Source organism: Pongo pygmaeus, chromosome 18 (assembly GCF_028885625.2).
Source record: "Pongo pygmaeus isolate AG05252 chromosome 18, NHGRI_mPonPyg2-v2.0_pri, whole genome shotgun sequence".
Classification (NCBI taxonomy): domain Eukaryota; kingdom Metazoa; phylum Chordata; class Mammalia; order Primates; family Hominidae; genus Pongo; species Pongo pygmaeus.
In genome coordinates this window covers 25,012,053-25,141,298 of record NC_072391.2, presented here as the reverse complement: position 1 = coordinate 25,141,298, position 129,246 = coordinate 25,012,053, and the positions used below count along the sequence as shown (strand labels likewise).

The following is a 129,246-nucleotide window of genomic DNA, read 5'->3' as shown; positions in this document are numbered from 1 at the left end:
GTATGTAACATAAGATGTACATGAGGAAAAACTATAAAAATTTACAGAGCAATACAGATGGTTTAAATAAATAAAGAGAGGTTTCAGTTGCTTGCATTGTAACCTAAAGAGTTTAGAGATTTAAATTCTTCCAAAATCAGCTGACAGACTCAACATACGGAATTTACAGTTTTTAGTAGCTTAATAAAATAATCCTGAGGTTCAATTAGAACAATTTGAGAAAGGTGGGAACATGAGCTATAATGACTTATTTCAAAGCTCTAATAATTAAAACAAGGTGGGATGGCTAAAGATTCAAAGCCAGGGAAATGGAACAGATACCTAACCACGTGTTACTTTATTACTATTGTTATTATTATTATTATTTTGAGACAGAGTCTCACTCTTTCACCCAGACTGGAGTGCAGTGGTGTGATCTTGGCTCACTGCAACCTCCACTTCCTGGGTTCAAGCGATTCTTCTGCCTCAGCTTCCTGAGTAGCTGGGACTACAGGCATGCACCATCACACCCGGCTACTTTTTGTATTTTTGATAGAGACAGGGTTTCACCATGTTGGCCAGTCTGGTCTTGAACTCCTGACCTCAAGTAATCTGCCCTCCTCAGCCTCCCAAAGTGCTGGGATTACAGGCATGAGCCACCGTGCCTCACCATGATGTTACTTTACCTATTAGCAAAAGTAGTAAATGAGGAATAAATAATGCAAAGATAATGTTTTATTATTATTATTATTATTATTATTGAGACAGGATCTCGCTGTGTCACCCAGGCTGGAGTGCAGTGCAGGTCATGGCTCAACACAGGCTCAATTTCCTTGTGTTCAGCCTCCCAAGTAGCTGGGACTACAGTCTTGTGCAGCTATGCCTGCCTAATTCTTGTTTTTTGTTTTTCTGTAGAGACGAGGTCTCGTTATGTTGCCCAGGTTGGTCTCCAACTCCTGGCCTTAAGTGATCCTCCTACCTTAGCCTCCTCAAGTGCTGGGGTTAAAGGCATGAGCCACCATGCCCCACCCAAAGAAAATATTTAAAAAATCAAAGAGCAAGTGGAACTTGGAGCAAAGGAGCAACATAGAGCAAGTAAGGCCAGAATAGGCGGTGAATACAGTTGCTGGAAAGTTAGAGGAATCTACAGTGCCTGCCTCTGACCCTCATCTTGCCTTTGCATCTATTCCTGCTGGCTTTGGGGCAGGGCTGTGGGATGGTCACCCTAGGCATTCCATCCTTATTTCTCCTCCAGCTGGCTGCATAGAGTTTCTATAGGGGCCCCTCATGGAAAGACTTCATGCGATAAAAGTCAGACTTGAGATGAATGTTTCCTAGAACTCATGCAGCTCAGCGCCTTATGGTTGCGCGTACATAGCACGAGTACTTCTTAAGAAATCACATGTGGGGTGTGTGCTCCCCAGGTGAGTGCTCCATAGGTAAGTCCACTGGCTCATTCTCTGAGGTAGCAGAACTGGTGTGGGAGGCACAAGTTTTCCAGGAGTCCTGCTTGTGATGGCCTGCGCTTCACCCTACCCCTCCTCTCAACAACAGAGCAGGACAAGAAGGAAGGAAACCAGCTGGGGCCGGGCGCAGTGGCTCACACCTGTAATCCCAGCATTTTGAGAGGCCAAGGTAGGGGGATCACTTGAGGTCAGGAGTTGGAGACCAGCATGGCCAACATGGTGAAACCCTGTCTCTACTAAAAATACAAAAATTAGCCAGGCGTGGTGGCGTGCACCTGTAGTCCCAGCTACTCAAGCGGCTGAGGCAGGAGAATTGGTTCAACCCAGGAGGCAGAGGTTGCAGTGAGTTTGCAGTGAGACTCTGTCTCAAAAAAAAAAAAAAAAAAAAAAAGGAAGGACGCCAGGGGTCTTTGCAAGCTGGCTGTGGGAGTGGGAGGATCCCGGGAGTCCCACTCAACCATCTGGAATAGGTCTCCAACTTGTGAGTTGGGTGGATGGTATAGAAATGTCCTGAAGGAGTAGGAGGAGGAGTTATGAGGAAACGCTCCCTGTGCAATGTATGTTCTAGAACAGGAATTGGCAAACTTCTTCTGTAAAGGGACAGACAGTAAATATTTTAGGCTCTGTGGACCATCTGGTCTCTTTTGGCAAGGACTCAGCCCTGCCCTTGGAGTGGGAAAACAGCCATAGGCAGTAGGTAAACAAATGGTCATGTTTTATGTTCCAATAAAACTTTATTTACAAAAACAAGGGCAGGTGAGATTTTGCCCACAGGCCATCGTTTGCAGATCTCTGGTTTTAGAACTTGTTTTCATAGTTAGACCCATCTCCACTGCTTCCTTGTAAGTCATTGGCAAATATTTCTGAGATTCTGTTTCCTCAAGTCTAAAGTGGGGATGATAATAGGTCTGTCTCCTAATGTTGTACATAGTAAATGCTCCAGAAATGGTATCTGTTGCTTGGTTGTTAACTTCTTCATTATGATTATTATTTCTTGTGAGGAACAGAAGGTACTCAGGAAAGTCACCCTAGGACAAACACGATCTCCCCTCCTGGCTTAAAAATAAAATGGGAACACTGATTCTACTTAACACTTCTGTCAGTAGGCATGAGTCTCTAACATTTTCAAAACCCTCTAACATCTGTTGGCAGGTCTTTGGATAGACTTAACAGTAAATCTGAATTCCTGAAGGATCCAAACTCATTTTTGTAACTTCAAATTGGAGACTGAACTAGAGATTTTTATGGAACTGAGACAGGTCAGGACTTGATGGTGGTTTAGGAGAGTAAGTCATTGTCCCCATAAATCATATCTGACTTCTAGTTTCACAGTGTGGCGAGACCATCCTTCTGCACTCGGGCTAAATTTCTTTCTTGCCGGGCAGTCATTTGTTGCTGGACACTTAGGAAGGAACATACATTTTCCTTTTACCTCTCTGTGTGCTACCCGAACATCCCCAAGTCCCTGCTCTGGGGACTGCCTGTGTGGCGACTCTGTTTGTCACTGTCAGGACCCAACATGTGGTCTCTGAAAAGCTGGCTTTTATTTGATCAAAGGGCCTCTGGCACTAAGATGTCCAAATTATTTTATTTGATTTTTTCAGAGCCAATAAATCAGAGTCTGAGATATATCTTGCAGCCATCTCCTTACCTGTATCCCTACCGCCTTGATAGAGGCCATTGTGTTGCCTTCCTGGATTATTTTCACAGCCTCCAGACTGAACTCTATGCTTCTGCTCTTATGGGTCCTCACCACAGCCTCCCCACCGCCCCCATCATCACACAGCAGCCAAAGTGGTCTTGGAAACATGAAGATCAGATCACATTAAAACTTTTTAATGGGGATGGGCATGGTGGCTCACGCCTGTAATCCCAGCACTTTGGGGAGCCCAGGAAGGAGGATCGCTTGAGGCCAGGAGTTTGAAACAAATCTGGGCAACATAGTGAGACCCCATCTCTCAAAAAATAATTTTTAAAAATTGAAAGATTAGCTGGGCATGGTGGTGCTTGCCTGTAGTCCTAGCTACTCGGGAGGCTGAGGCAAGAGTCTGCAGTGAACTATGATTGTTCCACTGCACTACAGCCTAGACAACAGAGCTAGATCCCATCTACAAAAACAAAAACAAACAAAAACCAAAAACACTTTCTTTTTTCTTTTTTTGAGATGGAGTCTCACTCTGTCGCCCAGGCTGGAGTGCAGTGGCACGATCTCAGCTCACTGCAACCTCTGCCTCCTGGGTTCAGGTGATTCTCCTGCCTCAGCCTCCTGAGTAGCTGGGATTACAGGCATGTGCCACCACACCCAGCTAATTTTTGTATTTTTAATAGAGATGAGGTTTCACCATGTTGGCCAGGCTGGTCTCGAACTCCTGACTTCAAGTGATCCACCCGTCTTGGCCTCCCAAAGTGCTGGGATTACAGGTGTGAACCACCACACCCTGCCCCACAAACACTTTTTAATGGCTTCCCATCAATCTTAGAATAAAATCCCGACTTCTCATGGAGGGTGGTCCATGAGGGCCTGCATCATCTTGTCCACTTCTACCTCCTGGGTGTCCTGGCCCACTGGGTACCAGCCACATGGGTCCATTTCACATTTTTCAAATAAAAGCCCTCCTGCCTCAGGACTGTGTACATGCTGATCCCTCTGAGGTGACACTTGTGTTAATTTCCTCTTTGTGCTGTGACTTCATGACCACAGACTTAGTGGCTTAAAACAACATAAATTTTTATCTTCCAGTTCTGTAGGTCAAAAGTCCAAGATGGATCTTCCTGGGCTAAAATCAAGGGGCATTCTTTCTGGAGGCTCTCAGGATAATCTGTTTCCTTGCCTTTTCCAGAGGTACAGGCAGCCTGCATGCCTTGGCTCATGGCTACATCACTCTGACCTCTGCCTCCATCATCACTTCTCCTTCTCTGACCACCCCCGTCTCCCCACTTCCCTTATTAAGGACCTTTGTGATTACAGTGGAACAACCTAAATCATCCAGGATGATCACCCACCTCATGATTCTTAGTTTAATCACATCTAGAAAGTCTTTACTGCCACATGAGGTTACATGTTCACAGGTTCTGGTGATCGGGACGTGAACATCTCTAGGGGCCTAGTACTCTGTCCACCACTGTGCTCTTGTGAAACAGCTGATCCCTCTCCATCTTCTGGTCTTGATTTAAATGCACCTTCCTTAGAGAGGCTTTTGCCAACCAACTGCACTGACTTCTGATTTTCTCTTCCACAACACCCTGTTATTTTGCTTTATAGCAATTTCTTCAATAAACATGTCTCTATTATGTAAGCCTTTTTAAAATTAGGTAGTCTGTGTCCTAAAGCTGAAGACATCCTTGCTACAAAAACCTTAACAGCCTGCACCTCAGCCCCCTAAGATCCTCTAGTCAGAGGAACCTCCTCTCCACCCAAAAGCTTGGTCCTACCCTGCCGTGGTCTCACATAAAATCTTTCTTCTTCTTCTTCTTCTTCTTCATCATCTTCTTCTTCTTCTTCTTCTTCTTCCTCTTCCTCTTCCTCTTCTTCTTCTTCTTTTCTTCTTCTTCTTCTTCTTTTCTTCTTCTTCTTCTTCTTCTTCTTCTTCTTCTTCTTCTTCTTCTTCTTCTTCTTCTTCTTTCTTCTTCTTCTTCTTCTTCTTCTTTTCTTCTTCTTCCTCTCCTTCTCCTTCTCCTTCTCCTCCTCCTCCTCCTCCTTCTTCTTCTTCTTCCTTCTTCTTTCTTCTTCCTCTTCCTCTTCCTCTTCTTCTTCCTCTTCCTCTTCTTCTTCTTCTTTTCTTCCTCTTCCTCTTCTTCTTCTTGTTCTTCTTCTTTCTTCTTCTTTTCTTCTTCTTCTTCTTCTCTTCTTCTTCTTCTTCTTCTTCTTCTCTCTTCCTCTTCTCTCTTCCTCTTCCTCTTCTTCTTTCTTCCTCTTCCTCTTCCTCCTCCTCCTCTTCCTCCTCTTCTTCCTCCTCTTCCTCTTCTTCCTCTTCCTCTTCTTCTTCTTCTTTTCTTCTTCTTCTTCTTTTTTTTTTTTGACAGGGTCTTACTGTGTTACCCATGCTGGAGTACAGTGGCACAATCATGCCTCACTGCAGCCTCCACCTCCCAGGTTCTAGCAATCCTCCTACTTCAGCCTCCCAAGTAGCTGGGACAACAGGTGTGCATCACCATGCCCAGATAATTTTTTATTTTTTGTAGAGATGGGATCTCACTGTGTTGCCCAAGCTGGTTTTGAGCTTCTGGGCTCTAGCTATTCACCTACCTTGAGCAGGAGTAAGAGCATCTTAAAGATGATCTTGGCTTACCCCCAAGTCAGTCTTGCCACTGAGCTCCAATGTCCAGTTTGGTTGGGATCTCAGCAGCACAGACTTCTCATGCCGTCTCAGTGTGGCACTGGGCTAGTAGGGGAGAAGGTTCAAGAGTAGAGGGGTTTAGCTTGTTGACATGAATATGCCCTGCCAGTTACAGTGTTACTAGCAGGACTTTATCCTTGTCTGAACCAGCAAATGGCCTGTCTGGTTAGAGTGCTTGCATGCACTAAAATTTATGATCTTAATCACAGCTCAGTGAGAATATTTGCGAGCAGAAGACTCTCTGTTTTAGGTTGGGCTCCCTAGAAGCAGACCCTGAGACAAGGATTTGTGTAAAAGTGATTTATTATGAGGGGTTCTCAGAAACACTAGTAGGGGAGTGGAAAAATAGGATGGAGAAGAGAAGAAGCCAAGAAGGGTGTTGGATCAAGCAAGGTCCTACAGGAGGACTGCTGTGGCGCAGTCCCCAGGACAGCTCCAGGGAGAGTTCAGGCTGCTCCTTGCAGTTGTCCCATCAAGACAAGAGAGCTGGCGTGATGTTTCAGAGACAGGGTCTTGCTCTGTCACCAAGGTTGGACTGCAATGGTGCGATCATAGGTCACTGCAGCCTCAAACTCCTGAGCTCGAGCAATTTTCTTGCCTCAGCCTCCCAAATAGCTGGGACTACAGGCACTCACCACCATGTCCGGCTATTTTTAATTTTTTTTTTGTAGAGATAGGGTCTTGCTATGTTGCCCAGGCTGGATTTGAACTCCTGGCCTCAAGTGATCCTCCTGCCTTGGCCTCCCAAAGTGTTGAGATTACAGGCATGAGCCATTCCACCTGGCCAGCTGGCATGCTTCTAAGCCTGCCTTCACCACTAATTGGTTAAGGGCTGGCCTCCAAGGGGAATGCAAATTTCCAGGCACTCCAGTCTCAGCACACACAGGCAAAGTGAGAGCAGCCCTCTGCCAACATGCGGGTGCTGGCTAAGAGAAAGCACACGAGGAGCTGTGTGCAGAGCGTGGTCTGGGTGCGTGTGGGCAGAGGCCTCAAGAGCCCTGCTATGTGCTCTTATTCCAAGTGGATCCATTAGTTCATTCTGCACACATTCATCCATCTTAAACTCTGTGCCCAGCTCTGGGCATGCAGGCGACAAAGACAGAGCCCCAAACCTCATGACATTTTTACAGCCAAGTAGGGGAGACAGACATTAAGTTTTAAAAAGCCTCCCAAAATGAGGAGCTGTGATTGTGGGTAGCACTGTGGATGAGAAGAACATGCGACCACCTGGGAGGAGACCTCGTCTAGCAGGTGAGTGGGGATGAAGCTTCTCCAAACAAGTGATGCTGAGCCAAGAGCTGAAGGATGATTAAGAGTGAACCAGGCATAAAAGGGAAGAAGGAGCATTACAAGCCTGGGGTGCATGTGCAAGGGTCCTGGGGCAGGAATCCACAGGAGCAAGTGAAAGGCCGGTGTGACTGGGGTCCCGAGACCAAGGGGAGAGCAGTAAGTGATGAGCCTGTGGGTTGCTGAGGAGTGATTATTCCCCACTTACCACCTGATTCCTTTTCGAGCCTGTTCAATGTCGTTCAGACCCAGATGTGTGAGCCATTCTCTGGTACGTTCCCTGGAAGCAGAGGGGAAATGGGGACATAGCGAGGATGTTAGGGTGGAAGAGTCTATTTTCAATGGTTCATCTTTTCCCCACTGAAGCTTATAGCTGAAATTAATACATAAATTTACAGCCACAAGTCAGTTGTGATAAATAATCCCAGAAGTGTTCTGATTATTTACATTTTTATGGAATCTTGCCTGAGCAAACCCAGAGAGCGCACCAGGCACTTGAAGAATTATGTCTTGTTCAAAACCAATTTAATAGCAATGGAAAATAAAGCCATCTGTGGGAACTTGTAGAGCAGAGTAGTAATTCTCTGCCAGATGAGCAATATACAAAAAGCACCAAATCAACCCGAGCACACCAAGCCTTTGCACAGTTCAAGGGAAAGTAACAACTGCAACTTCAATGAACCGTCGGAAGACATCGGGCCTCAGAGTGTCTTTTGCTTGTGTTTTCGGCAGATGTCAGACAGATGAGGATTCTGCTCACGTAGCAATGTGAGAAGAGTCCCTCATGGTCTCCTTATATATAGTGGGGCTGACTGATGAGAGGCTGTGCAAAAGGGAAGAAAGATCGCATGGCGGAGGGGTTAAGAGCATGCATTTGGGGCCAAAGAGTTGGGAGTTTGCATCTGGGCTCCCCCACTTACTAGCTGGGTGACACAGGGCAAGTCATTGTTTCTTATTTTCCTAATGTGTAGAAATGAGTAATACATGTGAGTGTTTTTCTCTCCCAGTCCAGCATCCTTTCCCCCTGTGTTAGTTTGCTTTGCATTGCTGTAAAGAAATGCCTAAGTCTGGGGTCTGGGTAATTTACAAGAAAAAGGGGTTTATTTTGGCTCACAGTTTTGCAGGCTGTACAGGAAGCATGGTGCTGACTTGGAGCTCAGGAAGCTTCCAATCGTGGCGAAAGGCGAAGGGGGAGCCTGTGTGTCACATGGCAAGAGAGGGAGCAAGAGAGAGGGGGGGAGGTGCCAGACTCTTTTAAACAACCAGATCTGATGTGAACTAAGAGCAAGAACTCACTTATTACTTTGAGGCGGGCACCAAGCCATTCATGAGGGACCCACACCCATGACCCAAACACATCCCACCAGGTCCCACTCCAACACTGGGGATCACATTTCAACATGCGACTTGGAGGGGACAAATATCCAAACCATATAATCCCCAATCTAACAGCATCATGGTTTCCTCTTTTCTCTTGCTTAGTTTTTCATGATTTATTATTTATTTTTTAACAGCTTTATTGAGGTATAATTTACATACATTAAAATTCACCCGTTTAAAATGTACAGTTCGATGAGTTTTAGCAAATTCATATAATGTCACAATTATCTCTATAATCCAGTTTTAGAAAACTTCCATCACTCCCAAAAGTTTTCTCATTTCCATTTATAGTCAATCCCAACTCCAACCTCCAGCTCCAGGCAACCACCAATGTGGTTACCATCTCTACTGTTTCCCTTTTTCTAGAAATTTCATGTAAATGGAATCATATAATATATAGTCTTGTATGTCTGTCTTCTTTCACTTAACATAATGTTTTTGAGATTAATCTATGTCGTTCATTTGTTTATTTATTTTTTGAGATGGAGTCTCACTCTGTCACCAGGCTGGAGTGCAGCGGCACGATCTTGGCTCACTGCAACCTCTGCCTCCTGGGTTCAAGCAATTCTCCTGCTTCAGCCTCCCGAGTAGCTGGGACTACAGGCGCATGCCATCACACCCAGCTAATTTTTGTATTTTTAGTAGACATGAGGTTTCACCATGTTGGCCAGTATGGTCTTGATCTCCTGACCTCATGATCCGTCTGCCTCGGCCTCCCAAAGTACTGGGATTACAGGGATGAGCCACCATGCCCAGCTGATCTATGTTGTTTTAAGTATGTATAGTTTGTTCCTTTTTATTGCTTTATGTATACACCACATTTTGTTTACCCATTCACTAATTGATGGATTCAAATGAATTTGAATTTGGATTGTCCACTTTTTTTGGCTGTTATGAATAATGCTGCTTTGAGCAATTGGATATATGTCTTTGCCCTGATATATCCTGCATTTGAATCTTGAGTAAATACTTATGAGTGGAATTGCTGGATATTTGGTGCATAACTTAAAAAACTGCCCAATTGTTTTCGAAAGTGGCTGCACAATTTTACATTCCTACCATCAATATATGAGGATTACAGTTACTCCGTGTCCTTACTAACATTAGGTATTGTTGGCCTTTTCTATCTAACCATTCCATTAAGTGTGTCATGGCATCTCATTGTGGCTTAAACTTGCATTTCTGCAACAGCTAATGGTATGGAGCAACTTTTTATATGCTTATTATTCATTGGTATATCTTCTTTGGTGAACGGTCTATTCTTTCATTTATTTAAAAAATTAGGTTATCTGTCTTCATATTATCGAGTGTAAGCATTCACTGTGTTCAATACAGGTCCTTTATGTGTTTTGCAAATATTTTCTTCCAGTCTATGGCTTGTCTTTTCATTTTTCTTGGTGGTATATTTTAAAGTGCAAAAATGTTAAATTCTGATGAAATCTAACTTGTCAATTTTTTTCTTTCATGAATTGTACTTTTTAGGGTTATTTCTAAGAAATGTTTGCCTAGCTCAAAGTCACAGCAGTTTTCCTCCTAGCCCAAGGTCACACAAGTTTTCCTCCTATGTTTTCTTCTATATGTTTTATAGTTTTAGCTCTTATATTTAGGTTTCTGATCCATTTTGAGTATTCTGAGTTAATTTTTGTGTGTGAGGTAAGGGCCTAAGTTCTTCTTTTTTTTTTTTTTTTGACAGGGTCTTGCTCTGTTGCCCAGGCTGGAGTGCAGTGGTGCAATCATAGCTCACTGCAGCCTCAGACTCCCGGGCTTAAGCAATCCTCCTGCCTCAGCCTCTCCTGAGTAGCTGGTACTACAGATGTGCAACACCACCACGCTCAGCTAATCAAAAAAAATGTTTTTTAGAGATCTTTTTAGGTCTTGCTATGTTGCTCAGGCTGGTCTTGAACTCTTGGCCTCAAGCGATCCTCCCGCCTCAGCAGCATATACGTATCCAACTGTTCTAACACCATGTATTGAAGATTGTCCTTTTCTTCTTGAATTACATTGGCCACTTGTTGAAAGTCATTTGATCATTTGTGTGTGGATTTATGTCTAGGCTCTTTTAGTTTCCTTTTGAGGAATAAGCCCTTTTCTATTTGATGCAGGTTCATAGGACAGTAATAGGAGAATTGATCTGGGATTCTCTGAGGCTTTCAACCTAGGATTTGAATCTCGAGCAGAGAGAAATACTTTGGTTATAATAGTGTTTTCCTAGCCACGAAACTATCAATGGTAACAGCCAGCACCCATTTGGCTCTAAGTGCCCAGCACTCGTGCAAAACACTTTAATTATATTAATTCACTTAACACTTACAATAAAACCATCAGACACATACTACTATTGTCCCCATTTCTCAGAGGGGAAAACCAGGGCATGCAGAGCCTAAGTAACTTGCCAGCCTCAAAATTAGTAAGTAGCAGGGCCAGGATTTGAACCCAGGAAGTCTGGCTCCAGAGCCCATGCCTTTATTTTTTTTAGAGACAGGGGTCTCAGTATGTTGCCCAGGTTGATCTTGAACTCCTGGGCTCAAGTGATCCTCCTGCCTCAGCTTCTTAAATAGCTGGGATTACGGGTGAGCCACTATACCCAGTGTGAGCCTATGCTTTTAAACATCAGGCTGTCCTGTGTTGGTTATGATTCCTCTTTTCTACCCTCTGGGGATGCCTTAGTTCCTGTCTTCTTCCAGGCGTGGCCATAGTATAAGCCCATCTTAGAGGATCTGGTCCCAATTTCCTCCCAGGAAATGGTACAGGAGTTGCTGAAGGGGTTTACCTCCTGGGGTAACATTGTCAGATGTACGTTTAAAAAACAACTGTGATTTCCACCACAAAGTGATATTTTCTTCAATAGTGTATAAGTTTGCTAGGGTTGCTGTAATGAAATTCCACAGGCTGTGTAGCGTAAAGAACAGAAATTTACATCTCACAGTTCTGGAGGCTGGAAGTCCAAGATCAAGATGTTGGCAGGTTTGCTTTCTCTTGAGGCCTCTCTCCCTGGGTTGCCGGTGGCACCTTCTTGCTACATCCTTACATGCCCTTTTCTCTGTGCACACCCATCCCTGGTGTCTCTTCCTCTTCTTATTAGGACACCAATCCTATTGGATTAGGCCCTACCCTTATGACTTCATTTAACCTTAATTACCCCTTTGCAGGCCATATCTCACATTGGGGATTAGGATTTCAGCATATGAATGAGGGGCAATAAATTAGTCTATAACAAATAGCTACAGTTTAATGGAACATTTATTATCTCCTGGGCTCTGTGCTAAGTAATTCCCATGCAGTCTTTCATTTCATCCCATACTAGCTTTGCAAACTTAGACAACTAACAATCTCTCTGTGCTGAGTTTCCTTATCTGCAAAATGGGGACACAAATAGTACCTGCCTTATAGTGTTGTTACGAGTATTACAAGAATTAAATCAACGCATATGTGTAAAGCACCTAGAACAGTGTCTGGTGCAGAGAGTTTGTTAAATAAATAAACCCGCGCTGTGAAGTTGGTAGAATTCACATCCTCAGATAAGCAAACCAAGCTCCTCTGAGGATATGAAGCAAGCACTTTGTCCAAGGTCAACTGGCAGAAACATGTTTAAATTTAGTGCTGTGGGCAAGGTGCGATGGCTTACACCTGTAATCCCGGCACTTTGGGAGGCTGAGGTGGGTAGATAACCTGAGGCCAGGAGTTCGAGCCCAACCTGGCTGACATGGTGAAATCCCGTCTCTACTAAAAATACAAAAATTAGCCAGGTGTGGTGGCGGATACCTGTAATCCCAGCTACATGGGAGACTGAGGCAATAGAATCTCTTGAACCTGGGAGTTGGAGGTTGCAGTGAGACGAGGTCATGCTACTGCCCTCCAGCCTAGGCGACAGAGCAAGACTCCGTCTCAAAAAAAAAAAAAAAAAAAAAAATCACTGCCATCCTGGATCTTTGTAATGGGCTCAGGAACTGGCCCTAGAGTCCTGGTAGATTCTAGCGTGCGTCTCCAGGGAAGGAGAGACTGACCAATCTTACATTTGGAGAGCAGGACTTAAGAAAAAGCAATCACCAACGGCCATTCTGCCCAAGCAGAACTCGCACTCTGATCCGCTGCAATCCACGTGATGGGTAGGGAATTTTTCAGGTGAGGAAGCGGGAATACAGCAGAGAAATCTATGCCATGCATTGGGAGAAAGAGCAGGAATTCCATGTGACTGAAGCGGCAGGTGGCTGGGGGGATAGGGCAGTGGGGAGGCAGGGGCTTGGAAAGTGGGGAAGCTGAGCCACAGTTGTGCACATTGGGACTTGTCTGTCCTGTCTGCCCTTTGTGTTGTAGGCCACAAGGATGCACTGGAGAGTTTTATGCAGGATCACTGACTGCATCAGTATCAAGCCACAAAAATGGATTCTGGCCAACTTAAGCCAAAAAAAAAAAAAGCCAAAATACAAAGAAAGCTCTTTTGAAAAGGCTGCCTCAAAGATCTAGGTAACAGGAACTAACTGAAAACCCTTTAAGGCACCTTACCACGTTTCTCCGGAATGGGGCTTGGGGGGCACCTCCAGGCTTATTCTAGGGAGAGCTAATCTGATTGGTCTAGCCTGGGTCACATGACCATGACTGGTCAGGCAGAGCCTCTTGATTGATAGTCCCACCCGACAGTTTTGAGTGAGGGAGGGAGGTTCCCCAGCGTGAGGGTGGGTGCTGTTGCCTGAGGAAGGGGAGTTGTTTAAAACAAGAGGAGAAGCTGCAAGTAGACTACTAGTAACGAGAGAGCAGACCTGGGAAGCAAACCAGAAAAAGGGACTTTTGTTAATTTGCCACCAGGACACAATGCCGTTTCATGTGCAATGCAGCTGTGCTTAAAATCGCCCTCCTGTGTAATTTCAAGAATAAATATAGAGCTTTTTCAATAGTTAAAAAAAATCTAATGGCAAGAACTAGATACATTTCTGTGCGTTTTATGAAGAAATTTACTATTTTTTTGAGTAGAGAATACTTGAGTAATATATTCATGTAGTTCAGAACTCAACGTGATGCAAAAATGTATACATGTGACAGTCTCATTCACATCCCATTCTCACCCTCAGGCTTATATGTAAGCACTTACTTGTTTCTTATATACCTTTCTGGAGTTTTTTTATTATTATTTATTTTTTATTCTGCTGTAAGTTCAGATGAGTATGTATGAGTATATGAAAGATTTGTCCTGAATTTCCTTTCTGGATGGTGTTGGGGACCTGAGGAAGCCCAGGGGAAGTAGGAGGTCTATTTTATCAGCCTAGTACCAGCTCTGGGATTCTCCCATTGACCCTAGGTCTTTTGTGGGGTCTTGGGTACACTAGAGTCCTCAGCCCCCTGCTGTATTTCTGGGGGAAGGTCTCAGGCTTCTGGGCCTGGGAATAAGTACTCTTATTTCAGTGGAATACTCCACTTCTTCAGGCCTGGGGAATGTAGGAGTTCAGCTTAGTTTCCAGATTCCTCCCAGTCCTCTAGGGCAGGGGTCTGCAAACTGCAGTTGGAGGGCCAAATCCTGTTCATCACTTGTTTTTTTTTAAATAAAGTTTTATTGGAACACAGCCACAATAATTTGTTTACATATTACTGTGGCTGCTTTTGCTTTATAGCAGCAGAGTTGAGTCATTGAGACAAAGATGGTACAACTTTTGAAATCTAAAATATTTTTTATGTTGTTCTTTATGGAAGTTTGCCAGTCCCTGCTGTGAGAGCTGAAAAGGAAATGAGGACTTTGTCCTGGAAGTGCTTCCCAGTGGTTGGAGAAGCCCTTAGTGGCCCAAAACGAGGAGTCCATCACTGCAGAGAAGGAGCAGCTCAGTCAAAAGTCTGGGAGTCATCCTTGTCACCTCCTTTCCTTCATCCTATCCCCACCCCACATTCGATTCCATAGCAATGACTATTGATTTTTCTTCTCCAAAATATTTCTGGATTCTGTCCTCTTCTCTCCATCTCCAGCAGCATCACTGCTTCATCTCTTGCCTGGACCACTGCAGTCACCTCCTCAGCCCCTTTCCTCCTGCTTTCACGGGGAGGCTGTTGCAATCTTCTCCACCGAGCAACCGAAGTCATCCTTGCAAGGTGTGGATCTGAAAATCCTTCAATGGCTTCCTGTTGCGCTTGGGATAGTGACCCAAAGCACAATCTGGCCTCTGTCCACTTCTCCGGAGCCCTCTCGTGTCATGCCTACCACCAGCTCTCCCTGCACTCTGGCTACACTGGTGGTGCTGGGCTCCTCCAGAACAGGGCTTTCCCACAGACTATTTCCTGTGCTCACATGCTCCCCACTCTTCCTGCTTTTCCAGTGAGCTCCTTCTCATCCTTCAGGTGTTACCTTGACCATCACTTCCTCTGATAAATCTCTCTTGACCTCTTTTACTGGGTAAATGCCCTCATTACAGGCTGCTGCAGCTGTGTGTCCCCATTCTCCTGAATCGTGTTGAAGTTGCAGTTCTACGTGTGTGTGTGTGTGTGTGTGTGTGTGTGTTGGTCACCTTCTCCATGAAGGCAGGAACCCACATCTGGCCTTGCTGACTATGGTGTCCCCATTGCCTAGTATAGTACTTGGCACATAGACCCTCCATAAATATTTATCAAATAGATAAATAATGAATCTTACTCCATTCCAGCCATTTCCGGGTATGGGAGAGATTCTGCTCTGCTCTGCAACTTGCTGAGGTTTTAGGTGCCAAAGTCTCAACTTCTTCCCTTGAGAACCACGTTTAACAGAGTGAGCTGGCAGAGCCAGCCTAGCCTGGTGTTGATTGAATGCCACTTTGAGATGGCAGCTGCTGTATTTCTTCCAGTCAGTGTCTCCAGCCCCAGACAGGGTGTAACGACAAGCTTTTCTCCAGACTGTGTCTTGGAGATCTGTCATACCAAGAGGGATGGATGCTTGTTCCATTTGCTTTTCCAACTTCTCTGCACCTGGTCTCCCCACAACCCAACCAGTGAAGATGCTAGTGAGGAAGGCAGACAGGTGTCTCAGCGCCTTCCCCCTCCACACCCCCACTAGCTGTTAAACATTCCATGGGATCCAGACAGAGAATTTTATCTGTTTTTCTGGACCCAAGCTGCCCCTTGACACAGCCAGTGATTGCTTTTTTTTAAAAACCATGAAGGAGAAACTAGGTTTTTCATACACTGATAAGGTGTCAGGTGATAGAGAGATCAGCATCCCAACACATAAATCTGCAACTAATCCTTAGAAATCAATATTTTTCATTAAGAACCTGTGAGAGTTGGACCATTATGGGGAAAATCTGTTTAGGTTGACACCTTGATGAAGTTATTTAGTTCGGAGGCTTAAGTCATTGAAAGGTAATAAAGAGCGCAGAGCAATCTTGGGACTGGTTAGGTGAGAAAACGATGGGAGTATTGAGCTTCAGTTCAGTGAAAAATGACCTCCTGATTTATTGGGGAATGATGGGGTGCTGGCCTCTTGGGCAGGCTGGGCCAGACACCATGCACATGGCAGCCTTTTAGTCTCACTACCTCTCCTCCCTCTGCAGTCACTGCTGTTTATAAGCTGCCTGGCAATAACAAAGCAGTAGGGAAATATTTAGAGGGTTTTGGGAGATTTCCAACATTCTCTAAGTCCCCACCCACATAATGCTCTTTCACATTTTGGACTTTCTCCTGTAGGTCATAAGGAATGGGGGCATTTAATTATTCTAATAGTTTAACAATGAGATTGAATTCACTTTTGTAAAATTGCCTTTATGACCTATTAGATCTGAAAGGACCCAGTTCATTGTCAGAAAGATCCAGGGTTATTTGAAGCCAATCCCTGGTATCGTCAGGATCAAAAGGGTAGCATCAAATATTTCCTCGTGGGTCTCAATTGTTCATAGAGAATCACATTGGATGGGATCTAGGAAGTACATTTTCTTGTCTCTCTCTCTTTCTCTCTCTCTCTCTTTCTCTCCTTTCTTTCTTTCTTTCTCTAATTCTTTCTCTCTCCCTTCCTCCCTCCCTCCCTCCCTCCCTCCCTTCCTTCCTTCCTTCCTTCCTTCCTTCCTTCCTTCCTTCCTTCCTTCCTTCCTTCCTTCCTTCCTTCCTTCCTTCCTTCCTTCCTTCCTCTCTTTCTCTCCTCTCCTTCTCTCTCTCTCTTTCTCTCTTTCTTTCTTCCCTGTCCATGATCCCAGATCCATCTTTCTCCAGTCCTCTGTAATCAATGCCAGATGACAGCCATTCCTGATTTTGTCCTGGGAACTGCATGGTGGATTCTCACATTCTTGGAGTAGACCATTTAGAAGACAAACAAATCTCTGTCTTATGACTATTGATTCCCTCTCAGCATAACTTTCATGCATTTATAAGCGCTGGCAGCCACGCCGCGTGGAAATATCCCTTTGGTACCTTCTTGTAAGGTCAACAGAGTGCTGCAGCACAGTGTTTTAGATTTGATGAAATATGATATGATTTCTGATTTAATACAGTTGAAAGATGTCCTGTCTGGGTGTGAGGCTGAGGAAGTATTCAAGTGATGAAAGGTACAGAGAGTCCCATTCCACTGAAAAGCCACACTGGCGGCTGGGTGGGACGTGTGTGGGCAATTGCAGTAGGGATAGTAAGAGGCGGGTGGATTCAAGAAAGAGTTAAGAATTCAAATGGAGAGGAGTGCTAACAATTTGGATTAGGGATCCGTTCATGTGTTGAGCTTTCACTACCTCCTCATCACTTAGAAAGAGTGGGAGGAAAAAGAAGATAAGAAGAGCCAAGAAGGGAATTCAGATGAATGTCAAGAACTAAGGCACAAATAGAGGCACAGTCAGAGAGAGAGAGGGGGAAAAGTGGAAGGGAGTGGAGTCAGGGGAGCCAAGGGTGGAGAAGAACAGATGGATTGACTGAGCCACTGTCCTCAGAGGTTGTGTAAGGTCACTACTCAAAATGCCTATTTCACTGGGCAAATACGGTGTTTTCTATGACCCTACTCAGAACTGGCTCAGTGCGGTGATGAGAGCCAGAGAGCAGTGGATGGAGGGGTGGGTAGAACTCAACTCCTGGGGAGGGGGAAAAGTGGAAGGGAGTGGAGTCAGGGGAGCCAAGGGTGGAGAAGGACAGATGGATTGACTGAGCCACTGTCCTCAGAGGTTGTGTAAGATCACTACTCAAAATGCCTATTTCACTGGGCAAATATGGTGTTTTCTATGACCCTACTCAGAACTAGCTCAGTGTGGCAATGAGAGCCAGAGAGCAGTGGATGGAGGGGTGGGTAGAACTCAACTCCTGGGGCTTCTCTCTTGCTGTGTTCCATAGAGCTATGTTTCCAGATATGTCACCCTCACAGAGCATGATGTGAATGGCACTCCTGGAGGTTCTGGATGGAAGTGGAGTCCCTGAGCATAGACTACACTACTCTTGAGTCTCTTGGCTGAGAAGAGAAGGGAGGAGGCAGTAGCTAGTGGGGAGTATCTAGCTCTGAGGGGATGGTGGTGGTGAAGAGGCATCCATTACTATTAAAAACAAAGAGGGGCCAGGCGCGGTGGCTCACACCTGTAATCCTAGCACTTTGGGAGAACAAAGTGGATGGATCGCCTGAGGTCAGGAGTTCAAGACCAGCCTGACCAACATGGTGAAACCCCGTCTCTACTAAAAATAGAGAAAATTAGCCCGGTGCAGTGGCATGCACTTGTAATCCCAGCTACTTGGGAGGCTGAGGCAGGAGAATCTCTTGAACCTAGAAGGCGGAGGTTGTGATGATGAGCTGAGATCGTGCCACTGCACTCCAGCCTGAGTGACAAAGAGAGACTTTGTCTCAAACAAACAAAGAAAAAAACAAAGAGGGCAGGAAATAAATGAAAGAGTGGGATCTAGAAAAAAAATGGGGAACCTAACTTTGTACAGGAGCCACCTGTCTTCCACTGAGCAGCAGGAAAGGGGATAAGTGTCCACTCATCCCTAGCTCTTTAATGGAGCTCGTTCCCTGATACAACATACGCTGGGATTTTGTTGGGCTCAGTCTTTTTCTAGATCACAGTTGCCAGGCCAGACCAGGAATTGGGCTCAGTGTTTTTCTAGACTACGGTCTGGCTTGCCTACATGAGCTGTCAGTCTAGCTCTTATTTCCTGGCAGTGTATTCTAATACCTCATCCATTCACTTATCCATTCAACAAGTATTCATTGAGCACCTACTCTGTTCTAGATACTGTACTAGGCACAGTTGAGTACAAAGCTGAACACGATCCAATTCCTGTCCCCAAGGAGCTTAGAGTTTTGTGAGAGAGGCCGACAAGCAAACAGGAAATTACAGCATCATGTGGTAGAGGCTTTTCTATGGGTAAATCACAGGCACCAGACTCAGTCTTGGAGCAAGATGCTACCTGGAAGAAGAGACATCTGAGACTAAAAGGGCAAGTACAATTTAGCCAAGCCAAGAGGTGGTAGGAATGGTGTTTTGGGAGAAGAGCAGTCCAGTGAAAAGGCTCAATGGGTAGAGAAGGTATGGCACATTGGATGAATGGAATAAGGCCTAAGAGGCTGGATTGTGGATTGAGAAGAGGGAAGTGGCAAGAAGTGAGGCTAGGGAAGAGTTTCTTAGCCTTGGGACAATTCACATTTGGTGCTGGGTAACTGTTACAGAAGTCTGTCCTGCACACTCTAGGATGCTTAGCATCCCTGGCCTCTCCCTGCTAGATACCAGTAGTACTCATTCCCTGCTTGTGACCACCAAAAATGTCTCCAGGCATTATTGCCAAATGTCCCCAGTTGGAGGTGGGGGAGCAAAATCACCCCCTAATGAGAACCACTGAATTAGAAAAATCAGGCAGGGATCCTATCCAAAAGGGTCCTACAAATCGTGATAAAGAGTTAGGGCTTTATCTGGGAGGCAATGGGCAGCCCTTGAGGGTTTTAACCCTGGGGTCGGGGAGGGTTTCCACGAACAAATCCATGACTCAGAAAGATCACCTTTCTAAGGTCTCTGGGTCTGCAATGAGCCAGAGACAGAAGTGAGATCGAAGGCAGGAAGACCACTTTTGAAGCTGCTGCTGTGACCCTGGTGAGAGAGAATAGGGCCACGGATCTGGGGGCAATACAGTTAGAGAGAGGTGGGTGGAATTGGACTCTCACCCTTGTTCTGGTGGCCCAGTGAGACGTTTTCTTTGGTTTACAAATCTCAGCTTCTCTCTCCCCCTACCCTGTTTCAGGATGTTCCCTGAGTTGCAGACAGTGGTTCTCAAACTTTGTGGGCAGTCACCAAGAGTGCTAATAACAAGTGCAGTGGCTCAGGCTCCTTGAAGGAGGAAAGGGCCCAGGCCTTGGCATTTCTCCTGGCTTCCCCGGGTGATTCTGATTCCCACCAGCATTTGGAAACCATTGACTTAGGGTATCCATAGCTACAGGCAAGATATATTCTGTGGGTCTCAGTCCCACCTGACCTGCAGAATCTGGGATGAATGTCCCACCTGATGCACAGAATCTGGGATAAATGTCCCACCTGACCCATGGAATCTGGGATGAATGTGCTACCTGACCTGCAGAATCTGGGATAAATGTCCCATATGACTCTCATAATCTGGGTTGAATGTCCCACTTGACCCACAGAATCTGAGATAAATATCTAACCTACGCACGGAATCTGGGATAAATGCCTCACCTGACTCATGGAATCTGGGATGAATGTCCTACCTGACCCGCGGAATCTGGGATGAATGTCCTTCTCCCAGACGTTGTCTTTTCCAGGCTGCTCAGGGATCATACTCGGAACACTTGGTTCCTGGGCATCCCTCCTGTCACATATCCGGGAGCAGTGCATGAGGTCCTGGTTGTGAAATTGCATATCTGCCTCTTGCTGACAGCTCCTGCAGCTCAGGGGATACCTTGAGGACAGAAGTTGGCCATGGACATGTCTGCTGCTCTCATACAAGAGAAATTTGTAGGTGATTCCAAGCCCAGCTTCCTGGCCCTGATGCAATCATATATCAAAATATAGAGGGGCTGTTTCCAGGGGAACCTAGGCAACAGTAATAACAATGAACAAGAACAGTAGTGATAACAGCAATGATAAGAACTGCCATTTACAGGGGGCTTACAGTGTACCAGGCATTATGCTGAGAACATCGTATATATTATGTCATTAAATCTTCACACTAAACTAGAACATAATTGCTAGAACATTACCCACCTGTTACTGATAAGAAAAGTGAGGCTCACAGAGGTTAAGAAACTTGCCCGAGTTCATGTAGCTATTAAAATGTAGAATTAAGAACTCAGGTCTGCCTGACTTGAGCATAAGCTCCTAACCACCACACAGCCACTATATCCTTTCCCACATCAGCCCAGCATCCATCTCCAGTAACCTGAGACAGAGAATTTGCGAGTCCTTGTTTAGTCCCTGAGTATATCCATTAGGATCATGTTTGTTTGTGACAGAAACCCCAAATAAAAGTAGTTTATGCAAGGTGAAATTTTGTCTCCTCTAAAAAAGAAGTCCAGAGGTATGCAGTTTAGAGCTGGTGTTATGCCCGTTTTACCTTGATGCTCTGTGATTCTCAGCAGACGACTACTAACTTATGATCCAAGATGGCAGCTCACATGAAGCCATCACATCTGCATTCCAGCCAGCAGTAGGGAGGAAGGATCGAAGAAGGTGCCGTCTTTCTCCAAAGTCACACATAACCCTAGTTACATGTTGTTAGCCAGAACTTAGTCACATAATACCCAGTAGCAAGGGAATCTGCTCATCAACTAAAAATGAGTGTTCTATTTCTAAGGTAGGCAGAGGAGAAGAAATTAGCGGCAGCTAGTGGTCTCTGCCAGTGGAATGCTGCTAAGGGTCTAGGCTAGATAATTTTTTAAATTGTTTTATTTTACAACTTTCACTTTTGTGGGTACATAGGAGATGTATATATTTATGGGGTACATAAGATGTTTTGACACAGACATACAATGTGTAATAATCACATCAGGGTAAATGGGGTATGTATCACCTCAAGTATCTATCCTTTGTGTTACAAACAATCCAGTTATACTCTTTTAGTATTTTAAAATGTATAGTTAGATTATTATTGGCTGTAGTCAATCTATTGTGCTATCAAATACTAGATGTTACTCATTCTTTCTATTTTTTGTAGACATTAACCATCCTCCCCTCCCCCTATTCCCCACCATCCTTCCCTTCCCAGTCTCTGGTAACCATCATTCTAGGCTAGATAAATGTTTTGGGAGGGTAGCCATGTAATTTATCGTCGTAAGTGGGACACTTTGGGGGAGCAAAAGAAAGCACTAAAAATACTGAATAGGTATGAATGGATTTATTCGGGCGTGGGACTGTCCAGGAGAACTGGAATGTGAAATCACCCTACTGGAGGAATCTGCCTCCTGCATTAGAAACAAGACTGGGTCAAAGTTGTTCTCATTATAAACCTGATAAAGCCCAACTCCATCCCCGCAGAATGTATATGTCCACTCTCTGGCTGGCTCTCAGCACACACATTTTGATTGAGGTTTTGTCTAAATGCCAACTTGAGGTAACATCTTTGCCTTAGGTATTTGTCCTCAAAGGGCAGCAACCACCATTGATTTCTGCACTATGTGGCAGCTGTTTAATTCATTCCTTACCTAATTTCCCCTCCACCCTCTGAGGTCTATGAGTCAGGTGCTATCATCCCCACTTTACATGCATCCACTGAGGCTGGGGGTGGTGGGGTTAAAAGACGTTCCCAAAGTCCCTCAACAAATAAATGGCAGAGCCTGGGTTTGAACTGGTACCTTGTGGATACTGAGCAGCCTTCTTATAACTACTCTATTACACTTCAGCCCCATCTCAGGCCATCCACTTGCCTACTGACTCACTGTACTGCTCACCTGTTTTTTCCATTCCTGATTCCATAAACTGGGCTGTCTCATTACTGGGGCAACCATTTGGACCTCCCAGTTGATGTTCCTTTGTTATTCAAACCTCCTCCTTAGCTCCACATCCTCTCCTTTTCTATTCCACTCTCAGCTCTCCATGCCATCTTGGTTTCTAATCATTGGTAGCTCCATGGCCTTGGGCCCATCATGGAGCTCAGACCAACTGGATCATCTCTGAGGTTTTCCCCACAGTGAGGAAGGATGAAGATAAGAGACAAAGAATGGAAGACGTAGAGGCAGAGAAGTTTGCTGGTGGACTGGTGGAAGCTTTAAGCTCTTCCTACTGTTGGCCACAACTTTATAGGAGAAAGAAGATGTGGGGTCTTAAGAACTCACCTTGAAGATATGGAAGGGGGAGCTGACCAGGGGCACTTGAAAGGATAGCATAGCAGCATGAGATGGCATAGCAGCATGAGAGCTCTGCAGAGGTTGAAGAGTTTGTATATAGAGCTGCACCAGTTCACAGTGTGTTGTGATTTCCTTTACTACGGCTCAGTCTCCTCTGGGATGGGGAAAGAGAAGGCAGGGTTGAGGGAAGCCTTGGTGTATATCCCCTGTGCTATTCTGCCATAACTCATAGTTAATTTTTCACATGTCTCTCATCTTATCAATTCTTGCATCCCCAGGGTCAGACACAAAGCCTGGCACCTGGGAAGGTGTTTCTAAGATCTATCACTGAGATCTTAGTGCAGAAATCAAAGGTCCCTGATGACCTTTTAAATGCTGAGTACTCCTGTACCCCTTTCATAATCCATCCTCTGCCTCCCTCCCCACCAAATACTCACTCAAAAAAGATGCAGCTTTTTAAAACCAGCTATATTTATTAATAGCCATTAATGGATGTGGTCATTTAAACATTAATCATTCAATAAAGCAATACATCACAACAGAAAATAGAAATAACACAAAAAACAGTGCAACTAGTTGGTTGGGTCTTTGTGAGCCAGCTGGGTTCTTTTGTAGTGAAATGTCCACATTTCATTAGGTGTTTGTGATGCCCTGGAAATAGCTTGTCGGTTCCCTTTCCTCTTCCTCCAGATGGCAGCATGGAGTAGTGGTTAAGCCTGTGGACTTTGGAATCAGGTTTTCTGCACTCAAGTCTTGTCACTGCGATCTACTAGCTGTGTGACCTTGGGCGAGTTACTTAACCTCAGTTTCTCCATCTGAAAAATGGAGAGAATAATAAATACCTATCTCACAGGGTTATTATTAGATCTTTCATAAAAAGCTGTGAATAGAATTGCTACTTTCCTTTCTACCACCCAGGTGGAGTGGGAAACTTCTGCTCTCGGCAGTCATTTAAAGCCTGTGCTCTGGCCAGGTGGCTCATGCCTGTAATCCCAGCACTTTGAGAGGCTGAGGCGGGTGGATCTCTTGAGGTCAGGAGTTCGAGACCAGCCTGGCCAACATGGTGAAACCCCATTTCTACTAAAAATACAAAATCGTAGGGGTTGGTGGTGCATGCCTGTAATCCCAGCTGCTACTCGGGAGGCTGAGGCAGGAGAATTGCTTGACCCCGGGAGTCGGAGGTTGCAGCAAGCTGAGATGGCGCCACTGCACTCCAGCCTGGGCGACAGAGGAAGACTCTGTTTCAAAAAAAAAAAAAAAAAAAAAAAAAAAATCCTGTGCTCTGTTGATCCAGTGACTTACTTTTTCATAGACAGCAAGAAACTCCCGGCCATCCGACTCTTGGTGGAGAGGAAGGGGCATTGCTTTTTAGTTTTGCCTTCCATGATTTCCAAAGGCAGCAGCATTTCTGAGTGAAAACGAATGCTCGCCTGCTGCTCGCTGGTTCTGTATATATTGATTAGCGTCACAGGGGTGGGACTGGGGGTACTGTTCTAGAAACACTCACTTTGATTCCTCAGATAAAGCCCCCCTGGGTCCTGCTAGGAAACTAATTGGGAGTTGATTCTGATGAATAAATGTGCTGCCGCCGCCTGAGGAATTGACCACGCCGGCAGATGGCTGGAGCATGAGAAACACTCTGTCATGGCCTTCTAAGGGGCCCATCAATAATAGATCGGCTCCAGCCTGGGGAGAGGGAAGCATTTCTGCCGCAGGTATGAATTATGGATGCCGTTTAGGGTAATGCGGATCTATCTCAAAGGTTCCGCTCAGTTTATGTGCTAGTAAAAGCCGGCAATTTGCTTGTGTTCCAGCTATAATTTGCGCTACATTAAGGGACCCTCCTTTCCATAATGGATGTGCGGTTGAACGCAGGCGCAGCCAGGCCTCGAGGGCAAGGCCTAGGCGGCCAGATCAGGAACACAGCTAGGTGTGATCCTCGGCAGCCCAGTCACAAGGCCCCAGACGTTTTGCTGCGGGTGCAAGTGGATGTCTTAAACTCTTTCCCAAGGTCCTGGGAAGAAACTGCACTACAGCCTTGCTGTGACTCACCTATCAAATGCAGTTAATGCACATACTGAGAGGAGCACAAAGGAAAACCTATAGGCTACAGTCTGGACAAAGACACAGCAGTCTTGCAAGAGAAGCCATAGATAGGGTGGTTAAGAGCACAGATTCTGGAGCCAGATTGCCCAGGTCTGAATTCTGGCTTTGCCATTTTCTAGCTATGTAGCCTTTTGCAAATCATGTAGCCTTTCTGTGCCTCAGTTTCCTCCTCTATAAAATGGCAATAATAGCACTAACCAGTTATATGCTGAAGCCAGAGCAGACACCTGAAAGCCAACTGTTTAATTATCAGAAATTTTGCAAGCTGGTTGTTAAATACAGCCTTTATTAAAAATTAAATTTTATAAGCTTGCAATTAAAACCAAAGGTAATAAATGCTCCAAACTCATCAATTCCTAATTATTTCACTCCATTTTACTATTATCTATGCTCTTGAGGCTACTTATGTCTACTGTGTCTGTCTGCATGGTGAAAATGATACATAAGGTACGTCCCTTTCTAATGATATACGATGTGCATCTTCCCAGTGATATATGATAGGCATTTCTTCCCAACGCCAAGATCATGACATCACACTGACAGCTTGCAATTGGCCACAGTGGGAGTATTTACACCAGGGACATTGGCAAGTGCTACAAATCAAAGCTTTCCCATTGAGGGCTGGTTGTTAAACTTTTAAGAGCACACCAGTGGTACTGACCTAATAAAGTTGTTTGGAGGATTGAATAGTCAATATGTTTATAAATTGCTTAGAACAGAGCCTGGCACAAAGTAAGTGCCATATAAAAATTTGCTGTTATTATTTTCAGAGATTTTTACAATTTTTTTCTAGCATATAACAAGTGGTCACTGTTTGAATGAAGTCCTCCAAGGAACTGCAATCTTTTTCTTTCTTCCTAACCCATGTGGTCAAACAGCCTGAGAAAAGACTTATAAACTTTCTCTTAAAGGCAAGGACACACTGAAATCTGGGGGGAAATTGGTTTGGGTTCTCCGGAGCTTTTCAAAGTACTTTCCTTTAGTGTGAGCTGGTGTGATGGTGGACTGACTTTAGTGAGGACTGGGATTCTGGCTTTATCACTGATCTGAGAAGATTATTTTACCTCTTCAAGTTAGGACTACAGGTGCAGGCCACCACACCTGGCTAATTAATTTTTTTTTTTTTTAGAGATGGGGTTTTCACATTGTTGTCCAGGTTGGTCTCGAACTCCTGGTCTCAAGCAATCCTCCTGCTTTGGCCTCCTCAGTTGTAAAAAGAGGGTAATAACGGCTGCCTCATGGGTTTGGGTGGTAAAGGTGATATGGTTGCCTGAAGTCGAATTCTACCTCTTGCTGCCCCCAAGACCTTAGGAAAGCTCCCTGATTTCTATAAACCTTAGTTTCCTCATCTATAAAATTGGAGCAATGATACTTCTGTTTCCTGGTGCCTGGGAGATGAAATGGGGTAATACAATTAAGAAGGTTAGCATTTTACCTGGATATAGGAGATACTTAATAAATATTAACAGTGACCTTAGCTGCTACTTGGCAACGATACCTCTTACCATCCCTGATAACCTGGGTGGTTTTGGCTGATCTGGCTGGTTGGCTGGGGAAGGCTCCCTTTCTTTCCTCTCTCTTGCAGAACTCTTCCTCCCAAAACTGTGCCTCACTGAGCTGAAGGGCTTGTGACCTCTCATACTGAGGCTGTGTCCTCTGGGATAGAGTGTCATCAGAAGGGCTTGTGACCTTCTCATGCTGAGGCTCTTCCTCTTGGGTAGAGTGTGATCAAGCAGTGCATCCTTGCTCACACCTGCAAGCAAATGGCTCAGAGCTGTTGTGAGGATTAAATGGGATAATGTAGGTGAGGACTGAATGGGATAATGTAGGTGCAGCAGGACTACTCATTAGGAATTTAACATGGCAGAATGGCCTGCTGAGGAATGAATTGTGTCTTATTTTCTCAGCTGGATGTTCATCAGAGAAGGATGAGATGTTCTTTCTCTTCTCTTGCCCAGGAGGATGAATGGGTCTCTGTGTCCTTAAGGTTTGAGTTTGTACTGTCTCCTCTGTGGGAAGGTTTAACAGAATTTTTCTTAGGCTGTTGGATCTCAGGAGTCTAGGAAGGAAGGAAGGGTTTTAGCTCCTTAGTGAGGTTTGCTCAAAAGCAGTGTCTTGGTGGTTTTCTCTGAAAAGCCAGATGATATGGGCAGGGGCTTGTTTATCATATGAGGATATCCTGAGGCCAGGCTCTGAACGGTGGGTGACCCCTGGGTTTGCTGGCCGCTACCCTCTCCCAAGTGGGAAACAGAACTTATGGCACCTTTGAATACTCAGTGGGAGGCTAGGCACTGAATGTGATTTGGGGCTTTCCAGGATCACAGAAAGAGGAAGGGGGGCTTCGAGATGATGGGGAGAATCTACTTATTTATCTATTTATTTGAGATAGGGTCTTGCTCTGTTGCCCAGACTAGAGTGCAGTGGCTCAATCACATAGCTCACTGCAGCCTCTGACTCCTGGGCTCAAGCAATCCTGCCTCAGCCCCCTGAGTAGCTAGGACTACAGGAACACACCACCACACCTGGCTAAATTTTTTTTTTTTTGGAGACAAGGGTCTCACTTTGTTATCCAGGCTGGTCTCAAACTCCTGGCCTTAAATAGTCCTCCCGCTTTGGCCTCTCAGAGTGCTGGAATTACAGGTATAAGCCACCACACCTGGCTTGGGAGGGGCCTAATAAATAACTGGTAACTCAACTTCTTGATAACCTTGTTCTCTTGGGGTATGAGGTTTAGTTTGAACTGGATTATGTTTGGTGCAGACAGAGAAACATGCTATTACTTTCACCTTTCAACTTGAGAGCAATTCTTATTTGTGACTCATGTAATATGCTGGCTTCATAATAGAGGCTCAATAAATCGTTGTTCTCTTCACTCTTCTGTTTATTCCTTATTACATTTAATCACAAATCTGGACCCCATAGCAGTTTAGAGGTTGAAACCTAGGGCTTGAGAGTTCAAATCCTTGATCCACCACTTACTTGGCTGTGTGAACCTTGGGTAAATTCTTTAATCTTCATGAACCTCAGTTATACCATCCGTAGAATGGGGATTAAAAAATAGTGCTGTCTGTGAAAATGAAATGACTTTTAACCCAGTGCCTCTGGTGCAATAAGTACTAAGTAAATGGTGCCTTTATTTTTGTATGCTCTTTGAGTCAAGTGGGACAAAATAAATTCCATTAAACAAAGGAAGAAATGAAGGCACAGAGAGCCGGATGTCTCCCCTGAGGTCAGTAAAGGACTCATGAACCCAACACGTGGCTCTCTTGTGATCCAAGCCAGAAGGGAACATGGTGTTCCCGGTACCGCTCAGAGCCAGGATTCCACCAGCCTGAAAGTTCCATGTTCCCAAAAGCTTTTCAAAGCTATAAATATAGATGGAGCCTTCTGACAAATGTGCTGGGTCAGGGCTTTTGCCTAAGCAGACAACTTTGGCTGGCTTTGGCCCTTTTTCCTGATTGCCCTGTTCCATGAATCTGTTGTTTTAGTGCACTCTGTGGTTTCTAGTTGAATCTTCCAGAACCACTTAAGACTTAGGGAGGAGAGGAGGGTAGGATGCCAACCTCTGGAAAAACACAGGCACTGGAAAGACCCAGTTTAATTTAGCCAGAGTCACCACTGAATCTGTCGGGGCAATTGTTTTTAAATTTTAAGTGGTATATTTCTTTGTTTAGTTATTTTTAGAGCCGGTTTTCTGATTATAAATGCATTACGTGGCAATTATAAAAAATATGGGAGTCAAAAATCTCATCTTTTTTTTTTTTTTGGAAGGCAAGCAGGTTAGTAAAAACCCAATTTACCTAAATCCCATTGGAGTTTGAAAACTATACACGCCTTATAGAATTGATAGCTTTTCCAATGAATTAATCAGTAAATCAATTAACCAGAAAATCTTTATTGAGTGCCTTTTGTGTGCTAAGGCAGATTCCAGGATGAGGTAATAAAATGAAAAGCTCTGAACTAATAAATGTCATCCAGTCCCAGAGAGAGATCAATCCAATGGCAATGGAATTAGTGATCAAGCGATTGGTCCTTAGAGGTGGCAGGAGTTGAGGCAGACAACAAATGTGCTATGAACTGGACAAAAAATGAGCCCCAAGGTGAAGGAAAGGCTTGTTGAAAAAACCCAGTGGGGAAACATCCTGTTTCTTAGGCCGCAAGTGAAGGAAAGGCAACCATATCCATCCACCCACTCAGCCACCTACCTGGTTTGTAGAAACTGATCCAGTGATGCATCTAGTTAAAAATTGCATGCAGTTAAAAGTTTTTATTACCCTGGCCGGGCACAGTGGCCCACGCCTGTAATCCCAGCACTTTGGGAGGCAGAGGCAGGTGGGTCACGAGGTCAAGAGATCGAAACCATCATGGCCAACATGGTGAAACCCCGTCTCTAATAAAAATACAAAAATTAGCTGGGTGTGGTGGTGCACACCTGTAGTCCCAGCTACTCGGGAGGCTGAGGCAGGAGAATCACTTGAACTCGGGAGGCAGAGGTTGCAGTGAGCAGAGATCATGCCACTGCACTCCAGCCTGGGAGACAGAGCGAGACACTGTCTCAAAAAAAATGTTTTTTACCCCTAAAGAAACAGCCTTTTGAGGTATAATTGACATATAATGAACTGCAATATTTAAAGTGTACAATTTGATAAGTTTTGACGTAAGTCTACACTAGTGAAACCATTGATGCCATCAAGATAATGAACTTATGCATCACCCTTAAAAGTTTCCTTGTGGCCCTTTCTAATTCTTTCCACCTACCTTCCCAGACAACCACTGATCTGCTTCTGTTGGTATATATTAGTTTGGATTTCCTACAATTTTATAAAAATGGAATAATACAGTATTCACTAGTTTTTGTTGAGTTTACTTCACTCAGCATAATTATTTTGAGATCTATCCACATGGTAGCATATATCAATATTTCATTATTTCTATTGCTGAGTAGTATTCCATTGTATGGATATACCACAGTTAAATTCACCTGTTGTTGAGCATTTGGGTCATTTACAGTTCTTGGCTACTAAAAATAAACTTGCTTTTTGTAAAAACATGTTACACAATGAGAGGTCAAAGAACAAGCCTGACAAATCCAGTTTCTCAGGAAGAAACATTTAACAGGGACTTATGAACTGGAGCAATGTCTTGGGAAGCCACAGGATGTTGGCTCACTGCATTCACCCTAAAAAACATATTCTTCCTATAGTAAACTTTTTTGATAAGACATGTGCAGCTAGTCACGTCTCAGACTTTCTTGCAAAACTCTTGACCACTGGATAGGTTAGATAAACATCTTTATGAAGGGTTATCTAAGCTATAGGAACATGTTGATAGGCAGGAGTCACACACTGGTCATCGTGGTGGTTTCCCTTCAAGATGGCGTCACACTCCTGCCATGCAACAGGCTGTTTTCCTGCAAGACATATGCTTTCATTTGTTCACGGGTAAACACCTAGGAGTAGAATGGCTGGTTCACATTGTAAGTACATGTGTAACTTTTTAAGAACCTGAGAGACCATTTTCTAAAGTGACTGTACCATTTTACATTGCCACCAGCAGTATATAAGAGTTCTATTTTCTTTTTCTTTGTTTCTTTTTTTTTGAGATGGACTCTCACTCCTGGGGTCTTACCCAGGGGGCTGGAGTGCGGTGGCACAACCTTGGCTCACTGCAGCCTTGACCTTCTTGGGGTCAAGTGATCCTCCCACTTCAGCCTCCCAATAGCTGGGGCCACAGGTGCATGCCACCATGCCCAGCCAATTTTTTTGTATTAAATATTTTGGGTAGAGACGGAGTTTCACTATGTTGCTCAGGCTGGTCTTGAACTCCTAAGCTCAAGCAATTCTCCAACCTTTGCCTCCCAAAGTGCTGGGATTACAGGCATGAGCCACCATACCCGGCCAAAAGTTCTATTGTAACCATTCTAATTGGCATAGTAGTGATATGTGATTTTAATTTACATTTCTCTAAAGATTAATGATTGAGTCTCTTTTCACGTACATATGTCCCATCTGTATGTCTCCTTTGGTGAAGTGTCTGTTCAAATATTTTGGCCATTTTAAAAATTGGCTTGTTTTCTTAAGTTTTGGCAGTTCTTTATATATTTGAGATATAAATTTTTTATAAACTATATGATTGATCAGACATGATTTTATAAACTATATGATTGATCAGACATATAAGACTCTGTAGCTTGTCTTATATTCTCTTCACAGTGTCTTTTAAACGGCAAAAATTTTTTAATTTGATGAAGTCCAGTTTATCAGTTTGTTCCTTTTTGGGTCATATTTTTGATGATGAATCTAAAAAATCTTTGCCTAGATTAAGATTAAATTTTTCAATGCCCTAGATGTTTTATAATTTTAGGATTTATATTTAGATCTACAATCCATTTTGAATTAAGTTTTATATATGATGTGAGGTATGGCTAGGAGTTCGTTTTTCTTTTTGCATATGGGTATCTCATTTTCTCAGTACATTTTTGAAGGAACTTTAATTTCTCCACTGAATTGCCTTTGCACTTTTGTTAAAAATCAGCTGTCCATATATATGGGGCTATTTATGGATTTTTGTATTCTACTTCATTGATCTATTTATCATCTTTTATGCCAGTATTACACTGTCTTGATTATTATAGCTTTGTAATAAGTCTTGGATGGTGTTAGCATTACAACTTTGTTCCTTTTTTTTTTCCAGAGGTATCTTGGCTATTTTAGGTCCTTTGCTGTACCATATACATTTTAGAATGCATCAATTTCTACAAAAAATGCTTCCTGGAGATTTCTGTTTGGATTTCACTGAATCTATACATCAAGTTGGGAAAATTTACATCATCTTAACAATATTGAGTATTCTTGAACCTATAAACATAGGTTCAAAACCAACATTTTATTTATTTATTTATTTATTTATTTATTTATTTATTTATTTTTTGAGATGGAGTCTCTGTTGCCCAGGCTGGAGTGCAGTGGTGCACTCCATCTGGGCTCACTTCAACCTCTGCCTCCAACGTTAAAGTGATTCTCCTGCCTCAGCCTCCTGAGTAGCTGGGATTACAGGCATGCACCACCACACTCAGCTAATGTTTGTATTTTTAGTAGAGATGGGGTTTCACTATGTTGGCTAGGCTGGTCTTGAACTCGTTACTTCAAGTAATCCACCTGCCTTGGCCTCCCTAAGTGCTGGGTTTACAGGCGTGAGCCATCATGCCTAGCCTATTTTGGTCTTTAACTTCTCTTGGCAGTAGTTAGTAATTTTCATAGTATGAGTTTTTCACATCTTTTGTCAGATTTATCTCTAAGTATTTAATATTTTTGATATTATTGTGAATGGTATTGTTTATTAATTTCAATTTCTGGTTATTTATTGGCATCACATAGATATCTAATAAGTTTTTGTATCTTGAGACTGCATCCTGCAACTTCACTAAACCCAATTATTTGTTCTAGTAGCTTATTTGTTGCTTCTATCAGATATTCTGCATAGATGACCACGTCATCTGTGAATAAAGAGAGTTTTACTTCTTTCCTATCTGAATGCCACTTTTTCTTTGCATTACTGCACTGGTTAGAACCTTTAGTACAATGTTGAATAGAAGCAGTGATAGTGAACATACTTGTCTTGTTCCTATCCTCAGAGGAAAGCATTTATTCTTACATTATGATGTTTGCTATAGGTTATTTGAAGATTCTACATAGTTGAAAATGTTCTCTTCAGGTTCTACGTTACTGAAAATTTTTTATTAGAAATGAATGTTGTTAAATATTTACAAATGAGTTTTTTTGCATCTATTGAGATAATCTTTTTTTTTTTTTTGGTTTGTGAATTTGGTAAACTACTTGCTTTGTTTTTGAATGTTAAACCAACCTTGCATTTCTGGGATGAAGCACTACTCGTCATAATGTATTATCCTTTTTATATATTGTTGGATTCAATGTGCTAATATTTTGTTTTGCAGTTTTACATGTGTAATCATGAAGAATATCCATCTGCAGCCTTCTTTTCCTGTAATATCTTTGTCTGATTTTAATGGTAGCGTGATAGTGGTCATATAGAGTCAGTTGGGGAATATTCTTCCCTGTTCTATTTTCTGGATGACTTTATACAGAATTGGAACTTACCAAGTATGTGAGCTTGGGGAACATGCATCTGCAAAATTGAGGAATAACAATGCAATAGTGCCTACATCATAAAATTGTTGTGAGAATTAAATGAGATGATGTATATATTCAATAACTTTTACTTGTTATAATTATTACCATGAGCCAGTGTCTCCGAGACAAGACTAAACTGGAGAATGGGATAGAAAAGGGCCTCAAGGAAGGGTATGGACTGTTTTTCTCTCCAGATATGGTCTCACTTGGGCCTTCATGTCCCTTACTCCTTAAGGTCATTGGAAAGAAAAAAACTGGCCCCCCTACTTAATCTCTGCCCACATTAATTAACTTCTGCTAGCCTTGTTTTCTTCATTCACAAGGAAGGGATATTATTAATAGCAAATATTTTTTGGGCACTTTCTAGATGCCAGACACTGTCCTGAGCACTATCCATGTGTCATCACTTAATCTTCACAACAGCTTATGAGGTAGGTACTATTATGATCCCCGATTTTGGTGATGGGAAACTGAGGCAGAGAGCTGTTAGTAACATTTAAAGTCACACAGCTAATAAATGGCAGAACTGGGATATGAACCCAGGCAGTTTGGCTCTAGAGTGCACTTTCTTACCCCTTCTCTCTTCTTACCTTATAGATGTTGTTGTCATTGGTGGTGGTGGTGGTGGTGGTGGTGTGTGTGCATGTTGATTGAGATAACCTGGAACACATGAAAGATGTCAATAAATGTCACTTTACTTTCCACAAGTTCTACAAAACTCTGGAAGGAATAGCACACGGATTATTTTGTCTTTTCTCAACTTCCATCCCCATGCCAGCCCCAATCCAGGGCTGACTCCAATTAGAAGAGGCTCTGTTTCAGCAGAGAGGATAAGCTCTAGTCCCAGAAGAACCCTGACTCTCAGGGTAGAGTGCAATGCCAAGGCCCCCTGGCCCTTTGCTACTCAAAGTGTGGTCCTGGGACCAGCAGCATTAGTATCATCTGGGAGCTTGTTAGAAATATGTGATTTCAGGCTTCACTATGACCTACTGCACCAGAATTTGTATTTTAACAAGACCCCAGGTGATTTGTGTGCACATTAAAGTCAGGAATCACTGCCCAAAATCAATACTTTTTCTGCTTGATCCTTCCAAGTGGTCACTCATTTGCTGAGGTGATGGGGGTTCACCGATGCATCCCTTCACAGATGTGATGTTTGTATTGAGTACACATGTATCTTCCCTGTGCAAGAGATGGAAAGTCAAATCCCTTCAGTTGGCCAGATGGGAACTCTGGTAGAGTGTGCATGTTCTGTCTAAAAGGGACAGCTACCATTTCACTCCAGCCAACTGCTACATGGAAACTCAATCCCAGTGTTTAGATCTTCTGATATTTTCTTTTAAGATGGGCCTCACTCTGTTGCTCAGGTTGGAGTGCAGTGGCATGATCACAGCTCACTGCAGCCTCAACTTTCCAGGCTCAAGGGATTCTCCTGAGTCAGCCTTCAGAGTAGTTGGGACTATAGGTGTGTACCACCATGCCTGGCTTATTAATTTTTTTTTTTAGTAGAGACAAGATCTTGCTATGTTGCCCAGGCTGTTCTTGAATTCCTGAGCTCGAATGAGGTGTGATCCCCACACCTGTTGGGATCTTCTGATATTTTAATCAAAGCTGGAAATGTGGATCTTCATCTGAAATCTCTTATTTGTTAAATGTTAATAAATAATTCAAACTAGTAAAATAACTTTGAGGGCCAAAGAAGCATGTGTGCTGGCCATATTCTCCAAGGGATGCCAGCTTGTGACTTCTGACCTAAAAATGACTTCTAAAGAGTGCAACTTCTCAAATAAATCAAGTATGTATTGTTCATGACAGTCTTTCGAAAGTTCAGAGGTTTTTGGAAAGCATGCAAGACTTTCCATTACTTGGTTGTCTCTACTGTCAGCTACACTCAACCACAAATATTTAATTGCTGTTTCATCTTCTGTACTTCGGCATGTATCTGTTCTCTTTGCTTTGACTACCCATTCCCCTTCATCCATCTAGCTAGCTTTGATTCATCCTTCAAGTTGCAAACCAAATTTTACCTCCTCTGTGAATATTTTCTGGTTTCCCTCCATTACAGTTGACCACTAGTGCAATTCTCCACCCTGGGCCATGTTGTGCTGGAATCACTTGTTTATATCATTGTTTCCCCTATAAATGCTCAGACGTCAGGGACCAAGTCTTATTCCCAACATCTAGGAAGTGTTAGGCACAGAGTAGATGCACTCACTAACTATTGCAGCATAACCAATCACTCCACAATTTAGCAGCTTGAAACAGCAAACATTTATTATCTCAGTTTCTGTGGGTTAGGAATTTGGGCATGGCTTTCCTGTGTTATCTCTGGCTGAGGTTGCTTACCAGGTTGCAGTGAGACCTCAAAGTCTCTCACCAGGTTGCAGTCAGAGTACAGGCTGGAGCTGTGGTCTCATGTGAAGGCTCACTGGGGAGAATCTGCTTCTAGGCTCCCTCCCATGGTTTTTGGAAGATTTCAGTTATTTGTAGGCTGTTGGAGCTAAGGGTCTAGGGTCTCGGTTTCTTGCTGACTGTTGGCCAGAGGAATTCCTCAGTTCTTTGTCACTGGGATCCTTGGACAGCTCACAACATGGCAGCTGGCTTCCCTTGGAGTGAGAGTGAGAGAGTGCTCCAGATGGAACATGCCATTTCTTTGTAATCTAATCCCAGAAGTGACATCTCTCCTCTTCTGCATTCTGCTTGCTAGAAGTCAGCCACTAAATAAAGCCCACACACAAGCAGGGAGGGAATTACACAAGAGTGGGGCTACCAGGAGGCAGGGAGTATTGAGGTCATCCAAGAAGCTGCCTACCGAAATGCCCTGTGTGCAGTTATGTGCTGTGGTTACTCAGCCTTGGGATTCAGATTGCCCAGGTTCAAATCTTAGTCCTGTCACTCTGTGAAAGTTTACCTACCTGTAATGGGCATCAAGGGCTTCTTGACCCATAGAATTGATATGGGGACTGTGTTTAACAGAATGCCTGCCTGCCTCTAAAAAGGTGACCTATAATTAATGTTGTTTTAAGAAATGATGATGATGATGATTTTTTTTTTTTTTTTGAGATAGGTTCTTTCTCTATCACCCAGGCTGGAGTGCAGTGCCATGAACGTGACTCACTGCAGCCTGGACCTTCTGGACTTAAGTGGCCTCCTGAGTAGCTGGGACCACACGTGAATGCCACCATGCTCTGGTAATTTTTAAAATTTTTGTAAAGACAGGGTCTCACTGTGTTGCCCAGGCTGATCTTGAACTCCTGGGCTCAAGGAATCCTCCTGCCTTGGGCTCCCTAAGAGTTGGGATTACAGGTGTGAGCCACCATGTCTGGCCAAAGAAATGATTATTGAATGTATCATAGGTATCTAGGTAAGAGAGTGACCATACAAAAAAATGGAAGAAGCATGGCTGGTTATAGGCTCAGTTCTCTGAATCACCCGCTCCGACTCAAGTTCCTCATTTCTAGATTTTTTCCTTCCTACAAATTAGCTTGATCTTTCCCTGGTATGACTCCTACAACTCTGCCCCGGCCTCCAAGTCTAAGTGAGCTCTCCCTATTGTGCTCAAATCCTGTCCTTTTCCCACACCAGATTGTTTTAACCGTTGCCATTCTTCAAGCCAACAATTCTCCCAACAATTTATTTCTGCCGCTCCCACCACTCCAGTGCTCAGTCAGTGAGTGATTCTGGGAAGAGTGGTCTGGCTGGGTTGGATGGCCAGGTCTATTTCAAGTTCATCTCAGCCGTCTGGTCATTAAAAAAAAAAAAAAAAAGCTTTGGGAAGTAGTCTATTTAAACACACATAAGCAGCTGTTCCCCCCTTTCCACTTGCTTTTAACCCTTTCTCAGCAAATGGGCTCATCATCTATTTTATTGAAATAACAATAATACCCCCAAGTTTCATTTTGTTTCGTTTTTTTTTTTTGAGACAGAGTCTCACTCTGTCGCCCAGGCTGAAGTGCAGTGGCACAATCTTGGCTCACTGCAACCTCCGCCTCCTGGGTTCAAGCGATTCTCCTGGCTCAGCCTCCTGAGTAGCTGGGATTACAGATTCGTGCCACCATGCCCGGCTAATTTTTGTATTTTTAGTAGAGATGGGGTTTCACCATGTTGCGCAGGCTGGTCTTGAACTCCCGACCTTAAGTGATCTACCAGCCTTGGCCTCCCAAAGTGCTGGGATTACAGGCATGAGCCACTGTGCCCTGCAAATACCCCCAAGTTTGCTGACCTCTTAACTATGTTAGTTGCCAATCTAAGCCCCTTTAATGGATTATCTCCATTGTCACAATAACTCCTACGAAGATAGTACTGGTACTATCCTATTTTACATATAAGGAAAGTTAGGCTCAGAGATATGGAATGATTGACAAATGTCCAACAGTAGAGCTGAGATATGGATCCATGTTAACCTGATCCCCAAGTTTAAGCTCTTATCCACTTTTACTGAAAAGCTGGATTCTTTACTCCACCTACTTTCTATCTCTGCTTAATGGGCTGCAAGATGCCCATTTCACTGAACTTGTTTCTCCTAAGGACCTGCAGGCTGCATTGCTGAATGCTCCTCCTCCTTGAACCTGCTTTGGCATTCCAAACTGCTGGGTTTGTGATCCTTTTTGGATCTCTTTGCTAGTTTATGGGGCTCTGCATGCTCCTGGCTCTCCAACAACCACTAGAACTTCTTACTGACTGGCCGTTTTCATTCCATCCCTTAAATGTCAGCATGTTCTGAGGTTCTGTCTCAGCCTTCCTTGCAGGCTACACATTCTCCCTAGGTGACCTCATGTCCTCTTGTAGCTCCAGAATCGTTGCTTCATAAATAACCTCTCTGTTAATTTTTTAGTCCCTGCTTTTATTTGAAGCTTCTGATCTGCCTTTCTAACCAGTGGGTGTTCTGGGAGTGCTTCAAAATCAGCTTGACTCAACTCAATGTCATCTTTCCCAGAATACTCTCTTCACCCATGTTCCTTAGCCTAGTAGTAAAAACAGTCTACCCAGTCTGGACTTTAGTTAACAAATTCTGTTTATTTCTCCAAAACAGTACCAGTGATTATTCCTCTGGAAAGGCCTCTGTCTCAGCTCAGTTTCCCATTACCATTTGACTGGACTATTGCAATAATTTCCTAAGGGTCTCTCTGTCTTCAGAATCTTCACTGCTACCCATCTCCAAAGACATAGACCTATTTATATTATTTGGCATCTTGAATTTTTCCTGCTATATATTTCATAAATACCAGATTTCTTGGACTAGCATTCCATGACCTTCTCATATTGCCTAAACTGACTTTGCTAAGTTTATTTAATTATTAAAAGTACTATGTGGGGCTGGGCGCAGTGGCTCACTTCTATAATACCAGCACTTTGGGAGGCTGACGCTGGAGGATTACTCGAGCCAGGAGTTTGAGACCAGCCTGGGCAACATGGAGAAACCTCGTCTCTATGAAGAAAAATGCAAAAATTAGCTGGATGTGGTGGCACACCTGTAGTCCCAGCTACTTAGGAGGCTGAGGTGGGAGGATTGCTTGAGCCCAGGATATGGAGGATGCAGTGAGCTGTGACTGCGCCACTGCACTACAGCCTGGGCAACAGAGCAAGATCCTGTATCAAAAAAATAAATAAATAAAATAAAAAGTACTATGTGATAATTACTAGTAGAAAAGCTCTTCATTTTTGTAGGTTTATCTTACAACCATACAGCATCTGAAATTTCTACTTTAAGTGGTAGATATAATGGATCACAGTGATAGATTCTCCTGCATCAGCCTCCCAAGTAGCTGGAATTACAGGTGCCCACCATGATGCCCAGCTATGATGTTAAGCCATTCTTGTGCTCCTAATGTAAGTGTATTATTCTTTTGATGAACTGATGGGCTTAATTTTCTAATATTTATTTACAAATGTGTATCTGTATTCATAAATGAATTTGTCTGTGGCTGTTTTTTATTTTATTTTATTTTATTATTTATTTATTTATTTTTCTTTCTTTTATATGTATATATTATTATTATTATTATACTTTAAGTTTTAGGGTACATGTGTACAATGTGCAGGTTAGTTACGTATGTATACATGTGCCATGCTGGTGCGCTGCATCCATTAACTCGTCATTTAGCATTAGGTATATCTCCTAATGCTATCCCTCCCCCCTCCCCCCACCCCACAACAGTCCCCAGAGTGTGATGTTCCCCTTCCTATGTCCATGTGTTCTCATTGTTCAATTCCCATCTATGAGTGAGAACATGTGGTGTTTGGTTTTTTGTCCTTGTGATAGTTTACTGAGAATGATGATTTCCAATTTCATCCATTGTCCCTACAAAGGACATGAACTCATCATTTTTTATGGCTGCATAGTATTCCATGGTGTATATGTGTCACATTTTCTTAATCCAGTCTATCATTGTTGGATATTTGGGTTGGTTCCAAGTCTCTGCTATTGTGAATAGTGCCGCAATAAACATACATGTGCATGTGTCTTTAAGCAGCATGATTTATAGTCCTTTGGGTATATACCCAGTAATGGGATGGCTGGGTCAAATGGTATTTCTAGTTCTAGATCCCTGAGGAATCACCACACTGACTTCCACAATGGTTGAACTAGTTTACAGTCCCACCAACAGTGTAAAAGTGTTCCTATTTCTGCACATCCTCTCCAGCACCTGTTGTTTCCTGACTTTTTAATGATTGCCATTCTAACTGGTGTGAGATGCTATCTCATTGTGGTTTTGATTTGCATTTCTCTGATGGCCAGTGATGATGAGCATTTTTTCATGTGTCTTTTGGCTGCATAAATGTCTTCTTTTGAGACGTGTCTGTTCATATCCTTCACCCACTTTTTGATGGGGTTTTTTGTTTTTTCTTGTAAATTTGTTTGTGTTCATTGTAGATTCTGGATATTAGCCCTTTGTCAGATGAGTAGGTTGCAAAAATTTTCTCCCATTTTGTAGGTTGCCTGTTCACTCTGATGGTAGTTTCTTTTGCTGTGCAGAAGCTCTTTAGTTTAATTAGATCCCATTTGTCAATTTTGGCTTTTGTTGCCATTGCTTTTGGTGTTTTAGACATGAAGTCCTTGCCCATGCCTATGTCCTGAATGGTAATGCCTGGGTTTTCTTCTAGGGTTTTTATGGTTTTAGGTCTAATGTTTAAGTCTTTAATCCATCTTGAATTAATTTTTGTATAAGGTGTAAGGAAGGGATCCAGTTTCAGCTTTCTACATATGGCTAGCCAGTTTTCCCAGCATCATTTATTAAATAGGGAATCCTTTCCCCATTGCTTGTTTTTCTCAGGTTTGTCAAAGATCAGATAGTTGTAGATATGCGGCGTTATTTCTGAGGGCTCTGTTCTGTTCCATTGATCTATATCTCTGTTTTGGTACCAGTACCATGCTGTTTTGGTTACTGTAGCCTTGTAGTATAGTTTGAAGTCAGGTAGCGTGATGCCTCCAGCTTTGTTCTTTTGGCTTAGGATTGACTTGGCGATGTGGGCTCTTTTTTGGTTCCATATGAACTTTAAAGTAGTTTTTTCCAATTCTGTGAAGAAAGTCATTGGTAGCTTGATGGGGATGGCATTGAATCTATAAATTACCTTGGGCAGTATGGCCATTTTCACGATATTGATTCTTCCTACCCATGAGCATGGAATGTTCTTCCATTTGTTTGTATCCTCTTTTATTTCCTTGAGCAGTGGTTTGTAGTTCTTCTTGAAGAGGTCCTTCACGTCCCTTGTAAGTTGAATTCCTAAATATTTCATTCTCTTTGAAGCAATTGTGAATGGGCGTTCACTCATAATTTGGCTCTCTGTTTCTCTGTTATTGGTGTATAAGAATGCTTGTGATTTTTGTACATTGATTTTGTATCCTGAGACTTTGCTGAAGTTGCTTATCAGCTTAAGGAGATTTTGGGCTGAGACAACGGGGTTTTCTAGATATACAATCATGTCGTCTGCAAACAGGGACAATTTGACTTCCTCTTTTCCTAATTGAATACCCTTTACTTCCTTCTCCTGCCTAATTGTCCTGGCCAGAACTTCCAATGCTATGTTGAATAGGAGTGGTGAGAGAGGGCATCCCTGTCTTGTGCCAGTTTTCAAAGGGAATGCTTCCAGTTTTTGCCCATTCAGTATGATATTGGCTGTGGGTTTGTCATAGATAGCTCTTATTATTTTGAGATACGTCCCATCAATACCTAATTTATTGAGAGTTTTTAGCATGGAGAGTTGTTGAATTTTATCAAAGGCCTTTTCTGCATCTGTTGAGATAATCATGTGGTTTTTGTCTTTGGTTCTGTTTATATGCTGGATTACATTTATTGATTTGAGTATATTGAACCAGCCTTGCATCCCAGGGATGAAGCCCACTTGATCATGGTGGATAAACTTTTGATGTGCTGCTGGATTCTGTTTGCCAGTATTTTATTGAGGATTTTTGCATCAAAGTTCATCAAGGATATTGGTCTAAAATTCTCTTTTTTGGTTGTGTCTCTGCTCGGCTTTGGTATCAGGATGATGCTGGCCTCATAAAATGAGTTAGGGAGGATTCCCTCTTTTTCTATTGATTGGAATAGTTTCAGAAGGAATGGTACCAGTTCCTCCTTGTACCTCTGGTAGAATTCAGCTGTGAATCCATCTGGTCCTGGACTCTTTTTGGTTGGTAAGCTATTGATTATTGCCACAATTTCAGATCCTGTTATTGGTCTATTCAGAGATTCAACTTCTTCCTGGTTTAGTCTTGGGAGGGTGTATGTGTCGAGGAATTTATCCATTTCTTGTAGATTTTCTAGTTTATTTGCGTAGAGGTGTTTGTAGTATTCTCTGATGGTAGTTTGTATTTCTGTGGGATTGGTGGTGATATCCTCTTTATCATTTTTTATTGCGTCTATTTGATTCTTCTCTCTTTTCTTCTTTATTAGTCTTGCTAGCGGTCTATCCATTTTGTTGATCCTTTCAAAAAACCAGCTCCTGGATTCATTAATTTTTTGAAGGGTTTTTTTTTGTCTCTATTTCCTTCAGTTCTGCTCTGATTTTAGTTATTTCTTGCCTTCTGCTAGCTTTTGAATGTGTTTGCTCTTGCTTTTCTAGTTCTTTTAGTTGTGATGTTAGGGTGTCAATTTTGGATCTTTCCTGCTTTCTCTTGTGGACATTTAGTGCTATAAATTTCCCTCTACACACTGCTTTGAATGTGTCCCAGAGATTCTGGTATGTTGTGTCTTTGTTCTCGTTGGTTTCAAAGAATATCTTTATTTCTGCCTTCATTTCGTTATGTACCCAGTAGTCATTCAGGAGCAGGTTGTTCAGTTTCCATGTTGTTGAGTGGTTTTGAGTGAGTTTCTTAATCCTGAGTTCTAGTTTGATTGGACTGTGGTCTGAGAGACAGTTTGTTATAATTTCTGTTCTTTTACATTTGCTGAGGAGAGCTTTACTTCCAACTATGTGGTCAATTTTGGAATAGGTGTGGTGTGGTGCTGAAAAAAATGTATATTCTGTTGATTTGGGGTGGAGAGTTCTGTAGATGTCTATTAGGTCCACTTGGTGCAGAGCTGAGTTCAATTCCTGGGTATCCTTGTTAACTTTATGTCTCGTTGATCTGTCTAATGTTGACAGTGGGGTGTTAAAGTCTCCCGTTATTAATGTGTGGGAGTCTAAGTCTCTTTGTAGGTCACTCAGGACTTGCTTTATGAATCTGGGTGCTCCTGTATTGGGTGCATATATATTTAGGATAGTTAGCTCTTCTTGTTGAATTGATCCCTTTACCATTATGTAATGGCCTTCTTTGTCTCTTTTGATCTTTGTTGGTTTAAAGTCTGTTTTATCAGAGACTAGGATTGCAACCCCTGCCTTTTTTTGTTTTCCATTTGCTTGGTAGATCTTCCTCCATCCTTTTATTTTGAGCCTATGTGTGTCTCTGCACGTGAGATGGGTTTCCTGAATACAGCACACTGATGCCTGATGAAGAAAGCACAAAAACAGAAAGCCTCTTTAGGCAAATTGGATAAAGAGGCTTTCTGTTTTTGTGCTTTCTTCATCAGGCTTAACTAATACGGTGATTCTAATTTCATAAAAGTAGTAATATCAAACATGTATGCATGTGGGCCTTAATAGGCACCAGACAGTGTTCTAAGCAGTTGATAGTTATAAACTCACTTAATCTTCACAACAATCTCCATGAAGTAGAGTTTCCTCATCATTTAACAGAGAAGGGAGTGGAGAAAGGAAGAGAATAAATAACTTGCCCAAGGTCACACAGCCAGTAAGTATTATAGCCATGACTTAAACAAGGCAGAATGGTTCTAAGAGCTTTGTGCAAAGTGCCTTGCTAACTTCTTCGAAGTCATAGTCAACTTGGGGAGTTTCATCTTTTTCTGTAGTCTAAGATACTTTAATAATATAAGAAGAATTATCTTTTTTTTTAAGGCTTGATAAACTTGGATGTAAATCTATGCAAGTGTGGTGATTTTTAAAATGGTAGATCTTGACCTTTTCAATCATTCATGTTATTGATCTGTTTAGGTTTTCTTCTTCTTTGGTCAATTACTTAAGTTTTAATTTTGTTAGACTTTCTTCAATTTCCCTTAGATATTTAAATCTGTTGCCATGGCCTTGCACAGATTTGAAGATTGCTCCATTGTTTTCCAGTTAGTATTTGTTGTTAATTAAAAATGTGACGCCAATCAGATTGTTGTCTCCCCTGTACTTTCTATATTGGTTTCTTTCTTTTTCTTTCTTCTTCTTTTTTTTTTTTTTTTCTTTTTTTTGGTAGAGTTTCGCTCTGTTGCCGAGGCTGGAGTACAGTGGTGTGATCTTGGCTCACTGCAACCTCCATCTCTCAGGTTCAAGCAATTCTCTTACCTCAGCCTCCTGAGTAGCTGGGATTACAGGTGTGTGCAACCGTGCTTGGGTAATTTTTGTATTTTTTTTTTTTTAATGGAGTCTAACTCTGTTGCCCAGGCTGGAGTGCAGTGGTATGATCTTGGCTCACTGCAACCTCTGCCTCTCAGGTTCAAGTGATTCTCCTGCCTCAGCCTACTGAGTAGCTGGGATTACAGGCACCCACCATGATGCCCAGGTAATTTTTGTATTTTTAGTAGAGATGGGGTTTCACCATGTTGGCCAGCTGGTCTTGAACTCCTGGCCTCAAGTGATCCTCCTGCCTTGGCCTCCCAAAGTGCTGGAATTGCAGGTGTGAGCCACTGTGCCTGGCCTAATTTTTGTATTTTTGGTAGAGATGGCATTTTTCCATGTTGGCCAAGTTGGTCTTGAACTCCTGGCCTCAAGTGATCCACCCACCTCGGCCTCCCAAAGTGCTGGGATTACAGGCATGAGCCACTGCTTCTGGCTTCTTATATTGGTTTCATGTTGATGCTGTAGCAAATTACTACAAATTTAGTGACCTGAAACAACACAAATGAATAGGTGTGTAGAAGTCTGAAGTTGGTCTCACAGGGCTGAAACCGACAGGTGGGTAGGGCTGCATTCCTTCTGGGGGCTTTAAGGAGAATACATTTATTTGCCTTGGTCAGTTATAGAGGTGATGCATCTCCAGCCCAGAAATATGGCTTTATAGACAGGGAGTCACACCCTCTGTCTCTCTCTTTTTTTTTTTTTTTTTTTTTGAGACAGAGTCTTGCTCTGTCACCTAGGCTGGAGTGCAATGGTGCAATCTCAGCTCACTGCAACCTCCTTCACCTCCCAGGTTCAAGCAAATTCTCCTACCTCAGCCTCCTAAGTATCTGGGATTACAGGCGCCCACCCTCACTCCTGGCTAATTTTTGTATTTTTAGTAGGGACAGGTTTTCACCATGTTTGTCAGGCTTGTCTCGAACTCTTGACCCCAAGTGATCGGCCCGCTTTGGCCTCCCAAAGTGCTGGGATTACAGGCATGAGCCACCGTGCCCAGCCTATCTCTTAATCTCCATTACTTTCTAGGGCAAATGATACAAACTTGGTCTTCTCTTCAGGGCTCATGCAGTTATTTCCTTAATCAACTTATCCCATAAATCACTTGACCTATTTCAGAGACCCAATAATTACAAATAAAAGATTCCCCCCAAACCATAGATTCTTGTTGGCAATGAGCATCAGTTCAGCTCAGATTCAGTAAAAAGTAAAAACGAAAAAAGATCCATAGCTATAGATTTCTGTTAGCCTTTTTCCTATGGTTTTTGATAACCACTCTCCAAAATACCAATAATGTAAGTATAAACCCTTCCCAACGCAAAAAGACCAGTCTTTTTTGTTTCAAAAGCCAATTTCTACCTGGTGGGATTTTTTTTTTTTTTTAAAACAAAATCTAAAGTCTTCTTCTCTTTTAAATATTTCTGACTTGGAAAACTGGTAGATAGAATAGCTGCTGGCAGCCCAAATACTCAAAATCACTTCTTCATTCTTTCAATGGTTTCTTTGTTCATTTAAAACACCCACAACCACTGCAAATCATGATGGAGTGCCCACTGTGTTCCATGTGCTGAGGTTACAGAGATGATGAAGCCTGAAGGCCTTGAAATGCCTATACTCATGCGTGACTTCCCCCTCCACCTTTCTCTCTCCTACTGCCTTCCTTTGGAGCTATTATACATTGGTCTCCTCTGAGTTCCTCGAAGCATCTAGATCCCTTTTACCCAAGGCCTTTGCATGGAGAAGTTCTATTTTCTTGAAAAGCCTTTTCCTTTCTCCTGTCATCCAGGCCTCTTTCTTAGGAAAGCCTTCCCTGAGCCTCCAGTACCCATACACCTTACTCACTGGGCAACCTGTACTTCTCCTTCCAGGCATGTAGCTCTAATGTAATTAACAATGTAAATAACTTTGGTTTATTGTGTGTTCCCTCCTGAACCCAAGTTTCATGCAAGCAGAGGCCATTATGTCTTTTTTGCTACCGTATCTCCAGTGCTTAGCACAGGACAGACCATTGGTGCTCAATAAATGCTTGACAGGGAAGGATTGTGGACAGTTTCCTTACCCTTGGGTTGTCCCCAATCCTGTGGGTTTGCTTGTCACCACCTGAGTGACTGTAGATACTTTACCCACTTCTCTGTGCCTCAGTTTCCCCTTCTGTGAAAGGGATGATAACAGTACTGATCATAGAGTTGTGGTGAGAATTCAATGAAATAATGCACGTGAGATTCTTAGAAAGTGTGTCATGCGTAGGAAGTGCAGTGTTCAGTCAATCTTAGTAATTATGATGATGATGGCAAATACACAGTTCTGTACATCTGTGAGGAAGAAGCGATCTGAGTCAACTTTGGGTTGGGTTTCGGAGGATTCACTAACAAATACACGTCCAAAAATCTAATCCTAATCCAAAAATCTGAAATTAGAAATGCTCCAAAATCCAGAATTTATGGAGCACCAACATGATGCCACAAGTGGAAAATTCCACACCTGACCTCAGGGGATGGGAGCACAAAATTACTAAAAATATTGCATAAAATTACAATAAAATATTGTATAAAATTTAAATATTGTATATTTTATCTGATATACAATTGTATCAGGTGTGTATATAAAACAGATGAATTTCATGTTGAGACTTGGGTCCCATTTCCAAGGTATCTTAGTAGGCATATGCAAATGTTTCAAAATCCGAATTATCTAGAATTGGAAACAGTTCTGGTCCTAAGCATTTCGGTTGGATATTCAACCTGAAACATTGGACTGGGTGGTCAGGGGAAGGCAGCTTTGAGGAGAGGACTTTTGGGCTGAGACCTGAGTGGCAAGAAGGAAGGAGCCATGGGTAGGGCTTGGGGATGAGCCTCCCAGGAAGAGAGGACAGGAGGTGCTGTGGACTTTATGAGGAACCATGTTGGGTTTGCTCAAGGAGTGGCAAGGAGGCCAGGGTGGCTGGAGCAGAGCAAGCGAAGGGGAGAGTGGCAGGAGAGGAGGTCAGGTCAGGTCATTCAAGATCCTTCAGGTCATGGCAGAGTTGGGATCTTATATTGGAGTTTTAAAAGGGGCATAACACAATCCAATTTTAAAAGGGTCACTGTGATCACTCTATGAAGATTGCACTGCAGGGACAGGCTTGGAAATGTGAACAGAATATGCCAGCCAGAGAATGGCATTTCAGGGGGAGAAAATGCTATAGTCAAAGCCCCTGAGTTGGGAATCAACATAGCTTGTTTTGGGGGACTGAGAAGTTTCAGGGGGGCAGGTGCTTAGTGTGCCTAGAGGAAGATGTGTCTACAAATGTGACCCAGTCCTGCATTGCAATAGGCCTGAAGGACATTCCAAGATGTTTGAACGCAATCATGGAGAAAAAGATAGAGATTCTGGCAAAGTATTTAAGCAGGGGATTTATAAGGAGTATCAGTTGCTCAAGATCCAAGCAGAAAAACATAATCCTCCCTAGATACTTCTAACAGAGGCCATTTAAGGGAGGGAATTAGCTACACAGGTGAAGGAAGAGCTGAGAAACCAACCAGGGCATGTGAAGCAACTCATAGATTATTATCACCAGTAGGAAGCCAGTACCACCGTTTGGGCTGGGGAAATGATGAGGGAGGAGGTGGTGTTAGTAGAATCTAGGAGCTGGGGCTGGTCAGTGGGATTAGATTCACTTGGGGGCTGTCCAGAAGGAACCATTAGAAACTAGATATATGATGTGGGCTGTCCAGTAGGCATTAGTAGGAACTAGAACTGCAGTGGGGACTGTCCAGTTGAGCTTAAACCTTGGGAAAGAGGCAGCAGCTTCCAGAGTCACTGCCTGGTGCACTGAGGCTGCGAGATAAATGCCCTGACTTCTTCCTTTCCCACCGTGACTCTCCCACCCATGCCTCCCACTGGCCAAACCCAGCCATAAGTCAGAGATCAGGAAGCTGGAGAAACCCAGCTCGCAGGAGAAGGACAAGCATGGGTCTGTAAGCAGCAGGACATGGCTGGCCCACAGGACCAGGTCTGTTTTCTAGGGAGATCCCAGTAGTAACTGTGTGGGAAGGGCTGGCTGGCCTCAAGGAGTCAAATTGATTTTGAAGGATCCATAACGAGAATAGGGCATGAGCTCTACCATGAACTTGGGCAAAGGCAGTGGAGATGGAGAGGAAGGGTGGATTGAAAAGACCTGCCTAAGTCTCGGTGACCACCTGAATGTAGAGAGGGAGAGGGAGGAAAGAGAGCAGGTGTTGGATGTTTCATGTTTGGGCAGCTGCACAGAATCCAGGTGCAGAGTGGCAGGAATGATGAGTAAAGAACCCCATTTCAATATTCTAAGTTTGAGGTTCCTACAGGTCATCCACATGAAGGGGAAGCCCTTGTGCTTCTCTTCAGACCTCTGCTTAATGATGATGAGTAATAGTAGACAACATTAATTAATGCTTATGTGCCAGACATGGCTCTAAGCACTTTATGTGTAGTAACTAATTTAATCTTTGCAATACCCTTATGAGGTTGATAATATTGCTTCCCTCATTTTACTTATGGGGAAACTGAGACACAAAGGGATGGTGATGCCTGGCTACACTTACCTAGCTTGTAAGGGTGACAGTTTAAACCCAGGCAGCCTGGATTTAGCCTCCTAGTGCTGTTTTGAGAATTAATTGAGATAATGTAGATCACTTGTTTTTTTTTTTGTTTTGAGACAGGGTCTCACTCTGTCGCTATGGCTGGAGTAGTGCAGTGGCTGTGATCATAGCTCACTGCAGTCTCGAATTCCTGAGCTCAAGCAATTGTTCCACCTCAGCCTCCCAAGTAGCTTGGACTACAGGCACACGCCATTGTGCCCAGCTAAATTTCAAAGATTTTTTGTGTAGATATGGGGCCTCGCTATGTTGCCCAGGCTGGTCTTGAACTCCTGGCCTCAAAAAATCTTACTGTCTTGGCCTCCCAAAATGCTAGGATTACAGGTGTGAGCCACCACACCCTGCCACTTGTTTTTGTTTTAATATTATTATTGGAATATGTTAGCGTTTGCGAGAATTTTTGGCTCATACAACTTGACATTTAAGATCGTGTTAACATCATGCTGAGAGAGGAAGAGGATGTGAGGATGGAAATAACAGAGTATTAAAAGTTTAATAGACTTGAATTGAAATATGGTTACCTTTCTTGACATCTTGGTGATCTGGAAAAGTTGACTTGAACTCTTTGAGCCTTAGTTTATTTATTGGTTAAAGAGAGCACAGTAACACCTCACTTGGCTACTGGGAGGGTTTAGCAAGGTTAAGTACGTGCAGTGCCTAGCTTGGTGCATGGTACTTAGTAGGTGGGTGGCAATGTAAATGTCTCCTTTCCTGGGGAATCTCCTAGTTTAATGGAGCAAGGGAATATGGGGTCTAATCCAGCCTCACTAGGGACTTGTCTTTGGTGAGTCCCTCCTACACTTGATCTTGGTTCCTCAACATCAAAAGAGCTGGACGGATCTCCAAGGCTCCAGCTCTGGAAGCCCAGTAAGTAACCTGTGATTTCATGTCCCCAACATTCCATGCTGTCAAGTGGAACTATAACATCAACCTCCAAAGCAGACTGAGTGCTGGGGGCCAGGTAGAGGACACATGGTCTTTGGGGACAGTGGTTTGTCCTCTGAGGGCATGGATTTGACATCATGAGAGCATTCTGAATCTACTCTAGGCAAAGGAAGAAGGCTCGGGGCAGGATCACCACGGGGATAACATCTGTAGGAGGTTTTTTTTTTTTTTTCACATGGAGTCTCGCTCTGTTGCCCAGGCTGAAGTGCAGTGGCATGATCTCAGCTTAGTGCAACCTCCACCTCCCAGCTTCAAGCAATTCTCCTGCCTCAGCCTCCCGAGTACCTGGGGTTACAGATGCACACTACCACTTCCAGCTAATTTTTGTATTTTTAGTAGAGATGGGGTTTCACCATGTTGGCCAGTCTGGTCTCAAACTCCTGACCTCAGGTGATCCGCCCACCTCGGCCTCCCAAAGTGCTGGGATTACAGCTGTGAGCTACTGTGCCCAGCCACATCTGTAGGAGTTTTAAGCATTTTTGAGAAGAGTGTTCTGTTCATAAAATGTCATATTAATACTCTGTTAATTTGGGCATGGGCCAATAAATCAAATTCCTTTTGCCTTCCTTTATTTGCTCATGGAAAAATGATTGAAGACCTATTATGTGCCGTGCATAGCAAAAGGGGCTACAGCTACAGCGGCAAACAGGAGTCCTCCTGGATCTTATAGTCTAGTAGGAGAAGCAATGAACAAATCAACACATAAGACAATTTAGCTTGACAAGAAGTGTTATGCAGAAAATGAAATAGAGACAAGGAATTGTGGTCGGGAAGGAGCAGTCAGGGAGGGCTTTCTGAGAAGGTAACGTCTGAGCTGAGACCTGAACAGTGAGGGGAAGAGAATTCCAGGCAGAGGGAACAGCAGGAGCTAAAACCCCAAGGCAGAATAAGCTGGAAGCCTGTGATGAAACAGGAGTGAGTAGGAGCCAGATTCTTGACGTCTCCTAAGTAGAGTTTTGTTTTTATTCCAGGTGTACTGATCGCCATTGGAATGCTTTTAGCATGGAAGGGGCAGTCTAGGTTGAGACTTCATTTACATTTTAAGAGTGCTCAGAAATCTTCAGAAGCTATTTTCTCTGCTGACTTAGGAGAATTAATTAGCTAATATCTGCACAACACTTGATAATCTTGGAGGAACAGAGATACATTATGATTATTTCCCCATTGAGATTTTCTAAATGGAGGTCTGAATACCTGGGATTCTCACCCTTAGGAGACTGAATGAGGAATGGCACGACGTTCCCTGCTAAAGAAAACATTTCTTTCTCCTGCCCTGCAGGGAAATCTCACTTCCATTTTTATGAGGCCAAAAAGGGACTTGAAAACAGGGCCAGTTCTGACTCTGTAATTAATTTCAAAGAAAGTCTTTTACCTTTACTGCCTATAAAGATATTACAAAATAACTTTTGTTTAGGTAATCCCTTTCTCTAGAGAGCTCACACAAGGAGTTTGATCTTCTCACCTTGCTATGAAGTAGGCAGGAAACTTACTACCTTTTAATTTTTACTTTTAAAACAGGCAGAAAAATTACACAAAAGGGTTCCCGGCAACCTAGGGAAATCCAGCTCTCGGAAGTTCCACCCTTCACTGTATCCCAGATCCTTGTCCCTGACTCCATTTCATTTCTTTTGAGAATTTGGATTTTTGCTGATTTTCATCCAGGTAATCTCTCTCCCTGCCTTTTCCTAATAACAGCTAAAGCTGATGGTGTTCTTACCCTAAGCCACACACGCTGCATGCATCATCTCATTTAATTGAAAATTTACGGAGGTAAATTTTGTTGATACCACCAATGTCACAGATGCGGAAACTGAGGCTCACAGGAGCCAAGCAACATCTTGAAATCACATTGTTTGTAAGAGTCAGGGTTGGGGCTTGGACCCAGGCAATTTGACGCCAGAGTGCACATGCTGAAACATTACCATCTATTGCATCCTTAGACTTAAAACCCTAAGAATAACTTGGATGTCTTTGCAGATTCTTCGTGCAGTACCATTTTCAGGGCACTGAAGGCATACTCTTTATTGTTTATTTACTTATGTTTTGGGCAGCAATATCATTTTTTTCTTTTTTTTTTTTTAATGTGAAGTGCTGGAGGTGGGAGGTGGGTGGGTACCAAGTGGAGAAAAAATGCCTTTTATGGATTGTCTGTTAAGCCGTGTGAAGTTGGAGCTATGTCTCAGTGCCAGACAACTGTGCCTGCTGACTTAATGGCTCTGAAAGATGACAAGGCTTAAAAAATCGACTGTCACTGCAGCACTTGGAACAGATTGAAATAGAGCACTTGAGTCATCTGTTAAAGATGCCACTCTGGGCCCCTGTCATGCAATGCCCAGTTAGAGGCAGGAATGCATTTTAAAAAAACTTTGATTCAATTCTGATGGCTAAGGTGCCCTGTCCCAGGTGAGAGGACTGTGGGATGGACACTGCTGCTTGGCAAATACCCCACTTCCAGTAGCTGCTTGCAGCTGAAGGGTGCAGCTGAGTTGCTGTGGTTAGTAAACAGTGATGTTCCCAGTAGAGCTCATGACAAGGGCTAGGAGATATATACTTTATTGTCGGCAATGCCCCTGTATCTACTCTGTTTGAAATAATCCTGTAATCCTTGGCATGCCACATAGCCCAGTGCCCACATGCATTCCCAATGCTTATACATCTGTACCCACAGCCCCACCCACACTCAGCCTCCTGCCAGACTATCTCTAACCCAAACTTCACACCAAGCCTTGTCTAGAACTCACCTCCAATGTTATGGAAATTATTAAGAGCATGGGGTTTAGAATCAGAGGAGCTCTAAATGCAAAGTCCCCACTGTTCCAAAGGTACATAACACAAACCCACACAAACTGAAGAATGCCTGACTGCATCGAATCAGGATGTCAGCAGAAGCCGGTATAGCTCAGATGGTATATTTGGGTTCCTTAAGTATTATTGTATAAGGGATGCAATGTGCGTTTTGTTGATCAAGGTGGACGAGGGCCTCTCGGGAGGTAGAGGTGGGTTTACAGATATGATAGCAGGTAGGGCTGGAGGGCAAATGTATGAGAAGACCAATTGGCTTTGAATCCAGCTCCATTAATTACCAGCTGTGTGACCTTGGACAAGTTACTACTTAACCTCTCTGTCCTTCACTTTCCCCACCAGCTCTAAAATGTCGAGATGAATAATAGTGTCTAACTTTTGGGTTGTCATAAAGATTAGATCAGTCAGAAGTGCAAGTGTCTGGCACTGTGTTAGTGCTCAGTGAACTTCAGTTAAAAAAGAAAACCAATAAATGGAATGTAGGATCTTATTTCCAACCCAGAAAGATGGAGAGAATTGGTACAAGTGGAGGTAGCTAGATGATATGGAATAGGAAGTCCCATAAGCTTCTATAGCCATTAGCCTGGGGGAATTGATAACCTTGTCTTATATGAAGTATCATGACTGCCCCAATGGGTACTATTGACCAGAAGGAAAATCTATAATACTGGAAGAGGGGAATGTAGCAGGGAAAATAATATGTTTGTAAAAAGTAATTTATACAAGGTTTGATGATTTGGTGGTGCCACTTGAGGAATGTTCTGCATGTTATCTGGGTTTCTACTATGGAAGTATAGTAATATTAGTGGGTTTGAGAGGACAAGTCTTGATTGGAAAGAGAGTTGAAGACTACCATGAGATGAAGAGGAAGCTCTGGGGAATTTCTATAATCATAAGAATGAGGTAAGCCAAGGACACAGCTGAAGTTCATCCATATGGAACAGAAGGCCCGGGTCTTATCAAGTTGCGTGGATACCACTCCTGGATTACAAAGCCTGGTTTCCCGTTAATGAAATTATACCAACACATGTCACAAGCTGATGAAGAAAATGTTAACCACAGGCAGGACAAAGTGTGGATTTGCCTGATCCACTGTGAGAGAGGGTCTGCAGGGAAATTTGGGAGGGGCTCACAGAGAACAGTGAGATCACAAGCAGAAGGCTAGCGCCGTGCATAGTGGATATGGGCGGCAGCATTCTGCAGAGCATCTTGGAGGGTATGTTTAACTGGCATCATATTTTGAACCCAATAGTATAGTAATTTGGGGAAAATTAATAGAAGAACCCATACATGTACACTCACTCACACACACACACAAAGATATGTAATTAGGTATTTTGATCAACACACTTTTTTTTTTTTTTTTTTTCTTCTGAGACAGGGTCTTGCTTTGTTGCCCAGGCTGGAGTGCAGTGGTGCAATCACAGCTCACTGCAGCCTCGACCTCCTGGGCCCAAGCTAGCCTCCCACCTCAGCCTCTTCAGTAGCTAGGACTACAGGTTCATGCCACCACACCTGGCTAAGTTTTTTTTTTCTTTAATTTTTAGTAGAGACAGGGTCTCATTATGTTGGCTAGGCTGTTCTCAAACTCCTAGGCTTAAGTGATCCACCAGGCTCAGCCTCCCTAAGTGCTGGGATTACAGGCATGAGGCACTGTGCCTGGCTGATCAACATACTTTTTTAATCAAGTATATTTAGTATTTTGTTGAAGCTTTTAGAATCCTGTGGGAGAGAAGTAAAATCATTAATAAAGTCTTGGTACTTAATCAGACTTTTAAGCAAGTACATGGGCAATAAACAATAATTTGTGCAAATAGCAATAAGGCCTGGCTGGGTGCGGTGGCTCACGTCTGTAATCCCAGCACTTTGGGAGGCCAAGGCAGGTGGATCACCTGAGGTCAGGAGTTTGAGACCAGCCTGACCAATATGGTGAAACCCTGTCTCTACTAAAAATACAAAAATTAGCTAGGTATGGTGCTGCGTTCCTGTAATGCCAGCTATTCGGGAGGCTGAGGCAGGAGAATTGCTTGAACCTGGGAGGCAGAGGTTGCAGTGAACGGAGATCACGCCATTGCACTCCAGCCTGGGAGACAGAGCAAGGCTCTGTCCCAAAAAAACAAAACGAAACAAAGCAATAAGGCCTAAATTGAAAACAGTGAAGTTAAGGATGAAGAGAACTTGGATGGCAAAACAAACAGAATCCAAAATGGACCTTGATAAAACCAGCACTAGGTAATGTTTGTTGAGTCCTGTGCACAGGATGAGCCTTTTACATGTATCAATCCTCAGAGCATCCCAATGACATAGGAATTGTCCCCAGCATATCAGCGAGGGAACAAAGGCACAACAGCTGCCAAGTGGTAGAGTCAGAATTGGAAAAAAAGCCTGGGGGCTGAGTATGCCACCATCTTATCCTTTACTATTTCTTTTATAGAAACAAAAATCAGAACTGCAGGTGTAAATCATTCATACTTTTGTTGTTTTTGGTTATTTCCCCATTTGGAGTAAAATGTATATAGTTCTTATTCCTTGGTGGAGACTATATAATTCTAAATAAATCTTTTTGTGGTCTTCGTAAAGTCTTGCACCGAAAAATCCCTCCAGGTATAGTAATCGGTGGAAATCTTGGCCGGGTGGACCCTATTTATTCTGCTATTGTAGTGAAAATTCTGTTGCCCAAGCAATATATCTGAACAGCTTACTTCACAGATCCATCAAGATGTCTCAGGCACATCAGATTAATATGTCCAAGGCTGGACTGAAATGTGTTCTGAAGCTTTTTTTTTTTTTTTTTCAATCGGTGGCACCACTGTCCTTCTGGTCACTCAGGATATGAGCCTGGGATCCTTGATGTCTTCTCTCTCTTTCAATTTCCACACCTATGTCCAGTTGGGCATCAAGTCATTGGGTGCTAGTTCTTAAAGGGCCCTCAGGCAGGGCTTTAGTTCCATTCCTACTGCCTCCACCCCAGTTCTGGCCCTCTCAGACTCATGACAATTGCAACAGCCATTTTCTAACTGGTGACCCTACTTGTGTTTTGTCATCTTGTTTTTAATGCTTCTTCTTTTTTTTTTTTGAGTCAGGGTCTCACTCTGTCACTCAGACTGAAGTGCAGTGGCATGATCACAACTCACTGCAGACTCCAATTTCTGAGCTCAAGCAATCCTCCTGTCTCAGCCTCCAGAATGGCTGGGACTACAGGTGCATGCCACCACACCTGGATGATTTTTTTCTTAATATTGTGGAGATGGTGCATCTTACTATGTTGCCCAGGCTGGTCTTGAACTCCTGGCCTCAAGTGGTCCTCTGGCCTCCGCCTCCTAAAGTGCTGGGATTACAGGCATGAACCACTGCACCTGGCCAATGTTTTCTTTCTTTTTCTCTTTCATTTTATTGTTTTCCTCAATTAACTGTTTTGATTTCTGTTGCCTTTTGAAAAACCTTGGGAGGCATGCACTTTGATTGTAATCCCATCAGTAGATACCTTTAAGATTTAAAAATAAAAAATTAAACCTATAAAACGATCAAAATCAATTTCAGAACCACAATTTAGGGGGTCTCCTTTCTATAGAAGATAAGAAATTAGTTTTGAGATTTTCCCTTCCCCAGTCTCTGTGAATTTAATTCCATCACGTTTTTGAATTATTAAAAAAACCATTTGGAGGGAAATCAACCTTGTATCCATACTAAAACAATATTTTAGAGTTATTGTGTCTATTCCACTGTATTCACATTGAAACAGTATTTTGGAGTTACTGTGTCTATTCTATTAAACTTGGCTTCAGTACTCACAACATGTTCTTTTTGGCCACTGTTTCCTTATTCTTGAGTATTTATCTTTGATTGCTATTTCATTTTTCTGGCGTGGGTCTTCAAGAACTTTATTCAGGATGGATCTTTGCATGTCAATGTTTCAGAAAACTCTTTGGTGACTTCTCCCCAAATGACAACTTGGCTGGACATAGAAATCTTTGGTCATAACTCTTTAGTGCTTTGTAAATAATGCTTCATTTTTTTTTGTTTTACCATTTAGTATTGCAGAATGCAAGTCTGAAGCCAACATGATATTTCTCCCTGAATACTTGCTGGCATTAACTTTTTCCCAATTATTTCTGTGTGTGGATCTTTTTCAAGCTATTGTCTTCGTTTAGATCCAGAGTTCCTCTTCTTTTATTTGGTAGTGTGTTTGCTCCTTTTGAGATTTCTGTTATTTGTTTTTGGGTTTGCTCATACTTTTTGTCACTTTGCTATTTCCTCTGAGTTTAGTGCGAGAGGGGAGTGAGTTTTCTCAAGTGTGTCTTCACTGATTCTGTCTTCTGTGTGGCTTTCTCTCCTATGTGCAATCTCCAAAGTGGCTTCTAATTAGATTATTGTGCTTTTCATCTTTAGATAATCCTTCCTGACCTACAACTAATTTCTCATTCTGACTACACGCTCCAGTTCCATAGATTATAAAGACTTATTGGATCTTGTTGAGATCACACATCAAATATTAAAAAGGTGATTTTCTCTTTCCCTTCCGCTCTCTCACCTTTATCTTCCTCTTCTTCCTCTTTCTTTTTCTTCTCATTTTTTTTGGGCAGTAAGTTAGTTTTCCTTGACTCTATAGAGAGGTTTCCTTCCTTTGAACTGCAAAATGTTTTTCTATGCCTCATACTTCTCTTATTTGCCCAGATGGTTATAAGAGGAACCTTCCAGTCCACACTTAAGGAGAAAAGGCAAAATAAAACCCAGAGGAATTCAGAAGCTTAGGAGGTATTGAGCCTGGTGAGGACAGAAGACTTAAGAATAATGGAAGGAACAGAGTCTTTGGGAGACCCCTGTGTGGGGCTTTGTCATAGATGCTACAAATGAAACCCAAGTCTCTCTATGCTACATTCTGGACCCAGGGGTGTCATGTGTATAACACAAGGTATAAAAGATGACAGAGGTTTTCCCCAACAATATAAAAGGATCTCACCAAACATGGATCTGCAAAGGAAAGGTTTTACTCCATCAATCACCAGTTGAGAGTTGGTTCAACCAGGAAGTCCTGAGTTTGGGTTTTGAAACCCACTCTCCCATCCCTGCTCATTTAGGGAAGCTGGATTCTAAGCTTAGTCTTCAGCCCTTTTAAGTATACCCAAAAATATGTTCAGTGACACTGCTGTAGGTGCCAGGGCTACAGTGGTGAGTCTTTGCTCTCAAGGAGATTACAATTTATGGGGTAGTAATTGGATGTTAATCTAAGAATGATACTAATAAATGCAAATAAAAGCTAATTACAAATTGAGAGTGTGTAACTGGGAGTGGGCAGGGAGCTCTGGGATGCTTCCTAGAGGAAGTGGTATTTGAGCTGTGATCTGAAGGGTGAGTAGGAATTAAGTGAGCTAAGTGGGTGGGGATGGGGAGGGAAGGGCACACAAGGCAGAGGATGTTTGCATGCTAAGTATTCCCGGTGGAAGGAAGTGGGGACTATTTGAGGAATCTGAATAAACAGCTCCTGTGGTTGGAGTGCAGGTGCAGGAGGAAGGCTGCAGGGTAGGTGGGGGGAGGGAGAGGTCCAGATGCTGTGTCATAGTTATGGGCCTCGGTTTCCTCTTGAGAGCAAGGGGGGGCCCTGGAAGGGCTTCCTTGAAGGGTGGAGCTGGAAGGGAGGAATGACTCATTCAGATTCTGCCTTTTGGTAAAGTTAATTCTAGAATAACAGACTCTCCTGGCTGGGGAAGCAGGTAATGAGGGGGAGGAGGAATAGATTAAGAAACACCTACCAGCACATGAGCATCAGCTGTGCCCTTGTAGAAGGGAGTGGTGTTTTTTGTTTTGTTTTGTTTTGTTTTTTTAACTTCCTTTGTGAAAACCAGGTGGTTTGTCCAAGCATGGGTCAGGATGGGTTGGGGAAATTGGTTACTTATTTGGGCTTCTTATCCACCCCTTCTTCGTAGGGTGGGGGAGGACACCCCCTGCTGAATTCACGGAATTGAGTCCATGCAGCTGGTCACAGCCCAAGGAAGCCTGTGCTACAGGTGTAACCACCCAAAGGGTTCATTTTGCCCACTTCCCGGATAGGGCCAATTTCTCAAGACAGGTGAATTGCAATAGAGAAAGAGTTTAATTCATGCAGAGTCAGCTGAATAGGAGACTGGAGTTTTATTATTAATCAAATCAGTCTCCCTGAAAATTTGGAGACTGACCAGAGTTTTTAAAGGGTGACTTGGTGGGTAGGGGTCCAGGGACTGGTGAGTGCCAATGCCGATTCGTACGGTCAGATGAAATCAGCTGAGTTGAAGCTGTCTTCTTGCACTGAGTTGGTTCCTGGATGGGGGCCACAAGACCAGATGAGCCATTTCATTGATCTGGGTGGCACCAGCTAATTCATTGAGTGGAGGGTCTGAAAAATATCTTTAGTACCAATCTTAGGTTTTATAATAGTGATGTTATCCCTAGGAGCAATTGGGGAATTTCAAAATCTTGTGGCCTCCAGCTGTATAACTCCTAAACCATAATTTCTAATCTTGTGGCTAATTTGTTACCCTACAAAGGCAGTTTGGTCCCCAAGCAAGAATGGTGTTTGTTTTGGGAAAGGGCTGCTATACTCTTTGTTTCAAAGTTAAAGTATAATAAGTTCAACCCAAAGTTAATTTGGCCTATGCCCAGGAGTGAACAAGGACAGCTTGGAGGTTAGAAGCAAAATGGAGTCAGGTCAGATCTTTTTCACTGTCATAATTTTCTGACTGTGAAAGTTTTTGCAAAGGTGGTTTCACAGGAACCAAGCCTCTCACCCTGCCCTTGCCTGCAGCCCAAATCCCTTCAACTTAGAAGATACTTCAGGGACTGGGGGGGTGGATGGATGTTTCTAGCAGGTTCTCCCCATTATGTCCCCAGTACACCGCCTTTTCCAGAAGGGTAATGGCATATCAGACTTCAAAGAACTCTTTTAGTCTAGTTTTGTCCACACTGCACTGTGCAGAAATTCCTTGAAACTCCTGTTATGTGACTTGCATCCCATCTGTGTCTTCTATTAACCACAGGTGAGTGGAGGAGCTAGAAAGCTGTGCTCACACACACAAAATAGATCTTTTGAAATGAACCTCTAAATAGCCTTTCGCAGACCAGTCTGGGCAACATAGCAAGACTCTCTCTCTACAAAAAATTTTTAAAAATTAGCCAGACATGGTGTCCTGTGGCTGTAGTCCCAGCTACTCAGGAGGATCGCTTGAGCCTAGGAGTTCAAGGCTGCAGGGAGCCGTGCTTGTGCCACTGCACTTCAGCCTGGGCAACAGAGCAAAACTCAAACAACAACAACAACCAAAAAACACCACCACCGCCACCAACAAAAAACCTTTCCAAAAAAGTAAACCCGTTTACATTGCTCAAAACAATAAACAAGAACGCCTGCTCTGTTCCTTTGCTGGGTATTTTTGGGATGTCTGCTACTTTTTCGGATGAAAATATTGTATCTTCTTCCTTGGATTTGCGCTTCCTTCTGAGCTTGCTTGTGAGTCCTGTTTTCTCTTTCATCAATGTCTGTTCAGGCTGCAAAGGGTTAATTTAAAATGGCAGGTCTCCCCCGCAGGGAGATACAACTAATTACACTGGCTCTGGGAGATCTCTGAGCTCATTCCAAGGTAGATCAGAGATGACTTTTGAAAATGTATTCATTGCTGGGTGGCTTTTGCAGGAGAAATGAGGGAGGGACCTGTTCTTCTTCAGGACTAATTGGTTGGCCATGTGCAATGTGAAAAGTAGTTCTTGGAATCTGTTCTGTTGTAGGTTTTTATTTTTTATTCTATAGCTGAGAGACTTGTTATCACTAGAAAATTCGATAAATTAATGGACTCTGCAAATCAATAAAATAATTAACAGGACATTTCTGGGTGAAAAGAATTTTTTAAAATTGGAAGTTAATATGACTGATGACAGGGGTTAAGCAGGTGACAGAGTGAGGCCAGCCGGGTCGAGGAAGGGAATAGTCAGGGTGTGACTGAGGAATCCGAAAGTGGATTTCCTGATAATGAGATTGCTGGGTTGAGTTGTAGCTCTCTTTTAAGTTCTTTGAGATATCGTCACATTGCTTTTCACAATGGCTGAACTAATTTACATTCCCATCAGCAGTGTAGAAGCATTCCCTTTTCTCCACAACCTTGCCAGCATCTGTTATTTTTTGACTTTTTAATAACCATTCTGACTGATGTGAGATGGTATCTCACTGTGGTTTTGATTTGCATTTCTCTAATAATTAGTGATGTTAAACAGTTTCTCATATGCGTGGGAAAATAAATCATTCTACCAGAAAGACAGATTCATGCGTATATTCGTTGCAGCACTAGTCACAGTAGCAAAGACAAGGAATCAACCTAAATGCTCATCAGTGGTAGACTGGATAAAGAGAATGTGGTACATATATACCATGGAATATTATGCAGTCATCGAAAAGAATGAGATCATGTCCTTTGCAGCAACATGGTTGGAGCTGGAGGCCATTATCCTAAGCAAATTAATGCAGGAACAGAAAACAAAATACCACATGTTCTCACTTATAAGTGGGAGCTAAATGTTGAGAACACATGGACACAAAGAAGAGAACAACAGACACCAGGGCCTACTTGTGGGTGGAGGGTAGGAGGAGGATTAGAATGGAAAAACTATTTATGTGGTACTATGCTTATTACCTAGATGATGAAATAATCTGTACACCAAATACCCGTGACATGCGATTTACCTATATAACAAACCCATGGGCTGGGCACAATGGCTCACACCTGTAATCCCAGCACTTTGGAAGGCCGAGGTGGGCGGATCATGAGGTCAGGAGTTCGAGACCAGCCTAGCCCACATGGTGAAACCCTGTCTCTACTAAAAATACGAAAATTAGCTGGGCGTGGTGGCGGGCGCCTGTAATCCCAGCTACTCGGGAGGCTGAGGTGGGAGAATTGCTTGTGAACCCAGGAGGCGGAGGCTGCAGTGAGCTGAGATTGCACCATTGCACTCCAGACTGGGTGACAAGAGTACAACTCTGTCTAAAACAAAAAGCAAAAAACAAAACAAAACAAAACAAAAAAAACCCGTGCACGTAACCCTGAACCTAACATAAGAGTGTTTTAAAACAGAAAGCATATTTCCTGTCAGCTGCAGCTGACTCTAGCCATGTTGGAATGTGGGCCCAGTGTTGTCTTGTCTTTCAGATTTTTTCCAATGAAGCTGACATTCTGGATATTTATGTGAAATTAGTTGGCAGCTAAATTCAAAATATGTATGAAGGCCAATCAAAGCACACACATTATAGCCTACCAGTTTGCAGCACAGAGTCTAGATTGCAGAGTGAAGAAATTATTATTATTATTTTATTATTATTTTTATTTTTGGAGACAGGGTCTCACTCTGTCAGCTCACTGCAAACTCTGCCTCCCGGGTTCAAGCGAGTCTCCTGCCTCAGTCTCCCGAGTAGCTGGGACTGTAGGCAGCCGCCACCACGCTCGGCTAATTTTTGTATTTTTAGTAGAGACGGGATTTCACCACGTTGGCCAGGCTGGTCTCAAACTCCTGACCTCAGGTGTTCCGCCTGCCTTGGCCTCCCAAAGTGCTGGGATTACAGGTGTAAGCCACTGCGTCCGGCAAAGAAATTATTTTATCTCAGTGATTTACATCTACTTGGGACCCTGACAAAAGGAGGGAAGATTAAATATTGGGCCCCTCTACCTCAGGGCTTTGTTTTTCTTTCCGTATTGGGAGAAGACTGGTATTTTCAGAGCTCTACTCCTGAAGGACTCGATAAGTAAAGTATGGAAACATAATCCATGTTTAACCCATCAACCTAACAGGCAGTGACCACTGGGGAAACCACCATGTGAGCCATCATGGGTGACAGCTCCAGCCTATCATGTTCTTAGCTGTACATGGGGTCCAGTGGAAGCTGCCATGTAAGGTTGTATAGGTTGTGTACTGTTTAACTGTAGAGGGTCTAATTTATACTGCAGACTATGTAAATGACAACCTGTGGGGTTGTGCCAAGAAATCACACAAACCTTGTCAGACACCAGAATTCTCGTATTTAAGAATGGACAGTGATGTATATGTTTGGATGTATGCTTAGTATAACTGATGATATTTAGATTTAACTTTTTCACTTTATTGTGAGCTTCTTCAGAAGAGGAAATTTGCCTCATTCATCCTTCTATTACTAGGAATTCACACAGTGTTTGGCACACAGTAGATGCGACAATTTTTTTCTGCATAAAATGTCCAGCAAGCAATTGAAAGTATGCTTTTGGAGACTGGGAAAAAGTTAGATTTGGAGGTAGAGATTTGTGAGTCATCAGTGACTTCTTCAAGATATTGGAGTAACTGGCATTGGTGGGAGAACATGGGAGACAGGAACCTGGGGTGATGGAGGAAGAGAAAATGTATTCATTAAGGAGATTGAGGAGGAAGGGTGTGAGGTGTGTAATCAGGAGATATGTGGTCACAAAAAGCAAAAAATTAAAAACAACAAACAACCCCCCCATTACTGCATCCTCATGGTCAGCACATAATATTCTCAATAAATATCTGGCAAATAAATAAATGAACAAAATAGTGAACAATGGGCATTGCCAAGTCCTGCAGAGAAATCATGTAGAATGCTGATTCATGCAAGGTCATTGGGTTAAAGACAGTCATTTATAGCGACTCTATAGTCACTATAAATAGTCATTTAGTGACTTTGAGAAGAGCAGTAGCGGTCTCACTAGAGTGATAGGGGCAGAACTTTGACTTGAGTGGGTTAAAAGAATGAGCTTAGCTGTCTCTTCTTCCAGAGAGCTGTGTGTGACTGCCTTAGTTGCCCCGTGACCTCCTGATTGAGTTTATGTTCATATATGCCCTGCCATAACACTCTGTATTCAACACCTAATGAAATAATTATTACTCAGTATTACATTTGTTAGCACTTCTCTGTAGCCTTCATGAATCTATAAGCTATGTGAGCACTGAGACTCTAACCTGATTCCTTTTACATCAACCCTCATGGTTTAAGTAATGGTGTATAGTTAAGGTGTTCATAGATATTTTTTGAATAGCAATAACTAAGAAAACAGAGAAAAGTAACTGGCATACCATATAATAAATGTAGGCTTGAGAAACACACAAATCTAAATGGATGTAGAGTGGAAGGAGAAGTTGATTATTCCTGGTAGGGACATTACTAAGGTTTCACAAGGAGATTCACAGAGATTTTTCACAGCAGGAACAGCTGAGAGAACAAAGTATCCATTTTGGACTTCTTAAAATGCCACTTAAAACACAGGGCCATGTTTTTCTAACTTTTTCAGACCTAAGAAATGAGAAGAATAACTTTCTCAGCAGTAAGAGTTTCTGAGGCAAGAGCAATCAGGGAGGTTTGCTAAGTCTGATCTTCAATAAAATAAAACTGGAGGTTAGAATCCAACAGGACTTCTGGCCAGCATACAAATATTTATCAAACATGGAAAAGTGTTCAGAATGTATTGCTAAATAAACAGCAGGCTACAAAATAATATGTACTTTTTTTTAAAATGCATTTTTCTTTTCCTTTCTGAAAACATGAGTATTTCTTAGAAATAAACACATGTGTAGAAATAAAAGATTGCAAGGGCATTCACTAAAATGTTTACGTGGTTACGGTTGACTTTTGGTGCTTTGTTCTTTTTTTTCTGGGGGCTCTGTGTTAAGAATTATTACTTGTGGAAAAAACCCATAATGTATTCAATGAAGTCTTTGAATAACATGCTTAATAACATGGAAAACGATGATCATATTTGTTAAGTGAAAAATGTAGGTTGCAAAATTTGTTACATGTGAAATGATGCCATGGTTATAACAATTTATGGGTCTGCACATCTGTGCGTAAGAAAAGATAGTGGTTATCTCTAGTTGGTGAGCCTAGGGGTGATTTTTATACTCTTCTTTTCTGCATTTGTTTGTTATAACAGGTATAATTATTGCTGTAATAAAAATTATCTAAATTAATAAAATTTTATGTTATAATATTGATGTGTCACTTTGAAATTAAAATGACTAATAAACATAAATACCTGCTAGGATGTCAGGAAAGGCAGAGATCAGAAAATATATCTGTAAATATACTGTAAGATGTTACAACTCTAAAAATTCATATTTGTTAGCTTTTTGTGTTTTCTGACTATTTGTTTTTATTTTTATTTTTGTAGAGGCAGGATCTTGCTCTGTCACTCAGGCCAGAGTGTAGTAGTGTGATTACAGCTCATTGCAGCCTCAAACTTCTGGGTTCAAGCAATTCTCTCACTTCAACCTCTGGAGTAGCTGAGACTACAGGTGCATGCCATCATGCCCGCCTATTTTAAATAAATTTTTTGTAGAGACAATCTGGTCTGTGTTGTGCAGGCTGGTCTTGAACTCCTTGGGCTCAAATAATCCTCCTGTCTCAGCCTTCTGAATAGGAGGGACTATAGGCTTGTGCCACCATTCCCAGCTAATTTTTTAATTTTGTTTTATTTTTTGTAGAAGCAGGGTCTCACTTTGTTGCCCAAGTTAGTCTTGAACTCCTGGCTTCAAGTGATCCTCCTGCTTTGGGCTCCCTAAATGCTGGGATTACAGGCATGAGCTCCCATCCCTGCCTTATTCCTGACTATTTTTATGTGGTAATTGCCATAAAACATGAAAAAGTATAGTAATGAGAAAGGACTACTTTGATCATGTCACTCCCCTGCTTGAAATCCCTCCATAGCTTTCCATTGCTTTGGAATAAAGTCCAAACTCCTTAGGCAGATTTATTAGGTTGGTGCAAAAGTAATCATGGTTTTTGCCATTGCTTTTTTAAAAACTTACTTATTTATATTTTATTTTATAATTATATATATATTACAATGTATTCACTAAATAAAGAGTGCTCTGTCCTGCTATAGATTTCTTTCTTTCTTTCTTTTTTAATTTTACCTCAAGTTCTGGGATACATGTGCAGAACGTACAGGTCTGTTACATAGGTATACATGTGCCATGGTGTTTTGCTGCACCCATCATCCTGTCATCTAGGTTTTAAGCCCTGCATGCATTAGGTATTTGTCCTAGTGCTCTCCCTCCCCTTGGCCCTCACCCCTCAAGAGGCCCCAGTTTGTGATGTTCCCCTCCCTGTGTCCATGTGTTCTCACCATTCAACTCTCACTTATGAGTGAGAACATGTGGTGTTTGGTTTTCTATTTCTGCATTAGTTTGCTGAGGATGATGGCTTCCAGCTTCATCCATGTCACTGCAAAGGTCATGAACTCATTCTTTTTTATGGCTGCATAGTATTCCATGGTGTATATGTGCCACATTTCTTATCCAGTCTATCATTGATGGGCCAGAATCCAGCAGCACATCAAAAAGCTTATCCACCATGATCAAGTCGGTTTCATCCCTGGGATGCAAGGCTAGTTCAACATATGCAAATCAATAAATGTGATTCATCACATAAACAGAACCAATGTGATTGCTTTTAAAAGTAATGGCGAAAGCTGCGATTACTTTTGCACCAACTTAATACAAGCCCTTTGATGACTTGGCTTTGCCTGTCTCTCTGCCATCTCCTGACCCTGCTTCCTCACCCCTGCACCACTCTGATCATACACCCACTCTTTCTCCAGCCATGCTGGACTTCTGCACATGCTCTACTGTTCTGGGACAGTCTTTTTTCTCCTTCCCCCACTGGCCTTCCAAATTCTTACACAAAGTTGAGATACCAGCTAAAATGTCACTTCCTTTCAACTCTCTCTGCTTCTCTGTTTAGTCATTCTGGTTTATATATTCTCTCAGCACATGGTACATCTTCTGCTTAAGTTCCCATGACACTGTTGTCATTTCTCCTTTAGCATCCACCTTGCTCATTAGATTGTGTTTTTGGCAGCTTGCTCACTATGGTAGTCTTAATGCTTAGCACAGTGCCTGCAAAACCATAGGCGCTCCATAAAGAGTTATAGAATGCATGAATGAATACATTCAGGGACAGCACAGAAAGGGAGAGCTCAAGGGTCTCATTCATTGGTTAGCCTTTGGGGATGGAATATGTGGTGACAGTTATAAAGGGACCCAAGGGTCTAAAGCCTTATAGAAGAAAAGCCCAGGGAACCAGCCTGGGCTGGGAACAGTGGCACTAAGCTTCCCACTAAAAGGCTGATCCCCGACAAGGTGATGTTTCAGTTAGGCCTTGAATGAAGAGATTGCCTGGGGAACTTGCACAGGTAAAGCCTATAGGGTGGAAAGTGCTTACTGTCCAGAGTGACAAAGGGCTTAGGGTTAGCAGAAATGGAGGAGAAGGGTATGACTGGTAAAGTGACATAGGTCAAGATTGTAGGTCCAGATTGCAAAAGCCATTTAGCCAGTCACTTTGGGCTTTAGGAAACACAGAGCCATCCAAGATTGGTTTTCTTTTGTATGAATATTTAACAAGCAGCTTAATAATTGGAAACAATGCCTATTAGTTCTCTGTCATTGTTTCCATGTCACGTTTGCAAATTCAGCACACACAGACGTGCCATGAGCTATGTCAAAGAAAACCCAAAACATACAAACAGCTCATTTGATCTGAAACTCTAAGCTCTTTTATTCAAAAAATGTTACAGGAAACAAGCTTATAAACGGTGTTTACAGGCAGTGTCATTTGGGAGCTAAAGCATTTCTGTTTTGCTGAAGCTCTTTAAAAAATTTATGGCAAGATCAACATTGTAATGCCAATAAAGGGAATTTTAAAAAGGCTGAATAAATAAAGAAATGTAACCACTAGTTAAACACAGGAGGATATGACAAGACTTGGGCTGAAGAATTGTTAGACTAGAAAAGCTTTTAAAAATTTTTAAATGAAAATAATATATGTTCATTGTAAAAAAAAAAGAGTGGGGGAGGGGAAGAAACAAAACAATACAAAATAGTTTTTTTTTGTTTTTGTTTTTGAGATGGAGCCTTGCTCTGTCACCCAGGTTGGAGTGCAGAGGCATGATTTTGGCTCATTGCAACCTCTGCCCCCAAGTTCAAGTGATCCTCCCACCTTAGCCTCCTGAGTAGCTGGCATTACAGGGACATGCCACCATGCCAGGCTAATTTTTGTATTTTTAGTAGAGACAGGATTTCACTGTGTTGAGCAGGCTAGTCTTGAACTCCTGACTTCATGTGCTCTGCCTGCCTTGGCCTCCCAAAGTGCTGGGATTACAGGTGTGAGCCACTGCACCCGGCCAAAATATTTCTTCTAGTAGTTACCTCCGTATCTCTACATAATATGCAAAAACTGTTGTTTCTTGATTTACCAATTGTGGACATTATGTATTGACTGCCAGCCGTGATGGATGAGGATTTAACTGATTTTTCACTACATTCCTTTTTCTTTTTTTTTGAGACAGAGTTTCACTCTTGTTTTCCAGGCTAGAGTGCAATGGCAGGATCTCAGCTCACTGCAACCTCTGCCTCCTGGTTTCAAGTGATTCTCCTGCCTCAGCCTCTCCAGTAGCTGGAATTACAGGCATGTACCACCACGCCCAGCTAATTTTATATTTTTAGTAGAGACAGGGTTTCACCATCTTGGCCAGGGTGATCTTAAACTCCTGACCTCAGGTGATCTGCCTGCCTTGGCCTCCCAAAGTGCTGGGATTACAGTCTGAGCCACTGTGCCCGGCCACATTTTTTTTTCTCTTCCCTGTCTTCCTGCTATGATTATCTTATTATATATATTGACCTTTGCAATTTTAGGGACAAATTTAGGCTAGAGTTTTACATTTTAGGCTGCTATAAAAGCAACGCTTATGACAGCCCTGGGGAAAGAGGCCAGGTGGCTGCAGGATGGGTGGATGGCAGGTGAGACAGGACAAAGCCTTGGTGGCATCCTTCATGTTTCTGTTTCTCGGACAGTCCATGTCCATAGAACCAGATGACTCTCTTGGCTCTGCCTTCAAAATATATCCAGTTAGACTGCATCTCTCCATGCCTGCGATGCTTCCATTCTGGTCTGAGCCGTCTTCTCTTGCCTGCGTTATTGTAATTGCCTTCTGATGGGTCTCCCTGTTTCTGCTATTGCCTCTCTGCCGAAGGAGACATTTAAAATGTAAGTCAGAGCGCACCGCTTCTATTCTAGCCACACACCTCCCCCACCACCCCCATAGCTCTCCACTTCATTCAGAATCAAAGCCAACTCCCTGCTGCCACATCTGGACCACAGCTGCTGCCCGGGTTTCACCGCCAACATGCTCCTCCTTTCTCACTCTGTTCCACACTGGCCTGGATGTTCGTGCCTCAACCAATCCAAGCACACTCCCGCCTCCGAGCCTGTGCATTTTGATCCGTCTGTCTAGAATATTCCAAGCCCAGCAATCTGCATGGCTTATTTCATGAGCTGCTCTGGAGGGAGTGGCCGTAAATCCATGAAATGGCAGGTGCAGATCAGCGTTTGACGGAGCTTGACAGGTGGGGTAGGAAGAGAAGCAGGCACCTGGAAGAGATAGGGCCCAGCTATGCCTCTAACAATATGATGGCCTCAGGCCTCATCTTTGGTTAAAGCAGAAGGAGCAATAGGAAAGGGAGAGGTTAGAACCTGAAAGAGAAGGAAAAGTGGACCGGGCACGGTGGCTCATGCCTGTAATCCCCGTGTGTCCGGAATTAATGGGTGCTTGATCTCACTGACTTCAAGAATGAAGCCGCGGACCCTCGCGGTGTTACAGTTTTTAAAAGTGATGTGTCCGCAGTTTGTTCCTTCTGATGTTCGGAGTTTCTTCCTTCTGGCAGGTTCGTGATCTCGCTGGTTTCAGGAGTGAAACCGCACACCTTCACGGTGAGTGCTACAGCTCTAAAGGCAGCGCGTCCAGAGTTGTTTATTCCTTCCGGTGGGTTTGTGATCTCGCTGGCCTCAAGAATGAAGCTGCAGACCTTCGCGGTGGGTGTTACAGCCCATAAAGGTAGTGCAGACCCCAAAACTGAGCAGCAGCAAGATTTACTGCGAAGAGCAAAAGAAGAAAGCTTCCACCGTGTTGCAGGCAACCTGAACAGGTAGCCACTGCTGGCTCGAGCTGCTGCTGCTGGCTGCTTTTATTCCCTTATCTAGCCCCATCCACATCCTGCTGATTGGTCCATTTTACAGAGAACTGATTGGTCTGTTTTACAGAGAGTGGATTGGTCAGTTTTGACAGGGTGCTGATTGGTGCATTTACAATCCCTGAGCTAGACACAAAAGTTCTCCAAGTCCCGCTAGATTAGCTAGACACAGAGCACTGATTGGCGCATTCACAAACCCTGAGCTAGACACAGGGTGCTGATTGGTGCATTTACAATCCTTGAGCTAGACACAGAGTGCTGATTGGTGTATCTACAATCCCTTAGCTAGACATAAAGGTTCTCCAAGTCCCCACTAGACTCAGGAGCCCAGCTGGCTTCACCCAGTGGATTCTGCACCAGGGCCACCAGTGGAGCTGCCCACCAGTCCCACGCCTAGCCTGCACCCGCACTCCTCAGCCCTTGGGCGGTGGATGGGACCGCGTGCGTGGAGTAGGGGGTGGAGCTTGTCGGGGAGGCTCGGCCGCGCAGGAGCCCATAGTGGAGAGGTGGGGATAGGCTCCAGCCTGGCGGGGTGCAGGTCCACAGCCCTGCCCTGCGGGGAGGCAGCTGAGGCTCCGAGAGCATTTGAGCGCAGTGTTGGCTGGCAAGCACTCCTGGGGCACCTGGCACACCCTCCGCAACTGCTGGCCCGGGTGCTAAGCCCCTCACCACCTGGGGCTGGTGGCGCCGGCCGTCGGCCCGCTGAGCCCACGCCCACCCGGAACTCGCGCTGGCCAGCAAGCACCGCACGCAGCCCCCGTTCCCTCCTGCACCTCTCCCTCCACACCTCCCCACAAGCTGAGGGAGCCGGCTCTGGCCTCGGCCAGCCCAGAGAGGGACCTCCACAGCGCAGTGGTGGGCTGAAGGGCTCCTGGAGCATGGCCAGAGCAGACAACAAGGCAGAGGAGGCTCTGAGAGCGAGCGAGGGATGCGAGGGCTGCCAGGGCTGCCAGGGCTGCCAGCACGCTGTCACCTCTCACCAGCACTTTGGGAGGCCAAGGCGGGTGGATCACTTGAGGTCAGGAGTTTGAGACCAGCCTGGCCAACATGGTGAAACCCCATCTCTACTAAAAATACAAAAATTAACCGGGTGTAGTGGCACACACCTGTAATCCCAGCTACTCCAGAGGCCGAGGCACGAGAATTGCTTGAACCTCGGAGGAGGAGGTTGCAATGAGTCAAGATTGCACTGCACTCCAGCCTGGGTGACAGAGCAAGACTCCGTGTCAAAAAGGAAAAAAAAAAAAAACCAAAAAGTTAATGGGGGAAGAATGTCCCTAAGGAGGGAGAGGGCGCAAGATGAAAAGGATAAGGGTATGAAACAAAATTAACAAGTTCATGCCTGAGAGCCATACTTTTGTCTACGAAATAGAAGGCAGGGTCCAATCCAAGGGGACTGGGGCCAACGTAGGGGACAGAGAAGTGATCACGTGGGTTTCAAGCTCATCAGCTGCTGAGGGGTACAGGAGAGGGAGATGACAAGGGGAGTATAAATGGATTTCCCAGGGAGGGATAGCATTAGGAGAAGTATCTAATGTAGATGATGGGTTGATGGGTGCGGCAAACCACCATGGCACATGTATTGTTATGTAACAAACCTGCACATCCTGCACATGTATCCCAGAACTTAAAGTACGTAAAAAGAAAAAAAAAAAAAAAAAGTGAAAAAAAAGATGACGTTTCCACTGAGACAGCACTAATTGTGAACAAAGTAGGATCATGGATAAACATCAGCAGGTAGGTTTTGCATTTGCTTAGTGTGAGACAACTATTGTATGCCTCCATAGTGCATGGCCTTGTGCTTCCTGATCCATTCTTCGTGATTCCCTTGCTCTATGTGTGTGGCAGGTCTTCACCCCTGCAGGTAATGTTTCCCAGGCTACCTTGTCAGCTAAATTTTGGCAGCATATGGCCCCTATTAAGAACTGGCTGGAGTTTGGAAGGCAGAATAAGCCAAAAAGGCGAGTATTTCTCCCTTTTTTTTTCTGTGCTTTAAGGGTGGTTTCCATCAGCAGCTACTTCTCTTCCAGGACTCCAGGTCCCTCCACGCAGTTCCGGTTTGTCCTCATTTATTCCCATCCAGTAACTCTGCCTTCTGCTTTTCCCCCTGCAGTGAAAGGATGGCAAAAACATCTCCTCTTACCCGAGGCTTACCAGCTCTTCTAACATCTGTATAAACAACTTCATAAATTAAATTATCTCTATTTCAAATTAAAAAAAAAAAGATTTCCCTGAATGCCGAGCGACCCAGCAAAACTGGAGTTGAATTTGAAGTCTCCACATTTATGCTTGTATGATGTATGCTTTTCCCCTAGCAGTGCTTGGCAGTATGTTGTAATAATAACAACAACAATAATGATAACTAACATTTAGTAGAGGATTATTTTCCCTGTTTAAAAAATGAGGAAACTGAGGCACAGAGAGGTTACATAGTCAGTGAGTAGTCAGTGTTATTCAGGGTTCTCCAGAGAAACAACAGAACCAATAGGATATTCATTCATTCATTCATTCATTCAGAATTGGCTCATGTGATTATGGAGGCTGACAAGTCCCAAGATCTGCTATCAGCAAGCTGGAGATCCAGGAGAGCTGATGGTATAGTTACAGTCTGAACGCTGGTAACCTTTATAGCCAGAAAAAGCCCATGCTGCACTTTCAGTGTGAAGATAGGAAAGAACCAATGTCCCAGTTGAAAAAGCTGTCAAGCAGAAAGAATTCCCTCTCACTTGTGGAAATGCCAGCCTTTCTATTCTATTTCTGCCATTAACTGATTGGACAAGGCCTGCCCACATTAGGGAGGAAAATCTGCTTTACTCAGTTTACGTATTCAAATGTCAGTCTCATCAGAAACATCCTCGTAGACACTTGTAGAATAATGCTTGACAAATGTCTGAGCACCCCACAGACCAGTGAAGTAGATGCCTGAAATTAACCATCACGGTGGTGGAGCCTCAATTCAAACCCAGGCAATCTCTACCCATTGGAGTCTGAGGCTGAGCAATTTTTGAGATAGTGGCTGAAATATTGTGGAGTGATTGAAGTAATGCTCTAATGGAAGTGTGAGCTGGGAAATACTAGTACTGATGATATTACTATTAATAATTATTGCTTTTACAGATCAAGCCAAGATAAAGGTTTGGGAGTGGGAGGTATTGGAAGTCTCCAGGGAGCTTAGGAAACAGTTGAAACAAAAGTGCTGAAAGGTGTATTATGGAAGGTATAGGAGAAGCTACTGCAACAGAAGGACCAGAAAATACAGAGGTTTAAACAGAATGGAAGTTTATTTCTTCCCACATAACAGTTCAGAGGTGGGTGCGAAGGCTTGCCAACCCCAATGCATAGTTACCATCTCTAGCCCAGCTCTTCCAGTTGTTAGCACCTCCCAGCCAATAGGAAGAAGGATTGCACAGAGCAGTGCATGGCTACCTTTTCTAGGATCTGCACCTGAGCTGTCTGCCATGGCGACCATCTGTGGCTATTGCGCACTTGAAATATGGCAAGTGAGAATGAGGACGTGAATTTTGTATTTAATTTCATTCTAATTAGTTTAAATTTAAATTTTGAAAAATCATACTCCATTCAGTTATTGTAAAGCTTTTAAGGATGTTTGAATAACTTGGATATATTGAATGTGCTTTTTCAACTACAAATTGTATAAAACTGAAATACAGATCAACTCTCCCTTCCTTCCTTTCTTCCTTCCTTCCTTCCTCCCTCCCTCCCTTTTTCTTTCCTTTTCTCTTTTCTTTTCTTTCTTTCTTTCTCTCTCTTTCTTTCTTTCTTTCTTTCTGTCTGTCTGTCTTTCTTTCTTTCTTTCATCTTTTTCTTTCTCTTTCTTTTTGAGACAGGGACTTGCTCTGTCACCCAGGCTGGAGTGCAGTGACACAATTGTAGAGGACTGCAGCTTTGACCTCCTGGTCTCAGGTGATCCTCCCACCTCAGCCTCCCTAGGAGCTGGGACCACAGGTATGCTCCACCATGCCCAGCTAATTTTTGTATTTTTTGTAGAAATGGGGTTTCCTCATGTTTCCCAGGCTGGTCTCGAACTCCTGGGTTCAGGTGATCCACCTGCCTTGGCCTCCCAAAGTGCTGGGATTACAGACATGAGCCACTGTGCCCAGCCCAGATCAACTATTTCTAATGAAAATGTAGCATCTTCATTGAAATGCGCTGTGAGTGTAAAATACCCACTGGATTTTGAAGACTGAGCGTGGAAGAAAACAATATAAGGTATCTGATTAATACTTTCTTATATTGCTTACATGTTGAAATGATAATATTTTGGATATTTTGGGTTAAATAAAATATATTATTGAAGTTAATTTCCCTTGTTTCTTTTTACTTTTAAAAAATACAGCTACTAGAAAATTCAAAATTACATATGTGGCTCACGTTATGTTTCTGTTGGATATTGCTGGTCTAGACAACTAAAAAATGGACACATCACTTGAGCTCACATCCATTGAGCAGGAATTAGTCACGTGTAGGCACCAACCTGCAAGGGATGCTGGGAAGTGTAGATGTCATCTCAGCTAAGCAGCCAAGTATCTGCAGAGAATTAGCAGTGATGGACAGTCAGCAGCCTCTGCTTTGGAAAGACCAGAAGTTACGATCAGAGATGGTACAGGCAAGACAAGGTCCAGGATGTAATAGAGTGTGAATAGTTAATCCAGAGGAGGAGGTTAAGCAATTGTGGATAATCATTTTGTCATTAAATGCAAGATACTTATCTTCCTATTTAGTCTAGCAAAAAGACACAAATACAATTCTTTTCAACAACTGTCTTGGACACTATTACCAAGTTGCACCTTAAATTTTAACTGAGCATTACAGTTTTATACATATCATCATATAATCCTTATAAGAGCCAGCACTCAGCACAATGCCTGGCTTATTGTAGGTCCTCAACAAACATTTGTTGAACAAATATATGAATGAATTAGGTCATTTAGACGGAGATAAAAGAAAAGGAAGTAAAAAATACATAATTCATTTATTCAACAAATATTTGAGCATTTACTGTGCTAGGGACTGGGGATATAGCAGTGAACAAAAGAGACAATTCTTTTCTCTGGAGTAACAAGGCTTAAAATAAACAAGCAAGCATACAAATATTGTAATATGATATCAGTTCACAATAAATACAGTCATGTGCTGCATGACAATGTCTTGGTCAATGACAGACAGACTTAATCCCGTAAGATTATAATACCGTATTTTTACCACACATTTTCTTTGGTTAGATACAGAAATACTTACCATTGTGTTACAGTTGTCTACAGTATTCAGTACCACAACATGCTGTGCAGGTTTTTAGCCTAGGAGCAATTGGCTATATGCCATGTAGCCTAGATGTGTAGGAGGCTCTACCGTCTAGGTTTGCGTAAGTACACTCAATGATGTTTGCACAATGACAAAATCACCTGGCATTGCATTTATCAGAGTGAAGTGAGTAAGGCAGAATTGGAGATGTCTGTGGGAAGAGCATGACAGGCAAGAGGAACAGCAAGTTCAAAGACCCTGAGGCCAGAATGTGCTAGTGTTAGTGGAGTAATAGCCAAGAAGCCAATGTGGCTGGCAAGGAGTGGGTTAAGAGTGAGAATAACAAAAGATGAAGTCAGAACTGGTGACAGACTACTTAGATTGTATTTGATTTTTATTTTCAGTGAGAGGGAGACCCGCAGAAGAGTGTCCTTCTTTGAACCTGTTTAAAATTGTTACTGCACCTTTTTGTAAACAATTCCTGTCACAGACGGCAAGGAGGTGTGAACAACCTTGTGAATAAGAGCCCAGGTGGGGAGAGAGCCAAGCTTTCTCTGACTTTTGCTAAAGAGCTTTCAGAAATTGGTTTACTTAGCTGTGTTTAGCATTCCCACACTTTCTCTTTGGCGGACTGAAGAGACAGCAAAGTGTTATTTTGGGCTGCCTTCCAGACTTGGAATTAGTTTGTTTTCTGTCTTTTATCACAAACATCCTGCTGCCCTTTGACAGTATTCCTGGTAATGGAACCTTTTTGTTTTGTTATATTTTAATCTGCTTAGTGCATGTGGCTTGTCTATCTGGCTTCACAAATCACTGGTTATCATCACAGTCAATGGTCTGTGTCCAGCCAATTTCACAGACAAACACCTCTTTCCTGGTCACAGTTCCTGATGTGGGGAAGTCTGATTTACAAAGTCAATAAAAATGCATTCAGGGAATTACTGGGCCCTGCTGGCTTAATATACGAGATTAAAATCTCCAAGTTTAGGAAAACGAGAAGTCATTTAACACACGTAAGATGGCAAGTGGGTTATGGAAATGTCAGCTGGTCAGGGTCAGGCACCACTGGAAGGGGATTTATTGGAAGATGAAGAGACTAATTGATTAATTGCCTTCAGTACTTTTCCCAGTGTGACCTGGGGAAGATATCATACTACATCACTGGTCACTTTGGAGAGTGGACAATTTTTCATAGTGGAAGGTCATCTGACCCAAACCAGGAGGGTATTTTTAAAGAAAAACAATTTTTTAATTAAAAGTTTTACTCATTGCCAAATTAGTAAGTGTTCCTTTTACATGTTGTAGTTCGGCTAACCTGGAAAGTGGACTCTAAGAGAGGAATTTGCATACAGTTTACTAGGGAGTACCCTTGGAATCACACAACTCAGGGAGGGAGGAAAGCAGGCCTGGCAGAGGAAGAAATTGGGCTATGATGCAGTTGCAACAGTGGCTTAAGCTTATCCCGGGAAAACTCGGGAACTGGGATTAGGGAAAGGGATCAGTTATTGGATGTTGATATCCCCAAGAAAGGTGTGTGACCCTGGGTGAGGCTGCTCTCAGCTGAGGACAATTCTTGGAAAGTGTTTCAGCTGAATTGTTAGTGGCTAATGTTCCCAGCAGCTGAGGAAGGAGTTCCTCAGGCCAGCAGTGGGGATCTGGGTGGCACACCACAGCATCCACTACAATAAACATTTTAGAAAATAGAAGCAAAAGGAAGAAAATAAAAATGACTCCAGATTCCACCATGTTGAGAAGAGGATTGTTAACTTTTTGGTGTGTATCTTCTAAATCTTTTATATCATAAATATATAGGTAAAGGCATAGATACCTATATCTATATACAGATACATATATAGGTATATACATAGAGATATATGTACATATATAAATTGTGTATTGTGTATTTTCTTTATACATATGCAAAAATGAATCATGTTATTTCATCTTGTTTTTTCTTAACATAAACTTTTTTTCTGTGTTAATGTAGATTAAAACAGATACATCTAGTTCTTGACCCAGAATTTCACAGCAAAGAATTTTCACTGGGGAAATAATCCAAGATGCACATACAAGATGTTTACTGCTGCATTATTTATAACACTTAAAAAATCTGGAGCAACCAAATGTCTAACAGTAAGGGTCTAATTAAATTACATTATAGGATATCCCTACTGTGACCATCAAAGTTTAGAACAGGGGTCCCCAACCCCTGGGACCGGTACCGGGCTGCATAGCAGGAGGTGAGCGGCGGCTGAATGAGCACTACCACCTGAGCTCCGTCCCTGTCGATCATCAGCAGCATTAGATTCTCATAGGAGGGCAAACCCTGTTGTAAACTGTGGATGCGAGGGATCTAGGTTGCACAATCCTTATGAGGATTCAATGCCTGATAATCTGAGGTGCAGTTTCATCCAAGAATCCTCCCCCAACCCTGCCCCAGTCCATGGAAAAATTGTCTTCTATGAAACTGGTCCTTGGTGCCAAAAAGGTTGGGGACCACAGATTTAGAAGCTTATTTTAATGATGTGAGAAACTGTGACCAATATATGGTTAATTTTTAAAAAACATACAAACATTAGCATTTTGCAGAAAAAAGCTTCTGTGTATTGAAAAAGAAATAGTAGAAGCCAGGCACAGTGGCATGTGCCTATAGTCCCAGCTACTCTGGAGGCTGAGGAAGGGTCACTTGAGTCCAGGAGTTCAAGACCAGCCTGGGCAACATAGTGAGACCCGGTCTCAAAAAATATATATACAGAAATAGTAGAATATCAACCAAAATGTTACCAATGGTTATATCGGGTCTTGAATTCCTGGCCTCAAGTGATCTGTCTGAATCAGCCTCCCAAAGTGCTGGGATTACAGGCATACGCCACTGAGCCTGACCCCAATGGTTCTGGCTAGTGTCTTTTCTTTTCTTGTTTTTAAAAATTGTTTTGCATTCTTTTTCTTTGTCAGAATGTGTTCTTATTATTAGAGTTTATAGATTTAGGTGGTACAAATGCAGTTTTGTTACATGGTTACACTGTGTAGTGGTGAAGTGTGGGCTTTTGGTGTAACCATCACCTGAATAATGTATATTGTACCCAATAAGTAATTTCTTATTCCTCACCTGCCTTCCCACTCCTCCTTTTTGAGTCTCCAATGTCTATGATTTCACTCTGTATGTCCGTGTGGAGCCACTGTTTAGCCCCCACTTATGAGTGAGAACGTGTGGTATTTGACTTTCTGTTTCTGAGTTATTTCACTGAGTATAATGGCTTTCAATTCCATCTTTGTTGCTGCAAAAGACATGATTTCATTCCTTTTTTAGCCATATATGTATCACACTTTCTTTATCCAGTCATCCACTGGTGGACACTCAGGTTGATTATCTTTGCTATTGTTAATAGTGCTGTGATAAACATATGAGTGCAGATATCTTTTTTATGTAATGATTTCTTTTCCTTTGGGTAAATATCCAGTAGTGATTGCTGGATTGCGTGGTAGTTCTATTTTTAACTCTTTGAGAAATCTACATACTGTTTTCCATAGAGGTTGCATTAATTTACATTCCCACCAATAGCGTATAAGCATTTCCTTTTATCTGCATCCTTGCTGACATCTGTTGTATTTTTTGACTTTTTAATAACACGCACTCAGAATGTATTATTTTGTAATTAGAAAAAAGCATTTAAAATATTTTCGGTTGGTCCCCAAATATTTTTAGCACTACTTAAAAGTTAAACCAGTAATTAATGCACATGGCACAATAGTCAATAAAACAAAATGCCATACAATGAAAAGTTGTCTCTCGTTCCAGAAACCTCCTTCTTCTCCAGTTCTCTCCCCAAGAGGCAACTGCTATAAGGAGTTTCTCATCCATCCTTGTGGAAACAGCATATGTAACATATACACACACAACAGCACAGTCTTTACACTGTTCAACACCCCCCAACTTAATGTACCTTGGAGAACTTTCTAAATCACAACATATAGATCAACTTTATTCTTTGATTGCCTAAGTAGTATGTTACTATATGGCCATATTGTACTATGGATAACTTTTTATTTTTGCAAATATTGTTGTAATGACCATTATTCTACAATGTTAAAAAATACTCATGTACGGGTTTTTGTTGGACAAATTCCTAGAAGGAGAATTGCTGAGTCTGTTGGTAAGTGTATTTTAAATTCTGAGAGGTATTTTCAGACTTCTCTCCAAAGAGGCTGCCTCATTACCAGGAATGTGTATGCCTATGACTTCACACCCTTGGGATATCTTGTTCTATCAAAGTCTTTGTTTTTGTCAATCTGGTGGGTGAAATGTACAGCTTGTCAATGTTTTAGATTGCATATCTTTATAAACAATCATCTTTAAGGGAAGGACAATAAAGTAAGGTTGTGAGAGATTTTGTATTTTAATTTTCCTTTCTTTCCTCTCTCATCTCCGCTTTCCTTCTTCCCTCCCTTTGAGTTTGAGATGAGAATGTCTACAGAGGATGTAGGGTAAGGGTGGAGGAAGAAATAGAGTTAGCAAATAATGAAGAGAGAAGTCCTGTAGGTAAGGAAGGAGGGAATGGAATTTTCTCTTACCTTTGAAGTTAGCTCATTCATCCAACAAATACTTCTTAGCGAGTATATTAGGGAGTATCATTTACTCTCATCTGCCTCCCTCTGTTGCCGGGGAGTTTACTTTTCCACCTCATTGATGTTGAACTTGACCATGTGACTTGCCAATGAGGAAGTAGCAGATTTGATGTAAGCTCAGGCTCCATACTCGGTTGCACCATTGACGTGACTGCATTTGACTGTGTCCAGTGATTTACCATGACAAGAGCTTTCTCCCACGTGGCTGCCGCCCCTTATTCCTGGGCCCCAGTACAAGTACACTTGGTCAGACCTGAACTCGTGCACAGCCTGGAGCCAAGCAAGGCTGAGCTGCAGCCTGAAGCAGAGCTTCCTGGGTAACCTGAAATCCTGCTGGCCTGCAGATTCATGAGCTTGAGAATAAATGTTCCTTGAATAAATCATTGAGCTTTGGGGTAGTTTGTTGTGCAACATGGTGACTGTGGCAGTAACTGACTGAAACACCCACTCTGTGCCCAATGTTCTTTTAGAATATTCCAGTAAACAAACAAAAATAAATAAAAAAACTTTCTTCTACCACTGAGTTTACTTTCTTGTAGGGGTCTAGATAGACACTAAGCAAATATGTCAGATGGCGATAGGAGTCATGGGCCTCTGCTGTCAACACAACGTGTTCGTTATTCAGGCTCCCTTAAGGCAGTCTCTGGTTTCCCTCTGAGGACATAGTTGGGCTATCCCTGCTATGGCCTCCAGGTTGTGGACAAACCGATCCTGTAGTTCCCCCCTCTTTCCACTGTGCCCTCTCCTTCCTGTCCTCCCTGTGGTCCTGCCAATCTCTTCCTGGTAACACAGGGCAAGAGCTGGCATGAATTAATAGCCACCATTCATTGAGCATCAAGTTCTATGTGCCTGGCACTGTGATAAGCATTCTATATGTTTGAATGTGCACAAACTTTTATGAGATAGCTACCATTATTATCTGCATTGTAGAGATGAGGGAACTGAGAACCAGAGAGGAGGAAACAGAATTTGAACCATGGCAGATGATCTCAGGAGTCCATAATATCTTAACTGTGATACTATAAATGCGTGTCAACAGAAAGCAAATCTTTCTGTTTCTTTTAAAAAGTTGGATATTTTGACTTTTGGAGTAAATATTCCTAGGATCACTGATTTTTCATTCACTGGCTCTTGATGTTTTGCAATAGTTAAACTCATAATCAATTAAATTATTTAGCATATAAACCTAATCTGTTTCAGGAGCTCTCTACACTTTAGGGATATAAAAATTAGGATAGACTTGGTATTCTAGAGAGTCTAGAAGTTCACAGTCTAATAATAAAGATGTAAACAAATGACCACAGCAGGCTGCAGATTGGATTATATAAAAATATAACAGTAATAATAACATAGCAGATAACATTTGTCAAGCACTGACACCATGCTAGACATTGTGTCAAGTACTTTACAGACATTATCTTGCATGAGATTCTATAGATGAGGAAACTAAGGCTTAAAGAACCATCCCCTGCCCACGGTAGTGCCGCCAGATGAAATTCAAATTTCAATTAAACTTGTTCCATACTTATACCGAAAAATTATTCATTGTTTATCGGGAATTCAAATTTAACCGTGTATTCTGTATTTTTAGTTGCTGAATCTGGCAACCCATGCCCAAAGTCACCTTTGGACCCAAAGCTGTTTCATGCTGGAGATGAGGCTTGCCATCCCCACCACACACTGTACCTAAAACACCCACACAACCAACAGGCAGCGTGCTTTCAAATGCTCCTTGGAGTAATCTTCAGACCTTACTGGCCTTCTAGAGTGGTATAGGCACTCAGAGAAGTTAGCAGTGTGTGTGTGTGTGTGTGTGTGTGTGTGTGTGTGTGTGTGTGTGTGTACAGAGATGGAGACAGGAGGTAAGGGGGAATCTTGCCACCTTTGCCCTCCAGGTGCCGAGGAGACAGCAGCTAAGCAGCAAAATGAGTGGCTCATCTCTGGCTGCTCCTTCCGGAGGGAAATCAATGATTTAGTTAAAGCCTTGCCTGCCCCGTGCTGCGGATTGGGGCCATCCCGAAGGAGCTGCTCTGCAGAGCCTTTTTATAAACCGGCATCAATTTACACTCCAAATGAAGTCCTAATAAACTGCTGCCGCAGCCCTGCCAGGAGTAGGCCGGGTAAACACTTCCTTTTAATAAAACACATGCACAGTGGTCTCAGCAGGGCTGGAGCTTTTGTGCACGGGGCGTCGGAGCCTGGACCCAGGGGCCTGGGGGAGGAGTCCCTGGAGAGCCCATTGGTGTAAGTTCATCTGTTCTCACTCGCCCAGGTCGCTGCTCTTGGTCTTTAGATTCCCACGGTGGGAGAAGCCTTAGATTTCCACCAGGACAATCCCACACTGGATGCTGCTGGAACTCTAGTGTTTCCCAACAATCCGTCCACCATTCCTCACCGCTTTCCTTGGGGGAACAGTGAAGCCATGCTTGTTAGGAACTCTGGTCTGGAGTCAGGAAGTTTGAATTCACATACAGATTCGATCTCTTGCTAGCTGTGTGACCTTGAGTATATTTACTCAGCTTCTCTGTGCTTTGTTTTATCATTTATAGAATAAAGATAATAGCATCTACCATTTAAAGTTGTTGCACAGTGACTGGCATAAATACTTAATTACAACTGTTATTGTGATTTTATTACTAAACTGGCTTTATATATCATGATGTGACATTGTTAGCACATAATGAATGCTCAGTAAATGGTATAGTATTTGTATTATTATATTTAGTACGATTACAAGAATTGGTAATCCATATCAGAAAAACCTTTATAACTTTGAGACAAGGTTATGTTGCTATAAATTCTGTCTGTTGTCCTAACTCCATCCTCCTGAAACTAAACAAAACAAATTTAATCCTAACAACCTTCAAATATTTGCCCCACTCCCAAATATGTCCTGAATTCTGTTTCATTTAGGCGAAAGTGCACCAATTACTTCAGCTACTGATCCAAAGATGCCCTAGTTTTTTTCCTAGGAAGCCTCATGTTTAAAATGGGGAATCAAATACTTATCTTCCAGGAGGGCCTAAGTTAGTGCGCATTAAAGCTCCTACCAAGTTTGTAGCACAAAGTAAGTACTCTTTCCTTCTGCCTCCCACGTGAAAACAGAATGTCGTACTCCCATCTCCCGAAAGCCAGCCTACCTAGTGATTATGACTGGGGTAAGTTTGCCTGGGTGCAAAGCTGGCTTCATCAAAGCTGTCTGACCTTGGGCAAGTTATGTAACCTCTCTTTGCTTCACATACCTCACCTGTAAGATGGCAATAATAACACTGTGTGCTTGTGTTGATTTGCTGAGACAATCCGGGTAAAGCACGTAGCACAGTGCCTGGTGTACAGTAGGTTCTCAATCCATCTTGGGCGATTATTATTCCAAGTGAGCCATACAGAGCTAAAGGTAGTGCTCAAGAGGAGAGCATTGTTTCTGCCTTAGTCCATTTGTGTTGCTGTACAGGAATCCCAGAGCCTGGGTAATTGATAAAGAAAAGAAGTTTAGCCCGGCGCGGTGGTACACATCTGTAATCCCAGCACTTTGGGAGGCCGAGGCGGGCGGATCACGAGGTCAAGAGATCGAGGCCATCCTGGCTAACACGGTGAAACCCTGTCTCTACTAAAAATACAAAAATATTAGCCGGGCGTGGTGGCAGGCACCTGTAGTCCCAGCTGCCCGGGAGGCTGAGGCAGGAGAATGGTGTGAACCCAGCAGGCGGAGCTTGCAGTGAGCCGAGATCACGCCACTGCACTCCAGCCTGGGTGACAGAGCGACACTCCATCTCAAAAAAAAAAAAAAAAAAAAAGAAAGAAAGAAAAAGGTTTATTTGGCTCATGGCACAAGAAGCATATACAAGAAGCATGATGATGCCAGCATTCGCTTCTGGTGAGAGCCTCGGACTGCTTCCACTGATGGTGGAAGGGAAAGGGAATTGGTGTGTGCAGAGACCACATGGTGAGAGAGGAGGCAAGAGAGAGGGGAGGGAGGGGCTAGGCTCTTTTTTAAGTAGCCATCTCTCATGGGAACTAATAGAGCAAGAACTCACTGGCCCTCCTCCCCTGCATGGAAGCAATTCATCTATTCATGAGGGATCTGTCCCCATGACCCAAACACCTCCTGCCTCCAACATTGGAAATAAAACTTCACCCTGAGATTTGGAGGGTCCAAACATCCACACTACAGCAGTTCCCTAACCCTTTCTTTTGTCCAGCATCAATCCACCCTCCTTGGCCATTCCAGCATCAATCTGCCCTTGTTGCCCATTCCAGCATCAATCTGCCCTCCTTGGCCATCTTTTCCCACTGTCGACTTGTTTCAAGCTTATAGTCTTTTCTACACAAGCCATCAGTAAGTGTCAACACTCCTACCGTATCCTCTACCACCTGTTATTTCCTTTGGGCTCAAATATAGGCCTTCCCATTAATCTGTATTGAATTTCATCTTGCTAGCTTTGTGTCATGATTCCAATTGTTCGAGAAGTTTTTGGATGCTCCGTCTATCACCAAACACTGGCCAGCACTCCTAGTGTCCTGGCTCACAAACAAAGTGGATGTTGTAAAACCTGGAGGAAGAGCCAGAGCTTGTAGTGGACTTCTGTTGCTCTTGCCTGCCCAGAATTCATGCCCAGTATTTGCTAACTGCCCTTCAGTATTTCTTTAGTAAACCATCCCTTTCCCATGGAATGTGGTTTTGGTGGGGTTGTCAGTCAAGGTGCTGGAGGAGGGTCCAGGTCCCAAGCTGGGCCAATAAGAGTATTTCTCTGGGGTTTAACTGTTGAGAAGAATGATAGGAGGAACGCTCCCAATCCCAAGGAAAAAAGAAGAGAAAAGAGGCCAGGCGTGTTGGCTCACGCCTGTAATCACAGCACTTTGGGAGGCTGAGGTGGGCAGATCACCTGAGGTCAGGAGTTCGAGACCAGCCTGGCCAACATGGTGAAACCCTGTCTCTACTAAGAATACAAAAAATTAGCCAGGTGTGGTGGCATGTGCCTGTAATCCCAGCTACTCGGGAGGCTGAGGCAGGAGAATCGCTTGAACCCGGGAGACAAAGGTTGCTGTGAGCTGAGATCGCACCATTGCACTCCAGCTTGGGCAACAAGAGCAAAACTCCACCCCAAAACAAAACAACAACAACAAACAAACAAAACAAAAGAAAATGGTAGAGCTGGTTTATTCTGAGGACAGTAGACAGTGGACAGGAATTTTTTGACTAGTTCCTACCTATGGATCCTTCGTGCTGCCTTTTTCCTGTCCTTTTGTGGGCCTACTTCTTTAGTTTTGCCTTGATGTCATATATCAGTTATTTATTGCCACAAGAATGCTGTGTGACAAACCATCACCCAATCTAGCGACTTAAAACACTAAGCATTTATTTAGCTCATGAATATATGGAACACCAAGTGGGTTTTTGTATCTTGGTTAGGTTCACTTATGAATCTGCAGTTAGCTGAAGGTCAACTAAACAACTCTACTGGTCTTGGCTGGATCCTATCACGTTTGTAGGGGGTCAAATGGGAATTGGGCCAGGTGGTCTAGGATAACCTTCACTGGGACAGCTAGGGTGACTCAGCTGTGTTCAACATGGCATCCTCCAGCAAGTTAGCAGGGCATGTTCTCAGGATGCAGGCAGAGGAGCAAGAGAAAGAGTGGGGAGTGCCAGGGCCTTTCCAAACTCCTGCTTGTCTCACCACTGCTAGCATTTCATTGGCTAAAACAAGTGAGAGAATCCACAAAGTCACAGAAACTGTGGATACAGAGAGGGGATGGGAGTTGAACATGCTATTGGATCAACCACATGCCATGAGCTACTTCAAAACCTGAAAAGTTTATTTTACACCCAGTGTTTGTTTTTGTTGCTTGCAACTAAAGAGCCGTCACTGATGAAGAACTGGAAGGTAAAATGGACTTACATCCACATCCTAGTCTTGGAAGCCAACAGAAGAGAATGTTTCAAAATAGAAGCCATGTCAACACCTATGGCTTCCCTTGTTCTGGGGCTCTTGGACTTGGACTGAACCACACAACCAGCATCCCAGGTCTCCAGCTTGCAGATGGCCTGTTGTGGAACTTCTCAGCCTCTAATCATGTGAGCCAGTTCCCCTAATAAACCCCCTCTTTATCTATCTATCTATCTATCTATCTATCTATCTATCTATCTATCTATCTATCTATCATCTTATCATATCATCTATCTCTCATCATCTATCATCTATCCATATCATCTATCTATCTGTGTATCCATCTGTAATATCATCTGTTATATCTATCATCATCTATCTATCTGTCATCTATCCATTTAGTCATCTATCCTATTGGTTCTGTCTCTCTGAAGAATCCTGACTAATACACCTGGTAAACTTAGAAAATCAGAAAAGGAAAACCTACCTCTTATGTAACTAAACTACATCTGGGGAGCAGCCCTTCTGGAGGGCAGAGTGGAATGAAAGCCGGTTCCAGGGAAAAGAACTAGGAAAGGGAGGACAACATCTTAATTTGAGTCCTCTGTGACAGCTGGAGCCAACTCATATAATAGGGTCATCCAGCTCCACTAGGTACTTCTGTGTGACCTTTCATGGGTGAATTGACCTCTCTGGGCTTCATCTTCAAAGGATTATGAGACTTGAATAAAATTCCACTCGTAAGGGATTTGTAAAGCATGATGCTTGCCTAGTAAATTGCCCTTCCTTTTTTCATCCACTGTGCAGCTACTAAATTACTGTCTCTGGGCTCCAAACCCGACTTTCTATATTCAGCTTTGTGATGCTGGGACTGAGACTCACATTTCTGCAGTGCCAGCTGCTCCCTGTGAGGCTCAGTCCATAAGGGGCACTAGTGGGAGACCTTGAAGTGGGAGGAGGAAGTAGAGACCTGCTTCTTTTTGTTGGCTTCCTGATGCTGCAAGCATGTTCTTAATAGGCTTCTTCATCCCAGGTCCAGCCTATAGTTTTTTCTAAGCTCACAAAACCAGTCTCATCGGAGACTCCAACACTGGCACCAGCTGGCTAACTGCTCCCTCTCCTCAGAGATTTGGGTCCCAGACCCAGAGGAACTCTCTTCTGAGTTTCTGAGTCTTTTTTTTTTTTTGACAGAGTTTCGCTCTTGTTGCCCAGGCTGGAGTGCAATGGCGCAATCTTGGCTGACTGCAACCTCTGCCTCCCAGGTTCAAGCGATTCTCCTGCCTCAGCCTCCTGAGTAGCCGGGATTACAGGCATGAGCCACCATGCCTGGCTAATTTTGTGTTTTTAGTAGAGATGGAGTTTCTCCGTGTTGGTTGGGCTGGTCTTAAACTCCCGACCTCAGTTGATCCGCCTGCTTTGGCCTCCCAAAGTACTGGGATTACAGGCATGAGCCACCACACCCAGCCCGTGTCTGAGTTTGAATAATTCCAATCTCTTCTTTTGGTGCCCCAGTCTCTGGGCACCAAAAGGGCTACTTTTGTAGCCCTTGCTTCCTGCAAGGGCTACTTCTGTGATACCTCAGAGTTTTGTTTATCATCTTGCAGTTACCTAGTTATCACCTTTATATCCTGTTAAAAATACATCACCATGTACCCCATAAACATATACAGTTATTCTATGTCAGTATAAAAGAAAATATAGCATAAAAGATTTTTTACGCTAAATTCCTCCTGTTCTAATAACTAGTATGACTCCTATCTCCTGACTGGACCCTGACTGAGAAGCCCGTTTTCTCTTTCACAGAACCTCATATGAAGTGCTACCAAAGGATCCTTTCCATTATCCTGAATGTTTCTTTCCTCCTATTTCCATTGATACAGATTTTTGTCTTATAGTGATCACTAAACTTGGTTGTGTCAGAATCCACTGGGACCTCTGTTAAAACATTTTTGGAGATGGCTCCTCTAGAGAATCAGGTGAGAATCTGGAATCTATACTTTTATTTTTATTTATTTATTTTTTGAGACAGGGTCTCACTCTGAACCCAGGCTGGAGTGCAGTGGCACAATCTCGGCTCACTGCAGCCTCCGCCTGCCAGGTTCAAGTGATCCTCCTGCCTCAGCCTCCCGAGTAGCTGGGACTCTAGCACATACCACCACACCTGACTAATTTTTGTATTTTCAGTAGAGACAGGGTTTCACCATGTTGACCAGGCTGGTCTCTAACTCCTGATCTCAGGTGATCTGCCTGCCTCAGCCTCCCAAAGTGTTGGGATTACAGGCGTAAGCCACTGCGTTCAGCCTGGAATCTGTATTTTTAATAAATGCTCCAGAGAACTCTGAGGCATAGTTTGGTTTGGGAAGTCACTTTTGTGCAGGCAGGGACCAGGTTTTTCTGTCTTTGTTTTCAGGACTGTGGCAATGGGCAGTCCTCAACGTGAATGCTTATTGAATGAGTAGATACATGTTGTAGTTGCACGACTCTGCAGCTATTTCCTCCCCATAAAATTGAGAACCAAAAAGAACTGCAAAGGACTTTGTTTTTCCCTTAATGAAAGCATGTAGAATGGCGGTCAGTAGAATAGAAGATACACTCAATCCTGCTTATTTCTAAGATAAGATGCTGGACCCAAAGACCCAGGCCTGAGTTTATTAAGAATAAGTGTAACAAATATTTTGAGAAATTATCCTGTAAAATAACAGATCATTGTTTTTTATTAGTATTCATCTTTTTTTATTATCATACTTTAAGTTCTGGGATACATATGCAGAGCGTGCAGGTTTGTTACACAGGTATACATGTGCCATGGTGGTTTGCTGCACCCATCAACCCACCATCTACATTAGGTATTTCTCCTAACGCTCTCCCTCCCCTTGCCCCTGACCCCCTGACAGGCCCTAGTGTGTGATGTTCCACGCCCTGTGTCCATATGTTCTCATTGTTCAACTCCCACTTATGAGTGAGAACATGCGGTGTTTGGTTTTGTGTTCCTGTGTTAGGTTTGCTGAGAATGATGGTTTCCAGCTTCATCCATGTCCCTGCAAAGAACATGAACTCATTCTTTCTTATGGCCTTAGGAAGTACCGAGCACTTAAATGGTGGGCTAAGCTAAACTGCTTAGTTAATTGATGTAAATAATGCTGTTGGGAAAAGGTCTTTTTTGTTTTTTGATATTTACTTTATCCAATTTAGTGAAATCAGGTGAAAGTAGATTACTGGTCCCTTCACCAGTAAAAGCTGGTTTGGAGACAGCTGTTGGGGAAGCTCATCATGCCATGAAAGTTGGGAAGAGGAAGATGGTTTTTTACTAGTTCACCTCTCATAGAAGGGAGAAAAGCTCTGCGAGGTTAAGAATGAACCAATATACAATACTTATCCCTAAGTTAAATAGATGGTGTGTATCCAACACTTGTTTCAACTATATTAAATGAATATGTAGGAAAAATGACTATTAATTGATGGATCAATATTACTTTCTCCTACGGAAGTGATTCTTGGAGATATAACAACCCTCCACGTTCAGATGTCTCCAGGTAAAGCTTAGCCAATCCTGGAATGTTGGACCTTAGGTGTAATTATGAGACTTATAAGTACACAGAAAATGTAGGGGCAGAAATCATCAGTTGATAGCAGCTAGAAAGTCTCTATTTAGCAACTGTGATAGGAGGAGGAACACATGTTGAAGTATATCTATACTATTGAGGCACTGACCCAATAGGAAGAGCACATTTCCTAGCATAGTGTATAGATCTAGGAGTTCAGAACTGGATACCCTAACATTAACTGGGATTCCTTTGGTTGGCCCATTTCTCAAATATGTTTTTTCCTTACTGTTAAAGAAGAATCTTGACAGGCAATTCATTTCCTAAAACCTAGCCTTTTGCAGATGAACCTGACAGATCAAGGTCTGTTTGTAAAACCTTGTCAATCTTATATATTATGAGAGAGGCTTGTGGGTCACTGGGAGGTAATATCTAGGAAGTTACCATGTCTGGAAGGAGGTTTAGGATTATAGAGCTGTCATTGCTGCCTGAAGGACACCATGGGAGGTGGGTAAGCCTCATTCTTCTGAATTAAGTTAATTCCATATGGTCAACTAAGTCTTTGTGTGAAAAGATCTGCAGGCTTTTTTGGACTTGGCTACCTGCATAATGAGAAAGCTCAGTGTGAAGCCAAGGAAAAAGAATGTATAGTATGCCTGAGGCAGAAGGAATAAATAAATGGTAAGGAACAGCCTCAGGGGCCAAGCCTTTGGCAGAGGGGAAATTTGAAAGGCATCATAACTGCAAAACAAAAGAAGCAGGGAATATGATCCATTAGGGGAAGATAGTTGGGTAGATTCCACAGGCAGATGAAGGATGGCTTAATTGGATAGCACATCATTAGGCTGTGGAACTGGCACAAAGGCCTAAATCCGTTTAGATATTATTTAGCCCATGATGTAAGGACTCACATCTGCCTCAGATATTAATAGTCCCTGCCCCCTCAGGAGCCACACAAAGGAATATGGGCAGAGTCAACTCTACTCCAAGGCAAACACAGGGGCCTAATAACCCACTCTTGCCCCTAGAAGTTGAATCTTTTGCTCTCAGCCAATTTTAGTCATGCCATTTGCCTAACCTTGATAATAAGAATGTGCTAGTATTTCAGTCTTTTTAGGAGATGCACTTTGAGGCACGGGGGAGGGCATTTCTATTGCAGAAACTATTGAACTGGTCATTGTTGCGTATTTACTTAGAATAAATAACGCAATTATGTTTGTTGCCAACAAAACACAACCAAATATCTAAGCAGTTTGATGATAGGGCATCAATGGCTTCCCAAACCTGTGCCTGTGTGAATTGGCTCTTTGGACTGGCTTTGGGGCTCCTGATCACAAATGGCCCCCATGAGAATTCTCCAATGTCCTGGCATGACACAGATCAAACCTATACAATGTGCTGTTTGTTTCTACCAGGTCAGGTACCAGACTACAGGAGTAGTTGTGGCACTTTATAGGGAACATTGATCACGGTAAGGAAACCAAATTACCTGGTGTATTAGTCTGTTCTCATGCTGCTATGAAGACATACCTGAGACTGGGTAATTTATAAAGGAAAGAGGTTTAATTGACTCACAGTTCTGCAGGGCTGGGAAGGCCTCAGGAAACTTACAATCATGGTGGAAGGGGAAGCAAACATCCTTCTTCACATGGCGGGAGGAAGAAGAAGTGCAGAGCAAAGGTGGGAAAGTCCCTTATAAAACCACCAGATCTCATGAGCACTCACTCACTATCACGAGACAGCATGGGTGGACCACCCCCATGATCTAATCACCTCCCATGAGGTCCCTCCCCCAACACATGGGACTTAGAATTTGGATTATCATTCAAGATGAGATTTGGGTAGGGACACAAAGCCAGACCCTGTTACCTGGGCTAGTGAGTGATAAGAAAATAATGAGTTTATACTTGTAATAGGGCATTTTTGCTAGCTAATACTGGTAAAGAAAACATTCAATCTCTCCTTAACTACCCTCTCTCACCACTCTGTCCCCATCTGTCTATATCCATTCACACTCATAGAAGCTTGTTTTATTTTTTATAATTTCAACTTTTATTTTAGATTCAGAGGGTACATGTGCATGTTTGTTACATGGGTATATTGCATGATGCTGAGGTTTGGGGCATGATTAATCCCATCACCCAGGTAGTGAGAACAGTACCCAATATGTAGTTTTTCACCCCTTGCCCTCCTCTTGCACACTCTCCTCTAGTAGTCCCCAGTATCTATTGTCATATTTATGTCCATGTGCATTCAATGTTTAGCTCCCACTTATAAGTGAGGAGATGCAGTATTTGGTTTTGTGTATCTGTGTTAGTTCACTTAGGATAATGGCCTCCAGCTGCATCTATGTTACTGCAAAGGACATGATCTCATTCTTTTTTATGGCTGTGTAGTATTCCATGGTATATATGTACCACATTTTCTTTATCCAATCCATTGTTGATGGGCACCTAGGTTGAGTCCATGTCTTTGCTATTGTGAATAGTGCTGCCAGGAACATATGAGCGCACGTGTCTTTTGGGCAGAGCAATTTATTTTCTTTTGGATATATACCCAGTAAAAAAAATTTGTTTTAAATGGGAGGAAGGGGAAGGAGTTGATAGGGGAAAGAGGTCAGATAAAGGAAGAGGAAGGAGGAAACAGAAGTCCCCCATTCTAAAATTAGGAGTTGGATTTGGGAAGTCACAGGGCTGTGGAAATGAAATAGGTCTGAGTGACACCTGAGGTCATGCATTTCCAACAAGTCCTCAGAAGATGCCCCTTCTGCTGGTTCTTGGACAACATTTTGCATAATTCTTTTTCAAATAATTTTTGATCACATGCCACAATAGGCATATGTTTATATTTCTAAATTATACAAATATATTATGTATATTATAAAGCATACAAAAATAGGAAAAATTAAAATGAGATCATACTAAGTAGAAATAGAAATCTGCATGTTTCCTTCCTATATCTCAGTTAGTCGTCTTGTCATTCCTAAGGAGGTGTGCACAACACTTTGCGGGGGGGGGGGGTCACTGCTCCAGAGGGGAGATGTACAAATTCACTATGGAGAGCCCTCAAATTTTCCTGACTTCTGTTCTTGCCGGGGATTAGATGTCTGAAACACCCATGAACTGCCTGATATCCCAGTCATTTTCCGATGGTTTCCCTACTGGGTTTTCTGTTACTTGCACCCAAAGGAACTGCAATGGACTGAATGTTTTTGTTTCCTCAAAAATTCATATGTTGAAATTCTAACCTCCAATGTGATGGTATTTGGAAGTAGGGCCTTTGGGAGGTAATTAGCTCATAAGAGTGGAGCCCTTGTGAAAGGGATTGATGCCCTGATAAGAAGAGACACAAGAACTAGCTAGCTCTCTTTCTGACATGAGAGGATACAAGAAGATGACCCTCTGCAAACCACGAAGAGGATCCTCGCCAGACACTAGATCTGATGGCACTTTGATCTTGGACTCCCCAGCATCCAGAACTGTGAGAAATAAGTGTTTGTTGTTTATGCTACCCTGTCTGTGTTAATTTGTTATAGCAACCAGAATGGACTAAGGCAGAAAACTTGACTAATAAATGGGCAATTGGAGTCGTCACACAGACAGAAGGAAAGTATGAGTTATAGGCAGGGAAGAGGGCAAAAGAATGTCCAGGGTCAGGTACAAAAAGAGACATGAGGCTGTACATGGGAAATTGAGTCAGGGAGCAAAACAGGCTGTGGAGCATGAAACTGGTTAGGATAGGTGATTTAGTTCTAAGATCCTGGACAATGCGAAGATGTCAGAGATTGTTTTCCTGCTCCTTCTGCTTAAAGAAATGGGCAGTAGCAGCAGCAACCAACAGAAGAATCTGCCTCTGTTCTACAGGAAACCAATTAGTGATAATACCAGTATAGGCACACCTATCCTTAGCTTTCATAGTCAGGGAGGAGGTATGGGACTCTGAGTGTTAGGGATTCCACACTTACAGAATCCTCTGAAATGATGTCTAGTAGGAAGATAAATCTATTTGATACTAATCCCACAAGAGGTGGACTGGTGTGAAAGAAATTTTGAAATTTAAAACGTGAACAAGCATGTGAAGAGGTGCTCAAACTCATTAGTAATAAGAGAAATGCAATGACTGGACATGGTGGCTCACGCCTGTAATCCTTGCATTTTGGGAGCCTGAGGCAGGAAGATCGCTTGAGACCATGAGTTTGAGACCAGCTTGGGCAATGTAGCAGTCCAGACCTTGTCTCCACAAAAAATAAAAAAAAATAATCCAGGTATGGTGACATGCACCTGTAGTCCCAGCTACTTTGGAGGCTGAGGTGGATAGATTGCTTGAGCCCAGGAGTTTGAGGCTGCAGTGAGGCATAATCATGTTACTGCACTCCAGCCTGGGCGACGGAGTAAGACTCTGTCTTTAAAAAAAACAAAAAATAAAAACAAGAATTCCAGAAGATATCACTTTATACTCTAGACTGGCAAAATTAGAAAGCTGGGTTATACTAAGTTTTGGTGGGGAAGGGTGGTTTCTAGGAGCCTTATGTATGTTGAAGGAAGTACAGACTGGTACAGCTGTTCTGCAGAGCATTCTGGCAATACTGAAGCAAACAGAATATTCACTGAACCAGTGAGACTTCTCCTAAAGAAGGTGACATGGATGATAATGATCCGCACAGCATGAATGGTGGCAGCAGTCCTGGTGTCACTGGCAGGATGGAGAGGCAAAGCCTGTAGGTCTATACAGCAGTTAGAAGACTAGTTACACAGAAAGCAATACGGATGCATCTTAAAAAGAGTGCTGCATTGTCTATGGTGTGGAAAAGCAGTGGGTTTAAAAGGGGATATCCCAATAAACAGGGGAGGGCCCTTGCATAGATCAATGATAATATGTCAGGCTGAAAGATTTATTTATTTTCTTATTCTTTTTATATTTTAGAGACAGGATCTCACTCTGTCACCCAGGCTGGAGTGCAGTGGTATGATCACAGCTCACTGCAGCCTTGAATTCCTGGGTTCAAGCGATCCTTCTGCTTCAGCTTCCCAAATAGCTCAGACTACAGGTGAGCAGCACCATGTCTGGCTTCAGATTGAAAAAATTTTGTAATCTAGAATTTTTTTTTATACTAGAAATTATTTTTGAGACCAGAAAAAAATTCTTCTATCTAGTTAAGTCTTCTTTGTTGTACTTCTTCTGCAGAATAGTGGTGGAATTCAACAACTTGACTGTTAGTTCAAACTAAACCCAGTGTGTAACATGTAAAATGGTGAGTGGGTGATCTTCCCAAAAGGATTTCCTTGGCTCCAACTTCACCACACACCACACCACACCACACCACACACACACACACACACACACACACACACACACACATTCACACACGCACACACACAGGCCATTTCTTCCTCTGTTTCTCGAATGCTGTTGCTTCTAACATCCCATTTTTTTGGTGCTAATACACCATGTGGACTTGTCTTCCTAGGAGAGGATTTTAACTTGTGAGTTAATTAGATCAGTAGTCCCACTGGATATTCTAACTGTCGATTCCCAAGGTCCATCCCAGACCTGTTCCATCAGCATTTTTCATAGTTGAGGACCATGAATCTGCACTTTTATTAAAATAGATGGTAAAATTGGTATTTCAGCACCCTACGTGATTGTGATCATCTGGCAACTTTGGATGTCAGGGTACTAGCCAGCATTTCTCAACATGGATGGCATGGTACTGTCAGCAGGAGAGCTAAAACCAACCAAGCAACCTAAGAAACAGCTAACTAAACCAAGCAAGCAAGCAAGCAAGTAACCAAACAGCTAACCAACCAACCAACCAACCAACCAACCAATAAACCAACCAAGCAAACAAACAGCAAAGCAACCAAGCAACTAACCAACCAACCAATAAGCCAACCAACCAACCAACCAACCAACCAACCAATCAACCAAACAAACAAACATTAAGAACTGGCCCCAGACCAATAAACTAGAATCTTAATAAATGGGTCCTTTCTAGGGGATTCTACTGTGCAGCTGGCGTTGAGAACCACTGTCTCTGGGCAATATTCCCCAAACTTCTCTGCTGATTTGAATCACCTGGGGTGCTTGTCAAACATACAGCTTCCCAGGACTCTCTGGAGATTCTGACACCCATGCATCTGGTTTGAAGCCCAGGAATTTGTGTTTTTAACCAGTACCAGGCTTGATCTTGCCTACAATAGTGAGATAAAAATAATAATCTTCTACCAATGTGAAAAGGAATCCCCTTCACTATTCTCTTTCTTCCTGTATCTAACTCTGGGAAAATGTCTCACTCAAAACACGTGCATTTTTGGACAGATTTTTGATAGTTTGTTTACCGGTGCTCACCACTGAGTAATAAGGTATTTACTCTTTAGACCTGTGCCTTTTTATGCAGCGATGGTTTTGTTCATTGTCCTTAGGGACTCTCCCCTGTATTTTTCTCCCATGTAAAATGTACATTTTAGAATGTAGCCCTACTACATTCCCTGGAGTTGATATGGTATTGACATTCCCTGTCTGTAGATCCACTAGTGTGGAGGTTAGGAAAGCAACATGACATGGAGTAATTACTGTCACTTACAAGGAGGAGCCCAAGGTGCTCTTTGAATGGCTCTCCTGGTTTATGTCAATCCTTTTTTTGAGGCCAGCAGGTAAGGACTCTGGATCAATCCATTCTCATCAGCCATATCAACATATCTGGGAGATCTCCATTCTCTCTCTGGACCAGACATTCTTCTTGAAATTCTTTTGGGGGTCATTCTCAACTCTTGACCTTATCTGAATTAAACTTATCAATATATTTGATAGATACTACTATTTATCCCTTCTCCCAAATGGGCAAAGGACATAAACAAATTATGGGAGACAAACTACAAGTGACCAGTAATGATAACAAATGCAAATAAAAGGACAATAATCCATTGAGTTTTCACTTGGTCTGGCAAAGATTAAAGATTAATAATGGTATGCATTGTTGATGAGATTGCTGTGAAAAGGCAATTCCCATCGGTGGGAACTCTGAATTGGTCCAACAACTTTGAAGGAAAATCCGGCAGTAGCTATCAAAATTTAAAATATACACATCATTGAGAAAGCAATTCTGGCTTTAGTAATTTGCTTTATAGAGCTCTGCACAAAAGTATGCAAAGATAGACAGATAGACGGACAATTTATTGGAGCACTTTTCATAATAGGGAAACATTGAGAAACAACCTAAATGTCCAGTTAAATAATCTATTCTATGTCCAGTTACTCTGCAGCTGTTAATGTGAGTGAGGTGGATCTGTAGGTGCTGACGTGGAAACACAACTATGTCATTCACTAAAGAAAGCAAAGCTTCTACTAATTAAATAGTGCGGAATACCCAGCTTGCTTATAACTTCTTAAAAACATTTGTTCTGAGGTTATAAAAAATAAAACTATAAAAGCAAAGGCTTAAATCTCATTTCCATCACTTATGAGCTGTGTGATTTTGGCCAAGTTACTTCTTTGAGCCTCAATTTCTTTATATGTAAAGTGGGAGTCATAACAGCCACTTCAAAGAATACTGACGATGTTTAAAAGAGATCATGTATAAAACCCTTGTCACAAATAACACTCGACAAAGGTTAACTCCTATTCCTTTAAAAGCAAAAATTAAGGTGATATACATGAAGATCTGTATAAACGGTAAGAGTAGATCAGTTCCTTATTGATATAGTTTGGATATTGGCCCATGCCCAAATATCATGTGGAATTGTAATTCCCAGTGCTGGAGGTGGGGCCTAGTAGGAGCTGTTTGGAGCATGGGGGCAAATCCCTCATGAATGGCCATTGCACACCCCCCATACCTCAAGTAAGCTCTTGCTCTCAGTTCACATGAGATCTGGTTGTTTAAAAGTGTGTGGCACCACCCACCCCACACACTCTCTGTTGCTTGCCCCTGTTTTCACTATGTGACATGCTTGCTCCCCCTTCACCTTCTGCCATAATTGGAAGCTTCCTGAGGCCTCCCTAAAAGCTGAGCACATGACAGCATCATGCTTCCTGTAAAGCCTGCAGAACTGTGAGCCAATTAAACCTCTTTTCTTTACAGATTACCCAGTCTCAGGTGTTTCTTTATAGCAATGCAAGAACAGCCTAATACACTTATCAATCATAGTTATCCTCTATAAACTATGACAAAGTTTTCTAGAATTGGCCTAGCTTTTCTTTTTCTTTTCTTGGAATCTGGGTTTCAGGGAGGCTGCAGCTCAGGGGTGGGAAAATGTGGGGTATAAATGGACTTATTCTAAGACCCATGTAGCCCCCCTTAGCCTGATTCAGTCTTAATTCATTTATTTTCTGTCATTCTGAGCTCTCGTTTGAAGCCTTTAAGACAGGGATTTAGCTAAAGCTATGTTTCAAGGCCCTAAATCCAAATGCTTGCCCGAGTTTGAAAGGTAACAAAAAATGAGTGAAGCGGGCAGGAAATTCAATATTAAAAACTAGGAAAAGTCTATTTCTAAAAAGAAATCTATTCATTCTGTCCTCTGCCTATCCCCATCTAGTTTTTATTTTCCTTTTTTTTTTTTAACTAGATATAGGAACAGAACATGTTTTCTTTCTTTTGTAACTCTAAGAAAAACAACACAAGTATAATGATAAATGGGAACTGAAATGCAGTCTCAATATCGAGGAGACTATAGGGAGTGGTGGAGACTGCAGCAAACAGGAAATGATACATCCTGGCTTAGGGTGGGCAGCTGACACTCGGCTCTAGCCCAGTGATGCCATGCAGAATCATAGGCCTAGTGCTGCCAGCATTTCTACTTTTCAAGAGAAGGTGGAAATTTGTTTTTTATGTAAAACATCTTGATTATTTTTTTTAGTGGTGACAACTATTCTCTCAAATATAAAAGCATATGAGATCCCAACATGGAAGGCCCAACAAGACATATCTGTGGGCCAGATGTGACCTGAGGGACTGAGCTTGCAACCTTGGTTTTTGCTTCTTCACAGAGAGTATCAGAGAAAAGAGCGACGAGAGTGAGTTTATTAGTCAGATTGCACTCAGAAAACAGATGGCACACCCAAGTTAGTCTAATTTGAGAAGGATTTATTAAGAAGGAGACTGAGCACAAGAGTGTGAGTAGGGTGGTGGGGGATCTGAGGCATGGTGCAAGACTTGGGACTGGTGGTGGTGGAGTTGCCACCTCCCACACATCAAAGGGATGAGGGGAGCGGGAGTTGAGCAGAGCAAGCCTCTTTGAGAGGTACAGTGACTTTCTCAGAGATGGAACCAGAGAAATAAATATGCTGACCACCTTCCTTCCTGCTCCTGGTGCTTCCCATTGGCCAAATCCAATCGGAACATGAGGACATGGCAGCCCATGGATGTAATGCAGACAGCTTAGCCCCTGGGGCAGAGAGGAGGATGCAAGGAAGTGGACAGGAGATCTGGTGGGACAAATGGAGACATCTGGCATAGGGAATGCAACCAACAGATGTTTGAGGATTCCTAAGGCTTCTTGTGAGTCAGGTCCCAATTCTCAGAGTCAAATCAAGTCACAGGCAAGTCACCAGCCCTTCCCACATTTTAACTAAGGAGAAGGAGAGCCTAGGAAAAAGGCATCACTGGGGGCAGCCCAGAGGACAGCTGCAAGGGAACTTGGCTGGGAGTGGGCAGTTCAGGCCTTCAGAGAGGATCCATCCTCTGCTGGAGGAACACAGGATTGGGAGTGCATTAGGCTTGTTGGCAGCTCTGCAAAACAGCGATCTGAATCTGCCTTGTTCCTTTGTTCCTCAAGCAGAGTCTGGCCTAAGCAGTTGCTCAGTAAATGCTTCCGGAATAAATGAGATGTTTGGGTAAACTGTGGCAGTCTGATTATATTCTCAATGTAGAACCATCCTGCTGCATTTCTGAGCAGATAGACCACTGGGGACTGTTGGGGTATCCTGGTCTTTTTAGGAACTACTCTTGGGGATACCCCAACATCAGAGGGCCTGGATGGAGCAGCTATATCCCAATATCACTCTGGGATTTCCAGGCTCAAGGAACAAAACCTAAAGTCTTTTTTCCAGCTGCCTCTCACTCACCAGCTGGAAAGAACTCTGGAAACAAGTGGCTTGTGTCTCTGCATATTCCTCACTTGGCAAATCAACAAACAGTTGGATTAGAGGATTAGGCATTAAATGAATGGCTAATGGCTTCTGTGAGACACTGCACAGAGGCCATAAAGCAGGTGGCAGGGCACAAGCTGAGCTGTAGAGTTTACGAAGGCAGGCCTCAGGCCTTCATCCTGGAGAAACTCTGAGAAGAAGGAGAACACGGGAGAATATGGATCTATTCCTCCTTCATAAGGCCCAGCTGGGCTGTTATGTTAACCCCTGCTCTATGGATTCCTAAATCAAAACAAAGGATTCGGGTCAGAGGCTTGTTTTCCTTTAGTCAATTGATATTTTTTAAACTTATACCATGTGGTAAGCTTGTTCCAGGGTTGAAGACACAGACATGAATAACATTAGCACTCTTCCTACTTTTACCTGAGCTTATAGTTGAGAATATATATCAGAATTACATGGAACTTATAATGCAGAGTCCAGGGCCTCATTACTAAACTATCCCGACATAGATCTGGGGCAGGTATCAAGAACCTGTACTTAAAAAAGACAAGCATCCTGAGTCCTTCTAATGCAATTGGTACAGCCATATCTTGAGAACCAACTGGTCTACCAGGAATCTTACACATTGAGAAAGAGTTCCCTGGCCAGACAATTAATACCCAGCTCCCCCAGATTGGAATTTCGCTTCACCTTAGGGACTCAGGTAAGCAGAAGAGAAAAAACATCTCAAGTAGGAAGAAAAAGAAAAAAAAAACCACTTACATTGTCAAAATTACTCTTGAAAATCACTTAGGAAGGTACCATGTTGGAGGTTGTTCTATCAATTTTAAAAAGACCAGCCCAGTCATTTTCTCTCCACTATAGGAAGAAATCTGTTTCTTCAGTTGGACACCAAATGAATGGCTAGATTAGAGGTCCTGCTGTTTTAAAAAGTTAATAAAGCTGAAAAAAAGAGCACCATTCTTTAAATACTCCATATGGTGTGGTATTCTCTTTGTAGGAGGCACACAAAGAATAGCAGACTTGAAGCCCCATTTCAGGCTCACTATGGGGTGTGCACATATTGAATGAAGTGGCAGGCAGAATTGCCTGTATTATTTAAGTTATTATTTCTTTTTCTTAATTTTTTTCCCCAAATCAAAGTGGTTGGATTTGCAGAAATTAAATGTGCATGTGATACAACTCCACAGTTCTAGATAGACCATGAAAAGTGCCTGCCACTTACATTTTCCCATTCTGGGAAAGCCCAGCGTGCCTCCAAGCTCATCACTGTCTTTGGAGGAATTCTTGATGACTGAGTCACTATTCTTTGCATCACGTGAACAACGGTTTATTGCAACCAGGTTGTACACTGCACAACCTTTGGGGGTGCCATTCACAAAGACTGTAGTGTGAATGGTGTCCCTGGAATTATGCAGTACACAACCTGCACAGCCTAATGTGCTGGCCCTTATTGTGCCCAAAGGCAGTCAGGAAGCCCCAAAAAATCTGCTCCAGGCTTTTCACTGGGTGTGTGGAAGGTACACTTACATTATTGTTTTCAAATAACACAGCAGTGAAAAGCCAGACAAATGAAATACCCAAGAGAATCCGAGTATCCATATTTCCAATTACACTGAACATGCATTCTTCACCCACATAAGTGCCAATTTGTATTATTCTAAGTTCCACTGAAATTGGCCCAAGCCCCTGGGGCACTTCTTGCCTAGTTTCACTTGTTACCCTCGGATAATTGGTTTAAAACTGATTACTGGGTCACTAATTATGGAGCCTATTGACAGTGTATTTCAGCTTAGGGAAGCAATTAAAAAGTTCACCCTAATTAATCAGGGGTAATTAACAGGTCTTAAATTTCATCAAGAGATTAATTATCAAGAAATCCAGAACAAATCAATGTGCATTCCAGGAGGGTGAGAGAGGACTTCATCGTTGGAGCTGGAGGTTATTTGGATGATCCATTCATTCATTTAACAAATGTTTACTGAGCACCTACACAGTGCCAAGCACAGAGCCTAGTGGCTTTGCAGTTCTGGTGGCTTTGCTGATGTGACTTCCCATTAGACAGGGAATGGTGGAACATGTGACCAGGCACTTTTTCAAATGGTTGCAGAGAGGCTCCCTGAAGGCATAATCACAAAATTTCAAGTTAATTGTTTTGAGCACTTATTACGAGCTATGTGCAGGACTAAGAGCTTCTATCTATTATTTCATTAAACCTTCACAATGACCCTATTATGTAGAAGCTACTGGTTATCATCATTTAACATGTAAGGAAATTCAGGCATAGCTGGGTTAAGAAACTTAACCAAGAACACACAGTTAGGAAATAGTAGGGCTAGGTTTTGAATCCAGGGAGAGTGAGTCTATGCTTTGGTACACCTCTCAATGTGTCAGTGTTCTCAGAAAGGATCAGGTTAGCCTTTCCCCAAAGGGGGTTAGTGGAAAGACAGCCAAATAAAGTGAAGTGTGGGGCTCTAGAGTCAGACTACCTGCGTCAAATCCTGGTGCCACTGACTAACCATATGAGCTCGGGCAAGTTCACCCCACCTCTCTGTGACCCCACTATCCTCTTCTGTAAAATGGGCATGTAATGGTACCAACCACACCATGCTAATTTAAGGTGATGCATGTAAAACATTTCAGATCGTTCCTGGCACCTGGTAGCTGTTGGGGCCATTTATTACTGTCTTTATGCTGAGCCAGGAAGTTACTGTCTTAGCTCTTTTTCTACCAGCTGGCATGATTCTGCCATACAGATCCTTGTTTGGGTTTTAGGAATGATTTTCTATTTAGTTTGGGAGTGTGCTATGATCTAAATTGTGCCTACCCAAAATATGTTGATGCCCTGATCCCCAGTGGGATGGTATTTGGAGACGGGGTCTTTGAGAAGCAATTAGGTTTAGATGAGGTCATGTGATGGAATTCGTGTTCTTATAAGAAAAGACATCAGAGCATTCGCATTAATGTTCTCTTTCTCTCATTTGTGACCATGCCGGCACTCTAACCTCAGACCTTCAGCCTCCAGAACTGTGAGAAAATACATTTTTATTGTTTAAGCCACCCAGTCCAGGGTATTTGGTAGTGGCAACCTGAACTAATACAGAATGTTTGCTAATTTTTCAGGACTGATTGCTTGGGGCCACTTCAAAGGTTAAGCTGCCAGGCATCAGAGTGTCATTCCCATCACTCTAATACAAAAATGCTCTGTTGCCTGCAAGGCAAATTTGATAACAGGGAGTATGGCAGTCCTAGAGAGTGACGCTTCTGTAAATTCTATGCTTGCAACTTTTCTGGGGCTGAAAAGTCATAGATCAGGCACTCAGAGGTGGAGGCAATGGGCTCTTCCCAATGCAATGCTTTGGTGATGTCCAGAGACCTATAGAGGTGAGAAATACTGATGTTAGAATAGTATCAGTAAGGAGATGTGGGCTGCAAATAGGGCCCAGATGTCCTTGTCCTCATCTCAGCCACCAGCCTGAGACTACAAAAATAAGGATGCACTTCCTAGGTCTGACCAACAGCCACAGAAAGAAGTATATACAAGGTATGGTGGGCAGGAGTGTGGCAACTGGAGTCAGATGGCCTGGGTTCCAATCCTGTCCCTGACACTGCCTAGCTGGGTGGCTGGGTAGGTTACTTAACCTTCATGACTTGGCTCCCTCCTCCATCAAATGGGGATTCAGTTTGCCAAGAGGATTCAATGACATTGAGTATGTAAAGTGAATAACTCAGTGCTTGGGACGTAGTGATCACCCCAGACAGCCTTTGCTGTTATATAACAATCCCTAGTACCACTTGCCAAGATGAGGTGAACGTTCAATTTACTCCTGGAATTGCTTTCCCAAAACAGTCCCGAAGTCTCTTCGGGTCTTTTCCCCACTATTTTCTGCCTTACGTATCAGAGAATAGTCAGAAAAATACTTATGAACAGAGAAGGTCAATAAACTTGGAATGACTTTAAGTTCTATAGTCTCTGAACGTTTTTCCTTTGGTCTTGTAAAGCAGCAATTTCCCACCTTCCCCTGAATCCTTGGTGGAAGTGCTTTATATGAATATTGTTTCCATATTGAATTAAGGCATTACTATAGTGCTAAACTTTGGTGGAAGACTTTCTGTAGGGGCAGGGAGTGTAGTTACAGGGTTTTTCCAGGGCTATGCACCTGGAAAAGAGGTATGTCTTGCAGGCCAGAAGAAGAAACTGGGAAAGAACTCAAAGGATCATTCAGGGCTGCGCTCAGGTTCTCTTGTTACCTACAGTGAGGATGTCTAGCAAGATGGTCCTTGGTGAGGGAAGGAGAGTCTGAGTTGCACTAACCTCTGTGGTCCAGAGACTATCTTGTTGTGTCAAGACAGTGTGTGAAATGCTATAAGGCTTAAGAGTTCTGGGAACAAGCTAACTGTGGCAGGATTATACACTTTGCTTGTTTAGCTAGAGTGTTTTTGTAATTTTTTGGGGGGAGTGGGGGTGGGAGTTTCTTAGTGTTTGCTTCCCTTTTGTTCTTTCCTAGCACTTGGCAATTTGAATATCCCAGCTAGCTTAGCTCTGCTACAGGGCTGGGGTGGTTGTATCCATGTTGGAGCAAAGCTTTAAAAGGCAGCATGATGTTTTTTTTGAGATTAGAGGTGAAATTCTTTAATTCTTCCTTTCATCCTTCCATCCATCCCCATCCATCCAGCCATCTATCCAACCATCCATCCATCCATCCATCCATCCATCCATCCATCCATCCATGTACCCATTTGATAACCCATTTATCCTTGCATTCATCCATCCATTTACCTATTTAATAACCCATTCATCCATTCATTATTGCATTCATCCATCCATTTGCTCATCCTTTTATCTACCCATACATTTAGCCAACAAATATCTCTGAGCACCTGCTGTGGGCCGGGCACTGTTCTAGGCATTGGAGATACAGCAACAAACAAGACAGAGACTTGCTCTCAAGGAGCATACTTCCTAGTGGTAAAAGATAAATGACAAACAAGTGCAATATATAGTATACCAGGTGGTGATAAGTGCTTTGGAAACTATAAATCAGGGAAGGGAAATAGGGAGTGTGCGGGGTGAGCAATTAGAAAAGGAATTTGGGAGGACAAAACCATGGCCACAGATTCTAGCAGTTCTTCCTACCAAGAGACTTTTAAGAACATGTGATATTACCTTAGCGACCTCCCGAGGCTTATTACATTATAGAAACGGAGGCAGCTCAACGGCAGGTGGTTGCCCATGCATGGAGTCATTTAGCTTGTGCACACATACTTGAAAAGGACATTTGCCATTTTTGTCTGTCTAGTATCAATCCTAATTCTTGTAACTACACTCTGGTTTTTCTCTTGGGGAACCAATCCGCTCCCTTTCTCATGGGCCTTGGTTTAGAGGGGGCTGATCTCCCTCCCAAGCTTTATAGTGAACATGTGACCCAGGACTGGCTCAGTAGGTTCATTTTTCCTGGCCACGTGGATGGTGTCAGGCATTACCTGACCATGCAAATCTAAGGAGAATTCCCCTGGACTTTGATTGGAGCCAGTGAAGAAGAGGCTACCTCTTTTTTGATGGTTATAAATATGTTATAATGAAATGAGATGTAATTTAAACATCTACAATTGCCAGTGGCCACCTTTGCACCTAGGGAAGAGGCTACCTGAGAATGAAGCCAGCACAAAGGTGACCTGGGAGATGGAAAGAGATTAAATCTTGGATCATCTGAGCCTGGTGCACCTATCCCTAGACCATCAGCTTTGTGAGCCAATAATTTTTTCGATAAACTTAAGTCATTTTTGTTTTTAACTTTTAAGTTCAAGGGTACAAATGCAGGTTTGTTAACATAGGTAAACTTGGGCCATGGGGGTTTGTGGTACAGATTATTTCATCACCCAGGTATTAAGCCTGGTACCCATTAGTTATTTTTGCTGATCCTCTCTCTCCTTCCACTCTCCACTTTCCAAAAAACCCCAGTGTGTGTTGCTCCTCTCTATGTGTCCATGTGTTCTCATCATTTAGCTCCCACCTGTAAGTGAGAACATGCAGTATTTGGTTTTCCATTCCTGTGTTAGCTTGCTAAGGATAATAGCCTTCAGCTTGATCTATGTCCCTGCGAAGGTCATAATCTTGTTCTTTTTTATGGCTGCGTAGTATTCCATGATGTATATGTACCACATTTTCTTTATCCAGTTTATTATTGATGGGCATTTAGGTTGATTCATTGTCTTTGCTATTGTGAATAGTGCTGCAATGAACATATCATTGCACGTGTCTTTATGGCAGAATGTTTTATATTCCTCTGGGTATATACCTAGTAAAGGGATTGCTGGGTCAAATGGTATTTCTGTCTTTAGGTCTTTGAGGAATTGCCACACTGTCTTCTACAATGGCTGAACTAACTTACACTCCCACCAACAGTGTGTAAGTGTTCCTTTTTCTCCAGATGGAGGTGGACAGATGCTCCACCTCGCGAGCATCTGTCATTTTTTGACTCTTTAATAGAAGCCACTCTGACTGTTATTAGATGGTGTCTCATTGTAGTTTTGATTTACATTTCTCTAATGATCAGGGATGTTGGGCTTTTATTCAAATGATTGTTGGCTGCATATATGTCTTCTTTTGAAAAGTGTCTCAAGAATCCTGATTAACAAGGTGCTCAATGAATACTTATTGAATGGATAACATCAGAACTTTGCTGGAAGGAATCTTAAGAAACTGGAATTCTGCTCACTTTGTCCCTATTTTTCACATTGAGAAGTTCAATGTGACCTCTAAGGTGACATCAACTGGCTCTTCGCAGGTACCTTTTTATTTATTTATTTATTTATTTATTATTATACTTTAGGTTTTAGGGTACATGTGCGCAATGTGCAGGTTAGTTACATATGTATACATGTGCCATGCTGGTGCGCTGCACCCACTAACTCATCATCTAGCATTAGGTATATCTCCCAGTGCTATCCCCCCCCTCCCCCCACCCCACAACAGTCCCCAGAGTGTGATGGTCCCCTTCCTGTGTCCATGTGTTCTCATTGTTCAATTCCCACCTATGAGTGAGAATATGCGGTTTTTGGTTTTTTGTTCTTGTGATAGTTTACTGAGAATGATGATTTCCAATTTCATCCATGTCCCTACAAAGGACATGAACTTGTCATTTTTTATGGCTGCATAGTATTCCATGATGTATATGTGCCACATTTTCTTAATCCAGTCTACCATGGTTGGACATTTGGGTTGGTTCCAAGTCTTTGCTATTGTGAATAATGCCGCAATAAACATACGTGTGCATGTGTCTTTATAGCAGCATGATTTATAGTCCTTTGGGTATATACCCAGTAATGGGATGGCTGGGTCAAATGGAATTTCTAGTTCTAGATCCCTGAGGAATCGCCACACTGACTTCCACAAGGGTTGAACTAGTTTACAGTCCCACCAACAGTGTAAAAGTGTTCCTATTTCTCCACATCCTCTCCAGCACCTGTTGTTTCCTGACTTTTTAATGATTGCCATTCTAACTGGTGTGAGATGCTATCTCATTGTGGTTTTGATTTGCATTTCTCTGATGGCCAGTGATGGTGAGCATTTTTTCATGTGTTTTTGGCTGCATAAATGTCTTCTTTTGAGAAGTGTCTGTTCATGTCCTTTGCCCACTTTTTGATGTGGTTGTTTGTTTTTTTCTTGTAAATTTGTTTGAGTTCATTGTAGATTCTGGATATTAGCCCTTTGTCAGATGAGTAGGTTGCGAAAATTTTCTTCCATTTTGTAGGTTGCCTGTTCACTCTGATGGTAGTTTCTTTTGCTGTGCAGAAGCTCTTTAGTTTAATTAGATCCCATTTGTCAATTTTGGCTTCTGTTGCCATTGCTTTTGGTGTTTTAGACATGAAGTCCTTGCCCATGCCTATGTCCTGAATGGTAATGCCTAGGTTTTCTTCTAGGGTTTTTATGGTTTTAGGTCTAATGTTTAAGTCTTTAATCCATCTTGAATTGATTTTTGTATAAGGTGTAAGGAAGGGATCCAGTTCCAGCTTTCTACATATGGCTAGCCAGTTTTCCCAGCACCATTTATTAAATAGGGAATCCTTTCCCCATGGCTTGTTTTTCTCAGGTTTGTCAAAGATCAGATAGTTGTAGATATGCGGCGTTATTTCTGAGGGCTCTGTTCTGTTCCATTGATCTATATCTCTGTTTTGGTACCAGTACCATGCTGTTTTGGTTACTGTAGCCTTGTAGTATAGTTTGAAGTCAGGTAGTGTGATGCCTCCAGCTTTGTTCTTTTGGCTTAGGATTGTCTTGGCGATGCGGGCTCTTTTTTGGTTCCATATGAACTTTAAAGTAGTTTTTTCCAATTCTGTGAAGAAAGTCATTGGTAGCTTGATGGGGATGGCATTGAATCTGTAAATTACCTTGGGCAGTATGGCCATTTTCACGATATTGATTCTTCCTACCCATGAGCATGGAATGTTCTTCCATTTGTTTGTATCCTCTTTTATTTCCTTGAGCAGTGGTTTGTAGTTCTCCTTGAAAAGGTCCTTCACATCCCTTGTAAGTTGAATTCCTAGGTATTTAATTCTCTTTGAAGCAATTGTGAATGGGAGTTCACTCATGATTTGGCTCTCTGTTTGTCTGTTATTGGTGTATAAGAATGCTTGTGATTTTTGTACATTGATTTTGTATCCTGAGACTTTGCTGAAGTTGCTTATCAGCTTAAGGAGATTTTGGGCTGAGACAATGGGGTTTTCTAGATATACAATCATGTCGTCTGCAAACAGGGACAATTTGACTTCCTCTTTTCCTAATTGAATACCCTTTATTTCCTTCTCCTGCCTAATTGCCCTGGCTAGAACTTCCAGCGCTATGTTGAATAGGAGTGGTGAGAGAGGACATCCCTGTCTTGTGCCAGTTTTCAAAGGGAATGCTTCCAGTTTTTGCCCATTCAGTATGATATTGGCTGTGGGTTTGTCATAGATAGCTCTTATTATTTTGAGGTACGTCCCATCAATACCTAATTTATTGAGAGTTTTTAGCATGAAGGGTTGTTGAATTTTGTCAAAGGCCTTTTTTGCATCTACTGAGATAATCATGTGGGTTTTGTCTTTGGTTCTGTTTATATGCTGGATTACATTTATTGATTTGCGTATATTGAACCAGCCTTGCATCCCAGGGATGAAGCGCACTTGATCATGGTGGATAAGCTTTTTGATGTGCTGCTGGATTTGGTTTGCCAGTATTTTATTGAGGATTTTTGCATCAATGTTCATCAAGGATATTGGTCTAAAATCCTCTTTTTTGGTTCGCAGGTACCTTTAAAAAGAAGTTTCATTTATGTTCAGAATCATGATGCATAGGAATTAGACATGCCTTCTAAGAATGCTTAGGTATGATTTCAGTATATTTCAAAAGTAATACATGCTCAATATAGAAAACAGAAAAGCACAAAGAAGAAAATAAAAATTATGTATCTAACCAGCCCCTAAATAACTTGGCACACCAAGTTTTTTCTTTGCATACACGTTTTTAAAATAAAATGTAGAATATACTCAATAAATGTGTATTTAAATCTGTATTTATTTTCACTGAAAATATATTTTTACTATTCTCCATGCCAGCGATTACTCTCCCATAACAACATATTTGACCACAATCTGGAAAGAATTTAAAGTTCTAGAAAAGTGCAAAGGACAACTTAATAGACATCTGTATGCCCACCCTGTGCAGTTAACAATTATTAATATTTTATTATATTCACTTTCAGTCATTTTTCAAAGGGAAAACAGTACATAGGTAGCTGAAATCTCCTACCAGTGAGTCTTTATTTATTTTTCACCATTGTAAAGGCACTCTGAAGAATATCATTATTGAGCCTGTACACAATGCAAAATTATACCACCTTTGTGTACATCCACCACTCCCTCAGGGTGAAGTCTTGGAAATGGTGGAACTGCTGGATCAGTGGGTGAATTTGTACTCCTGCCTGCCATAAATGATAGCTCCCCTGTCCCTATATTCTAGCCAACACTGGATCATTCTAATTCACTTTAAAAAAAATTTCATTTGGGAAAGGTGACATTTTATTATTGCTGTATTTTGTATTTCTTTGATTTCTAGTGATGTGACGTATACACTTAATATGCACCAGCCAGTTTATAATTTTTCTATTATTAATTGCATTTTCACATCCCGTGTGCTTTTGTTTGTTGGGTATTCACCGTTTCTTTTTGAGTTACAGGAGCTGCTTCGATATTAAGGATATCATCATAAATGGCAAACATATATTCTGCTGTGTATCAATTGCCCTTCAGTTTTATTTATGATGGTTTTTGACATAAGTTGTTACTGTTTTTTATGTGTTATAATCAAGTTTGACAGACTTTTCCTTTGTTTTCTGCATTTGGTGTCATGCTTAGAAAACCCTTCTCCAACCCTAGTTTCTAAAATTGTTCCCCCATGTTTTCAGTGTCCTTATGGTTTATTTTTACATAAAATTAAAAAAAACTAGAATTAATTTTGGGGTATTGTATGGGCTAAGATTCTTACAAATTTTTCCCAGATGGGTATCATGTTGTCTCAACATAATGATGATTGATTAAAAATGCCATATACTACATTGACTGTTATAGATCTATGTCAATTTCTGGAAATTTTATTCTGTTCCATCAATGTGTATGCCTTTGCTACACATCACTACAGTGTTTTAATTATTATGTCCTTATAATATAGTTTCCTATCTATTTTAATGAATCTCTCTTCTTCTTAAAACTTTGGTCATACTTGTATTTTCCTTTTTCTAAATGAGATTCTTAACCAAGGGTGAGCATAAAAACAATCTGTGGAGGATTTTAATTAATCTGCCCAGGGCTCACAATTCTGATTCATTGGGTCTGGTGTGGGAGCTGGGCATCTTTCAAAAATAAATAAATAACACATGCATATACACATAATATATGTATTATATATAAAAGACTCGCTAGTTGATAGGGAGGCCCCTAGATTAAGAACCACGGCTCCCACGTGAGAACTCATGGACACATAGAGGGGAACAACACACACTGGGGCCTATTGGAGGGTGGAAGGTGGGAGAAGGAAGAGGATTAGGAAAAATAACTAATGAGTACTAGGCTTAATACCTGTTGATGAGACAAGTTTACCTATGTAACAAACCCGCACATGTACCCTGAACTTAAAATAAAAGTTAAAATAAATAAATAAGAAGGCAAAACCAAATAAAAAGAACCACAGCCCCAGCTTCAAAAGATTTTTATAATTTCAGAATCCTGTGTCAGAGTTCCCCTCTTCTCCCACTTCTATTCTGTTTCCAAGTGCAAGATGCTCTCTGGGGGCCACCTGGGGTGCTCTTATGTAATTGGTCTTGAGGATTTAGCTCAGGCTTTGGTGTTTTTGAAAGCTTCCTCAGTGATTCTAACGTGAAGTCAGGGTTGGTGATCACTGGTTTAGAAACTCCTTCTCGGTCCTGACTACTAACTTCTTGCTCTGCTGTACAGATAGAATTCTATCTGTGAATTAGTATGGATTTCAATCCTGGTTATATATCAGAATCATCTGTGGTTCTTAAAAAACAGACTGAGCTGAATGTATACATTAAATATTGACCATCAGCATTAAAAAAAATACAACTGGGTGTGGTGGCTGACACCTGTAATCCCAGAACTTTGGGAAGCTGAGGTGGGAGGATAGCTTTAGGCCAGGAGTTTCAGACCAGCCTGGGCAACAAAGCGAGACCCCTGTCTCTACAAAAAAAATTAAAAAATTAGCTGGGCATGGTGGCATGTACCTATGGTCCCAGCTACTTGGGAGGCTGAGGTGGGAGGATGGCTTGAGCCCAGGAGGTTGAGGCTGCAGCGAGCTATGATCGAGCCACTGCACTCCAGTCTGGGCAATAGAGTGAGGCCCTGTCTCCAAAAAAAAAAAAAAAAAACAAGAAGAAAGAAAATAAGTCCAATTTCATAGTTGATTTTCTGATGCACAGCAAGACTAAATAGCCATTCTCCAGGTAACTGTCCTTTTTAAATGACTAACTCTATTTTTCAGGTGAGAGACCACCTGTTTAAATACATGCATATAGAACTGATCCTTATTGATATAAATGTTTCATCATGTTTTAATAGAAAGTGCTTCTCAGACTTAAGCATCAGAGCCACCTGGAGAACTTGCTGGGCCCCAGCTCCAGAGTTTCTGAGTTAGTTGATACGGGCCTAAGAGTTTGCATTTAACAGGTTCCTTGATGCTGCCCTAAGGACCACACTTTGAGAAACACTGAGCTGTGGCATTCATACAAATTTTAGACTTGTTCTGTCACGGAGAGATTACTCCATAGCAATGATCTTAAGCATGCTCTCCAAGCTCTGATCTGAAGAACCCTGAGAAGTGATGGCAAGGGGTACCCAAAACTCTCTGTGCACCTATCACTGGTGAGAACCACTGCTAAAGTATCTCATTAAACTCCTAGGGCTGTACCTTCAGTCTGACTTTATTGAGCTTCTTACACATCCCCCTCCAGTTCCAATGTTGCCCTCATTATTGTGAGTGTGTAACCCCTGATGCATGACCTCAGTGGTTGTGGTGTTTCATGACATGGTGTATAGCGTGAATGACAAGGTGTTTCCTAAAGGGTAAGACCTTGCCAGCATTATCTGGGGAAGGGCACATGTCTTAGAATGGGGTGGGGACACTTAGATGGCCAGAAGAACTGCCTCCATACACAACTCACTTGGAAGCATCATCTTCCAACCCATTATCTCCAGAGTAGCCAATTAAGTGTTCTACAATGTCACTCCCTTGCATAAGCCCTTCAATAGTTCCCCAATGGCTCCTAGAATAAAATCCAAAATTCTGGACATGGTGGTATAGGTTGGGTTCCCCAGAAAACAGATGGAGTTTGGCATGAAGCATGCTCATTCTTAATCCCTTGGGACAAACACTCACGGATGCAGGAGATGGAAACACAAATGGGCAGAAAGAGTTAAGCCATGATATGGGCCCAATGACAGCCTCAGCTGGTCCCATGGGGAGCTCTGGAGTTGGACTGGTCCATCACTGTTTTCTTGAGTTGAGTAAAGATGGTTACGCCTTTACGGCCCCACCAGATATGAATTGCCCCATAAAGGGTGTGACAATGGATGCGGCAGCCATCTGCAGTTGAGAAAATCCCTGAAGGTCCTGACTATGGACAGCTGGCCACCACAACATGCCTAGCATCTGGAGTAACAAGTTCTTCCTTAGAATAGGCCTGAGTGGTAGCAGTGTTCACCACAGATGGCCACAACATTCTTTGCAATCTGGAAGTTGCCTGCCTCTCTAGTCTCATCTTTTGTTATTTTTCCCCTTATTTTCTCCTCTTCAGGCACATTACTTTTTCCTTCCATCTCTCAAATTCACCATGTGCCTTTCTGCCCCAGGACCTTTGCCCATGCTCACCTTCCTGCTTGGAATGTCCTCTGTATTTCTGCCCTCCTCACCTCCCATGCAGATATTCAAACTCCTTTTTCAGGTGTTTGCTCCAGGGTTGCTTTCTCTGGGGAACTTATCCAACCCTCCACCTGGGTAGGATGCTTGGTATATACTTGCAAAGCTTAGGAACCTACTGGACTTGAGCCAGGAAGTGAAGGACTCATGCAAAGCTGCCTCTTTCCTTGGGGTTCCATGTTGAGAGAGATGGGCCTGAAAGCCACGGTGAGCTGGCAAGATGGGGTACAGTTAGATTTTTTGTAAGTAGTGTGCTGACTTGCCTTAAAAGTTAGCAAAACTTTTTGAAAATTCTGCCCTGTTTTCATTATGCTTTTTTGGGGCTGGAGCTGAAAGGAGAGGCAGCAAGAGCCAGAATCAGAGTGAGGGTCCTCAAATGGAAAGTGACATTTAAGAGGATCAATTCAAGGGCCCTTCATCAGGCATCCCTCTAAACCAGGGGATCCCCCGTCTTGTATTAAATTGTGGAGATTCAGAGTTTTGTGTTGTTGAATAATAGCAATATAACAACAGCAGCCATGCTGCCCTGTACTGAGCATTTACTGAGTAACACCATGCTATGTATTTGCTTGCCTTACCTCACTAATCCTCATATCTAGGAGGAGGAAACTATCATCTGTCTCTGTTGAAGAGATGAACAGAGGTTAAGCGATTTGCCCAGGATCACACTTGTAATTAGTGGCAGAGCTGGGCTATGAAGCAGTGCTACTGTAGGAACAGAAACGGCAGGCCAATGCAGCATGCATCTTCCCTTTTTGACACAGGTGCCTATCTGAACCTTCTTGAGGGGTTGGCGCCTGTGGCCCAAGTCCCTGGTCCTTAGCAGTCTGCGGAGACGTAGCCTCTGCTGCTGGTTCCATGTACCCATCCCCCATCGGGGCTTCCCCCTCCTGCCAGCTCAACCCTGGCTGCTTAAGTCCCAGCATGCCTCGGGCTGTAGCCAGTTATGACATAACTCGCCTGAAAATTCCCTTGTAAAGGGAAAGGGGCCAATCCAATGTGAGTTATTCTTATTGTAAGCTCCCCAAAGCCAGGGACCTTATATGATTTATCTTGGTATAACCCACAGCACTGGGAACAGGGCCTGGCACACAGCACACAATAAATGTTTATGGAATTGACTGAAGTTTTCAGAAAGACGAGGGCGACACACACACACGCACACACACACACACACACACCCTGGCACACAAGTAGTATATGCACAAGTGCACACACACTATACCTACAAATCCTTCACACCCACACACTCTCTTTACACACAAAGACACTCTGCACACACACACACTGATTTTGTGTGCTGAGAGTGAGTTTGTGTTTGTGAACTTTCTCTTCCTGTGACATGTCATGTTTATGGCTCCATCACTCATTTTAATTACATTATTGTGGGCTGTGTTTGGCCTTTGGCTATTTTTGAGGCCAGATTAGAAAATTTAAAAACATCCATCTTTCTTCAGGAGAAACTTATAACAGCAATTGCCCTGGGGTGGGGAATTGGGATACAAAAATAGGGATGGGGGAATTTACTTTTCATGGTCTTCCCTTTTGTTCTGTTTAAAGTTTTTAAAAAACCATGTGCATGTGTTATCTTTTCAAAAAATACAAATAGAAACATTTAGGAAAAAAATAAGAAAGCTACCTTACTTCCAAAACAACCACTCACTTACATAAAAGCTTTTTATAACTGGGTTAGTTAGAGATTAAAGTTGAGACCAGTTCTGGACAGGTTCACAGGCCCCTGGAAGCACGTCACCACCACCCATGCTGCTGACAGCCCTCTAGGGCTTGGGCTCCGGACGTTGTCCAGGATGAGCCCAGAGGGATGTTTCTTCTCCCAGGGGCAACCCCATGGTGACCCCCAAACACTCATTTAGTTATTCTCTTTGCTAGGTCAGTGACAAATCTGCAAGGATTAGGCGAAGTAAGCTCTGAAATCTACTCAGTAAGATGAAAATCTGTCCCCTCATTCTCAGGCTCAAGGGGAAGTGATTAAATCTGAGGAGTTGGGCTCAGGGGGCAGGGGGCTTGCTGTAGCCTTTGAGTTCGAAGTTCTGCTGCATCCTTTCCTGTGATTTTAGAATCACTGGCATCTGGTCCCCAGACACAGTGGCAGCTGTTTGGAGCCTCAGAGTCAAACCCAGGGAGGATTGGGTCCTCTTAGGTGGACTGGATACTTAAAACCAGCTAATGAGAGAGCTGGGGCTTTCTTCAGAGTCCAAGATATTCCTGGAGGGATTAATTTTTATCAAATGACTTCTTAATGAGAGTCCGCTTACCTCCAGATTTGGAGACTTTAAAGCTCCTGAAATTTAAAACTAATCAGCAGGCTGGTCTGCTTTGAATGTGAGGAGTTCACACAATTAGAAACTCAAAAGGGAAGAGAACATGTTAGTAACAGCCAGGAGCCAGCAGAGTGGAAAATATTAGCTTGAAATTCAGCAAATGGCCTTGCTCTGTATCCTTGCAAATTCAGGATAGGTTGCTAGGTTGGGATCTGAAACTGAGGTCCTGGGAGCTGGATCTGGCTGGCAGATATGTTTTCCTTAGCCCACAAATAATTTAAAATTTTGGGAAATTTCATGGACAAATGTGATTTAAGGAGCTTCTTTGCAAAGTAAGAAATTCTGGCAGGAATAGGACTGCATTCCTGCATGGACAACAATCTCCTTGAGCTGCCTGGCGGCAGTCCCTTTATGATGGGCCATGTGTGATCCAGTTTGCTGCAGTCTCCAACTTTCCTTTAACAGGAGAACTGTATGGACTATGTTACCTGCTCAGCCCTTGTGGATATTTGAGTCTGAGCTTCCTGCCCCAGATAAACTATACTCAAGCTTAGAAGAACTTATGGGATGGACCATTTTGCAAATTTGGGGATAATTTTTTCAACAGTGAGGCCAAGACAATGCCACTGGACTCAGTTTGGGGAGTTCTCCATCCCAACCCACACCTTTGGTTTGGCTTCCCCAGTGACTCAGCTTCAGTGAACTAACGTTTCTCTCCTTTACCCTGTTGTGAACAGACTCTAGCATTGTATCAAATGATCTCTGCCTCCTGGTGCCTTTGTAGAATCTTACCCCTTGCAGGATAGGAAGGACCTGTGACTTCCTTCTAACCCATATAACGGCAATGGTGACAGGATGACACTCTCATGATTATATGACAGAAGACCATAGGGTCTGTCTTGCTAGCAGACTGTCTCTCTTTCTGGCTTTGATGAAGCAAGTGAGTATGCTGTGGAGGCCCACGAGCAAGGATCTGAGAGAGGCTCCTGGTCAACAAACAGCTGAGAACTAAGAGGGACCAACAGCCAGCAAGAAACTAAGCCTGTCAGTCCAACAGCCCACAAGGACCTGAATCCTGCCAACAACCACATGAACTTGGAAGTGGCTTCTTCCCCAGTCAAGTCATCAGATGAGATCACAGAGCTGGCTGACATCTTAATTGCAGCCTTGTGAAACTCTGAAGTAGGGAACCCAGGTAAGCCATGATCAGACACCGAACCACTGTCAGAAACTGTGAGACAATAAATGTGAGTTATTTTAAGCTGCTCAGTTGGTGGTATTACAATATTGTTATGTAGCAATAGATAACTAACACACATGCCTTCTAGTCTTGGAGTTTCAACAATTACATTCCTTCTCAGTTTGATCCTATATCTGTCCCTAAAAATTTTACTCATGGTTTAGAACTGCTAATCGCTGCTATTGATTCTTCCAAATCTGGATCACTTGCCAGGACAGACTCTTTTTTTGTTTTTTGTCTTTTTTGGTGGGGGAGGAGAGAATATGGCCACACTCAGTTCACACCTCTGTTGTATCATTAACCAAATGTCTCCCACAATAAAATGGCAGTTTCTTGATGGAAGGGATTGTATTCTGTTCATCTTGATGTCAGCAGTGCTGAATATTGTGTATGTGCTCAGTGAGTAGTTGTTGAGTGAATGAACATAGTTGAATGGCTGAATTGTCAATTGCAGGCACTTTTGTTCTCCAGTTCCATTCTTAATGACTGGATCATCTTCTGCTGTTTGAAGGCACCAGAGTTTGATTAATACAGGTGACTAATATTCTTTTTGTATTTATGTTGTTTCTGCAGAATTTTTTGCTAATATAACTAATATAATAATAATAATAATAATGCTTCAATTCAGCGTTCTAATAGCCAAATGTTTGTGCTCATTTATGATTGTTGTTGGGCCAAAACATATGTGTAATATTATGGTTTTTAATACTTACTGGAAAGATATTTACACTCCTAAAAATATAGTATATAGGAATGTCAACTTTCCCACACATTTGCCAGTATTGGTTGGTATTTTTCTGGTTAACCTTTGCCAGTTTAATAGGTGGGGATACTATCTTGTTTTATTTGCATTTATTTGCTACTGAGTGAGGTAGAATTTTTTATTAACAATTTGTATTTCTTTTATAAATTTATATTTCATGTCCATTGACCATTTTTCTATTGGGAAGGTTGATCTTTATTTTATTGATTTGTAGGAGTTCTTTATATATTAGCTCTTTAGATAAAATATTACATATTATATATTATCATATATATGTTTTGGAACACATTAAAAAATTTTATTTGGTGAAATTTACTAGTTTTTTATTTTATAGTTCCTGCCTTTGTTTTCATACTTAGTTATTTTGAGAAGCATCTGTTCATATCCTTCACCCACTTTCTGATGGGGTTGTTTGTTTTTTTTTTTCCTTGTAAATTTGTTTAAGTTCCTTGTAGAGTCTGGTGAGGCTGAGGAGAAATAGGAATGCTTTTACACTGTTGGTGCAAGTGTAAATTAATTCAACCATTGTGGAAGACAGTGTGACAAATCCTCAAGGATCTAGAACCAGAAATACCATTTGACCCACCCAGCAATCCCATTACTGGGTATATACCCAAAGGATTATAAATCATTCTACTATAAAGACACATGCACATGTATGTTTATTGTAGCACTATTCACAATAGCAAAGATTTGGAACCAACCCAAATGTCCATTGATGATAGACTGGATAAAGAAAATGTGGCACATATTCACCATGGAATACTATGCAGCCATAAAAAAGAATGAGTTTATGTCCTTTGCAGGAACATGAATGAAGCTGGAAGCCATCATTCTCAGCAAACTAACACAGGAACAGAAAACCAAACACCGCATGTTCTCACTCATAAGTGGGAGTTGAACAATGAGAACACACGGACACAGGGAGGGGAACATCACATACTGGGGTCTGTTGGAGCATGGGGGGTAACGGAAGGGCAAGCATTAGGACAAATACCTAAGGTATGCAGGGCTTAAAACCTAGATGACAGGTTGATAGGTGTAGCAAACCACCATGGCACATGTATACCTATGTAATAAACCTGCACGTTCTGCACATGTATCCCAGAACTTAAAGTAAAATTTAAAAAAGAACAGTAAAAAAAGAAAGTTATTTACCACCTTCAACACTATATGCTCATTCTCCAATCTTTTTTATTTTATTTATTTCTTTTTGTTTTGAGATGGAGTCTCTCTCTGTTGCCCAGGCTGAAGTACAGTGACGCAATCTCAGCTCACTGCAACCTCCGCCTCCTGGGTTCAAGCGATTCTCCTGGCTCAGCCTCCTGAGTAGCTGGGATTACAGGCACAAGCCACCATGCCCAGATAATTTTTTTGTATTTTTAGTAGAGACGGAGTTTCACCGTGTTAGCCAGGATGGTCTGGACAGGTTCACAGGCCCCCGGAAGCATGTCACCATCACCCATGCTGCGGACAGCCCTCCAGGGCTTGGGCTTCGGACATTGTCCAGGATGAGCCCAGAGGGATGAGTTAGTCCAGGATGAGCCCAGAGGCTACCGTTTTAGCCAGGGTCCTGACCTTGTGATTTGCTCGCCTTGGCCTCCTAAAGTGCTGGGATTACAGGTGTGAGCAACCTTTTTTCTAAGGAAGTGGTTGATCTTCTGAGGACTTTTTACTAAACGTTGCAACTGATATAAGGACTTTCTCTGTATCAGTAATATTTTGGCCAAGCATAATTGAAATTTACACATGTAGAATCAGACTTGATCTTTCAGCAGACTCACGCTGATAGATTCTTAACAAAACCTGTTTTCTCTACCCAAGACTCCAGAGGCTCTGCAGGTCTTTGCCTATCCAACTTCTTACTCCCATATTCTTCCCCTTTCAGTGGTGGAAGCCACTTCATATGTTTAGCTAAGCTCTAGGAATAAAAGTTTCCTTGGAAGACAGACTCAGCAACGAGTGTTGGGAGGCAGAATGTGTTATTTTGACAACAGGTGGTAGACTGGACAAGTAATCTGTGCTGAGTCCTACAGGAAATGGGAGCATCCTACTGGTGATCAGAAACATAATGGGATCAGGAATTGCTCAAGTACGGACTCAGTGCCAGCAACTGTGTTAGGGTACTAATATCTATTACATAACTTAACCTTCTTAATAACTCTATGATGGCGACATTTTCAGCCACATTTTGAAAATGAGGGAACTAAGACTCAGGATCTTGATTCAGGTTTGTCTGACTTTGAGGTCTGTGCCCTTTCCACCACCCTGCAATGCTGCTTCATGTTTCCCTGCATGGCTATAGGTAATATTTGGGGATGCAGGCAGCATCAGGAGCAGAATAGTCAAGCTGTGGGGCTAGGTTTCAGATGAGGTGATGGGTGAGCACCGATTTGGTATCTGGGTGGATTATTATAAAGGGGGAATGTGAGAGCCTCATGAACTCAGCCTTTGGCAGAAATGGGCAGTCTGGTGCCTTGACCTACAAATGCCCATTTAGATACTTCTTAGAGTTTTCTAACTCTGTATTTTCTTATCTATGCATGGGTTCACCCTGTGTTAACTTGTATTCCTTGTAGTAAGTTTTCTTTCATCATCCTCCTTTATTATCTGTAGGATCCCTTGAGGGTGACCCATGTATAAGCCCAGTGTTCTCCTTAGCATTGGGTGCTGGAAGTGTGCTGGTATATATGCCACTTTTCTAGTACTTATGAGTAGGTATTTCACATCTCAAGATCATAGAGGGATAAGATAACTTCATCAGGTAGAATCACTGAGAGCAATTGTCTCTGAAACCATACTTCACTAATGTATTCCACAAATATTTATTGAGCACTTACTATGTGCCAAGCACCATCCTAGATGCCTGAAATATAACAAGTGAATAGAGTCTTATAATATATTAAATGGACCAAGCTGAGAAAGAACCTGCCCTCAGTGAGCTTACATTCTAGCACAGCAGAGTAGAAACAATACACACAACAAATAAACAAATTATATGGTACATCAGCAGAAGGTGATAAGTGGTATTAAATTAAAAAGTAGAGCATGTAATTGCCAGAGATGGACAATGGGGATGGAGAGGAGTCACAGTATTCAATAGGGAGGTCAAAGTGGGCATCACTGAGAATGTGATTTTTGACCAGATACTTAAAGAACGTGTGGGACTTAAAGAAGCAGATATTTTGGGGAAAGGCATTCCAGGCTAGAAAGAACAGCAGGAGCAAAGTCTATGAGATTGGAGTGAGCCCAGGGTGCAAGGAGACAATGTCCAGAGAAAAGGGAGTGTAAGAAGAGATGAGGCTGGAAAGATAATAGGGTGGGAGGAGCATGTAGGACCTTGTAGGACATTGTAAGTGCTTTGGTTTTTCCTTTGGATGAAATGGAGGTCCATTGTAGGGCTTTGGGCAGAGATGGGACGTGATCTGATACTCAGTAGGATCTGGTGGCTGCTGTGTTGAGAATAGATCATAATTAAGCAAGAATGGAGGCAGTGAGGTCAGTAAGAAATCCATGCAAAAAACTTAAAATGATGGTGGCTCTGATCAGGGTGATAGGAGTTAAAGTGATGAGAAGTAGTTGGATTCTAAATATACTTTGAAGGGAGAGCCAATGGGATTCCTTGATATAATAGACGTGGGGTAAAAGAATGAGAGTAGTCAAGGGTGACATGCTCAAGTCAAAGGATAGAGTCGCCTTTAACTCAGGCAGGGAAGGCTGTGGAAGGTGCAGGTTTTGAGGGGGAAGATAAAGATCTCTGTTTCAGACAATTGAAAGGTTATTCCTTTCATATTATCCCTTGATAATAATCATAATATCCCTTGATTAGTCACGGAATGTGGCTTGAGGTGATGGGAGTTGAGATGACTCAAAAGAGAACTGAGGAAATGTGCAAAGAAAGAGAGGGTTCTTCCCATATCATCCTTCTCTGAAAGTGTTTAATGAGTAAGTTAATAAGATTCCCCTCTAATGGGAGAGACTTCTGGTGCCCAACCTTATGTGATCCTCCTCTTCCCCTGGGCACACCAGAAGATGACACAGCCTAACCCCCATAAAGTGGGACAGGGCTATGTGGACAGTGGGCTGGAATGGAAGTGACATGTCACCTCTAGACCAAAGCATTGAATTATCATGATGACCCTATCCCTCTCTCTTCCTCTGTCCTAGTGACCAAGGAAGGCTTCATATTCTAGATGGTCCAGCAACAAAATGTCAGAGCCTCCATCCATCATTCTGGGTAGCTCTATGGAGCAGAGTTCCCCCACTGACCTTGCTGGATATGTACTGTGAAGAGGAAATATACCCTGTTGGATTAAAGCCACTGAGATTTCAGGGTTAATATGTTACCACAGCAAAACCTAGGCTATCTTGACTAAAACAACCTTACAGACAGAAGCAAATTACAGCTTACTCTATTTCCTCTTTCATCTCTTAACCTTTTAAGAAATACAAAAGCTGCTAACACTTTCCTGATGCTCCTGATAATACATCAGTACATCAGAACCCCCACCCATCCTAAGAGACTCAGCTCCGTGTGAAGCCTTCCCCACCCCCACTCCAAGCAGAGTGAGAATATGCCTCCTTTCTGTTCCCACGGCGCTCTTATCATACCTCTATTAGAGCACTTACCACATTGTATTGAAATGATTTTTGTATGTCTGTCTTTCCCACTAGACTGTAAGTGTCAGAGGCCCCTCTATTTCCCTCTTAAGAAACAGGGGAAATATACCAAAGGAAGGATAAATACAGATAAAAGGCAGCTGCCCTTAGTCTCTCCCCAGCCTTTATCTGGCACTGTTTTAGTTGAGGCTGTTTTGATTGCAGGCCACAAAAACCTAATCTTGCTAGTTTAAGTGAAAAGAAAGAAAATTTCTTGGAAGAATATAAGGATATAGTCACTCTTGGAATCCAAGGAAAAGGTGAACAATACCTCAAGAAATTGCAGGAGCCAGGGCAGTCTTGGGATGTCAGTGAGGGACTTTATCAACCTTGCCTCTAAAGCTCTACCATGGCCTGACATGGCTGCCAACTCCAAGACTCTGGATCCATCAGTGACATTTTTCAGGACCAAGAATCTAATTGGTGCAGTTGGGTCAAGTGTCTGTCTCTGACCCTGTCCCCAATGGCCAAAAGATGTGTAGTGCAGTAGAAACAAAGCCATGGTTTTGGGTATAGGGGTAATTCTCAGAAATAAGTGTCAGGTGAATCCTCTAATGGATGCTTATGTCAGGTAATATCTTGTCCAACCCTTGGTAAAAGCATCTACCTGCCTCACAGCTCTCTCTTGACCTGATACTTTCCGATAAGTTTCAAGCAAGGTAGACTCTCTCTTCACCTGACACTTTCCAATAAATTTCCACCAAGTGCCTTCCTGGAGCCTGCCTTAATGTCCCAAATGACCCTGACCATTTGCAGAAATTCCAGGACACACAATCTTCTTCCGGAGACCAGAATACATCTCAGAAGTGTAGGTCACTTGAGTTGCTTTTACCTGGCTGCCCTGTTGCTCTGTTGCTTTTCTCCTTGTTGGTTCACAGGCACTAGCTCTGCTCGGGGGCTTTATCACCCTCCTTTGAGGCTGATTGCTCAGCCAAACTGGACTGTTAGCTGGAAACAGACAATGAGTTTACCCATATTAAGCCCATAAAATGCATATTAAATTAAATGGAAGTGGATTACTAAAAGCTAGATTGTGTCTTCTCTTACCAGCCTTCTCTGGAATGGAAAACTGGAGTTCTGCAGGGAAGAGAGGGTGTGGCATCAATTCTGGAAACAGATTACCTCAGTCCTGATGGCTGATTCTCAGATTCTTATATATTCATTCACTCACTCATTCAGCAAACATTTCTGGGGATGCCAAGCACTTTCTTAGGACTGGGGATATTAAGATGAAAAAGATCTTATCTTGCCATTACCTCAAGTCTAGTGTAGTGGGGGATGCAGACATTTACATTCTGGGTGATAGAACAGGCAACAAAGTCTTAGAAAAGAGTATGAGTGTTGGTGGGACTGTAAATTAGTACAACCAATAGGGAAAACAACACAGAGACTTCTTAAAGAACTAAAAATAGAACTCCCATTGGACCTAGCAGTCCCACTACTGGGTATCTCCCCAAAGAAAAATAAATCATTATGTAAAAAAGACACCTGCCCTAGTATGTTTATCACAGCACTATTCACAATAGCAAAGTCGTGGAATCAACCTAAGTGTCCTTCAATAGATGACTGGATAAAGAAGATGTGGGGCATATACATCATGGAATACTATGCAGGCATAAAAAAGTATCAAGTCATGTCTTTTGTAGCAACATGGATGGAGCTGGAGACCATTATCCTAAGTGAAATAATTCAGAAACAGAAAATCAAATACCACATGTTCTCACTTATAAGTGAGAGCTAAACAGTGGGCACACATGGACATAAAGATGGAAATAATATACACTGAAGACTCCAAAAGTGGGGGAAGTGGAAGGGGAGTGAGGATTTAAAATTGCCTATTGGGTGCAATTGCCTGTTTGCATGATGGGCACACTAGAAATCCAAACTTCATCATTATACAATCTATCCATGTAACAAACCTGCATATGCACCCCCTGAATCTATTTTTAAAAAGAGAATGGGGATTACAAAAATACCTCAATATGAATGCTCCCTTTACCACTTCCTAGGCTCAAGACCTTGAACAAGTTACTTGACTTTTCCAGATCTTAGTTGCTTTATGACAAAAGAAGGCAAAAATAATGTCAGCTTTGCAGTGTTGTATTGAGTACTATATATAATATGTAAAGTATCTGGCATATAATAGATTGCTGGTAGATGGTAACTATTAATATGATTATGAAATCCAAGTTATAATTTTGTGTTATTTCTGGTGTCTATAATAGTGTCTGGCACATAGTAAGACTTCAGCACATATTTTTTTGAATGAATGCTCATTTCTCTAGCACTTACCCTCTATCAGGCATCTGTATGTGTGTCTGTAAAATAATTCAATTTAGAGAAGGACAATGCAGTCAATATAGAAGCTAAGACCTTCATCTCCAGTGTCAGAAACATTTGTGTTCTGAGCATTACTATGATTTGGGCTCTGTCTTAGGTCAGGTGCCTAGAAGCAGAACCTAAGAAGGGCCTTCCTGTGTAAGTGATCAGACTCTTCTTGGGAGAAACATGTAAGACAGTGATGGAGACGGGTGAAAAGCTAGACAAAGATGTCTGGTGGTTTCTGGCCCCTCAGTCTGGATTCAGTCCAATCCCATAGAGAGCTGCAGACTGTGAATTGCACAAGAAAGGGGGCTCACTCTGTTACCCCTGATATCAGTCAGCTATTGGAGGCAGGTGGCCCTGGGGAGGGGGTTTGTAATCTCTCAAGCATCTCTAGGCAGAGTGCTCCCATTGAGAGAATGCCAGTATGAACTCATAGTCATCACCACCAGAAGCTGGGGGCTGTAAAGGGGACCTGGTGGGGAACAAAGAGCATGTACTATCGGCTTGTAAGCACTATCATCAAATATGGCACCCCCCCTGCAGTTTATGACACTCGAGGGAATCAAGGGATTGAGAACTTAAAATACTCATCCAAAGTTATTTAGCTCTAAGTAAAATGTGAATCCCAACAACTACTCGTATGTCCATAAAAAATATGGACATACATATATATGGGACAGAGAGGGAGAAAGAGAGACAGAGAAAAAGAAAGATAGAGATAGAGAAAAAAAAGCGAGACTGACAAAAAGAGACAGAGACAGACAGAGAGAGAAAGACAGAAACAGAAAGAGACAGAGAGGGCCGGGCATGGTGGCTCACACCTGTAATCCCAGCACTTTGGGAGGTTGAGGTGGGTGGAGCACCTGAGGCCAGGAGTTCTAGACCAGCCTGGACAACATGGTGAAACCCTGTCTCTACTAAAAATACAAAAATTAGCCGGGCATGGTGACACACACCTGTAATCCCAGTGGCTTGGGAGCCTGAGGCAGGGGAATCGCTTGAACCTGGGAGACGGAGATTGCAATGAGCCGAGATCGTGCCATTGAACTCTAGCCTGGGTGAGTAGAGCGAAACTCTGTCTAAAAAAAAAGAAAAGAAAAGAAAGAAAGAGACGGAGATACAGACAGAGACAGAAAAATGAGATAGTCTGACAAAAAGAGACAGAGACAGAGAGACAGAGATATATAAAGACAGAGAGAAAGACAGAGAGAGAGAGACACAGAGCAAGGAGAGAAAGAGAAAGACAGAGACGAGAAAAAGAGAGAAATAGACCAAAAGAGACAGAGACAGAGATAGAGAGCTAGAGGAAGAGAGAGAGAGAGAGAGGAAGGAAAGACAGAGACAGAGAAAGAGAGACAGACAAAAAGAGACAGACAAAAAGAGACAGACAGAGACAGAGAAAGCATGAGAGCACTTTTTGGATCCCTCAGCAGCAGAGATCTGACTGACCCTTACTTCCCAGGAGCACGGATGGGAGCGATCACAAAACCTCAGAGAAGAAAGGCATGCGGTGCTTCCAGGCAGATGAGACCCCAGGAAGGCTCACAAAAGATTCTCACTTTCTAAGCTTTACAAAGAAGCACTGAATAAATGGATGAAAAGAAGCCACGCGGACAGGGACAATGGCTGCATCCATGGCAGCTTGTGTAGACAGATGACTGAGAATCAAATTCAGCCACTCTTTGGGTGCAAAAGACATGGATGTGACATGACCCTTGGAAGAACCAAAGTTTTTTTTTTTCTGCAAATCAGAGGGATAGGGAACATGCAGTGAAATAATCATGTTGGGCCAGAAAAAAAGAAAATACATTTATTGCACTACTGACTTTGAAGTTTGAAATGTGTACCTATAACAAATGGAAAAACGATTTCTTGGCTTCAGGGAATGGGGTGATAGTGCCCTGGGTTATGGTGAGTGGAGGGTGGGTTACGGTGACTGGGTTATAGTGAGTGGATTATGGTGGCTTTATACTGAAGTCAGCATTAGCTCACTAAAAGGCAAATTTTATCTATTCATTTGCGTTTCTCTACTCACTGTTCCTACTAGGATGATGGAAAATATTGAAAATTGAGGTCTAGGTAAACTAAAGCTAGAACACTGATAGGGCTATTGTCTCAGTGAAAGGGGGACTAATACATTGTGCCCACCAGTCTGGAGAGGCAAATTGAGGAATTTGTCACTCACCAGGGCTCTGGGTTGGAAAATTACAAAACGACTCATCCATGAGAGACTGAAATGCCAAGTCTGCACCACACGGTCATGTTGAAAATCAAATTTACACTACTGGTAAGTGCAGGGATATCTCTAACATGATCAATTAACATTATAAGCTTGTCTTAGACTGGTAAACACCCAAGGTTCTCTGCAGACCAAATGCAAAAACATTCTGTAAAAACATTACCAGAACACTAGGCTCCCTGGGACTCCCATGGTATAAAAAATCCCTGCTAGGATTTAGCAGTCATTCAAAAACTACAAACCATAGGCAGAAATTATCAACCATAAGGAAAAGTCAGCAGACACTCAAACAGTAAAATTAGCAGTCTCAGGAACTTCAGGTTACAGAATAACAATGTGAAAGAGACTATAAGTCGCTTAAAAATATTAAGGCGATAAAAGCAAAAGTAGACATAATCCCAAAAGAGCAGAATGATGTGAAAATAACAAGCAGAATCAAATAGAATGTCTGCCAATAAAAATAAAACCTCAATAAATGTGTTAGACAACAGATTAAACACAGCTAAAATGAGAATTGTTGATGTATAAGACAGAGCTAAGAATATTACCCAGAATAAAGGTAACAGAGAGGAAGAGGTGGACAGGATGAAAAAAGATATGGGGAACAGGATGTGAGAAAATGTTCTAGAAGGAAAGAATAGAGAGGAATATGCAATGATAGTTTCCAGAATTCATGAGGCACACTGCGTTCTAAACAGGTACATAAAATTAAATCCACAAATGGATACATCAAGGTAAAACCGAAAAACAAGAAAGACAAGGAAAATCTTAAAAGCCACCAGAGATAAAAGATAATGAAATTACCTGCAATAGAAAAACAGATTGATAGTCACAATAGACACTCAGAAGAATGAAACAGTCCCTCCAAAGTCCTGATAAAGAATACTGTCAATCTAGAATCCCACATTCAGTTTAAATATCAAGAATGAAGGTAATAAAAAGACATCTCTAGACAGAAAAGATGGAGAGGATTTAATAATCCTGGGAATGTGTTTTCGTAAAAGGATATTGAACACAGAAGGAAGGATGGGGGACATGGAGTGTTATTGAACTGACAAACTGGTGACATTTGTGGGTAACTCTAAGAAAGCATTTTTCTTAAAAAATACTAACCAACATTGGGGGAGGGAGTAAAAGCAAGGTGGAAATAAAATAACCAGACAACAAAAATAAATCAGATGGGAAAAGAACAATGAGAGTTAAAACTTTCTAAGGCCCTCGTGTTGCTCTGGAGGATAGGAGAAATAGTGATTAACTACAGAGATGACCTACGCACACTAAAAAAGGAACTACTAAGAGAATAGAACTGGAATGCACAACTTCCAAATAAGTTGGGGGGAAAATACCTAATTCAATAAAAGTAGGAGATACAGGCCGGGTGTGGTGGCTCATGCCTGTAATCCCAGCCATTTGGGAGGCCAAGGCAGGTGGATCACCTGAGGTCAGGAGTTCGAGATCAGCATGGTCAATATGGTGAAACCCTGTCTCTACTAAAAATAAAAAAATTAGCCAGGCGTGATGGCGGGTGCCTGTAATCCCAGCTACTCGGGAGGCTGAGGCAGGAGAATTGCTTGAACCCTGGAGGCGGTTGCAGTGAGCTGAGATCGTGCCATTGCACTCGGGCCTGGGCGACAGAGTGAGACTCTGTCTCAGAAAAAAAAAAAAAAAAAGTAGGAGATACAAACTATAGAAAGTATGTAATATAAAATAAAAATCACAAAGCTAGATGGTCCAAATAAACCCAAAGATGCTAGTAATTACAATAAACATAAACGGATCATTGCCATTTTTTTTTTACATGAATAAGTTCTTTAGTGGTGATTTCTGAGATTTTGGTGCACCCATCACCTGAGGAGAGTACACTGTACCCAACGTACAGTCTTTTATCCCTCACCCACCTCCCACCCTTCCCCTCTGGTCCACAAAGTCCACTGCATCATTCTTACGCCTCTGTGTCATGATAACTTAGCTCCCACTTATGAGTGAGAACATGCGATGTTTGGTGTTCCATTCCTGAGTTACTTTACTTAGAATAATTGTCTCCAATTCCATCCAGGTTGCTGCAAATGCCATTATTTTGTTCCTTTTTATGGCTGAGTAGTATTCCATGGCATATATATATACCACAGTTTCTTTATCTCCTTGTTGATTGATGGGCATTTGGGCTGGTTCCCTATTCATTACCATTAATTAATATATAGATATGCTTAAGTTGGATAAAAAACCTGAATGTACCTACATATTATTTATTAAAAATATACCTAAAAAGTAATTTTTGAAAGTAATGGGATGGAAGAAGCTATCCCAGGCAAATGCCAACCAAATATGTACAATATATACAACTATCAGCATCACATAAAATATCATTCAAGATGATAAAGGATAATTAGGGATTAAAATGATCATTATATAATTATTAAAGGGAAAATTCATCAGCTACGTTCAACTAACAACACAGCTTCAAAAATAAAAAGCAAAGATGATAGAATTACAAGAAGAATTTGACAAATCTACAATCGTAGTGGGAGATTTTAATAGACATTTTTCAAAAATTGATGGATCAAGGAAATGAAAACTGAGTAAGGATACTGAAGTTCTGAACATCATAGTTAATAAGCTTGGTCTAATGCACATGTTGAAGATGTAAAACCTAAAAATTAAAATATATTCTTGTTAAACACACAGGGAATATTTATCAAAATATCCCAAGGCTACAAAGTGAGCCTCAACAAATACCAAAGACCCAATATTATGTAGACCACTTCCTCGAGAATGCAATAAAATTGAAAAAGAAATGCAGAAAGGAAGTCAAACCCTCTCCCCACTACATTTGGAAATGATAATACTTTTAAACAATTGATGCACCAAGAAGAAATTTAATGGAACTTAGGAAATATTTAGACAAACAACCCAAACCACTGTCTATTACAGCATGAGGATCTTGATTCCAAAAATTCACGTGGAAGAATAAAAGGTCAGGTCCAGTAGGAATTTGGGAAATACAAATGGAAACAGTAATGAGATTCTTTGATGCCTATCGGTAGGGTAAAAACTTAGAAAGTCTGACAATGACAAGCATTGGCAAGAATGAGTGAGATGATAGGAACCCCTAACCCTGCTGCTGGAGGGGTAAACAGCAGAGCCGTTCTGAAGAGTGGCCGAGCACACGGATGCCCTTCAACTCAGCAAGTAACCTCTAGGCATATACCCTGGAATGTCTACCCGTCATTAGTGGTTGTGAAACCCGACGGTCTTAAACAGCTTTAAAAGTAAGGAAAGAAAGACAGAAAAGAAAGAAAGAAAGAAAGAAAGGAAGGAAGGAAGGAAGAAAGAAAGAAAGAAAGGAAGGAAGGAAGGAAGGAAGAGAGAGAGAAAGAAAGGAAGGAAGAGATAGAGAGAAAGAAAGAAAGAAAAAAGAGAGAGAAGGGAGGGAGGGAAGGAAAGAAGGAAGGAAGGAAGGAGAAAAGAGAAAAAGATCAAGGAAGGAAGGAAGGAGAAAACAGAAAAAGATCAAGAAAGGAAGGAAAGAAGAAACGAAGGAAGGCGAGAAGGAAGGAGAAAAGAGAAAAAGATCAAAGTGTATTACACACACTAAGATTAGGTATTGGTTTTGTAAAAATTGTGCACAAGTAAGTGTATGTGTGTGGCAATGTAAATACATTTTTTTCTGGGGGTTGTGGCAAAAAAAGAATTTTGTAGATACTGCT

The 129,246-nt window shown here is 42.4% G+C and overlaps 1 long non-coding RNA gene across 1 annotated transcript; it reads right to left on the bottom strand.

Annotated features, from left to right (window-relative positions):
* Nucleotides 1-23,192: 23,192 nt before the first annotated feature.
* Nucleotides 23,193-73,750, bottom strand: LOC134738559 (uncharacterized). The gene is made up of 3 exons (XR_010124340.1): nt 73,658-73,750; nt 33,493-33,562; nt 23,193-23,461 (listed from the first exon to the last, which is right to left on the bottom strand). It is a non-coding gene; the product is annotated as an uncharacterized LOC134738559 (long non-coding RNA).
* Between the last annotated feature and the right edge of the window lie 55,496 nt (nt 73,751-129,246).